Here is a 112,430-nt window from a genome sequence, read left to right on the forward strand (position 1 = left end):
GACGTCCCTATGTATTTCCTAAATAACATGGACGTCGAGTGGTGTCAACATTGACGTGTATCTCTTCATTTTAATGTAGCATTTATCATGCCCTGCCAACAGTCTTTTCCCATATACCTAAACGTCGAGTGGTGTCAGTATATGACATGGATCTCTTTGTTTCTAACACAACATTTATCAAGCCCAATCAACTGCGTTTTCCTATATAAAGTTGGACGTTTTATTTGAATTTAAAAAGGATAAATAAAAAAGGGCAGCGACCTTTGGGTTTGGTTAACGAATAATACGTCACATGCCCAAGAAATTAGACGTTTATTGTTGGTTTAAAGGAAAAAGAAATAAAAAGGGAGTAATTTGGCTGACAATAATACGTCAAAGTCTGAGAAATGACGTTAACCTCTTCGTTTCATAACTTTTCATTAATATTACGTCGATTAGCTTTACTAATCGACGTACTATTGGTGTTCTAAAAGAAAAAAAAACAAAAAGAGTGCAATGGTATATTCAATGTAATGATGTAACATTAAAAATTTCATTTACAATCATACAAGTGATTTAATCAATTTAAACAATTCAATCACCATTCACTAATGTTAGTGCCAAAAGAGAATTTTATTAATATTCAAAAGATGATTGATTACAACCAGCAAAACAAAAGATGGCTTAAGAAGTCACTGATTACAAAATTAAAATCAAACAACGAAAATTCATATTCTTTTGTTGTAGAATTATTGTTGATCACTTTCTGGTTGTTCACATCACCTTCGTTTCCATTTTGTCGGTGATTTTTCAATCCTTAGAGTCTTTTGTCAATGACTGTGTCAACTTTCAATTTACTTGAGCCCCAAGAATCTTTTTAGCGATTCTGACATACAAAAGATGATTACAACCAGCAAAACAAAAGATGGCTTAAGAAGCCACTGATTACAAAATTAAAATCAAACAACGAAAATCCATATTCTTCTGTTGTAGTCAGCTTTCAATTTACTTGAGCCCCAAGAATCTTTTTGAGCGATTCTGACATACAATCTATTTTCACCGCATAACCATCTAGCCCACTCATCTTCAGTTTTTGTCGAATCTGTTTTGTTTGCACTCCAAGAATCAGATATGGGATAGACTTGCTGATGATCATCATATTTTCTCTTGGTGAATCCAATAAGTCCTTGATGACCAATCCAAATATGAAAGAGAAAGCCTCCTTTGCTGATCGGTTGATAAACGACAATCCTAATCAAAACCTCTTTGATCAGCTTCATATCAACCTCCTTGACTTTGTTACAAAATGTTTCATCACTCATCTTTAAGTTGGAGTAGAACACGCTCATCAGTTTCAGATATCTGTGAGAAACCACGGTTTTAATCTTTCTTAGACTAAAAAGCTTCCGTCGAATGTCTTCATCACTAATCCAACCTGTAGGATTAGCATTCCTTGCAATCCGGGCAACCTTCCATTTTCTTCTTGATGATGATGAAGAAGCCATTTCTGATCAGATTCTGGAACGTCTTTCACATTTCTAGGGTTTGTAACTCTTCAAATTAGAAAACATTGAGTGCGTTTTCAAATCTAGTATTTATAAAGTTGTGCATCAAATCTTATTAGTTTCAGGCCTAACTAAAATTTTCAATCTTATATATCCCAATAAAATAATTAAAGCAATGACAAATTTATAAAGAGTTCGATGTTTTATTATGCGGTTGAAGTTGAACTCTGACAATATGAGGATTGACTTGATGGGCGACGAATTTCTAAAGGATTCGACGTTTTATTATGCGGAACTCTGACAATATAATTTTGAATCTTATTATATATCCCAATAAAATAATTTCAGCAACGATGAATTTCTAAAGGGTTCGACGTTTTAGTATGCGGAAATCTGACAATATAATTTTCAATCTTATATATCCTAATAAAATAATTTCAGCAACGACGAATTTCTACAGGGTTCGACGTTTTATTCTATGACAATGTAAGGATTGAGTTGATGGGCACCAGAGTAGTTGGGCGCATTAGTGGCTCCCAGCTTTTTCTTTAAATACAGTTTCAGATCCTTTGGAATTACCCTTTGGAAACCTACACTAGAGAGCTTTCGTAACCAAATTAATGTTAACTTTTTTCTTAGGATTGCCATTAGTTCCTCTACTAAACGAAGACATTTCTTTGTTAATGATGAAGGCACGGTAGAAATCCTGAGGAAAATGTTAACACTTATCAATTTCAAAAACATTCTCCACGGTTTTTCTGTTTTTTTTTTATTTAATTCCTGTGTTTTTTTTAATGTAGTTTCTTGTTCATGTAAAATCCTGAGGAAAATGTTAACAGTTATGAATTTCAAAAACATTATCCATTTTTTTTTTGATTTTTTTTATTTAATTCCTGTGTTTTTTAACAGTTATGTAGTTTTTTAACAGTTATGTAGTTTTTTTAACAGGGAAATTAAAAGTTAATAAACTTCAAGGTTTAAAAATGAATACTTCTGTAGGCCAATAAATCGTCATATAGTTTGATTAAATCTATCATGTATCATTGTTAGAAACATAATTCTTAAACCCTTCTTGTAAATGTCTAAATCCTGTTCTCAGATGGCTTCTTCATCTTCACGGCGTGGAAAGAAGGCTGCACACCTTCTAAGAAATGCTAGTCCAAATGGGTGGATCAGTGATGAAGAAGAACGATACAATTTGGATGTTATAGAAAACTCTTCAAGGTGGTCCCTCACAAGTTCTTGGATGTGGAATTATTCAGAAGGGATGGGTTTATCTTTCAAGAATGGCTTGTAGATGTTGGTCTTCTAAAATTTTTAGAAATGACCGGTGATTACTCTCCTGACCTGGTACAAGTCTTCTACCACAATCTGATGGTTGTCGATGGTGTTATATGCTCTCGGGTGAAAGGTGTCGATATTAAAATTGATGACGAGATATGGCTATCTTTTACTGGTCTCAAAGAAGAAGGCTTCATGTCTCATGAAAGAAATGCTAAACTCAACCAATGGACCAACAAGAAGAAACTTTATAAGGAATATCTGAGAAGTCCAACAAGGCTAAAGGTATACAAGTCGTATCTACTTGATGGTTTGAAAATGGAAGAAAAAATGTGTGCTTTTGTACTTACTTGGGTAATACTACCTGGAAGATGTTTACGTGATCGTCTAACTACTGCAGATTTATTTTTGGTTCATGCCATAAAAACCTAGATACCAACCAACTAGGTTGTTGTCATGAATGAGCACATGATTGAAATTGCAAGTAGTCATGGACATATTTTGTCATATGGTGTTTTTATCAACCGTGTATTAAAGCATCATCAAGTTGATCTTACTGGTGAAAAAAAAATTTGGTGCACCGAATCAAATGAAATAGGAAAAGCGACATTGAGACATAATGGTCTAAAGAAAACAAAAGATGGCTGGGTGTTCAAGGATGTTGACGAAACTCCTTCTACCTTAACTCCACAGACTGAGTTTGAAAGATTTGTTGTGGATCAATTTTGAATGCTTTCAACAAGAATTTCAAAAGTTGAAAAATCTCTGATCATGATTCACAAGAAATCAGATGAAGACAATGCTCTCATAACTCCCTCAGCAAGTGAATCTGATGATGAAGACAACACAACAGAAGTTGAGTCTATGGAGACATCTGACTCAGATTAGAAAGAAGAGTCCATTTTAGTTTATTTTTCTGAATTTAATGTAATATTTTAATATATTTTAGTATATTTTTGTATGTTTGAACTCTGTTTGAAATTTTAATATATACTTTTCGTGGTTATATTTTCATATTTTTCCTTTGTTTAATGTTATTATGGTTTTTTTTAAAATAGGAAAAAATGAATGTTACGTCGCATATTAAGCCGACGTCAAAGATCAAGTCCATTTTTATAAATACACTTACGCATCCTTGATCTAGTCCTCAACTTATAAAATTTAGTCATAACTTGTCACACTGATATCATATTTTTTATGTTTCCTCATAGCTCTTCCTAGGTAATCACAAAAGTTAGGATGACGCATGGAAGAGCTATAGAAAACATAAGAAATAAGTTAATTTGGATTTCGTTTCAAGTAGTACAATTTCATTCATATTCATAGTGATTACAATCAGATTAGAAGCAAAACAGACACATAACAGAACCACAAAACTGACTCCATACTAAAATTCTAAGCCTTTATTCTAACTCAGAATATTCCCATTGAATCCTCCTCACTAGACTCTTTAGTTGGAGAATCATTTTTATTCTTTTTCTCATGCAGAGCGTTTATCTTCTATTCGAGTCTCCTGAGTTTTTCAACAACAAATCTTTCAAAATTGGTTTCAGGGACGAAGTTGGTGCGGTCTTCATTTAGTGTAGGTGTGCTTCCAGAACTTTGAACCATATTCTCTTCATCCTTGAAGCACCATCCCTTTGTGGTCTTCACAAGGCCAATGGAAGTCAAGGTGTTTCGATTTATAACATTTGAGCAGTTACAAGAGCATTTATTTAAGGGTCAGGATTTTGCTGATAAATACAACATATGGTAGATGTCGTGCATATTTGGTTCCTGCATCAATCATATGATCTTTTATTACTTCCACCCAATTGGTAGGAACATCATTCTTGATGGCATACAGCAGAAAAACATCTTCAGCTGTCATTCTGTCTTGTACTTGTACAGGTCTAGCAGGTAAAATCACCCAAGCAAGAATGTGTGTTGTTATCTTTTCTTCTTTATTCAGTCCCTCATGCACATATAATCTTTCAATTGTGTATCTCCCAGGAAACGTTAACCAGTTACTGTACATGTCCTTTTTCTTCAACCATCCTTTTGTTTCTGAGTATCGTAAGTGAAAGAATAACCCTTCGGCTTTTAACCCAGCAAGTTGAAACCAAACATCATTGTCAATGTGAACATTTACTCCTTTTACTTGAGAATGAAGGACACCATCTATGTTTCTCATATTGTTGTAGAAGAACCTTACTACGTCAGGGTACCAATCACCCTTTATCTGGACAAGTGTAGAGAGACCTTGAGTTTCAATCCATTCCTGGAAGTGAAATCCCTCCTTTTCAAAGAAGTCGAGGTTCAGATATTTGTGAGGAACAATGGGTTTAAACTCCGTCCTCCTCAAAAACTATAGACGAGTCTCCTCATCACTGATCCACCCAGAGAGATCAACATTTCTTGTAGCCACAATAGCCTTTCCTCTGTCTATTGAAGGATGTGATGAAGAATCCATTTGAATTTGGATACCAGATAATTTTCCTCAGTATTAGGGTTTACCAATATAGAAACAACTCAGTGTACATAAGATTTTCAAATTCAGTGTATATAAGGGTGCGCAACGTCACGCTTTCAACGTCAAATAAAATAACAGGCAATGTAAACAATAACCGGTGGCATTGTCTTAAATAAATTCAGTGAAAAAGTAAAAAATTCTTTGGTGCTTCTGACGAAAAAAACGTCGAAGATCTACAAAGCTTGGACGTTAAAGTGAGAGTTTAAAAGGAAAAAGAAAAAGTAATAAAAAATGGAGCGAATTTTGGCTTTTGGATGAAGATTAAAACGTCAATACCATCCGAATTTGACGTAACATTCTTGTCACACAATTAATCTTCCCAACCACTCCAATGCCCTTCACGTTGATAAATAAGTAGACCCATTGAAAACCTATCCCACATAACTTCGGTAATCAAATTCATGTTAACTTTTCTCTTGTGTTTTCCTTCTTTTCCTTTACTAAATGAAGGCATTTCTTTGTTAAGCATGAAGGCATGGGGGAAAACACAGGAAAAAGTTAACACTTATGAATTTCAAGTACACCCTTTCAAAACCTATCCTACATTACTTCCGCAACCAAATTCATGTTAACTTTTTCCTTTGGTTTCTTTTTCTACTTCCTGGTTTTGGTTATAATGTCTTCCATCATCTTTGGTCTTCATTTTAGATTAAGTGTTTTGTAAGAGGAGATTTCCTTTTGAAATCGTCTAAGTTATAGGACGTCGGTGATCCCAAAAAGAAGACGTCAATCACCAGGCCTTTGTGTCCAATGCACCCAATATTCAACGTCAACTTTATAAATTTAACTTGTCTTGGAGTTGTTTCCACCATAGGAAATCAAATAGCTCTGAAATCTAATGGTAGAAGACAACTCCAAGACAATTTAAAAAATGATTCATACATTGTTTAATGATGAAGTTGAACATCTTCTTTATATAATTATTTTAGATCATAAAATTGTTTCAGCATTAAACATATTGTGAACCATTATTCTTTTTCCTAAGCGTTTCCCTTTCAGTAAGATAAGTTAATCATTTTTGTACTATAAAAAGCATTTTGTTGACTTGAATTTCAAAGGCCACCTTCATATGAACTGAGACCTGAATGCAGCACTTTGAAATTCAAGTGAGCATATTGCAATTTGAGGAACAGAAATGCTTCGAAATCTAAGGAAAAGAAAACACAAAGGATATAAAAACCATGAAATGACGACGTTCAAACATCATTCAGTGGAAAGTAATACATCTCTTTTGATTCAACTAAGAACTAATTGATGTCCAACCCCCAACAAAAGATGTGAAAAACATCGTTGGAAACATTGTCCCACTACTCCATAGAGTCGGACGTGCTATTGAATGATTAAAAATTAAAAAGACAAAAATATTAAAAATTAGATGATTCACTGACGAAAATTAAATCATTATAAAAACAGTACATCATGTAATTATGATTAAAAACTGCCACATTGTATGAGCGTCGAAGCCCCACCAAATTCGACGTTCAAACATCATTAACTGAAAGAGTAAAAAATCTCTTTGGATTCTGATATTGTATGAACGTCGAAGCCCCGCCAAATTCGACGTTCAAACATCATTCACTGAAAAAGTAAAAAATCTCTTTGGATTCGATATTATCTCCTTGCTGACTTAATGAAGACATTTCTATGATAAATAATGATATAGAACGTCATTGATCACAAATATTTGACCCAATCTCCAGACCTTTGCATCGTTTGCAGTAAATACTCGACGTCAATCGTATAAATTTAATTTCTATTACAGTTTTTTCCACCATAAGAATTAATTAACGTCGAGCCCCCAACAAAAGACGTTAAAAATATCGTTGGAAAATGCACACCATTAATGTCCCACTGCTCCATAGAGTCAGACGTGCCATTGAATGATTAAAAATTAAAAAGAAAAAAATACTAATTATTAGATGATCCGCGTAGCAAAATTAAATTATTTTAAAAGCATTACACATGATTAATATCCTGAACGTCGAAGCCCCGCACAATTCAACGTTCAAACATCACTGAAAAGGTAAAAAATCTCTTTGGATTCTTAAGAACTCCTTACTGACTAAACATAGACATTACTATGATGAATAATGATATAGGACGTCCTCAAGCATAAATATTTGACATTAACTTTCTGAACATCGAAGCCCTACACAATTCGACGTTCAAACATTATTCATTGAAAAAGTAAAAAATCTCTTTGGATTCTTAAGAACTCCTTGCTGACTAAACATAGATATTTCTATGATGAATAATGATATAGGATGTCCTCGAGCACAAATATTTGACATTAACTTTCTGAACGTCGAAGCCCCTACGAATTTGACGTTCAATCATCATTCACTGAATAAGTAAAAAATCTCTTTGGATTCTTCTGAACTCCTTGTTGACCTAACGTAGACATGTCATTGAGCAGTCTTTCGCATCCAATGCACTCAACATTCGACGTCAAATTTATAAATTTAATTTGTCTTGAAGTTGTTTCCACCATAAGAAATCAAATAGCTCTGAAATCTAATGGTAGAAGACAACTCCAAGACAATTTAAAAAATGATTCATGCATAGTTCAATGTTGAAGTTGAACATCTTCTTTATATAATTATTTTAGATCATAAAATTGTTTCAGCATTAAACATATTGTGAACCATATTTCTTTTTTCCAAGCACTTTCGTTTCAGTAAGATAACTTAATCATTTCTTTACTGTAAAAGACATTTTGTTCACTTGAATATCAAAGGCCACCTTCATATGAACTGAGACATGAATGAGGCACTTTGACATTCAAGCGAGCAAATTGCAATTTAAAGAACAGACATGTTTCGAAATCTAAGGAAAGGAAAATGCCAAGGAGATAAAAAACATGAATCCTAATATATTCAATACGGAAACAGGAAGCAAGGGATTACGTGATGGATGCAATATTTATAGATGAACCGATGACGTACATCGTGTAATTATGCTTACTGACTATCTTGTCTGAATGTCGAGGCCCCTCCGAATCCGACGTTCAAACATCAGTAGTCTTTCGCATTGAATGCACTCAACAAATGACGTCAACATTATAAATTTAAATTTTTTGGAGTTGTTTCCACCATAAGAAATCAAAAAGCTCTGAAATCTAATGGTAGAAGACAACTCCAAGATAATTTAAAAAACCATTCATACATAGTTGAATGTTGAAGTTAAACATCTTCTTTATATAATTATTTTAGATCATAAAATTGTTTCAGCATTAAACATATTGTGAACCATATTTCTTTTTCCCAAGCACTTTCCTTTCAGTAAGATAACTTAATCATTTCTTTACTGTAAAAAGCATTTTGTTCACTTGAATATCAAAGGCCACCTTCATCTGAACTGAGACATGAATGAGGCACTTTGACATTCAACTGAGCAAATTGCAATTTAAAGAACATACATGTTTAAATATCTAAGGAAAACAAAATGCAAAGGAGATAAAAAACATGAATCCAAATATGTCAAATACGGAAACAGAAGGCAGGGATTATGTGAAATGTAAGCTATATATATATAGATGAACTGATGACGTACATCGTGTAATTATAATTAGTAACTGCCACACTCCACCTTCTTGTATGAACGTCGAAGCCCCGCCGAATTCGACGTTCAAACATCATTCAATAAATTTCGTTTGATTCATTTAAAAACAAAATGATGTCCCGCTCCCCAAAAATTGTCTACTTTTGAATCACCGGCGAAGAAGGTGAGATTTGGAGGGCTTGAAGTTAAAAAGTTTGATGTTCCCCTCTATATTCATATAATTCCACTCTCAATTTTACTAAGTTAATATAATCGATTCTAAGTAATAAGAATCGATTCAAAACGTTATAAATTAAGAAATGCAAATAATGTTATTCATAGTATTTTCCTAATAATGTTATTCATACTATTTTTTTATATCATAATCATTTATACTAATAACTAATTATAATTATTAAATTATTCAAAATAATTTATCTCAATGTAGCAAATAAAAGTTGTTTTGAGAGTTCGTTTGATCTTTGATCGTCGTTAACTTTTTAAATTCGATTTTTTTATAAATGCTTATGTGGTAGTCATGATCACTCAGTTTCAAATATACAAACCAATAAAATAGTGACATAGTATATTGTCAAAAAAGTTGTTAACATATAGTTGGTTCCTAAAAAAAATTTTGTTTTTCCTAGAATTCTGACAAATCTCTTTCATGACCTTGCTCGTCCGTCTCGACTTTCTTAAATTTTACTTATGGTTCATAAGACAAAGATGGAAACGCCACAGTATAGGTATAAATGTTTAAGGCGGCTAATTAAGCAACCCTAAAAGAAATATTTGCCACAAAGATGTTAATCTTTGAAAAGAATCAGAGAACCAAGAACCAAAAGAATCCTCTATCAACATTGCATGCAAATTTATGACTTCCAAAATGTCTACATATGTATTTGGTGTCCCTATATATAGGTATAAATGTTTAAGGACCCTAAAAAACCCTAAAAGAAAGATTCGCCACAAAGATGTTAATCTTTGATAAGAAAAAATACAATTTATTTTTGTTAACTTATCATTGGTCCCTAAGAAAATTATTGTTGTTCATAGAATTATGACAAATCTCTTTGATGACCTTGCCCATCCGTCTCGACTTTTTTAAATTTTACTTATGGTTCATAAGACAAAGATGGAAACGCCATAGTATAGGTATAAATGTTTAAGACACCTGAGAAACCCCAAATTAAATATTTGCCACAAAGATGTTAATCTTTGATAAGAATCAGAGAACCAAGAACCAAAAGAATCCTCTCTCAACATTGCCAAGTCCCTAAGAAACCCTAAATGTTTAAGGCACCTTTGGTCTTATTCTTCGAACATTCATTTTGGGTCAACTAGTCTCCAACGTCAAACTTAATTTGCCTTAATTTTCAACCCAACCCATTCTGCTTAATTTTTGGTCTAGATTTGTCTAACTATTCCCCATACACGCGGTCTCTTCTCGATATTTGACCTGGTATGATGCATCTCTGTTGTTAACTTGTCTAAATATTTTTGGATAATTATACTTTGACAACATTATTTCTAACTGACCTAGCTTCATTTTTGTCCAAAATATTCTATCTTGACACCTTTAGTTTATTAATCAACTTATTTTTTTCTCAAACTTATGGTATTATAATTTAAAAATGAATCAAAGTCTTTTAGCGTAATCATACTTATATTTAACCTAAAACATTCATTTCAAATTACTTTAAATAATATAATAATATTTATTACGATTTTAATTATTGTGATTTATAACTAAATTCAATTCTCATAAAATATTATTATTATTATTTTCCATATGAAATTAAATTAATATTTTAAACAAATAAAATTTTATTCTCTTTAAATTTCACCGGCGAAAGCGCAGAAAAAGAAGAAAACCTTGAATATCGGTAACGTTGCATTTCTAATGGGAGGTTATCTTAAAATTTAAATATTATACTGAAATATAATGGTAATGGGAGGTTATGAGCGGTTTTATAAAGGAAAAAGGAAAAATAGGATGGCGGGAGGATGATGTTGGAAATAACAATCGGTATATTATAGAGTCGCGCAGCGTTATAAATTACGATAGCGGAAATCGTGAAAAGGTCACAACTCAAGTTAAAATAGTCGGTTTCAAAAATTGATTTTCTTAGTGAACTTTTATCAAACAGTTGATGTGCAAAAAATATAAAGAGTGTAGGGATTAAGAAAATCAATACAAAAATTTTATCCTATCAAAAGATTTTACGTCTAGTCGTTAATCACTATAAATAGTGATTAACCTTTTTCACTAAAAATATAAGGTTGTAGATTACAAGATAATGAAATGAGAAAATAAAAGAAAACACCTTCCTTCGACAAACGAACCAGAAGAGTGCAGCAAGTAACTTCCTTCGACAAACGAACCGGAAGAGCTTCCTTCAACGCACAAAACGGAAGCAACAGCTCTGCCAACTTGAAGAGAACCGCTCCGACCTTTGACACACAAAGCACGAGCTTCTCCTATTCACAAGACAAAGCAAGAGCACTCTATCACTTTGAGAACTTCCTCAGACAAACTGTATTCTCAAAATGGCATAGATCCTTTTCACTCACAGAGAGCTTCCTTTAGGCACAAAGCTCTAATACTCTCAATTGAAAAGTTCTCATCTAAGAGTTGTGGAAAAATATATTTATAAGCCCAAGGTCAGAAACTGAAAAGACATTTCACAACTGCCACAAATAATCTATTATCGTAAGTGATAATCGATTATTTGTGTCCGTTATGGGGTTTTCAAAATGTGATAATCGATTATCCTGAGGAATAATCGATTATTCCAGAGACTTGGACAATATTGAATGAAACAGTGATAATCGGTTATTCTGTGTAATAATCGATTATTTGCGCGAGCAACTCTTTTCTAAAACTGGCTCGTGATAATCGATTATTCCTCTTGGTAATCGATTATTTGCACAATGACTCACTAAATACGAAAACTTCTAAGAAGTTTTACATCATTACAATTTATCCTATACATTTGTTTCTACAAAATGCGTTAACAAAGATATACTTAGAGTCTTCAATTCTTTAGCTTTTATCATCATCAAAACTTCATAGTAGCTTCAAGCTACCAATGCTCCTCATTGGTAACAGATGAAAAAGAAAACATCGAATACACTAAACTTCGACGTATTTTTCTAATGTCTTCTGGGCTCTAAATAGTACGTCGTTGACCTCTATAATTTGACGTCACCTTTGTATTTTTTAAGCAGAGAAATTATGAAGTTAAGAAGTCGAGATTGTGAAAGACGTTCCTAGAATTCTATTCAGAAATGGCTTCTCCATCGTCATCATCAAGAGGAAAAGAGAAGGTTGCCCGGATTACAAGAAACGCAAGCCCATCTGGATGGATAAGTGATCGAGACATGCAAAAAATTTTTTTATATTGGTCACATATAAAAAATGTAGTTCCTCACAAGTATCTGGACCTGCAATTGTTCAATAACGAAGGGTTCCTTTTTGAAGAATGGATTGCATATCAAGGGCTTACTAATTTTGTGCAGATGAAAGAACATTGCTATCCAGATTTGGTAAAGGTTTTCTACACAAATCTGAGGGTTGTAAATGGGGTCATTCACTCAAGGGTCAAAGGTGTTAACATTACTATTGACGATAATGTTTGGTCAGATATTGCTGGACTGAAAGCTGAAGGTTTGGATTCTCATATCCGTGATTCTAAGTCAAACAAATTTTTAACAAAGAGAGCTATATATATATATATATATACATATAAACTGCTTAAGATATCTAGGAAGGTACAGGGTTGATAAGCAGTACCTACATGATGGCTTAAACAAGGAGGAGAAAATGGTTGCTTATGTCTTGACTTGGCTATTACTTCCTGGAAGATTGAACGAGGACAGAATGTCAACAGAAGATGTATTTCTGTTGAATGCTATCAAGACTAGAATCCCAACTAATTGTGTTGTGGTACTAAAACACCACATGATCGCTACATGAGATTATTATGCATGCAAATTGCCTTATGGAGTATTTATCATCAAGGTGCTGGAACTCCAAGGAGTAGATGTATCTGAAGAAGAAAGAATTGTGTGCAAAAGGTCAGAAGAAATTGGTATACTAAGTCTGTCATCTGTTGGACTGAAAAAGACTGTGAATGGATGGTTCTTCATTGATGAGCAAACTGTTGGAAGTCCACCTACTCTTATCAAGATCATACTAAAGATTCCGATGATGAAGATTCAATGGAATCTTCTTGATAATTATTTTAGACCATACTTTTCTATGTTTTTTGTTTTCTATTTTGTAATCATGCTAGTAAGCCACCTATGGTTTCTGTATTTCTTTCGGTTTTAGATTGAAATGAAATGAATATTTGAATTTAGTAAACGATCTGTGAATTGTGAATGTTGATTGTGATGTATGTGGACTAACCCTTCACATCATTAATTTGACATTCAGAGCTCCCCATTAATGTTCCTATCATACTTCAATTCCCTTCACATCGTTGCCCCGCTGCCTTCGACGTTCTATGAGAGGGGAAAAACAAAATATATCCAAATGCACGGTACATTTTGATCCAGTGAAATGTACTTCTTCGAAATGTACATTTTGATCCAAATGTATGTCAATTCCAAGCCGCATTTGACATTAAAACATCATTCAGTGAAAAAGTAATAAATATCTTTAGATTCATTTTAGATGTTGTGTTTTAAGGGGTTATAGGACGTTGATTATCACATAAAATGGATGTGAAAAATGAATAAACTTCAGGTCTTTGCATCGAGGGTACTCGACATTCGACGTCAACTGTGTAAATTGATTCTAAATTTAAATTGTCCATAAGTTGCACCCTCTCTTAGAAAAAAGATAGCTCTGAAATCTAATAGAGGAGTGCAACTTATGGACAATTTAAAAAAGAATCATACAATTTTAAATGATGAAGTTGAACAACATTTATATATAATTATTTTAGATCTCAAAATTGTTTCAGCATTAAACATATTGTGAACCATATTTATTTTTCCTAAGCACCTCGCTTTCAAGATATGTTAACCATTTCTGTACTACAAAAACATTTTGTTAACTTGAACGTGAAAGGGCTCCTTCATATGAAATGATGATGAATGAACCACTTTCAAGTTCAAGTTATCAAATTGCAATATGAAGAACAAAAATACTTAGATATCTAAGGAAAAGAAAATGCAAAGGAGATAAAAAACATGAATCCTAATATGTTCAATACGGAAACAGGAGGCAGGGATTATGTGAAATGCAAGCTATATTTATAGATGAACTGATGACGTACATTGACGTTCAAACATCATTCAATAAATTTGGTTTGATTCATTTAAACACAAAATGACGTCCCGCTCCCCAGAAATTGTCTACTTTTCAATCACCCGCGAAGATGGGGAGATTTGGAGGTTTTGAAGTTAAAAAGTTTGGTGTGCCACTCTATATTCATATAATTCAACTCTCAATTTTGTTAAGTTAATATAATCGATTCTAAGTAATAAAGAATCGATTCAAAGTGTTATAAATTAAGAAATGCAAATGAGTTTTTAATGATTATTTATGGTCATATTAATGACAACGTGGCTCGATATTGATCACACGTTTGTTAAAATACTAAAAAGCGAAGAAGTAATGCATGAGAGGGGTCAATTTTTTTTTTCTAATAATGTTAATCATAGTATTTTTTGATATCATAATCATTTATACTAATATAACTACTTATAATTGTTAAATTATTCAAAATAATTTATTTCAATGTGGCCAATAAAAGTTTTTCTAAGAGTTCGTTTGATCTTTTATCGTCGTCGACTTTTTAAATTCGAGTTTTTTATAAATGCTTATGTGGTAGTCGTGATCGGTCCGTTTTAAATATACAGATCCATCTCTTTCATGTCCTGGCTCGTCCATCTCGAGTTTTTTAAATTTTTTCTGGAGGTTCATTAGACAAAGATGGAAACACCACAATATAGGTATAAATGTTTAAGGCAACCTAAGAAACCCAAAAAGAAATATTTGCCACAAAGATGTTAATCTTTGATAAGAATTAGAGTTGTAAACCAAGAACCAAAAGAATCCTCTCTCAACGTTGCAAATGCATATTTATGACTTCCAAAATTTCTACATATGTATTTGGTGTCCCTATATATAAGTATAGGTATAAATGTTTAAGGCACCTAAGAAACCCTAAAAGAAAGATTGCCACAAAGATGTTAATCTTTGATAAGAAAAATACAATTTATTTTATTTCCTATACTAATTATTAATCAGGAGATAGTCATCTATCCTACCTTTTGCTCGGGTCAGCCCATCCCGACCTTCAACTTATGTTACTTTTTCTGGACCTTTGGTCTTAATCTCCGAACATTCATTTTGGGTCAATCAGTCTCCACCGTCAAACTTAATCTGCCTTAATCTTCGACCCAACCCATTCTGCTTAATTTTTGTTCTACATCCATCTGACTATTCCCCATACACATTGTCTCTTCTCGATATTTGACCTGGTGTGGTGAATCTCTGTTGTTAACTTGTCTAAATATTTTTGGATAATTATACTTTGACAACATTTTTTTCTAATTGACCTATCTTCATTTTTGTCCACAATATTGTATCTTAACACCTTTAGTTTATTAGTTAATTTTTTCTCAAACTTAAGGTATTATAATTTAAAAATCAATCAAAGTTTTAGTATAATAATACCTATCTTTAGCCTAAAACATTCATTTCAAATTACTTTAAATAATATAATAATATTTATTACGATTTTAATTATTGTGATCTATAACTAAATTGAATTCTCATAAAATATTATTATTATTATTTTCTATATGAAATTAATTTAATATTTTAAACAAATACAATTTTATTCTCTTTAAATTTCACCGACAAAAGGACAAAAAAAGGGCGGGAGGCTTATGAAGAAGAAAACGTCGAATATCGGTAATGTTGCATTTCTAATGGGGGAAGTTATCTTAAAATGTAAATATTATATTGAAATATAATGGTAATAGGAGCTTATGATCGGTTTTATAAAGGAAAATGAAAAATAGGAAGGCGGGAGGATGACAAAGAAAACGTCGAATATCCCTAAAATGTGACGTCTTTTTCTAACTCTTTGTCTTCTAGCTGACAATTAATACGTCGATGCCCTCTATGATTCGACGTCTCCTTTGTATTTTTTAAACAGAGAAGTTATGAAGTTAAGAAGTCTATATTGGGAAAGACGTTCCTAGAATTCTATTCAGAAATGACTTCTCTATCGTCATCATCAAGAGGAAAAGAGAAGGTTGCCCGGGTTACAAGAAACACAAGCCCATCTGGATGGATAAGTGATCGAGACATGTGAGCAAAGTTTTTATACTAGACAGATATAAAAAAAGTAGTTCCTCACAAGTATCTGGACCTACAATTGTTCAAGAACGAAGGGTTCCTTTTTCAAGAATGGATTGCATATCAAGGGCTTACTGATTTTGTGCAGATGAAAGGACATTGCTATCTAGATTTGGTTGAGGTTTTCTACAAAAACCTGAGGATTGTAAATGGGGTCATTCACTCAAGGATCAAAGGTGTTAACATTACTATTAATGATAATGTTTGGTTAGATATTGCTGGAATGAAAGCTGAAGGTTTCGATTCTCATATCCGTGATTCTGACTCAAACATATGGCTAACAAAGAGAGCTATATATATAAACTGCTTAAGCTATCCAGGAAGGTACAGGGTGGATAAGCAGTACCGACATGATGGCTTAAACAAGGAGGAGAAAATGATTGTTCATGTACTAACTTGGCTACTATTGCCTGAAAGATTGAACGAGGACATAATGTCAACAGAAGATGTATTTCTGTTGAATGCTATCAAGATTAGAATCCCAACCAACTGGGTTGTGGTACTAAAAGACCGTATGATCGCTGTAGGTCATAAATATGCACACAAATTGCCATATGGAGTATTTATCAGCCAGGTGCTGATACTCCAAGGAGTATATGTATCTCAAGAAGTCAGACTTGTGTGCAACAAGTCACAAAAAATTGGTATACTAAGTCTGTTTTCTATTGGGCTGGAAAGGACTGTGAATGGATGGTTCTTCAGAGATGAGATAATTGTTGGAAGTACACCTACTCCTACTGCAGATCATACTACCTTCATTCCACAAACTGATTTTGAGAAATATGTTGTTGATCAATTTAGGAAGAAGTCTGAAAGGGATGAGAGAGTTGAAGATACTCTTTTCAGATGGGAGAAGAAGGGAAACAAGAATGGCATTGGCTTTGAAACTGAAGATTCTAATGATGAGTCACCTGATGAAGATTGAATGGAATCTTCTTCGTAAGACTAGGGACTACTTTTCTATGTGCTTTTTTTATACTTTGTAATCATGGCATTAAGTCACCTCTGGTTTTATGTACTGCTTCAGTTTTATTTTGAAATGAAATCAAGATTTATTTTAGTAAACGATATGTGAATTGTGAAAGTTAATTGCATTGTTATGTGGAGTAACCCTCAATCTAGTTGAAAAGAGAAGATTATGTTGTTTTGATATTGATCAAAAACTTATCACTAGTTTAAAAGTGCAAATTTCAGTATACTGCTAACTTGAATCGATTAAGGAAGAAGTAAAAAGAAAAAATTTCGTGTATGATTTTAAAGAAAAAAGAATCATAAAAGCGCCACATTTTGCTATTGTCGGAAGAATAAAACATCGAAGCCCCACCGAATACGACGTTCTATTAAGCACACAATTTATGCTCCCAAGTACTTCAATTCCCTTCACGTCCCAGCCTTGCAGCCTACGACGTTCTAAGGGAGGGTAGAAAAGAAAAAATATCTGAAAGTATGGTACTTCTAGGCGGAAGAACAAAACGTCAAATTCCAACAGAAATCAACGTTCTATTAATGCTCTCGTGTTTAAAAGAAAAAACTAAAAAGAAATAAAAAGTTACAAACTTGTGGCTTCCAATACTACGTCCAAGCCCCTTCAAATTTGACGTAACCTTTGCAATTTATAAGAAAAAATTAATAAAAAAGGCGCGCTGTTTTAAGAGAAAACGTCGAATGGTTTGGGACTTTGACGTTGTTTTTAAACATAACGTCAAAGTTTTGTTGTATACGACATGAAAGTTTTTTATTGAATGTAAAAACAAAGCACAGTCTCACTGTTTGTTCGAGGTTCCATTTTTGCTTGAACTTTCTTCTTGGTGGACGACTACGATAAAGAAAGAAGGTTATTTTTAAGTCGTTTCTGTCTTTATAATGTCATTTATCTTTAGGCTGTTTTTCATACGGGGTCAGCGAACTTCGTCATCTTCTCCAGTGACACCATTTGAAGTATGTTTTTTTTCTTAAAATACTCTTACTTATGATGTATGTGCTCGTGTTTGTGTTGTGTTTGTCGATTCTGGACGTATGATATCTATATGTATAACGATACTATGATAGTTTTTTTTTCCTTCAACATATGATATTTGTCTTCGTTCGTTGTCAGCGAACTTCGTCATCTTCTCTTGTGACACCATTTCAAGTTTGGTTTTTTTCCTTCAATATCTCTTACGTATGATATATGTGTTCGTGTTTGTCGATTCTGGACGTATGATATATGTATAACGATAGATATTTGTGTTTGTGTACGTATTTATTTTTGTTTCTCTATGTAAGTTAGTTTTTTTTTTGTGGATTCTTTTCATTCAGTGTAGTAGTATGGATCGAAGCTGGATTCACCAGCGTCGTATTAGTGAAGAGTATGAGCTAGGTGTTTCTGAGTTCATACAATATGTTAAAGAACACGCAAAACCAGTGAACGGGGCATATTTTTTCCCTTGTGTTCGTTGTCTCAATCAAGTATATGAAGACTTGGACAACATCTGTGATCATATGTTCATCTATGGAATAATGAGAAGTTATATAGTTTGGACTTGGCATGGGGAAGTATTATATAAGCCAACAACTTTAAGAGGTTCGGATTACATCGACGAATGGATGAGTGATCATTTAGACGAAATGGTACGTGACGTTGGCGAAGAAAATTTTGGAAGAGCTCATTTATACGATAGTCTTAAGAACAATTCGGAGCAAGAGTTGTATCCAGGATGCATCAATTTTACAAGGTTATCGGTTACTTTGAAATTGTTTTGTTTGAAAGCAAGAAATATATGGACTGATAAAAGTTTCACGAAATTGTTGGAGTTGCTGAAGGGAGATGCTACCAGAAAATAACACGTTACCTATCCATAATTACGACGCGAAGAAAATTCTATGTCCAATGGGTTTGGAATACAAAAATATACATGCATGTCCTAATGACTGTGTATTGTATAGAGGTCAGTATGCTTCAATGAAGGTGTGTCCAACGTGTGCTTCGTCACGATTTAAGAAGAAACTTGATGGAAATAATGATGAACACAATGAAGGTCCACTGGCTAAGGTCATGTGGTATTTACCTATAGTACCTAGGTTGAAACGATTGTTTTCTGTTAAAGAAGATGCGAAGAATCTTATGTGGCACCTTGATGGAAGAAAATGTGATAATCTTCTTCGACACCCAGCTGATTCCCCATAATAGAAGAACATTGATGGCACATTTCCCGAATTTAGTGCAGAGCTGAGAAACTTAAGACTTGCACTTGCTACCGATGGTATGAATCCTTATGGCAACTTAAGTAGCAAACATAGTTCATGGCCAGTTATTTTGATGATTTACAATATATCTCCTATGTTGTGCATGCAGAGAAAATACATGATGTTGTCTATGATGATATCGGGTCCTAGACAACCTGGAAATGACATTGATGTTTATCTAAAACCGTTAATTGACGATTTAAAGATGTTGTGGGAAGAGGGCGTCGAGGTCTTCGATTCATATTCAGAAAAAAACTTTTGTTTGCGTTCAATGTTGTTTTGCACTATAAATGATTTCCCAACATATGGGAACTTGAGTGGTTACAGTGTTAAAGGTCATTTTGCATGTCTGATTTGTGAAGAAAATACTAGTTATCTTCAACTGAAGCATGGGCAGAAAACTGTGTACACAAGACACCGAAGATTCCTTCCTCGAAATCACCCTTACCTTAGATTGAAAAAAGCATTTAATGGAAGTCCTGAGGATGATGTAGTGTGCAGACCACGTAATGGGGAAGAAGTATACGACCACGTGAGGAACATTGATGTTGTCTTTGGAAAACATAAAAAGAAGACCGTTGAGAAAAACATTTGGAAAAAGCGATCAATATTCTTTAATCTTCCATATTGATGTAAACTTGATGTGCGACATTACATAGACGTGATGCATGTTGAAAAAAATGTATGTGATGGTGTTGTTGGGACTTTACTAAATGTTAAAGGAAAGACAAAAGATGGAGTGAAAGCACGACAAGACTTGGTTGACATGGGAATCCGTTCTGAGTTACATCCGCAATCCATAGGAAGACGCACCTATCTTCCTCCAGCTTGTCACACTCTTTCAAAAAAAGAAAACCAATTTTTTTGTCAATGTTTACATAGTGTGAAGGTTCCACAAGGTTATTCGTCGAATATTAGTAGCCTTGTTTCTATGAAAGATTTGAAGTTGGCTGGTTTAAAGTCTCACGATTGTCATGTCTTAATGCAACAACTTTTACTAGTAGCTATTCGAACCATATTACCTGCCTCTGTTAGAGGGATTCTCACACGTTTGAGTATGTTTTTCAATGTCATTTGCAAGAAAGTTGTTGATCCTCGACAGTTAGATGATTTGCAAAATGAGGCCATCAGATTATTGTACCAATTGGAAATGTATTTCCCACCCTCATTTTTTGATATCATGGTTCATTTGATTGTCCATCTAGTGAGAGAGATTCGAATATGTGGGCCGGTTTTCTTGAGGTGGATGTACCCGGTTGAAAGATACATGAAGATCTTAAAGGGATATGTTAAGAATCAATTGAGACCGGAAGCTTCGATTATAGAGCGCTACATTGCAGAGGAAGCCATTGAATTCTGCTCAAGTTATATGCCAAGTTGTGACCCAATAGGACTTCCAAAGAAAACACATGAAAACATACGTGAAGGAAAAGGAGTTTGAGGAGTAAGGATTGAAAGTGTTAGTGGAAAAGAAGTTAATCAAGCACATTTGTACATTTTAAACAACACAAAGGATGTTATTCCTTACACATTGATGAAACTAAGTCAGCACATCCACGTATAAGTGAAAAGTGGACACTTAATGAACATAACAAATCCTTTTTAGCTTGGTTTAAGAAAAAGATTTATGCGACTTCGAATGCTTTTCAAAATCTATTGAGACTAGCTCGTGGACCTAACACTGATGTGATCACTTTCGGCGGGTATTACATAAACAATTACTTGTTCTATTCAAAGGAGGAAGACGATAAAAGTAGAGTTCAAAATAGTGGAGTTACCCTAAAACCTGAGGTTGTACACTTTTCCAATTCCAAGGATAAGACTCCAATTACAACATCAATTAGTTATTTTGGAATAATACAAGAAATTTGGGAAATTGATTATGTCACTTTTAGAGTTCCAGTTTTCAAGTGTAAATGGGTTGACAGTAATTCTGGTGTGGTGACAAAAGACCTCAGATTCACTTTGGTGGATCTTAACAAAATGAATTACACGGATGAACCATTTATTATGGCTAGTCAAACAAGACAAATATTCTATGTCACTGACCTAGTGAATCATAAATGGTCAGTGGTATTGGAAGGCAGAGCCATGCACACCACTGATGATGAAGATTCTCTAGATATACTTGAGACAAGCTCCTTCTCATCAAGAACCATTGAAAATAAGGTCGATGATGTACCCGATGAAATACATGCAACTCGATGTAATCACAACGAAGGCATATGGGATAAATAGGTGTCTTAGCATTGTTTTAATTACTTGTACAATTTATTTATTTTGTCTGTTTTAACTATAATGTACTAACGCTTTGTAAACAGGTATGACGAGTTCTGGATCAGGTCCAACAGGAGGAGGGGGTAGATCTCTGACTCGGATGCTTGATGTCACATCCCGTCGGGTTAATGAGAAACCAGTGACGGTGGAGTTTGATCCCCGAACATTTGTGCCTATTGGGGCACATGCAACATCGTTCAAAAGTTACTTGGGCGTGATGGCAAAAGCATATGTCCCTATTGTCGCTACCTGTTGAGATGATGTCCCACAAGTTGACAAAAATCTACTATGGCAGGATATTTTGGTATGTTTAAGATGTTTTACTTCCATCATTGACTTATTTTTGTTGATCATGCTTTAACATTAATTTTATTTTTAATAGGAAAATTGGAATATCCCTAATGATGAGAGGATAAGGAAGAAGATTTTATCCCACATTGTAGTCCGGTGGAGGGACTTCAAGACGAGAATGACACATCAATACGTCTTTGGCTCTAAACAGAACGACACTCCTTGTACAAAATATAAAATAACTGAGGAGGAGTGGGTGCAGTTTAAAGAATCTAGACTTACTCTTGAGTGGCAGGTATGGTTTTTAATATTTTGATCTAGTCACACAAGATGTTAATTTGTGATTTATGCTTAATGATTTTCATTTTTTCATAGGTGAAAAGGATAGTCGCCCAGCAGAGGCAGAAGCTTAATGATACACCACACGTACTGTCACGTGGTGGTTATGCGTTATTAGAGAAAAAGATGAGAAAACGTCGCGCTGAGGAGTTAGGTCTTGAGTCACCTGATCTAGCACCTCCACCAGCCAGACATGAATTGTGGAAGGCTGCACGGACAAAGTCCAATGGCCAGTTTACATCCCAGTCTGCTCAGGAGATATCCTAGAGAATTGTAAGTGGAAACTTTTAACTGATTACCATAGTTCATAAAAAATTATGCAACAAACTTTTTAATGTGTCTAGCTTCATTATGATATGCAGCCACAGGTAGGCTAGAACGTCCAGGTTGTGTGCGTGGTGTTGGAGGAGCTATTGGATTGACGGACTACTTTGGCCCTAAACCAAGAAGCACAAAAGCCATGACTCAAGAAAAGGTTAGTAGCATCAGGCAACAGGTGCAAGTCGAATTAGAGGAAAGCATAGGTGAACGCTTCAGAATGCTCGAAGAAAAACTTGCGATGATCACCCAACAACAGCAACAACAACAACAACAAAAACAGTAATAACAACAGCAATAGCAACAACAACAATAAGAGCAACAACAACAGTCACAGCAGGAGGACGCCCCTACAGATAATCCTACTACACCTCATGTGAGCACTAAAGGCTCATGCTCTACTGCAGATCGTATTGATTACAATATTCAATATGAGTTCTTGGTTGATGAGGATCCTCCGCGTGTAGTGGTTGTGGGACAACAGATTGCAGGAGGCCAGACCATTCATGGTGCTCCTTTATTGCCCACTCACGCGTGGGTAATGATTGATGATCCAAGAGACCCCCAGGCTTGAGTTCCATTGCCTACATCTGAAATCCAATTCGTAGGGGAGGCCTTAGGCACATTTATAGCTTGGCCTAAGGCTATGATCATGCCATATTTTGGCCCACCAGCGGTATTATATTCTTCTTTTTATTATCTTAAATCTTCAAGTTATAATTAAACGATTCCTAACTTTTGTAAATGTGAGTTGCAGGTCTACCGTCCTGAGAAACAACCAATTGCTCAACCTGTGAACGAGGCTCGTGAGGAAGCAGAAGACCATGATGCTATATTCATTTTGACCTCCAGATTAAATAAGTTGAGAAAAGGACCGTAGAGATGTTGTGGGAGTTAAGAACATTTGGCCTCGAGTGCCATGTTCCATTGTATATTAATTTTGATGATGCTTATGAGATCATTGGTGGAGAAAAAATGCTCAACATTTCATGCATACAACTATGGTGCTTGTAAGTTTTTTATTTGTTATTTTCCAATTTGTATATTAGTATTATTACTTTTTAATAAATAAACTTAACTTTATTCTTATAGGTACATGAACACCATCGTAGGTGAATCAGGTCGAGCGTCAGTTTATGGCTTTCTTTAACCTCAGACCATTCAACCATCTGGAAACTCATTAGATTTCAAAAACTCATATGTTCAAACATGGATGACTAAGTCTAACAGAGAGATATATATCGCGCCATACATTGATGCGTATGTGTTTCCCAATATTCTCAACTTTTATCAAATTTTAATCAATAAACTAACTCACTAGTTGTTGGTACATGACAAGGGCCATTGGCAACTCATGGTGATCATTCCAAAAAACGCACAAGTTGTATGGTTTCTCTTCATAGGAAGATTAAAGCGGAGTTGAAGTCCGTGATACAAATGTAAGTATTACATTCATTCTTATCAATTCATTATGATATTAATATATTAACTTATGTTTCTAATGTTTCAAATTTGTTTAGAGTTGTGACTAGGACCAGAGGACAACAACTTGAAATTATATATCCTAAGGTTGGAATTCGTTGATCTTTAACCTTTAATTTTCGTAGTCAAATTGAAACCATTACATTTGACTAAGTTCTTTCACGTGTTTAGTGTAATAAGTAGAATGATTCTTGGGCATGTGGCTACTACATCATGTCATGGATGAAGGCAATCATCCGAGCAGAAATTAGAGGGGAATGGACTGAGGTAAAAGTTTACATTTGAAAATCTTACAAATATCAATAAATTTTGACATTAAAATGAATATAATAGTAAAGTTTCCTTGATTATGCAGCGGTTCAACACTACCTCTCCATTTCCACTTCAGTAATAACGACGATAAGAGAGGATTGGGCACGATATTTGAATAAACATTTTAAATAGCTATAACTTTAGGTTTTTCCTTTCATGATAGTAGCATTTGCTTACTTGTGCAGCTTTTAAACTGTTAATAGATTATTGTGAATAGATGAATACTGTGAATAGATGAATGGAAAACTAGGTTCTTTAAAGTTTTGATGATAACATTTTCGTCTTTTAGTTTTACTATTTAATTGGAACTGATGAATTGATGATAGCATGGTTTAAATTAATTAATTTTGTGAATATATATGAATTGGAAAACTGGTTTCTGTATTTCAAGTTTGGTTGAATGAGCTAAACCGAATCAAATCCAAAAAAAAAAACACTGAAGGTAACGTCAAAGTATACACCATTTGACATTCAAACATCGACAGTAAGGTCCCATATAGACGAATTCGACGTTAACCTTACGTCCATCCCCTTATACTTGACGTTAAATATTCCTTTATATAAATATTTATTCAAATATTACTCAAAAATTGACGTCCTCTTTGAACTTCAACGTGAACATTACGTCCATTATCTTTCGTATCGACGTTAAGTTTACGTCACTTACCTCGTACATAAGACGACAAATCTTACTATAAATATAAATATTTATTCAAATATTGAACGTCAATCTCTTTACTAACTAATGTAACCTCACGTCGTTGCACTATGTCGACGTTAGATTTACGTCAGATCTCGATATAATTGACATGAAATTGACCTATTAACGTCGCCTCCTGATACTCGACGTAAAAGTTACGTCACCCGCTATGACGTTGGTCGCTAATTCGTCGTTAAAAGCCAAAAATAACCGACGTAATACGCTGTTTTTGCACTATAGTGCCTTGAGAGCAATCCCAACTCTCAATGAAGAACAACACGGTTCTCTTCTCATGGCTAACATGCACAGGAACACAATCCTCTGATTGCAAATGATGAATCTGATCTTCATAGTAGTACACCAGCAATGCAAAATTTATCAGAATGCTTTCAGCTCAGTTTTCTTGCAAGAATCTTGATGATTAACCCAAATGTGATCTTTGATTCTTCAAGACTTGTTTTAGACGCTCCTATAATTAATACTCAATCAAAAAGTTACTTATGAAATTGATAGTTCAAAGATTGTATTGAAACAACACGCAAGACAATTATTTATAGGATTTTTGAATCCTAACGCACTTTAATCGATTATGCAATTAATATAATTTGTTAAGTTTTTCCTTTTGCTTTAATAGTTCTACATATGTTTAAGATTTAACATATTATACAGCGCATGTAATCGATTATGCAATTTATACAAGCCCACAACCAAAAACATATGACTGTTTTATAGACAATTAAGGCTTTAAATGAAATTGATTTTCACAAGATAAACATTTTAACCGATTAGGAAACTTATGTAATCATTTAAGTGCAACACTTAAGCAAATTTTCAAGTCAATTTCTATTCCAAACATATTAATGCACTCATCAAACACATGTTGGCATAGCAACATGTTTTAATGGATTCTACAACTAATGTAATCGATTACCACACAACTATTTTGCCCTTGTTAAGCATATATGAAATCTGAAGAAATATAACAAATTATATACAATGTCTAATCGATTATTTCTACCAGAAATGTATTGTGCAATATGTTTAAACTTATGATTCATTTACAACTAATTAATACATGTATCAAGCATTTCAAGCACCAACATAGTAATGATAAAACAATTGTTATGTCATTTGTTGTGCAAGACACCATAAAACATTCTTTTGATCATCATCAAAAACATAGATATATAGGTGGCTAAAGCTCCCCCTATCAACACTTATCATTTAAGCTTTTCTTTACGATATCAGGCGTTGAATAAGACCTTCATCGTTGGACGAATTAAAGGTTTTAGATCATGATATCGTCTAGTTTGTTGTAAACATTTTTTGGGTTATTGTTTTTTTATTAGAGCAAGAGCATTTAGCAAGTTTTGTTTTCTACATGCGTTTAAATTTTTGTTTGAGACTTTTAAAGGTTTTAGTCAAAGACATTGTCTCGACACCTTTTCACTTCTTGAGAGTTCAACTGATTACATTTGGGTTTAGTATAGCTTACGCGTTTAGCATAACTTTCATAGACGTTTTGACTTGATAATCATTTAACATTGCGTTTGGAAGTTTTAACTTAGTTGTTTTGTGTTTCATATAACCCTAAGTGTTCTCCTAAGGATTTTCTATGCTGCTAGATGATTGGGGATTTTGAGCCTAACACTTATGTTTCTGCCTATCCTATTCTACTATTTAAGCATTTTCATATTCTTATCTCGTTTAATGTTATTTAATTAAACTTCAAAACATGAGAGTGTTTAGACATATAAGTCTTATAGATGATTTTTTCTTAACAATTCACATATCATAAAGCGAAATACAAAAACATTAAACTCACCCAAAAACAACAACAACACCTTGCATTCACAATTAACAGCTAGTCTCATTACATCAAGTAACATATACAAACTGTATGTCCTTTCTGAGCAACTTATCACTTACTTTTCCTGCTCAACAAAGCCTTATGATCAAGACTAGTTTCCTCTACTTTCCAAAAGCCTTACGAGTAAAAACTTTGTCTTCTTAACAAAGTCTTACGAATAGAGCATTATATTCAACTCATGTCAAAGCCTTACAATCGAAACTCAACTCTCCATTTTCCCGACCCGCCAAAGCCTTATGGCGAAAAGAAACTAACCCAGATTTATAGTTACAAGACAAAGACATAACATCCAAACATGTTAAGAACAACCACTAAAACAAAACCAATCATACAGCTCGACCATTAAGAGCAACAGCTCGACCAACACATCTAGAACTCAGAAAGCACCAACCACAACTCAGCGTCACAAAACACAGCTCGACCAACCTCCACATGAGCTCGACCAACAACTCAATTAGCTCGGTAACCACAACTAATAACTTGCCCAGGGTCCAAAACCCTCCAAGCGGTCCTATAAAATAGCCAAAATCGAGCTCCTAAACTCCAAAACTAAGGTCCAAAACAACTTGGTCCGACAGAAGGTCGACCAGCATAGGCCAACAGAGCCAACACCCTAGCCTAGTACCCTAGCCTGACACCCTAGCCCGACACTCCAACTCGATAACCCAACTCGCCCGAATCAACTATGAACACACACAGCCTAGATAGCCCAAGTTCCATAGCGAGCAGCTCGGCCATCACAAATCATAACACGACATACAACATTTAACAATTAAACACCACAGTTTTTGCACATAAACTGACATACATGGTCATCAAACTCAAGAAATGAAATTATGCATGAATAAATCTCTCAATATCATTACTCCAACTTAACATATCAACTACTACTCCAAAAACTAATAAAACAGTCATGACTAAACCCATAGATTACCTATTATCAAAATATACTCATCGCAACCAGGACTCCATACACTGTCACATACATCCATGACCACTACTAAACCAGAAACACCACTATACCATACCGATCACCATGTATCAACCCCATGTCCAATAATTTAACATAAATGATAATGTAATCATAAGATATCCATAAACAACCAAAACATGATTTCCACCAACTCAACACTCTCCATAAACAGCACGCATAACATTTATCTATTCCAATTGCAACAACATATGACCCTCAAATCGTAGCACTCAACCAAAAGTATTCATTGCATCGGAAACATCTAAAACACACAAGTTAACGAACCAATTATGTACTTGAAAATTCTTCTCCTACCCTAGTTATAAACCATACTATATCGAACATATATTCTATGCCAATACAACAACACATGCTCACCAACATCAACCAAAAAAATGCACATCCAATATCACATGAACATTGCACCAACATTTCACAGAACAAAATCATAGAGTTATCACCCCTTACCTTAGATTTCTCTTACGCCTCTTTTCTTTACACTAATAAAGTCTCTCTATAGCACTTGCCTTCGCACGATCACCCTCTAGAACTCACAACACACTCACAAACTCTTTCTGTTTTTATCGTGCCCTCTCTCTCACTTAGGCAAAAATATAAAATCCTACCTTACATGTCCTCAGCTCTTCCCGTCATATTTTCAGAATAAAAAATCCATTAATGAGAGATTATGTTTGATTGAGGGTTTCCTTTTCTAACTCAAATTACATTAAAACAAAATTTGATATGATGCCCCGGATTACATGTTAGAAACGATAATCTTCCATTACCTTTATTATATCCAACAAGATGATATGTCTAGGTTCAAGGAACCTGACCGACCACATTTTTTGGAAAAGAATAATCATGTGAAAACAAAAGAAAGTAACAACACAACAAATGTCTAACAGAGGTTCAAACACTAAACCTCCCGCCCAAGCAATCACATCAACCATTCTACTATCTCACATGACTTTGTTAGAAACGTGCAACACAAAACACATATCCACTTTCACATTATCCACATCTATAATTGGCATAATAAAATAAAACAAAATCATTTTATTCACACACAAGAATCAAACATGTGACCCCTACACCACAACAAGGTACTCTCACCAACTAAGTTACATGTCACTTGTGTTATTGATACCATTTCTTATTACTTTATATTTAATTTTCTTGGGTCTTACACACATCTTCTATAATTATTAGAACATCTTTAGAGGATTAGGAGATAGGTTCTCTTCATTGTTTGTACTTCTTACTATCATTTATGAGAAGCTAAATCTCCAAGTGTTGAAACAAGATGTAAATAAATTTGAATTCTCTTGTATTCGGTAATACCTTCAATTTATGTATCATTTCTTTTGATCTAAAGTTTGTTAATTAATTTATATTTATTGTTGGATGAACTGATCACTTTTCTGATATAATTGGCTTAAGATTAAGTGGAAACTGGTCTTAAGTTGTGGTCCAATCAACTATCTTGTAGGCTATATATAGGATAAGAATAAATCTACGGTGTGCAGCTGAAGATAGAGTCCTAACCTTAATGCAAGTGAGTTGGTTACGTAGTTACTGATGATTCAAATTGAGCAGGCTGGCAATAGCTTAGGCTATAGGTTCTAGGAATGGACTTCGAGTTACATTCAAAGAGAACTCCTAGGACTTGATCATTTGAAGTTGCATGTTTGAAGGTAAATCTGATGCAAGAAAGGGAAAATATGTGAAGTCGATCTTCAACACGGTTTAATAAATCAAAAGTCACTCATTTAGTAACTTAAACTGATTTCCAATTGATTTTACAGCATTATCACCAATACAAATTTGTTTCTGCGCATCAACCGTTTTATAAAAGATCAAATTAGTGGAAACATTGTATGTTATGACAAATCCCTATGGATATGACACTTGTTTACTACAATAACCTAGTATACTTATTGGTATATTTCGGGTTGCAATCAAACACCGAACAAGTTTTTGGCATCATTGTTGGAGTTTTGAATCAAGAACATCTTTGTTTAAACCAGTTTGATCATTGTACAAATTTGTATTTGAGTGTAGATAACCTATCCCTTTTAATTTTCATTTTCGTTTTACTATTTTCAAGGTTACTGTTGAATTGATTTTTGTTAAGACTTCGGCATGTGTACCAAGTTATATCAAGTAATAATAAATGGTAAGACCAAATATCGTTTCCCAAGAGACTCACGGCACTAAACAGTCATATGATTTCTCAACTAATTAAGACTTTTTGAAAAACAATTGAGGATTTTGAATGCAAAAACAAGAAAATAAATATGACTGCACTTTTTGATCAATTGAAAAAAACACAAAGGTGAATGAATGATATTGAATTTATGAGATGAGTATGTTGTTGGGGTTTAGATTTCACCTAGTTTACTTTCTTGTATATAAGAATTCATCTTCTTCACGCAATTGTTAACATCACTTTCTAAATTACTTAAAACCCGGTCCCTCGGCAAAGAAAGCATACCCTTAATTACTAAACCACAATCCCTTGCATCCCTAATAATTAATTTTGCATTACGATTAGAAGCTTAAGATGACCAAAACTCATACCCTCATCCCTGAGCAAGACTGCTTTTGGGAGAAATTCTCCAGATCATGGTTTCTAGGTATTTCCAAATAACAAAGAGAACCATAAAATCATGCCATGAGTGATTAAAACATAACAAGCATAGAGAAAAGGAGAAAATCCCTAACAATTGATGAAAGAAACATATATAATTAAAACCAATTCAAATACATAAGAGTTCACAAGGTTACATCATCCCCCAACAACAAATTGAATTTAGTTCCCCCTTGTTATGGAGAAACTAGATGAACAATGGAATGAGAATAAGATAAACCCTAAAAACTGAAGAGGAGAGCTTCCGCATCCACTTCTGCCTCTAGAGAGTTGGAGAAAATCTGAATATGTGTCAATTTTGTCAAAAGATACTCTCTCTAGGTCGAGCAAATCCTTAAATAGGGTTGAATTGGATCATGGGCCAACGTTGACACCGCTCAGCGCCCCAAAGAGGGCGCTCAGACATGACTGCGAGGCTCCTACGCTGAGGGCCCCATAACAGAGCGCCCAAGCGTCCTACGACCTTTAGCAACCTTCTCTTCTGGTGCTCTTTCTTTCCTTTCTAAGTTCCAACTTCTTGACATTTAACTCCTCTTCCAATTCATCCCAGTTTCCTACAAAATCAAGGGAATTTAATGATAAAATCTTCAACTATAACCTCAACTGTCTTATGTTACCAATGAGGAGCACTGTTAGCTTGAAGATGATGATTTTGATGATGTTACAAAGTAAAGAATAAGAAGACTTCTCTTGTATGAGAGTTTAAAAGCATTTCTACATAAGAGAAGACATCAAAACTGAACGGTAGACCTCATGACCGAACGGTAAAGTTATGACCAAGATCAAGCAGTGGAAGGCATGACCGCGACCGAACAGTCACTCAGCAGTTGAAAACCGAACGGTAAAAAATAGATTAAAGACGAAAACTGGCTGACCACTGGCCGAACACAACTGAAGACCAAGCGGTACCTATATGTCAACATCCAAACAGTCACTATCAGTCAAAGACCGAACGGTATGTACTAGTTAAAGGCTTGGTAGTGAATAGTAGTTCAAGACCGAAAGGAGTTCAACATTGACCAAACTCAGTTGAATACCGAACGGTCACTAACAGATATAGGTCGAACAGTTGATGACCGAACGACTTCCAACAATAGACTGAACATGTGATGACAGTGATCAAACAAGGCATGACCGAACGGTTTAAGGCTTGACCAAGACCAAGTAGTTCGAACCGAGCGATAGCAAGGAATGACTGAGACCGAGCAGCTAGCACCGAACGTTGGAAAGATATAAGTAACCAAGCCGAACGACAAAAGGTGATAAGGGCTCAGGGCAAACATAGTTGAAAACCAAACGGTAGGAGGTTGTGACAAATTAAACCGAGCGGCAGAAGATGAAGAACTCGAGCCGATCGGTTGAAGTGTTAAAAATTCAAATTGTTCCAAGTCTCGCAGATAATTGCTTATCACTTATAATAATCGATTATCACTGGCAGTTGTAATATGTCGTTTCAGTTTCAGACCAATAGCCTATATAAACCTTGCCAAACACTTTAGAAGATAACTAAGCATAACTGAGAATACAGTGCTATCTGAGGAAGTTCTGAAGTGTCAGTTCATTGCTACTGTCAAGTCTTGTGAACAGGAGAAGCCCGCGCTTTATGTGTCAAAAGACGGAGCGGTTCTCTTCAAGTTGGCAGAGTTGTTTCCTTCCGGTTCGTTCATCAAAAGAAGGTGTTTTTGTTACTGTTATTTTTTTAATCACTCTATTGTAATTGTAAAACAGTTTTTTAGTGAAAAGGTTAATCACTCTTCATAGTGATTAACGATTGGACGTAGAATCTTTTGATTTGAACCAGGATAAAAATCATCTGTGTGATTTTTCTACTCCCTGCACTCTTTATATTTTCTGCTCATCAACAGTTTGATAAAACGTTTAAGAGAAAATTAAAGGAACCATTTTTTTTAAAGTGACTAAACAAGCTCTTTGCTTTTAACAATCTGTATCGAACTCTGTTTTAATATTTCCGCTGCACAAAATAGGTACCGATTGTTTCAACATCTTATTCATCAAAATAAACTAAAAACAAGAGAACAAGCAAGTTTCTAAGTAAAAAAAGGTTCATTTGTTATCAAAATTTACTTTCAAATAACGGTGAAATCAATCATTATCAATTTTACACTCAATTATTCCTAAATCATTTGTTGTAATACTGCTTACCACTGTTTAAGTTGTTGAATATGTAAAGGAGAAGAAAAAAACAGGTTTTATTGTTTGATCCAGAGATAGAACACACACTTAAAAAGTGCAACAAAAAGAATAAAAAATAGAGAAAAACTTTAATGCCACCCTTGCAGCCGCAGACCGAAGCCGTGAACACAAATTTTGATTTGGAAGCAAATTCTGATATGAAAGTCTGTTTGAGTGCATTGAACAATCAGAGAAGATTATTTGGAGAACACTCAACAAGGGTCACACCACTTCCCAAGCATAGTTAGACCTACAAAAGGGTAGAGATGAAACTTGTCTTACTAATCACAACAAATCAATTTGCTACTTGATTAAGAGAATCCATTCAATCACTTGGTCACATTTTATGAACTGTGTGGAACTCTTGAAACAAACTCTAACGATGAAGAGGTTGTTTATCTAAGGTTGTTTCCATTTTCTCTTACAAGAGGGTCAAAATTTGGATACAATCTCACCCAAATCAAAACTTACTTAATGAGGTGAGAAAATATGGAAAGAAAATTTTAGGCTATATTCTTCTCACCATCCAAATACATAAGTGTTAAGACTACCATAATAACCATTTCCCAAGAGCCAGATAAAGACTTTTATGAAGCATGGGAAAGGTCTTCATAATTTTTTTTTCTTTTTATTACTCTGAAATATTATATACCGCTTTTTTAGTTCTTATTAAATGTATAGTTACGGTAAAATGTGTTATTATCCATAACTGTCAATTTCAAATCTCTTCAAAATTCATAATATTAATTTAAAATAAATAAACAAGAAATTTTTTTTACAATGGATAAATAATTAGTTTACTTCAACATATATTAAATATTTTATTTTAATATACTAAAAAATAACAGTTTTAGTGAAAATTCTTATAATCTCGTTAATTCTGTTTGAACTTCGTATGTATTCTTTAGCAATCATCATGAGGTTTAAAGCGAAAGATAACATCAATATGTAATTAACAAATAAACTATTACAGATTTTAAATTTACAAAAGCACATTGAAGATTAATTTTTTAACTATTTTTCAATAAACTACTTGACCATTATAAAATATCAATCACGTACTAAATTATTTCAACTATTAACAAAATTAATAAAATAATAATAAAATTAAAGCTTTTATACTAAAATTTGTAACATTTTTTTATTGTACTAAAAATAATAATACTCAAGTTCCATTATTCCCTTCAATTATCACTTGAGATTATTATTTGACCTTTCACTAAAAACATATTTACCTTATAAAACTAGAAAAATAATAATAATATTAGAAGAATAAAAAATAGATATTTTTAAAAAGACTACAATCAAAACTGTCCTATCATACATGTGTATTAAAATTTAATTGGAATAACTTTGCCACACACATTGATTATTATCTTATTAAAAGTTGTGGTCTTATAATTTATAATTGGATGTCAATAAACTATGTACAAGCAAGGATTAACAAATCAGTGACCACCAACTAAAGTTCCATTAACAGTAAACTCAGTCTAGTGAAACAGCTCAATAAGAACCTAAATAGCCAAAATGCACACCTACAGAGTCCACACATGTTCTGGTGCATCGTTCCTTTTCCCAGCCAATGTTCTGTACAAGTACATCTTCTGTACTTTCTGACCATCTTCCACATTGGAATCTACCTTCTCATTTTCATTAAATATCTCCACATTTAGCCTTTGCATCTTCTCAGCTAGTGCCTTGCAAGCTCCAATGGTGACATCACAGGACGACATCCACAGCGACCGCATAGTTTCATACTTCCCTATGTCCGACAGAAGAGCCGAGTCACCAAAAGGGCTATCTCGTATCTCAAGCTTGCGTAGTTTCTTGCATCCATTCAACACATACATCATTCCCTTGTCACTTTCTCCAGCAAAGGCAATTGACAGCATCTCAAGCTGCTCAGCATACACCCCAATGTAAAGGAAAACCTGATCGGTCAACCAGCCGGATAGTGACAACCGCCGGAGTTGCTTGCAAGACTGCACAATTGCACCAAAACCTTCATCGAGCGGCTGCATTGTATCAGGGTCAGGTTTTGTTGGATCAAGGATGCACAATCTAAAGCGGACGAAATTTGGGCAGTTTTTAGCCACAGTTATGAGGGCAGCGTTTGTCATCTGCTGACAGAAGTACAGCAATGAGTGAAGCTTAGAGCAACCCCTGGAGATGGCAACAAGTCCTTTCTCTGAGACTCCTGCTGGGCCATTTAAACCAATGAGAACGGATGGAAAAACCCTTAGTTCTTGCAAATCTTTGCATGCGGAAGCCACAACACCTAGCCCATAGTCTCCAATGTAATCCATTATCTGCACCAGCATACAGTGTATTGATATTCACCAACATAAGAACGTGTATGAAAAGAATAGACTTAGGTATATATATATTATTTACCCATAAACGCTGAAGTTTCCCACAGAAGCAAATTAGTTTTATTAGGTCTCTGCAATGAATCCCTGCTGCATAGCTCAGGTTCAAGGCTGTTAGGTTCATGCAAACAGGATATATAGTTCTAAGGCAGCCAGGAAGAACTTCAAAAAATCCTGACAAACTGGTCATTGACTTGCACTTTTTAATGGTGTTCTTCAGCCTAGTGCAGACATCAGAATGTGGATCATGGACAAATGACCCAATACCCAAGTCCACTAGTTGAGGTGCTTGCATCAATATCCTTTGGAGTGCAGTGAGGGGCACGGTATGGTTTAACCTTAAGCTTTTAAGGTTAGGAGATCTGGCCACAAGTCTCTCAAGAGCCCCCAGATTAATCTCTCCTTTAAGGCAGGCAAAATTAAGAGATACAAGTGTTGTACAGCAATCAGGAAAGCAGTTTAGCCACTGCCCTCTGTGTTCAACTTCATTTTCCTGCAAATCCAGCTCCCTGAGGAACCTACATTTATAATAGAATTGAGGAGTGAAGACCACATGCCAGACTACACACAGGCCAATCAGAAGAATACATTTTCGAACAATGTTCAATGTTCATCTCTATCTCAGCTTTGCCAAGTAAAATATAACTATTCAAGGGAATGCAAGTATTTATTTCACCTAGAGGAAGAACTGTTAGAAAGCTAAAGGTATATGAGAGGAGGAATAAAAGAGGATGGCCGAACGGTAATGTTATTGACAAAGGAGGACCGAACGGTAATGTTAGAGGAGGGCCGAACGAGAATGATAGAGGAGGACCGAACGGTCATGTGGAAGTAATATCCGAACGATAATGCGGTTAACACCGAACGGACGATGCAGGAGAGGAGGGAGTGAAGGACCGAACGGTATTAAGTTGCTAATACCGAACGGTGGAGAATTTATGTTAGGAGGAAAGTCGGTGGCGGGAAAGTTGGTTAGTTGTTAGCAGAGAGAGAGAGTATAAATAATTACAGAATAAGGGGAGAGGGTTTATCAGAGAATTTGTTTAGGGTTTAGACTGGACCTCTTGGCCAGTGGAGGAAGGGAGGCTTCCTTGGGGAACATTTACTTGTATTTTCTTCTTTCTTTACACTACAGATTGAATAAAATACTTATACATACTTTATATCTTCCATTGTGGAGTGTGTGAGTGAGCAGAGAAGCTATTGTTTAGGTTCCCTAAATAAAGGAACCTAACAGATTGGTCCGACCTGCTGGATCTGTTTCGGAGGGAAGAGGAGCGAGCCAGGAGGAATGGTAGCAAAGAAGAATGGAGGGGAAACTAAACGCACTAGAAGGAAGGATAGAGGGACGGTTTGTGGCGATAGAGTCGACTTTGGAGGAATTGAAGGCGGGAATGCGAGCGATGACTCTCTCGTTTCAGCGAACCTCAGAACGACGTTCCAGGAACCATGATCGTTGTTCCGAAGGAAGTCACGATTCCATCAATGATGAACGTGAACAACGACCACTAAAAAGTTCGGAGGACGAAGTGGAAGATGACGGAGGAGACGTGCAACGAAGCTGGATGAAGCGCATTGAACTACCAACGTTCGAAGGAACGGATCCCATGGGCTGGATAGCGAAGGCCGAGAAATTTTTTGATCTCCAGAACATAACGGAGAGGGAGAAGATGAAGTTGGTATACATCTGTATGGAGCGAGGCGCTAGTTATTGGTTCCGCTTCTAGCGGAAGAAGACTAGACACCCAACTTGGAGCATGTTCACTGCCGCCTTAACGCGGAGGTTTGGGGGATTAAATAGGGGTTCCGTTTATGAGAAAATGGTCGTCGTGCGACAAAGGGGAAATGTTGACGAATATATACAGGAGTTCGAATTCCTGGTGGCACAAGCAGTTGGAGTAAAGGAGGAACAATTATTGGGATATTTTTTTGTTGGGTTGCAGGAAGGACTGAGAAATCTAGTGAGGCCGCACGATCCACGCGATCTGTTGACAGCGATGGAGCGAGCTCGCGATGTCAAGCAAGCGGGATCTGTATCGCGAGGTAATAACGGAACGGGAGGAAAAGGAGGGACTACTTGGGGAAGATATGGCCCGAGTTCAGGTACTGTCGCGAGGACGGAAACCTATGGCGGGTCGACGAAGGGGTCGGTGAACGCCGGTGGTGGGTCATGAATGAAGAAAGAAGGCGTTTCCAGCAATTTAGTCTCCCGAGCAGGCAATAGCGGAGGAGGGAATGCTCAAGGAAGAGGAGTAACGACCTTGCCTTACCCCCGAATACATTAAGAGGCGCAAAGAAGGGCGTTGCTTCCATTGCAGAGGCCCTTACATCCCGGGCCATAGGTGTGCTGAAAGGAGTATGAGGGTGATGATTCTGGCGGAAGAAGATGAAGGAGAAGAGGTGGAAGAGGAGATCAAATTGGAGCAAACAAATATGGAGTTGTCGGTTTTCTCTGTCAAAGGATTGACACAATCGAATACTATGAAGTTACAAGGTTGGGTACAAGGAAGGAAGGTTTTGTTATTAATTGATAGCAGAGCGAGTCACAGCTTTATAGCCACCAGATTGTGGAGGAATTGGGGTTGGAAAGCATCGATACACCTCCTTATAAAGTGTGCTTGGGAGATGGGCAGAAGAAGGTGGCCCGAGGGTGTTGTTTGGGAGTTCCAGTGACGCTTGAAGGTCTGGAAGTCAGAGATAAGCTGTATCTCTTTGAGTTGGGTGGAGTGGATGTAATATTAGGAGTAACTTGGTTGGCTTCGTTGGGAGAGATTAAAGTGGACTGGGGACAGCTCATTATGAAAGGGGAGCATGAAGGGAAGGAGGTGGAAATAAAGGGGGATCCTACCCTAACGCGACGAGTGATAACTCCAGAAATTCTATTAAAAGAAAAGGGGATCGAAATAATGACTTTAGTTTGGAGTTTGAGTCAAACTGAGTTGATGAAAGATGAGGCAGAGGAGAGTTACATAACTCATAATGAAGAGGTCGGGCTGAGAAGAATATTAAGTGATTTTGAGGGAATATTCCGAGATCCTCAAGGTCTGCCACCAAAAAGGCGAGTTGATCATAGAATCCCTTTGAAAGAGGGTATTGAACCTGTAAATGTAAGGCCATATCGCTATCCTCATGGGATGAAGGCAGAAATTGAGAGGCAAGTTGAAGAGATGCTTCATATGGGTATTATTCGGCCCAGTAATAGTCCTTACTCTAGTCCTGTAATTTTGGTGAAGAAGAAGGATGGAAGTTGGAGGTTTTGTGTAGACTACAGGACACTAAATAGAGTAACTGTGGCTGATAAATATCCTATACCAGTTATTGAGGAGCTGCTGGATGAACTTCAAGGAGCATCTTACTTTTCAAAAGTGGATCTAAAGGTTGGATATCATCAGATTAGGATGAGGAGTGAAGATGTTCATAAAACTACCTTTAGGACTTACCAAGGGCATTACGAATTTCTAGTTATGCCTTTTGGGCTAACAAATGCTCCAGCCACTTTCCAAGACATGATAAACTTTGTTTTAAGACCTTTGCTGAGGCGATTTGTATTAGTGTTCTTTGACCGAACGGTAATGTGGAAGTAATAGCCGAACGGTAATGTGGTTAACACCGAACGGACAATGTAGGAGAGAAGGGAGTGAAGGACCGAACGGTATTAAGTTGCTAATACCGAAAGGTGGAGAATTTATGTTAGGAGGAAAGTTGGTGGCGGGAAAGTTGGTTAGTTGTTAGTAGAGAGAGAGAGTATAAATAATTACAGAATAAGGGGAGAGGGTTTATCAAAGAATTTTTTTAGGGTTTAGACTGGACCTCTTGGCCAGTGGAAGAAGGGAGGCTTCCTTGGGGAACATTTACTTGTATTTTCTTCTTTCTTTACACTACAGATTGAATAAAATACTTATACATACTTTATATCTTCCATTGTGGAGTGTGTGAGTGAGCAGAGAAGCTATTGTTTAGGTTCCCTGAATAAAGGAACCTAACAAGAACATAATCACAAACAATTCTGTTAGAGATTCCACATTATTATACATATGACAAAATTATAATATATAAATAAATGTAAACCTCACCTCAAAAATCAATTTTATAAAATTTGAGTTACACTTTAATTTAATTTTTTAATGACATCAGAACTATAGAATATCTGTCATTGTCAGATTTGTTGAAATTATTGTCACCTACTATTATAGCTTTCTCCTAGTTTCATGCTTGAGATGTTAAGTCCTTGGTGTGAAGAATTGTATTAAAAATCTCATATAGACTATAAATATGACTAAATTATAATACATATCGACTATAAATGTGACTAAATTATAATGGTCAATCTCATCTTAGAAGCCAATTTTGTGAAATTAAATTAAATTTAAAATTTTCCTTCTTAAGAAATTCAAAATTGATAATTTAATGAACTTAAAGCACAATAAAACACGAGACTCTTAACACCATCATGTGACATGTCACATGACTTATATGCAGAAAGACAGATCAATAATCTCGTATCGGATAGAAAACAATAGCCCAAACTGGTAACACGTAATGCTCAAAGCAACTGAACTCCTCTCTACAATCATTAGTCACATACAATGCAAGTCAACAATTAGCTAATAAATCAAAACATGGGTGACACAAAATAAAAATTAGTAACTAGTTGTTCTCAATTAGTTCTCTTCCAACACTTAAACAAACCCACACGGAAACTAAAGCACGTGAACACATTGACAAGCAACACTCCAATATACACACAAATTCATGATGGTTTCATGAAAGCAGCAGCAAAATATGCAACACAGGTTACTCATCTTACCTACAATTTGCAGCTATAGTTGCGAGGCCAGTGGTGGTGAACCCTTCACAACTAATAAGAACCAGAGACTTGAAATTCATGAAAGAACGGGAAAGTAGATCCAAGCCCTCATCTGTAACCACCATCCTCTTCAGCCTAAGCTCCTCCAAATCAACCCTGCTCTTGACCAGTGCTTCAATCCAAGGATACACAAAACCACCCCAACCGTGAGGAACCAAATTAAAATCTGCAAAATGAGGTTTTCCCTTTAAATTTAAGGACTTTAGCTCAGGAAACCTTTCTATCACTCTCTCAGGACTAATGGAGTAACAATTCCCTATGAACACACTCTTCCTACTGCATCTCTCTAATTTGTGCCAGTTCTTGCACACCAGAGACAAGGCATTCCTGTCTCTCTGTGAAGTCACATAGCCAAATATTTGCTCAATCACCTCATCTGGAAAACAATTCATGTCTCCCTCTCTCTCTCTCTCTTTCTAAGGCTACGTAATCAATTTCCTCCAAGTCTACCAGAGAATCTTCACCCTCTTACAAAACGGTCAAAGAGAAAAACGCTTGCAGAAACCTAATTACTCGAAAATTTGAAGTTTCTATTTTCAATACATAACCATGATCTCACCATGGAACTCTTTTCAGTTTCCAAAAAAATACAAACCCCCACCCCAAAAAAAGTGGTTTGGACCTAAATAAGACTGATTATTAAAACAAAATAAATACTTCAAATCCAAATAGTATTGACTCAAAAAAGAAAAAGGGAATGCACAGAAACGAAAACTTTTTACATTTCCCGGCAAGGATCAGAGGAAGGAGTACGAAAAGGCAGAAGCTTTCTTAGGAAAATAAGGAGAAAAAATGAAAAATAAAATGACGGGGAAAAATAAAAACGGGAAATTATGGTCTACTAATAAAACGACGACGATTACCTGAGATAAAAAAAATGTTAAAAGGGAAATGTAAAAGAAAAGTGAATAGATTTGATAATCTAGAACAGTAATTGCAATTTTACTAGGTAGACCTAACAGTAACCGAAGCTTAGAAGAGGAAAAAAGAAGCAATCCATTTGATTTTTACTTGGTCACATTGTTCAAGTTGAAACTGAGTTAGCATCCTAAAACCCTATTGGTTGGGGCTGAAGACAACACAACCATGGTTACTGGAGCCAAACCACCTTAAATCGAGTCAGAAGGTCGAAGAGAGCGTAGAATCTAACGGCTGGCATCAGTTTTCACGATGGAATAGAATCTGATTTTAGCCGGCCGGAAAAATATTCCTTTGAAGAGAATTAGTCAAATATTTCTTTAAAAATATCTCTTTTTTTTAATTATAAAATGTTTTTAAGAATTCCCAGTGATAATTAAATTTTCAATCATTCGGTTGTCTTGACGTAAAAAGATGAGTACTATATTGACACCAAGCAACGACAGTCATTTGACACAGTTGACGTGTCAATTATAATAATTTTTTAATAAAGTTTGGTTTGCATCAGGTTAAAAAGATATAGGTAATTGCGTGATGGTTGTGACTAATAATGTAACCACAATGACATGAATGTGTACCTATTACTTTTTCTACAAAATTTGTATTAGCTTTTTTCTATTCAATTGATTTTGTAACTGAGGTTTTGTCTATGTTGTTTGTTCTTGTGTTTTCTTTTAATGTTTTGGATTTGTATGGCTTATAACCTTACTTTGGCATTTGGGATATGCCATGTTTTTGTAATTTATATTTGAAGTTTTTGGAAATGGTTTTAAGTTATGAATTTGGTGTATAAAATTTTGCAAGAGTCACCGAAATAGCTAGAACAGAAGTAATCGTCGAGTAAGTGTAGATGCTATTGTTTTAGTTGTTAAATTTAAGTTTATATGTAAAAATTGAAATTGTCTTGTGGTTTGTATTTGCATATTAGAGTACGATGTAAAGTGAATACTCATTACATAGTTAATTGTAAGAATTTGGTTGTGAGCATCACTTATGTTTTCTTTAGCCCTACTAACTGGAATGTAATGGATAATGTTTTTTGTATTGGACTTGAGTTTACTTCCTCAAACTAATGTTGAATGGTTTAGTACAAGTCAATGTTTGACAGGAATATTTTCAAATTGAAATATCAAATGCTAATAACGTTATTTAAAAGGTCTATGATGAAATTATTAGGTAAAAATTTAAAGTTGATGGAGTAACTACTTTTTTGGTGTACGATTCAGTGACAGTCAAATATATAAATGATTAAACAATGGAAATCTGAAGGAAGAAGTTTATTCTCTGATTATTCACTGGTGCAAAAACCGCGTATAACGTCACGTGTTCAACGTTCAATCATTAAATAGTCAACGTTAAAAATAACCGGTGTGATATTTGTAAATAAATGCAATTGTAGAACGTCGAAGCCATATTTAATTCGACGTTATATGATGATAATTATTTAAATAATTGTGTCATTCTCTTTCTTCTTTCTTTTAACCCACCAATAGTACGTCGAATCCTGTAGGGTTCGACCTAATATTTGTCAGTCAGAAGCCAAAGAGTCACCTTTTTTAATTATTTTTTCTTTTTTCTTTTAAACAACAAATAATACATCTAACCCACCAATAGTACGTCGAATCCTATAGGGTTCGACCTAATATTTGTCAGTCAGAAGCCAAAGAGTTACCTTTTTTAATTATTTTTTCTTTTTTCTTTTAAACAACAAATAATACATCGAATTCTGTAAGGACTTCATCGTATTATTTGTCAGCTAGAACCCAAAAAGTAACCTTTTTTTTCTTTTTTCTTTTAAACCACATATAATACGTCTAATTTTGTAGGAGCTTCAACGTATTATTTGTCAGCCAAAAGTTTTCCCTTTTTAATTTGAGCGGGAGATTAAAAATTCATTCACTTTATCTTAGCGCGCGAGACCCTCTTCTCTTTTCAAACTTTTCTCGAACGAAGTTTGACGACCATCACATGTAATTTTTCTTTCATTTGATAGAAATGCATGTTAATTAACTACTTTATGTATAATTTTCATTTATTTTGACCGATTATTTTCGTGTTATTGTCTTTCATAGGCGTATTCTGTTTTCTCTCTCACTAGTGGAAACACTATATTTCGACAAACCCACCTTTTGAAGGTTAGTTTTCGTTTTCATTTTGTTTTAAATAAGGTTTAATTGCTTCCTTTGTCCCCAGTTTGGTTGAATTGTGTCAAATTCATCCTCATTTTTAAAAAAGTTTCATTGTCGTCCTCACGTGGTGTAAAAGTGTCAATTGAATCCAAACATAGAAAAAATTTGTGTCAATGTAGTCATCTCCGTTAAATACACACTAACGGTGTTAAGTGGCTGATTATTTGGCACTAGAGAATTAAAACGTGGCAAATGAGTCACAGTTTCCCCTTTCCTCCCCAAATTCATCTCCTCTTCTCCAACACAAAACAGAAACCCCCACTTTCTCTTATTCTTCTTACTCACTCGACAACCACGCACAAAACTCAAATCTCCCTTTCCCAGCCGAGACCGGCCACCGCGTCATCTCCGCGCACACTGCCGCCTCCGCCAGACCGGCCGCTGCGTGTCGCCGTCCAAGTCGTCGCCAACTCATTCCCCCTTCCTCTTCGCGCGCGGGAAGAACTCGCCTTGCACCCTACAACCGCCACTACCTCCACCGAAGTCGGCCGCCGCGAGCCTCCGAGGCCGCCAAGGGCCACCTTTCGGACCACGAACCAGGGTCGTGCCGGCGATGGAACCCGCTGCCCTCGCCGGAGCCTGCTTCCTCACCGGCGCCGTCACTCTCCTTTTCTCATTCCCTTTTTTCATTTATTGATTAGTTTGGTGTTTCGACTTCTGAGATTAAGAACGATAGATGTGTGTTGTGTCCGAAACAGTGGTGGCCCCTTTTTTTTTTGAATTAATCTGATGAATGTTGTATCATAGAAACGTTGAGGGAATGGGCTAATCTGATAGGTTGTGTTACAGGCTGAGGATGACAAAATTTTTGGTGCTTGGTGTTGAAGTCAATGAACATGAGGATGTTGAACTAATGATGCAGTTTGAAATGTCAATTTGTCACCCTTGTTTTAATGTGTTGGATATAGCAGAGGATAAAATGGCTTATTCCAAAGGACAAGCTTTGAGTGTATTGGCATGGAATCTGTGATTTGGTCTGTTTATTCGGTTTGATACAGGTGAATGATGATCTTGCATAGCTGCGGCCGAAATTGTTACTCAGGTTGAGGGAGATCTTGTTAGATAGAAAAAGGTTTTTCACCAAACGCGTTCTGCTTTCAAAAGCCGCAATTGCGATTTTTCACCCTTCCTCAACTCAGAAACACTCTATCTCAAATATCTCAAATGCCGTAATTAGTTTTCGTTCACAAATACCCTAAATGAATTCTGATTTTAATTTCCCCAATTCAATAACCTATTTCATTGACACGTCATTACCACTACTGTGACTTATTTGCCACGTTTTAATTCTCTAGTGCCAAATAATCAGCCACTTAACACCGTTAGTGTGTATTTAACGGAGATGACTACATTGACACAAATTTTTTCTATGTTTGGATTCAATTGACACTTTTACACCACGTGAGGACGACAATGAAACTTTTTTAAAAATGAGGATGAATTTGACACAATTCAACCAAACTGGGGACAAAGGAAGCAATTAAACCTTTAAATAACTTATTTGTTGAACTTGTTTGTTGTTGTTTTTTGTTGAACTTTTTGTTATTGTTATTTGGTTGAACTTGTTTGTTGTTGTTTGATTGAACTTGTTTGTTGTTTGTTGTTGTTGTTTGTTATTGATACTATATTACACGTTCATAGTTCATGCTTTATAAAATACCAAAAACTGAAATTTGTTGTTTTTCTACTTTTCAGGTCTCGTAGAGTTGTAAAAAAGTATTACAATTAATTAAAAAAAACAAAAAAATTGCTTAACATCAAATATTAACAAAATTCGATGTCAATTTGATTAACCTCGAATTTTTTAAATTTGACATCAATTTAACGTCTCCCGATATGACGTCGACCTTAAATTCGACGTGAAAAGCCAAAAAACAACGACGTTTTACGATATTTTTGTACTAGTGATTGAAATGAAGAAACTACATGAAAATTTCCAACACTGAAGTAGTAGGTAACTATTTCAAACGGCATGGGTAACCATGTCTTTCTTGTAGGAATTTCGCTCATAGGAAGTGAAGTTGGATTGAACAAATGGAACAGGGGAATATGGAAGTGATTAAAAAAGCAATGGAAATTTTTATGATGAAGATTGAAGTAGTAGTTAATCCTTTAAGAGGAAAGGTGTAACGAGTTATTCCTTGAAATCATTTTTCCTCATACCCACTTGATATCCTCCAAGGAAGGGAAAATGGATTATTGAAGTGAAAAAAAGTATGCAACTCAAAATGTCCATCAACTGAAAATGTGTGAGATGATCTCAGTATGTGGAGAAACAGGTGTAGGAAGATTGGGATTAAGACGTGGAATGACAGAGACAGGTGTAGGAGGATTAGGATCAAGACTTGGAATGATAGAGACGAGGAAGTTATTTGACTCAACTAATAGAATAGGAAGGACCTGCTAGAGGATAGAAACATCCTGAATAGATGGAGAGAAGTAAGGAGTCTGTTCAAAGAATGTGACATTGGCAGAGATGTAATACTTCTTAGTTTCAAGAGAGTAACACCGATATCCTTTTTGCAGTCGAGAATAGCCTAAGAAGACACATTTGAGAGTGTGAGCGGAGAGTTTGTCTAGACTTGGGGAGATGTATGAAAGAGATGATCATTAGGAAACAAAATGGAGAAATGAACTTTATTATCAAGAGAGGATGAATGCATCCTATTAATAAGATAACATGCAGTTAAGATGGCATCCCTCTAGTGATAGACAAGAATATGGGCACCAAGCAAAAGGGTACGGGCAGTTTCAACCAAATGTCTATTTTTTTGTTCTACTATACCATTTTGTTGCGATGTATGAGAACAAGTATACTGATGTAAGATCCATGAGAACTCATTATGGCTAACAATGCAGGATGAGAAATACTCTTTAGCATTATCACTTCTTAAATTTTTGATGACTTGACCAAATTGATTCTTGATTTCATTCAAAAAGGATGTAAAGATGACTAACAATTCAGAACGATTTTTCATAAGATAAACCCAAGTACATCTTGAATATTCATGAATGAAGTTAACAAAATATCTAAAACTAGGGGAGGAGATACAACTAGGTCCCCATATATCAAAATGGATGATGGAAAAACTAGACTTACATATTGACTCAAACCTTTTAGGAAAGGAAGATCTAATATGTTTTCCTAATTGACATGACTCACATTCTAAGGTTTAGAAACCACTACGTTCAAGACACATCTTCTTTAATTTGGATAAATAAGGATGACCAAGTCGATCATGTAGCACTTTAGGATTAGGAGCAGCAACACAGGACACCCTTAGACGAGATCCAAAATGGTATAATCCGTCAACTTCATATCCTTCTCCAATCTGTCTCCTCAAACCACGCTCTTGTATAACAAAAGATTTGTGATCAAAGGTTATTCAAAAATTTAACATTTTGGTCAACTGTCTTAGGGAAATTTAATTAAAAGGACAAAAAGGACAAAGTTGAGATTGAGAGAGGGAGACAAGGAAACATGACCGACTCCTTTAGAGGAAGTTTTAGATCCATTTACAAGGGTTATGAAATGAGGTTTTTGCTCTAATGATGTTTTTGCCTCAAGGCAGCTCCACCAGCGTTCACACATCATTCTTTCGAAATCGATCCAGCTTATTTTGCATGTCTTTTACCAAAAGTCATCTTCCAGAGCTTCGTTCACATTAGACAATTCCACTAGGGAGATAATAGCATTTTGGCTTTGTTTGTTGAAGGACCTGATCTTGACATTCTCCTTGATGTCACCAATCACTTTATCCTTTGGATGGTTCTTCTCCATCAAACGATGTGCTCCACTAGGGTCTCTTTTCTCTTCAATTTCCTCATCTTCAAGTTCTGACGCTTTGGCCTCACTTGGATTCCTAGATGCTTCAGGTACAAACGATGCATTGACATTTTTGGACGTTGTTTCATCTATCTATAATTTTAGAAATTCATTGTTTAGCTATGACGTTTTAAAGTCAGACTTAAAGTCATTGAATTTTACATGAATGACTTCTTCAAGCTTAGACGATCTAGAGTTGTAAACTCTAAATGCTTTAGAAGTTTTAGAATATCCAAGCATAATCCCTTCATCACTTTTAGAATCAAAGTTCCCTAAATTATCTTTGGTATTTAGTATGGAACATTGACAACAAAAAGGATGGAAATATGATATATTAGGTTTTCTATTCTTCCATAATTCATATGGCCTTTTACATAAGATCAAATCTTATATAAACTCTATTTTGAATGTAGCAAGTTGTATTGATTGCTTCAGTCCATAAGTGTTTAGAAGAGTTAAAATCATTTAACATAGATATGACCATTTCTTGTAAAGATTTGTTCTTTCTTTTGATGACTTCGTTTTGTTTCAGTGTCCTTGGAGTTGAAAAATTATGTTTGATGCTAGAGTTTTCATAAAATTTTTAAGATAGTTAATTTTCAAACGTTCTATTTTACACCTTGTGAAGGGTGTCATTTTCATGTTTAAGGATTTCGATACATTTAATGTCTCCATTAATGGTTGTATTTTCCACTAGCTTTTCATTTTTCGAAATGAGTTTTTCATTTTCTCTTTTCAAAATATCTAGCTTCCCTCCTAAGTTACTAATTTCCTATTGTAAACCCTTAACACTATTATCAGACAATGCCAGTTTATTTTTCAAAATATCATTTTCTTTTGAATTTTTTTATTTTGTTTTCTTGCAAGTTAAAAAGATTTTGACAATTTGAAAGAATTTGACAACTCATGATAAGCTTCAATAACAAAGTGTAGGTTAATAAAATCTACCTCATCATCAAAGTTGTCTAATGAACATTTGACATGATCTCTCATGAGATTGAATTGTATAACAAGTATTTAAATAAGTATAGAAAATAATGCATGCCATTATACACATATATAAATAATTATTTTTAAGATGGCACTCATATCATGCAAATGTATGTAGTTGTAAAATATAATATAAAACTGAAAATTTAATAAACTTATTATATTCTTAATATATAAATATGTATTTTAATTTAATAGGACTAGATATGACATCACATCTTCATTTTGAACTTGTATTTATTTTTCATTGTGGTTGATGATTGATCTCATAAATAAATTACATTTATGAAAGAATAAAATTTACAATTTAAAAAATATAGTTTTTAAGCATTGGGAGAATTTTATATTACAAAATATTATGTTAATTTATGTAGTAATTCATAGGGATGAAATAAAAATTCCATACCTGTGGATATCCGCGGGTAAAATCCGCACCCGCGAATATCTACGGGTAAAATCTGCTACGGGTATTTAGTATCTGCGAGTAAGAGATACCCGCTTGTTAACGGGTCGGGTTCGGGTATCATAATATCCGTACCCGCGGGTATCCATTACCCGTTTGAATAATGAAATTACAATTTTATCCTATTAATTTTTTTTAACTATTTAATTTTCTGTAAAAATGGGCCAAAGCCCAAATCCCTTTTTAGGGTTTTCTCCTCATATTAGAATAAGAAAAAAGAGTTGTCCCCTTCCATCCCATCCCTCTACCGTCTAACCCTAAGGAGCTGCCCCCATTCTTTCTCCTTCGTCTTCCTCACTAATTAGATTTTCGCCTATGTTTTCCCAAAAACGCAAGAAATCTCTCTCGATCTAGAAGATGTTGCCTTTCTTCTTCCCAAAACCATAAAAGCCCCAAAGTTTCGCTTCAAAATCCTCTGGGATTCATCCTCTCTCACTGTCACAAACAAGTCCACATCTCCTCCCACTAGTGCAGAAAGGCCTTTTAACGTTTGTTATTTTGACCTTTTAACGTCAGACCCAGATTCGACGTCTTTGTGGGTGACGTTAATCAGACGCCAGACTGTATATAACAGACGTCTATATAGACATCGGACTGTATACACCAGACGTCTATATAGACGTCGGTCTGTATACACCAGACGTCTATATAGACGTCGGATATGGGCACCGGACATCTATATAGACGTCGTATGTATTTGCGTCCGACGTCTATAGACCTGGAACGTTTTGTCCATTGTAACTCTTTAGACGTCTGTTTGTGCATTGACAGACGTCTATAGACGTCAGGCGTGACATTAACAGACGTCTACTGGGTGTTTTTTTTTTTGAAATTAATTTACTTTTACAGTAAAACCACACTTGAAAAACATAAAATTGTCCCAGAACAGTATACTATAATATATATATATATGTGTTTCAACTAAAGAAAGTTGTAATTAATCTAAAAACAATCCAATACCAAAACTATCAAAATATAAACTTAAACTAAACCTAAGTAATGTTCAACAACAAATATAAGTGTTCCTAGCTCCATTTTTGTAGAAGATAAGTTGTCCACTCCTGTCTTATCTGCCTAATTGTGTCCTCTGGTATAGGAGATGTAGTCTTGAAGCGCCGCAAAATGAAGAAAGATTCAATATGGTTTCATATATGTTCAAAGATGAATTTGATTTGTAATGTATTGAAGGTATGCATCATTACCTCATTCCAGTCATCTATAATGGCAGCTCGAATGATGGTCTTAATCCAAGACATGACATAGAAGTCACATTCCCATGAATCTACTTGCTTGTTACACTAAAATGACAAACTAAATAGTCAAGAATTTAGATCATTCAATAACATAGAAAATGAATTAGAACTATAAATGACTTACAACCTTTGGATACAAAACTTGAACTAGTTGACCTCGGGATTTACCCACAACTCTATTTAGATTGAAAACACAAAGTAAAATTAATATAACTATATTTATCATAAAAATTTAAGGTCAACATGAAATTCAAAGTCATTTTTGGAGAAACACTTACCCTTGAAGCATGCTTCTCAAGTAATTTTTCAACGAACAAAACCATATAATTTTACCTTGTTTGGGAATGATGACCATCAGCTGCCAGTGAGACCTATCATGAATCATAAATATTTAGTAAACTAATTAAGTAAACTTTAATGAACTTTTACATAAAACAAAACATACCCATCAATGTATGGCACAAGGTATACGTCTCTATTTGACTCAGTCATCCATGATTGCAAATAATATTGTTTACTTTCAAGTGTGTTACTAGAAGCTTGAATGGTGTGAGGTTCAACAAATCCGTACATGGAAGACCGACCTTGGTCTACAACGATTGTGTCCATGTACCTAAAACAACAAAGTTAAGTTGTTAGAAACTAGGAATCTAAATAAAACTAATATGGAAGACAAAATAAACTATCTTACATCCACCATAGTTGAAGGATGGAAATATTCAACATCCTGTCTCCCCCAATGATCTCCAATGCATCATTGAATGTGATATATAATGGCACATGGGGGGAGACCAAATACTCTCAAATCCCAGTATATTTGAAATGCTCCTCTCTTCAACTTGGGTAATCTTATCATTAGCTTTGATAGAGGATCATCATCCGCTTCAGCCATCTCATCATCTTCATCTATGACTGGCTCATGCATCGGCTGCTTCTGAGGACGTGTGAACTGAAGATAAGAATTTCAAAGTTATCAATAAATATTTTTAAATTTAACATACAAATACTAATAATAAAAATATTATACCTGTGGAGTAGCAATGTGTGACATGATCAATGCTCTGGGCCAAACTATAAATGATCCTATGGCCTCCCCCACAAAATAAACTTCTGTAATGGGTACAGACACCTGAGCCTGGGGATCCCGAACCTCGTCAATCGTCACATGCACGTGCTGGGGTAATATTAGAACACCATGAATAGTCAGCCCTCCTCAAGTAATCGTCTGACAACCACAATGCATTGGGGATCCCCATCAACCAACAACTCATACTGACCACTATACTCAGTAAGTTCTACAATAGAGCATGATCCTCTAGTGCTGACACGAGGGGTTGTGGGAGCTTCAGTGGGCAACCCCATGGTGTCCTACGTCATGGAATGCAACTTCTGTTCAACCGCTCTTTGTATTTCCTTTTGTTCTTGTAGGTGCTCCATGAATCGTTGCTCCATTGATCTCACGCTTTGGTTGAGTCTTTTCTCCCACTAAAGATCCATCTGCCTTAGTATGTCCCGACTCGTTGTTTGAGTATTTTTTTTTGTAGGGCCAAAGTAGTCACGAAGACCAATCGCCTCAGGAACTCCACCTACATGTCCTAGGTGCTCAGGCTTTCCAATGGTCGTTGTTAGAATGTCGTCCCTACCTTGGCCAGCAAATGTTCCCTGAGTATGCTGCTCAGCCAACTCATCCTACACATAAAAAAACATCGTTACTTAAAAGACATGCTATGATAAATACACAATTAAACAATGTTTAGAATTTGAACTTACAATTCTTTGTTAGATCAAGGCAGCTGAGGAAGATGTCATGTTCCCATTAGATTTAGTCCGTGCAGCCATCCACAACTCGTACCTAGAAGGTGCAGGTGCTAGGTTGGGGGACTCAAGCCCCAAGGCCTCTGCTCGACTCTTTCTAATTTTCTTCTCAAGTTTTGCATAACCACCTCCTCATAACAAGTGTGGTGCATCATTTAGCCTTTGCCTTTCTTGAGCGGCTAACCTTTTACCCTATGAAACCATGTATATTCGTTAAGATGCCATTTTTCACTCATTCTTGGGTGTGATGCCTTTATTTCATTAATGTGTTAAAAAATGTAAGGAATCACATCAACAGTGTTGTTTAAGATGTACAAATGAGCTTGATCAACTTCTTTTCTACTAACACTTAGAATTCTGACTCCTCGAACACCCTTACTTTCACATTTTCCTTCATGTATGCTCTTGGGAAGACCCACTGGTTCACAACTTTGCATATAACTTGAACAAAATTCAATGGCTTCTTCTGTAACGTATCGCTCTATGATTGAAGCTTCTGGTCGATACTGATTCTTGACATATCCCTTTAAGATCTTCATGTATCTTTCAACAGGGTACATGCACCTTAAGAAAATCGGCCCACATGTTCAAATTTCTCTGACTAGATGAACAATCAAATGAACCATGATATCAAAAAAAGAAGGTGGAAAATACATCTCCAATTCACATAGTAGTCTTATTCCTTCATTTTCCAATTGATCTAAACCTCGAGGGCCAACAACTTTCTTGCAAATGGCATTAAAGAACAAACTCAGACGTGTCAGAATACCCCTAATAGAAGGAGGTAATATGCCTCGAATAACAACTGGTAACAATTGTTGCATCAATGCATGACAATCGTGAGACTTTAAACCAACTAACTTTAACTCTTGCATAGAAAAAAGGTTACTAATATTTGAAGAATAACCTTGTGGAACCTTCACACTTCTTAAAGAGTTACAAAAACTTTGTTTTTCCTTTTTAGAAAGAGTGTGACAGGCTGGGGGTAGATAGGTGCGTCTTCCTATTGTCTGTGGATGTAACTCAAATCGGATTTCCATGTCAGCCAAATCCTGTCGTGCTTTTATTCCATCTTTGCTCTTCCCTTTCACATTTAATAAAGTTTCGATGACACTGTCACAAACATTTTTTTCAACGTACATCACATCAATGCAATGTCTAACATCAAGTTTACACCAATATGGAAGATTAAAAAGTATTGAACGTTTCTTCCAAATGTTTCTTGCAATGGTACTTTTATGATGTTTTCGGAACACAATGTCAATGTTTTTGACTTCGTTGTACACCTCTTCACCATTCCGGGGTCTGGACAAAACCTCACCTCAACACTTCCATTAAATGTTTTTTTCAATCTACGATAAAGGTGATTACGAGGAAGGAATTTCCGATGTCTTGTATATATCGTCTTCTGACCATGCTTCAATTGAAGGTAACTAGTGTTTTCTTCAAAATGGGACATGCAAAATGACCTTTAACACTATAACCGCTCAAGTTTTCATAGGCTGGGAAATCATTTATAGTGCAAAACAACATTGCACGCAAACGAAAATTTTCTTTAACATGTGAATCGAACACTTCGACCCCTTCTTCCCACAACAATTTCAAATCATCAATTAAAGGTTTCAAGTAAACATCAATGTCATTTCCAGGTTGTCTAGGACCCGATATCATCATGGACAACATCACATATTTTCTCTTCATGCACAACAAAGGAGAAAGATTGTATATCATCAACATAACTGGCCATGAACTGTGTTTGCTACTTAAGTTCCCATAAGGATTCATACCATGAGTTGCAAGTGCAAGTCTTAAGTTTCTTGGATCTACTCCAAATTCTAGAAATGTTTCATCGATCTTCTTCCATTGTGGTGAATCAGCTGGGTGTCGAAGAAGATTATCGCACTTTCTTCCGGCAGCGTTCCATTTAAGATTCTTTGCATCTTCTTTAACAGAGAACATACGTTTGAACCTAGGTATTATAGGCCAATACCACATCACCTTAGCAGGTGCACCATCATTACCTTCATCACCAGTGTTTTTGTTAGATTTCTTTTTAAAACGGGATAAACCACATGTTGGACAATACTTTAGCGAAGCAAACTCCTTTATGTACAAAACACAATCATTAAGACAAGCATGTATCTTTTGATATTCAAGACCCATTGGACATAAAATCTTTTTTGCCTCATAATTACGAATAGGTAGAGTATTATTTTCTGGAAGCATCTCCTTCAACAACTCTAACAACTCTGTGAAACTTTTATTGGTCCATCCATTCCTTGCATTTAAACTAAACAACTTCAAAGTTGCAGACAGATGTGTAAAGTTCGAGCATCCTAGGAACAGCGGTTGCTCTGAATCATTTATAAGAGAATCATACAAATTAGCTCTTCCAAAATTATCTTCACCAACATCACGTATCATGTCCTCTAAATGATCACTCATCCATTCTTCCACATAATTCGTTCCTCGTGACATGGTAGGCTGGTCCAGTACTTCTCCATGCCAAGTCCAAACGGTATAAGTTCTCATTATGCCGAACATGAATAGATGGTCACGTACATTGCCTAAGTCTTGCCGTATTTGATTAAGACAACGAACACAAGGACAAAAATATGTCCTGTTCACAGCCTTTGCATTTTGTTGAACATAATGCAAGAACACCGAAACACCCTTCTCATATTCTTCACTGATGCGACGTTCATTCATCCAGCTTCGATCCATACTATGTTCGTAACATACTTCATCAGTTTCAATTCAGAAAAATTATTTTTCATAATTTGCTAAGTCACGTGCAAAGAAGTCTAACATGATAAATTTGATAAAATTTCGACAGCATTTCGCATTAGTCTCCGAAATACACGAAATGAGAGTGGTCACGGATAACCACAATCAAATATGCATCCAGAGAACAACACAAATAATTTGAACCGAAATCTTATCAATCTTATCCATAAACTCCAACGTACATGTTATAGCAAATTATGAAAAATAATTTTCCCAAACTGTACAATCGGACAATTCAAAATTTAATACAAACGATTAAAAGATTAATCGTTTGTGTTAAATATCAAACGGGAACTAAGTTTCACTCAATGATTTGATACTTATAATCTAACATAACAATCTAACACAACAAAACTTAATCACATGCATATTCAAAAGCCAATAACACATGCATATTCAAAAGCCAATAACATGCATACCTAAAAACCAATAATATGCACACACAAAAGCCAATAATATGCATACAAAAACCAATAACATGCATACACAAAAGTCAATAACACCATACATAAAAAGTTTTCAACAAGTAAGCTAACCTTCTTAGCAGATTAAAAACTCAATGGAGGGAAATAGAAGAGTGCATGCCCAAAAACGCAGCCCAAAAAGGGTCAAAAACGTCGTCCAAGAACACGCCAAAAACTGCATCAAAACGCAACGAAAACACATTTTAATCAGTTCAAATGGAAGATATTTCATCAAAGAGATATTTAATCGGAGTAAAAGTAAATTTAAACGGTCCAAAAGAGAGAAAACACACATGGAAATGCAATGTCGCAGAGAGAAAACACGAGGAAGGTGATGAACAGTGAGCGTAACTCCTCGCGGGTTCGCGTTTTGCAGTATATCAGGCTCTAGACGTCGGGTGCTTAAGGAGTCTGACGTCTATAATAGTATGGACGTCGGGGCCCTCACTAATATGACGTCTTTCCGATTTAAAAATTAATATTCGCGGGAGCATATAGATGTCGGCTTTGAGGGTGCCCAACATCCAGGTTAACTTTTCACCTACCCTATCAGCCATATAGACGTCTGTTAAATGGGGGCCGACGTCTATAATATTATAGACGTCGGGGATGGCGGGATCAGACGTCTATAATATTATAGACGTCAGGGATGGCGAGATCAGATGTCTATATGGCAGAAAAAAAAGACTTTTCACCTACATGTCAGGAATATAGACGTCAGGTAAATGGGGGACCGACGTCTAGAATATTATAGACGTCGGTCCCGCTACTAACAGACGTCTACATGGACACTTATTTACGTACATGCCACCGGTCAATTTTATACGTTGGATATTTTTTGGTCCAACGTCTAAGGGGTGACGTTAAAGCCAAATTATGCACTAGTGTCCTTCCGTTCTCTTACTCACGCCACACATCCCTCCCAACATCTCAGGGTTTGTGATTTTCGAAGAGAAGAAGGAAACGACTACTCTCTTTGAATTGAAAACCTTAGGGTTTGTGAGTTCTGAATAAGAAAGGAGAATAGAGTTTGGACCAGAATTTGAGCTTGGTAATTGGAAAACAGGTATCCAATGGGTATCCGCGGGTTGAAAAAAATTTGCGAATTTTTTTAATGCGGGTAGCAGAGCGGGTAACAGGTACAGTTTTTTACATGCAGATCGAGTTGCGGATAGACAATATATGTGTCCGACCCGACCCATTACCATCCCTAGTAACTCATGAATTTTGTTTGAATTTAAATAATTTTAAATAACATATTTTATATTAGGCTTAAATGCTTACTTAGTCCCCATGTTAGGAGGTAATTTTCTGTTTAGTATCCGGTTTTAAAAATGTAGACATTTGGTACCTATGTTTTGAAATTTGTATCAATTCAATCCTATCCAGTTAACGGCATTAAAATTGATAACGTTTTCGTGACTGTGGATGTGATTTGTGCAATAAATTGCATCGTGACAATGAGTTGGCTTAAGTTACTTGACGTGGCAGCTAGAATTGGGGATTTGAAATGAGGTTACGTTTTTTAAATTGGGGAAATAAAGTAATTAGGGTTTTTATTGTACAATAAAAAACATTAGGAATAGTAGGTTATAAATTGGGGATTTTTCGTTCCTTCTCGTGGTTGATAGTGTGGAAGGATTTATGAGCAAAGGTTGATACTGAGTGAAGGATTGTCGTTGTGGAAGGAGATTTGTTGAGCGAAAAGGCGTTGTGAAGTATCTTGAGGTGTGTAAGCTATTGCGGTGGGTGAGGGATAGCGATAGCGGTGGTATTTGTTAGAAGCGGAAAGGTGAAAGGTGCGCTTTTTATGAGTTCTTTTATGTAGTTTCAGTCCCCCATGAAAGTATGTTGTCTTCTTGTCCCCTTAGTGTGTCCTATTGTGGTCCTGTCGTGATCTCCTTTCTTGTGTTTGTAGTGGTCCCTTTCTTTACTGCCTGTCGTTTTCTTATGCCTACTATTTGTATGTTTTTGGTCCCTCATGAGTGCGTACTATTTTGTGTACCTTTAGTGCGTACTATTTTCGCTTTCGTATTGTTGAATGTGTGGTTGTTGTTTATTGTGTGGTTCTTGCATATTTATTTAAGCATTAAGACAAAATGGAATGTTGTAAGTGAAACAATGATTGTGTGTGATTAAGTTTGTATGCCTACACATTTAATGGTTGTTAAAAACGTGGCATCTTTACAATGTAGATGCATGTGAAGGTCATTAAATAATGATAGTAGATGCATGTGAAGGTCATTAACATGTTCCATATTTCACTTACTTTTATATAGGCATATAATAGTTGACAATTAAAGAAAATGTCAGACCCTGATGTTGAGGTGGTGTTTCACCATGGGGGTAAGTTTGTGAATGATGGGTCATTTAGATACCATGGAGGTTCTACCAGTACCTTGATGGTTGACACAGACAGATGGAGTTATTTTGAAATCTTGTCCATACTAAAGGAGATGGGATATAGAAATGTTAAGGAGGTGTGGTATTCCCTGGGTGGTTTTGTATTAGAAGCTAGGTTGGAATTGTTAAGTGATGACATATGTGCAATGCATGTGGTCAACATTGCGATATTGAATGGTCAAGCTCATTTGTTTGTGGTTCACATGGTGTCCGAACTAGATTATATTCAAATGTTGGAATATCGTCGTGAAGGTGAAGATCACGATGATGAGGTTGGTCAGGAGGGTGAAGGTAAAGTTTGTGAAGATGGTAAAGATAAAGTTGGTGAAGAGGGTGAAGAAGAAGTTGGTGAAGATGGAGGAGGTCAAGTTGGTAATGTTGGTGAACATAAAAGTGATGAGGTTGGTGAGAATGGTGGTGAAGAAGGAATTGGTGAGGATGGTGAACAAGAAGTTGGTGAGGATGGAGATAAAGTTGTTGAAGTTGGTGAACATGATGAACATCAAGTCCATGACATTGGTGAGGATGTTGAAGGTAAATTGGCTAAACATGGTGAAGATAAAGTTGATGAAGATGGGAGTAAAGAAGAAGTTGCTGAGGATGGAGATAAAGTTCCTGAAGTCGATGACGTTGGTAAGGATGGTGAAGATGATGATGGTGTTTGTTATGAAAGGGATGGTGAGGATGATATCATTGGTGGTGGTGTAGAGGGTGGTTTAGGGGATGGTGAGGATCATATCATTGGTGGTGGTGTAGATGGTGGTGTAGGGGATGCCGAGGATGATGTTGGTGGTGGTGTAGGGGATGGGCAGGATGATGCTGGTGGTGGTGTAGGGGATGTACATGATGAGTTTGATGTTAGTAGTTGGGTAGGTTCTGATGAAGACGCTTTTGTCAATGAAGATGATTTGGTGGATGTTATAGTGCAAGGAGATGAAGAACCCCAAGAAGAGCAATATGAAGGTAGTTTGTTTGTTGAAGTGGGTACAGGAAGTGGATGTCCTACTCCAAATAAGCATGTACAGGGCAGGGGATTATCTGATAGTGAGTGGGAATTTGATAGTTGTGGCAGTATTTATTTAAGTGATGACTCAGATAATGAAACAACCCGATATGGAGATTTTGGGATCTTCTCAGAGCTAGTTAGTATGAAAGAATATAAATCGCAACTAGGAACATACTTCCCTGAAAAAAAAGATTTCACTCATGGTTGTTTCTTAAAAGGGAAATATGGAGGTGAACTTTTAACTGTTGTTGGAAGAGATGGCAATGACTAGATGTGTCCGTTAGCATATGCTGTTGTTGAAGTAGAGAATAAGGAAACATGGACTTGGTTTTTAGAACGGTTAATTGATGATCTTGGAGGTGGGGGCTTTTGTTCAAGGTTTACATTTGTATCAGATCAACAGAAAGTAAGTAAATGTGTAACTTTTATTTATTACTTTGATGACGATGGGAATTTAAGACTCATACTTTCTTTCTTTACTGTGATAGGGACTTCTGCCAGCTTTACAAAATCTTTTGCTTGGGGTGGACCAACGTTTTTGTGTCAGGCACATATATGCAAATTTTAGGAAGAAATTTAGTCGCATAACTCTGAGACAATTACTATGGAAGGCAGCATCATCAACACATTCCTCAAGCATGGGAGTTAGTGATGCGACAAATTAAGGACGTTAATGAAGATGCATTCAAACGCTTGATAGCTATTCCACCCAGGCTAGTATTCAAAACTGTAATTGTTGTTTCATGTTTTGTAAATGTTTGTTTCTTTTCCAAATGTTTAACTTCATATTTTTTTGCAAATTTTGGTCTAGATCTAGATTTACAGGAAGACCTACTTGTGACACACTTGTGAATAACATTTCAGAAGCATTTAACAGTGTCATCTTAGATGCAAGGGGGAAACCAATCATAACAATGTTGGAAGAGATTCGTATATACTTGATGAAGAGGTGGGCATCCAATAGAGAGAAGATAAGTAGATTTCAAGGTCTCATTTGCCCCAAAATTCAAAAGAGGCTACAAAAAGAGTTACAGAAGACAAAATATTGGATACCAAAGTATGACAACTACTGATTTCCTTTACTATTGTTGTTTATACTGTTTCCATTTAACATTCATTGTTTATGATTTTGCAGTTGGTCAAGGATGCAAATATTTGAGATCTGCCATACATCCAACATAGGTGAAAAGTATGTCATTGATGTAGACAAAAGAGACTGTAGCTGCAGAAAGTGGAGTGTATCAGGAATTCCTTGTTGTCATGCAGTCACAGCAATGAGGTTTTTGAACATGAACCCAGAAGAGTTCATCCGCACTGGTTCAGAACCTCCACGTATGAAGAAACATACATTCCAATCATTTTCCCTCTCAATGGACCTCATCTATGGCAAAGGACTTCAAATCCTAATATTTTGCCTCCACCAAAACGGGTCTTGCCAGGTAGACCAAGAAAGAAAAGAAGGCTCGAGAGTTGGGAGCAAAAAAAGGATTATACACAACTTGGACAAAAAGGAATCCCTAAGAGATGTTCCATATGTAGACAACTTGGGCATTGCCCACAAGGAAGTCAACAACAACACCACCCACACCTTTCTCAAGCAAGTCAACAACAAAACGAAGAACCTACACCACACCCAACTCAAGCAAGTCAGATTACTCAAGAACCCCAGACTGATGAAATCACAGCACCACTTTAGATTATTCTACTTTCAAACATTAAGTACATCTTTATTCTATTTTGGATATGTACTTTGACTTTAAATAGTGTTGCTTTCTGTCATGTATTTTGCACTTAACAACGTTTACATTTTGGATGATATCTGAACTATTTTGGATTATATGTGATGTTCTGTGAAGTATTTTCAACCTTGGATTAACATTTTGGGTTCTGTCATATTCTATTGTCATAACAATATTAATTTGGCTTCTTTGATTTGAAACTTGTTTATATTTTTTGTAATTGCGGTAGCCATATTCATTTTGCATCATTGATTTCAAACTTTATTATATTTAATGTATTCTGATAGACATATTAATTTGGCTTCTCTGATTTCAAACTTCATTTCATTGGCTTCTCTGAAAATTACACTTGAACTAACAAACATTCTAATATAACCAACTTCTTCATTAAATACAATGGCATTACAAGCATAATCTCATTACAACCAAATTCTCATTCATATTTAGTGTCAAAGAAACATTACAATTTAACTAACTTCTTCATCACAAAATGTGATTGATACAACACTTCAACAAAATTAAAACATAACACATACAAAGACGATATTAATCAACCCCATCAAACATAACATCCAGATTAAGACCTTTTTCCTTCTCTGACAAACCAAAAGTGATTTTTCCAAATTAATAATCTTTCTCCTTTGCCACCCAATTGTAGTATCCTTTCATCAACATTATCTTCACTGACCCATTTGAAGAAATTACATCCTCGCACTTCTTCATTTCGACTCCGTTGTACAAAACATCCAACCAAAATCATCTCAGCAAAAACCAAATAAATGTATCCCAAAATAAAAACACAACGAAGGGAAGAAACCTTGTAATTAGGGCAGCCCCAAAAAGGCTTGCCTTCGTTCTTAGCAGTTTTTGCGACTCTCAATACGCCAAGCTCTCCACAATAGCATATTTGGCTACCAAGCATTCCTCTTGATGAAGCACCACGAGAGCTCCCCCGTGAGCAAGACGAATAGTGATTCATTGACATTGCGTCGTCGTGACTCAATAATGTTTCGTCCACACCAACAAAACAACCCCAAACCCCAAAAATGAACCACAATCAGAGAAGACAACAGCGATAGGGCACCCACCTCACACGAAGGAAACAACGAAGGAAACCCCACCTCAGTGACCTCCTTCACCTCAGAAGACAACAATAATAGTTCCTCAACATAGGGCACCCACCTCACACCAACCAAACAACGAAGGCCGCCCCACCTCAGTTCACCTCTTTCACCTCAACTCCTTCACCTAAGCTCCTTCGACATCAATGTCTTAGGGCAAGCACGTTAGCCTTTAATTTATTGTAATGAAATACTAATTTCATACCTGCCTTTGGTTTAAAATTATCTTTTGCCACGTCAGGTAAGTTATTTGCCACATCATTTAACATTTAACATCGTTCCTTACAACATAACAGATAGGACTGAATTGATACAAATTTCAAAACATAGGTACCAAATGTCTACATTTTTAAAATCGAGTACTAAACAAAAAATTACCTCCTAACATGGGGACTAAGTAAGCATTTAAGCCTTTATATTATGTATCATATATGATTTTACATATATAAAATTTTGAACCGACATTGGTCTAACCCTAATAAAAAGTAGCTATTATTTAGTTTTTTACAACCAGCTATTATATAGTTTTTTACAACTCTTATTTTAAGATTAATGGTATAATAATTATGTTAGAGATATAATAAAAAGATAACATAATAGACTTTATATTTTAAGTTGTTAGAGACTTGGCATAAAAAAATACCTATTTTAATAAGGTATAATTAGGTATAATTGAGTATAAAAAGGAATTTTAATACATTATTTTTATATATTTATTAACCATTTAATGGTTAAGGATACTAATCCAACTGCGTATAATCCACATTCTTGATATAGAAGTGGTTACGATATTGAGCCTTAATACTTATGTATGTTATAAGTCCTATAGTTAACCTTAGCTTAGGCCGAACGGTTAACTCGGACTTGGAGAGCATATGTATGGTATGTAGGATAGGTCGAATGGTTAACAATCACAACCGTTCGATCTACTCCTTTTGACAAAAGTCAAGCTTCTTAATATTGGTCTAGTGTAGTCAAACAAATTAAATATTGGGCCAACACTTAAGTTGTTGATGTTGGGCCATAATGGGGCCAACATTTAAGATATTATTGTTGGACCAATGCTTTGGGTAAATAAAACAGTTAATAAATTAATAACACAATGATTAAAGATATTGATAACTGATTACAGGATACCGTTTATGAGTAACAGATCAGATTTAAAAGTAAGTTCGTTTTATTGGACCTGTGCCGTACCAGTTTAGGGTCCATGAAATAACTTATAAATACAAGGGAGTGATGCTCCCTCCACCACCCCATCTTCTCCCTCCACCTCCTCAATATTTTTTAAATTCGAAATTTATCCTTTTTAATTTTACCAATTTTTCTTTTTATTTTTTAAAACCTAAATCTCAATCCCTTCTCACTTTCCCTTTCACTATCAGCAGCAAGCCCCCACCTCTCACTGTCACTTTCTCTCTTTCTCTTAATTTTCACTCTTGTTAACACAAAATTTGACAGAAAAAGTAAATTCTACATGGTATAAATTTAAAACATTTATAACTTTTGATGAGTTTTGAAGTATCATGATTCCATAATATAATCTGCTAAAAGTTTCTTCTCCACTTCCTTGTCTTTAAAAAACCAAACTTGAAAATCTATGCTTAAAATTACATCCGTGCTTACAATGGTGCAATGAAAGAGAAGTATATTTGTTGAGTACAAAATAAAAAGTGAATAAAAGAAAAAATAGTTAGTTCAATTTATCTTCTTTTTTTGTCAAATTTTGTGTCAACGGAAATGAAAATTAAGAAAAAGAGAAAAAGTGACAATGGGGGATGGGGGCTTGCTCCTGATAGTGAAAGGAAAATTGAAAGTGAAAGAGGATTGAGATTAAGATTTTAAAAAATAAAAGGTAAAATTGATAAAAGTAAAAAGTAAAAAGGATAAATTTAGAATTTAATAAAAAATTGACGAGGTGCAGGAAGAAGATTGGGTGGTGGAGGAAGCATCACTCAATACAAGGCTAAGCTGCAAAGGTAAGTATGTTTTGCTAAAGTCCTAATACTCAATTGTGAGAGAAAGTTTCTTAAACAACACCTAACTCGAGCGTCATAATGTCTTTTGTAGGTATTCTCCTCATTCCGGACTTGAAGTGCTTGGAGCACGAGATTCAGAGGTCAAATGATAGGAAGACTACTACAGAAAAAGTGTGTCTCACGGTCCCATTAATTATATAAAGAAACAATATATTATTTTTATAGATTTATTAATATTTTATTTTCATTATCAAATAACATAATAAGGACGAGGCAAAATTGCTAAGTTAAAAAAAAATTAAAAACAAACTGTTACTAAAATTTTAAGAAATCATTCATTCACATCAAAAGAAATTTATGCCTAAATCTCACTAATTTAAGAAAAGAAATATTATGTTTTGAGAGCGAAATATATTTATGTTGGTTCCTATTATTTAGGTTTAATCATTCACTAAGTCCCTATTTTCGCATGGAATCTCAATTTCGTCCCTTTCTTTCTGAAAATATCAATTGGGTCCCAATTTTATGAAAATTGCAACAAATGGATCCTTTCCGTTAAATAGTGTCAAACGGCGTTACGGTGTGTTTGACGTGGCACGCTGTTGTGGACGTGTTATCTGACGTGGTTGATTCAAGCAGGAGCAGTGGGGCACGTGGAAATTGAATATTTTATAAGTAAAAAGAAAAGAATTGTTTTAAACGAAATTGGGGATTGAGGTTTCGTGCAGATCGGATTAGGGATTCTTCTCAGTACTTCTAGGGTTCGGTTCGTCCAAAGTTGATTTCATTTCAGAAAATTGGGGTATCAATTTGGGTATTTAGGGTTGAATCTAGGTTGACCTTCAGAGAGTGTGCAGTTGTCGTCCTCATCGGAGTTGTGGGACCTTCTTCAGTTGCAATCTGGAGTGGCCAGGTCAGTAAAAGTTTGGTTTTGTTAGAAACCTTTATTTTGCGATGTTTGGTGGTGGTCCCCGTCTATGTATTGTGTTTTATTTTTGATTGCAATGTTGTGGTCCCCTTGGTCGGATTGTGTTCCATTTTTTATTGCAATGTTGTGGTCCCCCCATGCCCCCCATGTTTAAAGTGATAATTTTCTGTGTGTGTGAGTGTGTTTTGGTTACGGTTTTAATACATGTTTTGTCGTGAATTGATTATATTATAGGTGTACAAATACTTATATATAGTGTTCTGCATCATGGACGAGGATATTGAGGTTGTCTTTCACCATGGAGGGAAATTAGTTAACGATGGGAAGCTTAAGTATGAAGGGGGGGAGACATCTAGGTTTATGTTTGACCTAGATGTTTGGAGTTATTTCGTGATTGTTAGTGTAGTGAAGTCTTTGGGATACGATGGGCTTAAAGATATGTGGTAATCTGTAGGAGGGGCTTCAATTTTGGATGATAAGTTAGAGCGTCTGTGTGATGACACTGGTGCCATGCATATGGTTAATTTAGCTAGGCTGAATGGTGAGGTCCATGTGTTTTTGATACACCCTGTTTCTGAACCCGAAGTCATACATATGGTGGAATATGTTGGTAATGATGAAGGAGAAGTTGAAGAGAGGGGTGAAGAAGTGGAAGTTGAGGCTGTAATGGAGGAAGAGGTTGATGGACTTCAACAAGTTGAGGAAGTTGGTGGTGATGGTGAAGAAGTGGAAGTTGAGGCTGTTATGGAGGAAGAGGATGTTAGAGTTGAACAAGTTGGTTGTGTGTTGGAAGAGATGGGTGAACAAGTGGAAGTTGAGGCTGTTATGGAGGAAGAGGTTGTTGGAGTTGAACAAGTTGGTTGTGTGTTGGAAGAGATGGGTGAACAAGTTGAAGTTGAGGCTGTTATGGAGGAAGAGGTTGTTGGAGTTGAACAAGTTCAGGAAGTTGGTGGGGATGGTGAAGAAGTGGAAGTTGAGGCTGTTATGGAGGAAGAGGTTGATGGTGATGGTGAACATGAAGGTGTAGAACAAAATGAAGTTGAAGCAGATGTGGAAATTCGAAGTTGGAATTCCTCTTTTGAGAATGGTAGTGGTGATGGAAATAATGAGTGGTTGGAGGGGCTTGTTGATATCAATGTTGGTTGTGATATAGATGATGATATGCATGCAAACTTCGAGGGAAATGTGGAAGTGGAAGTCCAAAGTATGTCAAATGCCTCTAGTGGACCATTAATTAGTGGAGCAGAAAGTGGAGCAGAAAGTATGTCAAATGTTGGTTGTGATAGAGGTTTATCAGATGATGAGTGGGAATCTGAACAATTAATTAGTGGAGCAGAAAGTGACTCTAGTGGACCATGTTCTAGTGTAGAGGGTTATGGGAGTTTTCCAACATTTGTGTTGCCAAAAAGTATGGTTGACTTTAAGTGGGAAGTTGGGATATATTTTGCTGAAAAGCAAGACATTTTGGAGGCTATAAAAGATTATGCGTTGGATAATGGAAGAAATATACACTTTGTTAAGAATGATAAACAAAGAATCAGGTTGAAGTGTGTGGGTGTAAAAGGTAAATGCCCTTGGAAGTTATATTTTGGTTATATGAAGGCAGTGAAAACATGGCAGTGTAGAACAATGGTGGACAACCATACCTGTAGCAGGGAGTTCAACCTTAAATTAATTGATGCCAAGTGGTTGAGCAAAAAGATACACAAAACTATTACAGATAATCCTACAGTTAAGGGTATGGATATAAGGGAAAAAATTCAAAGGAAATGGAACATTGGTATTTCTAGGTGTATGGCCTATAGGGCCAAAAACATAGCAACAGAGCAAATTGATGGCTCTTTCAAAGAACAGTATAAAAGGTTATATGATTATGCCCATGAGTTGGTGGCCAAAAATCCTGGGTCAACAGTGAAACTAAAGGTTGAGGATGTGGGGGGTAAAGTCATTTTCAAGAGATTTTATGTATGTTTAAAGGCTTGCAAAGACAGTTTTATGTCATGCAGGCCAATTATTGGTTTAGATGGAGAATTTTTGAAAGGTAAGTACGGTGATGAGTTGTTAACAGCTGTGGGCCGAGATGGGAATGAGCAGATGTTGCCAATTGCATACTGTGTTGTTGAAGTTGAGAACAAGGAGTCATGGAAGTGGTTCCTGGAACTGTTGGTAGATGACCTTGGAGGGGCTGAAATTTGTTCCACATTTACCTTTATATCAGACCAGTAGAAGGTAATATTAATTTGTACATTTTAATTTGAGGTTGTTAAGTATTTGTTGCCTGTATTCATTACTTGTATATTGTTTGCAGGGTCTACTTCATGCAATAGATGAATTGCTTCCTAGAGTTGATCAAAGGTTTTGTGTGAGGCATATGTATGCCAACTTCAGGAAGAAATACCCTGGTAAAAACCTGAAGTGTTTAATGTGGAAGGCAGCTACAGCCACACATCCACAAACATGGGAGATGGAAATGAGAAACATAAGAGCAGTAAACGAAGATGCTTATAAGCATTTGATTGCCATCCCTCCAAGGTTAGTCTTCAAAAGTATAACATAATTCCTTATTCATATAATGTTAATAATAATTCTATTATTTGTTGTAGGTATTGGTCAAGATCAAGGTTCACTGAAAGAGCTAAATCTGACACCTTAGTAAACAATATGAGTGAGGGCTTCAACAGTGTCCTCGTTTCTGCCAGGAGTAAACCCATCATTACGATGTTGGAGACGATACGACTTTACCTCATGCAAAGATGGGCAAAGAACAGGTCAAGCCTATCATCATTTACTGGATCCATCTGTCCCAAGATTCTATCCAGATTTAGAAAGGAATGTCATTTAACTCAAAATTGGATTCCTAGGTAAATTTCAGTAATCACTTCTATGTTATATATTAATTTACTACTGTGCCTAATAATTATTGTTGTCTTCTTGTACACAGTTGGTCAGGCAACAAGCTATTCGAAGTTCGTCACATGTCTAACAATGGAGATAAGTTTGTAGTCAACCTAGATGAGTCCTCATGCACATGCAGAACTTGGATGATGACTGGAATCCCCTGTTGTCATTCATTGGCTGCAATGAAGTTCCTCAACATTGATGGAGAACAATTTATTGAGTCTTGCTACATGAAGTCCAAATATGAGGAGACATATTCAACAATCATATATCCCTTAAATGGAGCCAACATGTGGAACATTACTCCATATCCTGATGTGACTCCACCACACAAAAGAGTAATGCCTGGACGACCAAAGAGAAAACGAAGGCTAGAGCAATGGGAAATGAGGAAGGATGAATCAAGAATGACCAAATCTGGCTTGCAAAAGAGATGTGGCATATGTAGAGAACATGGCCATAACAGAACTCGTTGCCCATCAGCAACCCAACCAGGAACTGTGCCCAGTACATCAGCAACCCAAGCAACTCCATCCACTCAACAATCTGAAATATTCTGTACATCAGCACATCAGCCCAGTACATCAGCACATCACTCTGGGAATCAACCGTAGTAGACAGTAGGAATTAAATTTTGTAATATTTTTTGTCTACAAAACAATATGTAGAAAAGCAGTAGATGCTGCAAATTTGTAATATTTCTGGTACTGCAGTTGATAACTGATGGAACTTCATGTTGATAACTGTTGTAATATTCTGGTCTGTATGACAGCACTTTTATGTACTACTTCAGCTTAATTAAATTTCAGCAGATATGCTTCATTAGGTTCCATTTATCTGTTGTGTGCATTGATGTTATGTTGATATTAAAGAACTGTTTTGCTGTGCATTGATGCACTACTTCAGATTAATGAAGGTGATGATATTGGCCCTGTGTGAATATGGAGTATCCAGCAATAAGGATGATGGTTAGTTACTCGAGTCTGCCGAACGTTACAATCACTAGTATAACAAAACGCCAAAACCGAACGCTCACAAACACTACCACACAGACCGAACGCTTTAAGATTCAACCCAAATTAAAACCGAACGGACGCTCGCTAACTGACAAAACATGCAAAATCAACATCACATATAAGGAACGAACGCCTAAAAGTTACTCGAGTCTGCCGAACGTTACAATCACTAGTATAACAAAACGCCAAAACCGAACGCTCACAAACACTACCACACAGACCGAACGCTTTAAGATTCAACCCAAATTAAAACCGAACGGACGCTCGCTAACTGACAAAACATGCAAAATCAACATCACATATAAGGAACGAACGCCTAAAAGTTACTCGAGTCTGCCGAACGTTACAATCACTAGTATAACAAAACGCCAAAACCGAACGCTCACAAACTCTACCACACAGACCGAACGCTTTAAGATTCAACCCAAATTAAAACCGAACGCTAGATACAGACGCTCACTAACTGACAAAACATGCAAAATCAACATGAAGTACATTCCATCATAAGAACGAGCGTCACATATATGACCAAAAATTACAAACAATACAAACTTTTATAGTCAAAATAACTTTGGTTCATTGCATTCTAAGTACATTCCATCATAAGTACAATGAAATCATGGTGATGGTGAACGAAAAAACACTATTGTAAGTACAATAATGTTCACCACAACAAGAACACAGACAATCCCTAACAATACATTAAGCCTATTTCCCAATTTCTTCACAGAGCAGTCCAAATCACTTATAATCTTCCATCCACCTTCCATTGCTTCTCTGTTCAGCAAACACTCAGACTTGCCTTCACACTTTGCACTGGTTTCCGTTTCAATAACCCCATGATCTGCACACCATGTGAAATAATTGCAACCACCATCTTCACCACCATTCTGTACAACAAAACACCAATCAGGGCACCCTCGAACTGAAAATAAGACCAACGAAAAACCCAACAAAAAACCTTACCTTGAACTTAGGGCAACCCCAAAATTGCTTACCTCTGTTCTTGACTGTTCTTGCAGTTCTGATAACATAGTTCATCCCACAATAGCACAACGGACTACCATTGCTGTTCTTAACTCCTCGAGCACCACCACAGACCACATTACTATCTTGCTTCCGTCACCCGCTGCATGACGAAGACGAGCAGGGATGCATCTTCAACCGCAACTTCGATTAAACCGTAGAAGTACTCAGAAGAATTCGATCTGCACGAAACCTCAATCCCTAATTCGATCTGCACGAACCGAACCCTAGAAGTACTGAGAAGAATCCCTAATTCGATCTGCACGAAACCTCAATCCCCAATTTCGTTTAAAACAATTCTTTTCTTTTTACTTATAAAATATTCAATTTCCACGTGCCCCACTGCTCCTGCTTGAATCAACCACGTCAGATAACACGTCCACAACAGCGTGCCACGTCAAACACACCGTAACGCCGTTTGACACTATTTAACGGAAAGGATCCATTTGTTGCAATTTTCATAAAATTGGGACCCAATTGATATTTTCAGAAAGAAAGGGACGAAATTGAGATTTCATGCAAAAATAGAGACTTAGTGAATGATTAAACCTATTATTTATCGACGTCTCGTAAAGCCTTGAAGTCGTAATTATTTTCCTTTTCAAAACATCGAACGAAACCTTGTTTCCTTTCCACCAAAGATCCAATAAAAAAAATAAAAAAAAAGATAAAAATCCAGTCATAACCGCGGGAGGGAACGCTGGTCTAGCCGCCAGGTGGACCTTTCTCTGTTTCCTTCCTTCGTCGTATGGTCCCTTTTCTTCTACTCCCCGATACAACACAGCACCACACATTCGCTTTCCCCAACCCAACACTTTCCATCTTCCAACACCACCGTTTCTCTCTCCCTCGTTCTCTCCCTCACGGGTCCGCGAGACTCGGGTTCGGATCTCCGATCGCCGCCGCACCGCGAAACGAGTTTCCAAACTCAGAATCCAGATCCCTCCAAGTTCCCTCACCATGATAGCGATTCCGTATCTCACCGCGTTGACCACCTACTTCAGCTACGGCTTGCTCTTTGCCTTCGGCCAGTTCAGGGATTTCTTCCGCAAAATCTTCGACTGGTGCAGCTCTAACAATCTCCAGGTCCTTCATTTCGTTCATTTATTTTCTTTTTTTCTTCGTTTCATAAATTTTTGATCATTATTATACTGTAATAGTTTATAATATATCAACGCATTGACTCAGGGTTACCCACCGATCTGCTTGGGGCTCGAAGACTTTTATATTCGCCGTTTGTATCTTCGCATTCAGGTTTTTATTGTTTCACTTTTCGCTTCATTAATATCAAGGGAAATGCGTGTGTGTATTCCAAACATTGAATGTTTATTTGTTCTGTCAATTTTTTTTTTGCCGTTTGGGTGCGTTTGTGACTAGCCGAATCCCAATGTAAAGTACATTGCAATTCAGATATATGATAATGACTTGCTAAGTGTTTTGCATTTCTTCTTTCTGTATTTGTTTTGGTTTATGTTTTTTCGCAGGACTGTTTTGGTAGACCAATTGCAAGTGCTCCTGATGCGTGGTTTGATGTAGTGGAACGCTTCTCCAATGATAGCAACAAGACACTGAAGTAAAACACTCTGTTTAATTTCCAGGCCCTTCAAGCCTATAAATATGTTTTTATATTTAAGGGGTAGGGGTATACTTTCTTAGATATGATTTCTTTAAACAATGGCGGCAACAAAGTTTAATCTATGATTCGTTGCAAACTATCAAGATTTGTCCAATAGATCGACAATAGCGGGTTGAATATATAATTTTTAACTTCTAATTTAGAGCTTTATCACTAGAAATTTATATGCCTATTGTTTTGTAACTATTTTTCCTAATGCAGACGGACTGATAAACTAAGTAGATGCCTTAACTTGGGATCATACAACTATCTTGGTTTTGCGGCAGCAGACGAATACTGCACACCTCGAGTAGTTGAAACGTTGAAGAAGTACTCTCCAAGCACTTGCAGTACTCGTGTGGATGGAGGTAGGTATTATCTTTGTATTTTAGCCGTCAAAGTGTGATTTTGGTTGCTTGTCTTTACATGTGTCTTATTATGCTCCACTGAATGTGGCTTCTCCAATAGGGACGACTGACCTTCACAATGAACTGGAGCAGTGTGTTGCAAACTTTGTTAGAAAGCCAGCTGCTATAGTTTTTGGTATGGGCTACGTGACAAACTCTGCTATTCTTCCAGTCTTGATGGGGAAGGTTTGTGAAATTTTGTGATTTTACCATCTTGAGATACTTAATGGTTATTCATTGTAATAACTTTCTTTCACAGGGAAGTCTGATTATTAGTGATTCGTTGAACCACAACTCCATTGTTAATGGTGCACGAGGATCAGGAGCAACTATTCGTGTTTTTCAACACAATAGTGAGTATAATTCTGCTGTGTACTAAAATAAGTTGAGTTAGTCCTGGAGTCCCTAGTTTTTCAATTTCACACAGTTACAAAAGGAAAGAAGTTTATTTTAAGTTGTGGTTTGGGATTCATCCTAAATTTGGATAGGATAGTTAAATTTCAGTGACCTCATTTATGCTAACAGAATTGAACAGAAAGGGTAACTGAACTAGCTTATGATTAATTATGTTTATATGTAGTTCGAGCACTTGGTTAACTGCTGAGTTATTTTTTAGTTTCTCTCTGTTTGTGTTAATATGGTGTACTCACTCAGATCACAGCATTATTTATTCACTTTTACCTACAGTGCCCTCTCATCTAGAAGAAGTGTTAAGAGAACAAATTGCTGAGGGACAGCCAAGGACACATAGGCCTTGGAAGAAAATAATGGTTATCGTAGAAGGGATATACAGCATGGAAGGAGAGCTTTGCAAACTTCCAGAGATCATAGCTATATGTAAAAAATATAAGGTTGGTTATTATTGTAGCTCTAATATAATATATAAGTTGTATTTCTTTTATTTTTACCTGCTTTTGATGTGCACTTTTCATTTTCTATTTGTCAAAATATATTTAGGAAACTTTAAATATTATTTCCATGTATTTAATTTGTTATATTCCCTATATCTTGCTATTATTATTAGAATAACAATCCCACAATTTTAGGGATTTGTTCCGAAGAATAGGCTGCTCATTCAATGAGCTCTTGTATATATATCCAATACATGTAAGGAGACATATAATAGAAAATAATATATTCTCTCTCCTAAATTCAAGACTATTTTATATGGGGCTGTTATTTAATATTGAATTTAAGATCCACTTTTGTGGAAGTCTACACAGACAAGGCTACCAGCAAAGTTTCTGAATGGAATGTTCTAAATGGTTTATGCCTAGGAACACAGTGCTCCATTTAAATTAATTTAAGCTATTGACTCAAATGGGCATGCTATGTAAAAGAAACAAGATTCTGCTTTCCTATGATTTTTTTTTTTGCCGGATTAGTTTTGGATAGTCTCATTATTACCCTTCATGCTGCTACTTTTTTCCTTATAAGTCTAGTTCAGAGAAGGGAAAAAGAGGCTGCGGTATTGTATGTTTTCCTTCATTTAACACTCCTTTTGTCTTAGAAGACATTTAGAGGGATTTTGGAAAAACTTTCATTGGTGACTTTTTATTTTCGATGTTACATTGGTTCATTTGTCACTTTCTGCGTTTTCCATTGCTTTATAGGTATATACATATTTGGACGAAGCACACAGCATTGGAGCTGTGGGCAAGACAGGAAGAGGTGTTTGTGAGCTACTGGGTGTGGATACTGCTGATGTTGACATTATGATGGGAACATTCACTAAATCTTTTGGATCATGTGGAGGATATATTGCAGGATCTAAGGTACTTTGTTAAATTTTAAACTCCAAGCTTACTGCTTTTTAATTGAGGCCGTAAGTTGATAAATTAGACGGAGTAGATTTCTGATTTTCTTTCCTGTCAAACATCTGAAAAATAACTATATTAGATTCTTCTATCTTTATTACGTTTTCTGAAAATGTTGGTTTACACCACTCATACATTGTTTTATTTTTAATCAATAATGCTACTATGAAGTAAACAAATAACGGACTAAATCCCTAACTTTCAGCTATAAAATATGACATTCCCCCATTTACATAAAGATAGAATCAGATCTTTAATACTCACCTTCAATTTGAGCATATATGATAGGATATAATGTGATAGGATATAATGGGTGCAGGACAGAAGGAACCGGATTAGGAATTAGTTGTTAGTTGGTTGGGGGGCCTTTATAAGAAGGAGGGATGTCTTGTGTGAGGGTTGCTTTTGGTTAATTCATTCGTATAGACAGGACCTTTGTATCCTGTGGAGGGAGAGTGCTCCCTTGTGAGTGTTGGAGGTGTACATTGTATTCTTTGGTTACAAGAATAATAAACAGGGTGTTTCCAGTAATCTGGGTGTGTGTGAGTGTTTCTTTTCTAGAGAGATTGATTTCTTTACTAAAGAAACCTATCAATAGATGTTGTATGGATCAAGCTTGTTGCAAAATTTGTGATACGAATTTGACTAACATCAAATTGCAAGCATGAGAGCTTCAGATTTTGTGATAGTCAATCTTGGAGTTTAGTTTGCTCATGGAAGGTTGGATTTAATGCAATATGGAGAGGCATGATTGTGGCATATCTAATATCTTGAGTGTCTCCAAGTTGTAAGTCATGTAATCTCGCATGCATCTATAAACTATCTTCTGCTTCTTACTCCTCCTTGAGATTCCTTAAATAAAAGCATAATACCTACAAGTGGATTTCCGATTTAATGTTGATGGGCCATCAACGTCGTAGTAAAAGAGATTTTGGCATTGCTTGTCTTCATATAGTAATTTGCAACTTGGTGGGTTCTTAATGTATTAAAGGATGTGTTTTACAACATCCCAATGATTATCATGGGGGCATTCAAGAATTCATTCACCGTCAATCACCAATGTGATTTTTTTATCTTGTCAGTGTTGGGATCTTAAGTCTACCCATAAGACAATGGTAACTTCTTTCAATGCCTCTCCCCAACCTGGTAGAAGCTTCACTTTGGGATCCATAAGGGTATCACTAGGACTACAATCGAGCCCACTGTATGGAAATGGTAATGCTAGATGAGGATTAGGCAACTTCAATTCCCAAAAAATATTTTAGTGGACTTGGCTCTTATGTTTGAACATGACTTAGGAGATGAGATTGAGTTTAGTATCCAGATATTGTTAAAGTAATCTCCTGTAATGACAGTGTCATTAGCCTAGATGACTAGGTAAATGCATAATCCAAAAGCAGGTGGCAGGGATAGTTTGCAGGATGAGACCATGGGTGGATGGTATAGGTTGAGCTTCTCTCATCTTATTTTTATGCAAAAGTTCTCTAATATATTTCCTTTGAGTCATCACAACAGTTTTTTTCTGAACAATAGTTGATTTCTATTCCCAAAATATAATCAAGTTTACAAAGCTGCTTGAGAGAAAAATTGGAGTTCAGTTTGAGTGAGCTGCGAATAAGGACTAATGTTCCAGTGATGATGATATCATCAACATAGAGCAGTATGTGGACAGTTTGAGAATTTTGCTGATAGGTAAATAGAGAAGGATCACACTTCCGGACCAAAAACCAAGCTGCAAGAGTTGTTTTAAGTTTGTTAAACCACTGTCCAGGTCTTAGTTTTGAGGTCATAGATGGCTTTATTAAGTCTGCAGACCAGAGATTTATTTCAGACCTCATTCAGGAGGTTGAATCATATACACAGTTATGTCAATAGTGCCATTGAGAAAGGCATTATTAACATCCAATGAAACAAATCCCATCCCTTGGTTAAAGCAACTGTTAAAATAATTCTTATGATAATAGGTTTGATAACAGGAGAAAAAGTTTCATGAAAATCAAACCCATGAACTTGATTGAACCCCTTGGCAACCAATCTGGCTTTATATTTATTAACTGTTCCATCAACATTTTCTTTCACTTGAAAAACCCATTTACAACCAACTACTTTCCTGTCAGGATGTAAAGAAACCAGATCCCAAATGTTGTTGCAAATAAGAGCAACATTCCTGTTTCATAGCAGAAACCCAATTTGGATTTTTCATAGCGTGTAACATTGGAAGGTTCAATATTGGACATAAACAATGAAGGATGAAGTCTAGGATTATGATTACCTGAAATAGGTCTTGTCGCATAAGATGAGTATTAGGAAGCCTAGAAAAAGACTCAAACTCAGTAGGTATAATAGCAATAGGTAGGGAATAGTAGAGACAGTTGAATACTGAGTGAGATATATTTTCAGTATGGTTAGACTTTGAGTGAACAAACAAAAGTTTAGTCAGAGGGGAGATATTAGGAGTAAGACTGAAATACTGAGTAGTGTTAGGAACATAAGCAATAATGTCTCGAAACAAATTAGAATAGGTGAACCAATCTCATTAAAAAGAACATCTTTAGATGTGTAAGTGTGATGAAATTTGAACAAACACAATTATATGATCAACATATACTATTTAAGTAAACACATTTCTTAAGAGGGCTAGGACAATAAAAGATTGAATGATCCGCTTCACTGCGTTTTAGTCCAAATTTTTGAACAATGGAGCTGAATTTTCCAAACCAAGCTTGTGGTATTTACTTGAGGCCATATAGATAGCGACGTAATTTGCATACCATACTAGACTTCCCTTGACCAACAAACCCATGAGGTTGCTCCATGTAAACTTCTTCCTCAAGATCACTATGGAGGAAGGCATTTTTGATATCCAATTGATGAAGTGGCTAGTGATGAATTACTGGCATTGCAAAGAAGAGACAAATAGTAGTCATTTTGGCCACGGGAGAGAAAGTGTCTCAATAATAAAGGTCATAAATCTGAGTGTACCCTTTCTCAACTAATTGGGTTTTGAGCTGATCAACTTCACCATCAGGGGTGACTTTAATTGCATACACCCATCGACAACCAACTGACTTTTTCCCTGGTGGAAGGGGAATGGGTATCTAGGTATTATTTTGGTAAAGAGTCTGCATTTCTACAATCATGGCTTGTCGCCATCCAAGATGATCAAGAGGTTCATTCACATTTTTGGGAATAACAACAAAAGACATTGAGGATAAAAGGGAATAATAGGAAGGCAACAATCTGTGATAACTAAAAATTATAAATGGGATGTGGGTTTCGAGTGGAACGAGTACCTTTTTTTAGAGTAATAGGCCATCCTGAATTATCTTCAATAGGAGTCGTGGTATTAAGTGACAAGGGAGAAGAATCTGAAGTAGGAGATTCACCTTGTTCTTGGAAAACTGGACTATCCATTAGGGTCTTGTGTTGGAGGATATCAATTTGTGGTGATGATGGTTTAGTAGGACTTTGATCAAGACTTGAATTGATAGACATTGGAAATACTGGACTCAAGATTGTTGTATGACATGAACATCTTGGACAAATGGGAGAAGTAAGGAGTTTGTTCAAAGAATGTAGCATTGACAAATATCTAGTACTTCTTGGTTTCAGGAGAGTAACACCATTACCCTTTTTGAAGTCATGAATAGCCCAAGAAGACACATTTGATAGCATGAGTAGAAAGCTTGTCTAATCCTGGAGATATGTCATGAACTAAACATACACAACAAAAAACACGAGGAAAATGTGAAAGAGAGGATCATTTGGAAACTGAATGGAGAAAGGAACCTTATGATTGAGTGAGGAGGATGACATTTTGTTAATAAGAAAACATGCAGTTAAGATGATATCCCCGGTGATGGATGAGATCATGGGCACTGAGCAAAAGGGTACAGGGGGCAATTTCATCCAAGTGTCTATTTTTTCTTTTTGCTATACCATTTCTTTGTGGTATATGAAGACAAGTGGACTGATGTAATATAACCATATGAACTCAAAACTACAAAACAAGTGGATGAGAAGTACTTGTTGGCATTGACACTTCGGATTTTTATTACTTGACTGAATTGATTCTTGATTTCATTTAAAAAAGATGTGAATGGGTAACAATTCATAACGATCTTTCATAAGATAGACCCAAGTACATCTTGAATATTCATAAATGAACGTAACAAAATACCTAAAACCAAAAGATGAGACACAACTAGATCCCTATATATCAAAATGGATAATAGAGAAACTAAAATTACACTTTGGTTCAGAACATTTAGGAAAGGTAGATGTAACATGTTTTCCTAGTTGACTTGACTCACATTCTAAGGTCTGGATACCACTAAACTAAGTAAACATTTTTTTAAATTTTGACAATTGAGGATGGCCAAACTGATCATGGAATATTTTAGGATTAGGAGCTGTAACACAGGACACATGTAGACAAGATCCAAAATGGTATAATTCTCTAGCTTTATATCATTCTCCAATCCATCTTCCCACCTATATACCAAAAGCTTTGTTATCGAAGGTTATTGAACAATTTAATGTTTTGGTTAAATGGCTTGATGAGAATGATTTCGAGATCTTGTAGTAGAATGACTGCCCTATCTATTTGATCGAGTTGGTGGGTGACTAGTTAGCAGAATACTGCGGCAGCTGATGTGTTGCTAGATCATATAGAACAAGAGACTCATTTGATTGATAGGATGAATCAGCATGGTAGAAAAAGATATTTGTAGTGTGATCATATTTAAGACAAATTTGATACTGAAAGTTGGCAAATCTGTCACCATGGAGAATTAAAAATTTGTTGAAGAGTGGTATTGTGATCTTGAAATATTGAAGAAGAATGATTGAGAGTAGTTTATCAAAGGAAGAAAAGATTTCTTTTGAAACCTTTTACTACGAGATTCATGAGCAAGAAGGGCCTCAACTTTTGTGATTGGAGGTGTTTCAAACTTGCTTTCAATGACAGAAAGAACTGGAGCATATTCTTAGGGAAGACCCTCGAGAATGACATCATCGTATTCATCATGCTTGACAATACATCCAATTTTAGCAAGTTCATCAGTAATGGACTTAATTTGTCCCAAGAATTCACACAGTTTTATTTTCAAGGGAGTTGGCTTGAAGATATCCGTGGACCTGCCTAGCACTTGTCTTGGTTTGAGCAAAGAAATGTTCATGAATTTGTTCTCATACCTGATATGAATTTGATCTTGGAATTCTCATTTATCATAAGCTAGATTAAAAACTCTAGAGGCATAATCATCATGAGAAAGGAAGCACTGAGCGATCATAGGATTAACCCACGAATTGGTGAAGTTTGTGTGATTTGATGATGGGTTTAACTTGTTTCCAATGAAGATAATTGGAATCATCAAATTATTTTGATATAGAATTTTGAAAAAAGTGGGAAGTGGATGGGTGGGAACTTGAATTGAACATTGTGGATGAAATTCTGGCTCTTGATACCATATAAAAAAAGGATGTGAACAGAAAGCAGAAAGAAGGTTTAAAGAAAGCTGACTTGTATATTATTTCACTCTATTTGAAAAAGAATACAAGAAGAGCATATATAGGCTCTAAAGCCTTCTAAACAAATTACACAAACAAAACATAAAACAGAAAACTAACATACAGTTCAATAACTAAATGTTTTACACGAATATCTCTAGGACTGATACTAGAAGACTAGTATATGTGATTGTTTGGCCATGTTTTTGACCTATATGGGGGGTCAGTAGTGCAGGGGACCTGAGGTAACTATTAAAGCTAAAACAACAGACAAAACAAGTGAAACACCGTGATAGGGTCTTAAGAGTAGACTTAAACTAGGAAGACATGTATTTGTATGCATTATCCATGTTCAAAATTTTAATTGAAAGGCTAAACTGATTGTGCATTTCATTTGAGAAACTAGGAAGACACAAGCTCCTATTATGAAGGTATATAAAAGAAGAAACAAGGGAAACAGAAAATGCAGCTATTTGTCGTAATTCAAACAGCTGTGAAATCTGTTAGTAGTTAAGCTTGCTGTTTTGTTGGGAAGTGCCAGGGGTGTGTCTATAAAAGAATTTCTGAAACTTCTATACGCAATTCTCAGTTTCTTTGTTTGGGTTTTCTTTCCCTTTTTTTGAGTTTCGGATCCAGTTTCTATAAAAAACATACCCAAGTATATTGGGAAACAGCATTAATAAAAGTGACTAAATAGAAATAACATAAAATTGAAAATACTTGACTAGAACTTCTAATATTGAATATGTCGAGCAAAAGGTGACGCAACACATTTATTGACACATTTATGGGGAGGCTTGGGTGATACATGTAACTGACAATCATGGTTGGTATAATCTTCCAAACTTAGGACAGATGAGACAAACTTTAGGGGAAGGTTGAGAAGGGGAATTTTTTTATGCCATGAATTGGGCTTTTAGAACCAGGTCCTTGCCCCTCTCTTGGATTGGATGATGTCCTGCTTGTTATTTAGACTTTCATCCTTATTTAACTACTGACTCATTTCTTTGGTGAAGTTCCCCTTCGAGGCTGTCTTTCTTAAATCTGCAGAATGGGCTTTCCTTTCTTTACATAACCTTAATTGAGTTGGTTTCATACAAGTACCAGTGAATTTATTTAATATTTCTGTATTAATGTGCTGTTGGGGGTACTTGTGGAATGTTTTTTCTTTACATGTGAAAATTGATTTCTGATTTTGTATTTCATGGGCCTCTAAAAGTTCGGATCATGAATTTTCTGTATTTTCTATTATTAGGATGTTTCAATCACTTTCTCATGCTGAACTTCTGTATGTACTACCAGGACCTTGTCCAATACTTGAAGCACGCTTGCCCTGCTCATCTTTATGCAACTTCAATTTCACCACCAGCCGCACAACAAATAATATCTTCCATTAAAGTTATTCTTGGAGAGGATGGTTCCAATAGAGGTTTTTTGGCTTGCATCAATCCAAATAATGTTCATCTACTCTGTTTACCATGAACTAAAGTAAGATGTTTCCATACAGGTGCCCAGAAACTAGCACAAATTCGAGAGAATAGCAACTTTTTCAGGTCAGAACTACAGAAGATGGGATTTGAGGTTCTTGGGGATAATGATTCTCCAGTAATGCCAATTATGCTTTATAACCCAGCCAAAATCCCTGCATTCTCAAGGGAGTGCCTCAAGCAGAATGTAAGAAGATAAATATCCAACTATTTATACCCCCTGTTCATACCCTATATCATGGATAAGAATGAATCTGTTAATTGATGTTTGAAATTTTTGAATCCAGGTTGCTGTTGTGACAGTGGCATTTCCTGCAACTCCACTGCTACTGGCTAGAGCACGTATATGCATATCTGCTTCCCATTCAAAGGAAGACCTTATCAAAGCCTTGCAGGTGTGTATTTGGATTTTGATTCAATTGTTTTCATCTTGAAAAATACACGAGTGATTAGAATGAGGCTTAGTGCAACCGTGAGGTTGCTGCCTTGTGAACTGGAGCTTAGGGGTTTAATTCCTTAAAATAGCCTCTGCTTATGGTTTAATATTGCATGCGTCACAACCAATATTCTTTACCATTGTCAGAAAATGAATATTTTCTATTCTACCAGCAATTCAAAATAAATTTCCCTTTTCATCTCCCCTGTTTGTGTAAGATGTCAAGGGTTTATATCCATGTTTTATTTTGTTCGTATAGATATGCTTAGGATTTTGTTTAAAATTGCTACTTCCTTGATGTGTTGTGTGGTAAATTTGCTGTGATTGTTCTTTCATAGGTCATTAGCAGAGTGGGTGATCTAGTTGGCATAAAATACTTCCCAGCTGAACCAACAAAGCAACATGATACGAGTAAAGCTGTGAAGTTTGATTGAGAAAGAACTTTCGAAAAGCAGGAAGGGGAACAAAGACTACTGAAGATAGAGCTGTAGCGATAAGAAGAGATATTGGTCAAACGAGGGATTGATTTCAATGCGCTGTATGAATTCGTTGCTTTTTGTTGCCATCTTCGAAAGTGTGGACTTTGCCAGGAAGAGCAGATCCATATAATTGCTCTCATATTCAAGTGAACGTATCCTGAAGGGAAATCTGTTCTTATTTTAACCCACCCATTTGATATTAATATGTATAGCTGCAGTTTGTTTATTCATTCCAAACTTATTTTTGATTTAAATTAATCAAGTAAAACTGAAGATGATCTATCCAGTTGTAATTTCGAATGTTACTAGTCCTTGGAAATTGTAGGCAGTTTTAGCAATGTTTTACTTCTCAATTGCTACAAATCTAAAGCTATTGACCCAAATTTCAGTTGTATGGATTAATTTATTGAATGCTCACAAAAGTCTCACAAATTCGGAAGTTATTAACTTGAAAAACGTTTCTTATATGGATTCCATAGCCTATCCACGCTCCCCTCCATTTCCATTTGTTATATTTCTTAATTTAAAGACAACAAATGAAATCCGGCATTTTAATTAAATAAGTGTACTTTTGGAAAACTAAAATGTATAAAATAAATAGCGTTTAAATTTCAGTTTATTAAATATGTTACTAAATACACGATAGTATACAATTATAGTTATAATATGATAAAATTATGGATATTTTCTCACATCTAAATCTTAAATAAAAGAGGAATTGGTAGACATTCGTATTTAAGGTACACGTACAGAAGAAAAGATAGGAGTGCATTTATAATATGTAATACAGTGTGATAAGAAGAAATATCAAGAAAAATGATTGTGATAACAAACTGTTTGAATCTCTTTATTATTTTTCTCAGATATGTTTTATGGAGTTTATTTTAAAGAAAATTAAAATACAAGTTCAAATAATTCTTTCAAGATCAGACTTATTATCCTTTCATAGATGTACTTCTTTACTTCTACTTAATATTTGTCTTGATGTGTCTTATTACCAATATATGTTGTTACGTTGATTTTAATTTGTGTATGATAGTAATGCCAAAGTGTCCATGTGAAGGAATTCACATTATGCCTATTTCAATACCAAGGTATCGAAAATTATGTTTTAAAAATAATGTCTACCCTTAGTGACTATTTTATTCTAATCTATTAATTCAGAAAGGTTTCCTGTATGAATTTCAAAGCTTATCTACATTTTATTTTATAATATTTACATTCATTTTAGTTTACTGTCTTTATATTTGTTCTTTTAAAGGGCCGAGATGTTCTTTACTAGTAATAGGTGTCGACGACTTGGCTCAGAAATGGTGAAGTTTGGTTCTATTCCAAATGTCGATAACTGGGAAGCCAAGATCCAAGAATTGAAGAAGGCACTGAAGGAGGTGTCTGAGGAGAAAAAGCCTATCTCGAACCAACTAGACATTTTCAAGCGTGAAAGACCAGACTTTGTATTTGATAGCAATTCTTAGAAAACACGACGTCTTGATGATGAGAAGAAGGAGAATGAGGTTCAATCGGCTCGAGTAAGAACTTTTTGACGAGAGAGCCGACCGACACAAGGCTGCCAAATGTAACACTTCAATTTTCGCGTTCCTAATGTATATAACAACTAAATATAAGACTCTTCAAACATCTCTTCATATTTTTCTTTTAATAATTGTGTATATTTCTGAACTTTTGTACTATTATTTGTTATTGGGATAAATTATAACCATTACGGTCAAACATAAACACAACAAACAAAAATTAATCTAGCAAAAATCTTAGTATTAAAAATAAACTCATTCAATGATATGTGAAATATATATATATATATGTTTAATGTTTCGGTAGGTTTTTATTTTCGTTCAGAATTTCAAATAGGTCTCATTCTTTTTCGGTGTTTCAATTGGGTCTTGATTTTTGTAAAATTGAATCAAATAGAGACTTGTCAAATTGGACAAACGAACGTTTAAAATTGGGTTATGTGGCATGGTTAGTGTATTGTTTAATCAGACGTGGCATTAAAAACGAGTTTGAATTGTATTTTGTATTAAAAAATGAATTGCAAAGAGAGGAAATCAGATTTACTTAAGGGCAAACTAGGCAAAAGAAAATAAATTAAGTGCAGCCCTACAATTGAGAAATCCAAATCAGAATGGGGAAAGAAGATTGAAGCTTCGTATTAGGGTTCATGGAAAAAAATCGCTTTTTGTTTGATTGGAAGAGATTGATAATGAAATGCAGAAGGTGAGTTTTAGGGTTCCGATCTTCTTTTTCTTTTAGGTCTTTCAGGCATAATTTGATTTCGCAATTGCAGGATAAAGGTAATTCCCTTTCCCACCCAACCTCTCTCACAATCAATGTTTTGGAATATTAAAACCATGTATTGTGCCAATTGGATTATAATCACATACTTAATAACGACGAATGAAACAATAAATTAACACCCAAATTCTATCCAGTCAATCATAATTAAAATCCATGTAAGATGGCATTCAACTTCACATATTGCGCTTACCCTAAAAAGCCTTAAACTACAGGGTCATCAAGACCAGGGATAAATCAGGTAACAAATCAAAGACCCAGAATTCAATTTCATTTTCTCAAAACAAAAGACAGTGATTAAATTAATTGATTAAAAGAAGTAGAAAAAGGAAGATACAAAAAAATGTGCGAGATTAACGATGGTCCATGCGATGCTAGGGGAGCAACTGAAGATGGAGAGAACGAGGATCCAATAAAAAAAGGATGAGGATGTAGGTGGTCTAGACGCCAGGGTACGTGAACCACTCCGTGTTCCGATTCAGATCCGCCGGTGGCACCGCCTCCCATGAACCCTAAAACTCACCTTCCTCAATTTGATTTCGATTTCGCAATTGCAGAGAAAGGGGCTGTTGCACTTAATTTAATTTGTTTTGCCTACTTTGTCCTTATTTTAATTTTATTTCCCCTCTTTGCACTCCATTTTTTAATTCACAAATTAAAAAAATACACTTCACACACGTTTTTAATGCCACGTCATTTAAAAAGACACTATTAGTATGTCACGTAACACTCTCCTTAACAATGTCTTTTCAATTTGACGGCAAGCCTCTATTTATTCAATTTTAAAAAAAAAGAACCCAATTGAGACGCCGAAAAAGAAGGGGACCTATTTGAGATTCTGAACGAAAATAGGAACCTACCGAAATATTAAACCATATATATATATATATATATATATATGTATATAAATTTCAATTTTTTTTTTGCCAAAAGCAAAATACATGGAAGTTCACCAAATACTAACAATAGTTACACATGAGATACCCAAAACTTTAGATAGTGAAAATCAACTACTAATTTGTTTTAAATCATATCAATTATATAACATTCATGCATCATTTTTTCTTACAACAACCCATTCAAAACACATGGTGACATACACACGAAACAAAACATCAGATCATAGAACTATGTACCCAAAATAATTGAATCGTTTTTCAAGCTATAATCACTCAAGGAGCCCCCTCTAAAGAGATCCATAACTACTATCATAAAGAGCCAAAAAATCTATATGACCAAAGAAATTTCATAATTTCAAAGATACTGGATATCAACATTTTAATCAATTATAAAATGAAATCAACTTATTAAAATGCTAGAAAATTAGCACACATATATCATAATCCAAATTACTGACACTCAAAGTAGTATCTCTCAATGCATATCAAACAAAAGTACAAACAATAAACTAATTGTTTGATTGGTGTTTAAACCACTGCTATAATCTTCTTTGAATGTTGTAAATGATGGATATTGATTTAAAACAAATAAGAAACAAGAACTTGAACAAATAAGCAAACAAAACATCAAGATATATGAATTTTATACTAGTTCACTCTTATGAGCTACATCTAAATGCATATGCAACTTCAGCATAGCTTTTCACTAACAAAAATCACAATATCACAATTACAAACAATCTTGTAATATCAAACACACTTCTTGAAACCCACAACAAGCAACCTACCTATTCAATACCTTATTGCAACATGTACGTTCTTTAGAACCACGAAAACAAACATAATGCAAGACAAGAAATGATCAAACTTGAAAAGTTCTCCCTAGCTTTTTCAAGTTACATGATCTCGTCCAAGGAAAACAAAAAAGTTAAAGCAATCACAACTTCACAAAGTTACTAAGTCCTCTAAATCAGAGAACAAAGGTTTCTCACATGAAAAATGCTTTTCAGAATTGTTCAAAATGTTTTTCAAAGTTTGCACTTTTCATTGAGCCAAAGTCCTGATTTAGGGATATGATGGTTGACACATCTAATTAATTAGTTTTAACTACCAATCGATTGGTGTTTAAACCACTGCTATAATCTTCTTTAACCCTATCTAGTTTGTTGACTACTAACTTGGCAATACTGAAGTTGCCTTGTAAAGTAGTATTAATTTGATAGCTTCAACGACAACGTATCACCTACTACCAAGACTGTTATTAGTAAAGGACTCAAACATACCTGATAAAGAAGATCAAACACTTCGCTTAAGGAAAGGCCAATTTCTTTGGTAGACACAAGACAATAAGTAAACCAGAAAAATAGAGTGGTGAATTATGGTTCGTCCCTCCCTATTTATAGCAAAAAGGTGACTATTCAACTTTTTGGACTACATCTATTCTAGGAAGCCCATGGACCTTACACCCCTTCATGAACAGTAATAAACTCATGAGAAGCTGACATTTTGATTTCTATGCCAAACTGTATTGTTGTCAATGAGGAACATTAATGCTTTGATAAAGATTTTGATGATGATAGACTTGAAGACTTCAAAGAACTTTTACATACATTATTAAAGCATCTTTTGTAGAATCATTTGTACTAAGTTTATCTTTCAATTGTAAGCACTTAGAATTCTTATAAGTTATTCTTTTTTATTGATCTCTCGTAGCAATAATCGATTATCATAAGGGATAATTGATTATCACAAGTAAAAGTAGAAAAGGCTTCGTCTCGGCAATAATCGATTATCACTAAGGATAATCGATTATCACGTTTTCCGAAACCCATAACGGCTTGAAATAATCGATTATCACTTGACATAATCGACTATCTTTGGCAGTTAGGAGTTGTCTTTTCATTTATTAACCCCTAGCCTATAAATAAAAGCCTCTTAAACCTTTTACGGGGTTACCCCAACTACTAAGAGCACAAAATTGGTTCTAAGGAAGTTCTTGAGTTTAAGTCTTAACTTGATCAAGTCTTGAGGAATGAAAAGCTTAGTTTTAGTGTGTTTAAAGGTGCAAGCGGTTTTCTGCAAGTTGTTCTCTGCAAGTTGATTAAGCTGTTGTTCATTCCCTCATGTGTCGAAGGAAGGTGTTTTCTGTTCTTATAATTTCATTGTTCATATTGTAACTTCAAAGGAATTTTTACTGAAAAGTTAATCACTCTTTTATAGTGATTAACAATTGGACGTAGAATATTTTGATTCAAACCAGTATAAAATTCTGTGTGCTTTTCTTTAACTCTACACCTCCTAACTTTAAATTGTTCGAAGAAAGTTCTAAAAGAAAGCTAAAATTTTTAAAAGAAACAATTCACCCCTCCCCTCTTGGTTTGTGTCCATTTTCATGGTCTTTAAAATGTTGCACTATGCGATACCAATTTCTACAACATGAAGATGATCCTAGAGGCTATCAACAACCACGAAGCCTTTCTATGGACAACATTATTGGAGATATCTCAAAAGGGGTAACTACTAGATGAAACTTAAATAACTTCTTCATAATTGTTGCTTTTGTTTCTCAAATAGAACCCAAAAACATTGGTGAGGCTCTTCAAAATGATAAATGGTGTGTAGCTATGTAAGAAGAGCTAAATCAATTTAAAAGGAATGAAGTTTGGGAACTTATTCCTAGAGAAGAACATTATCAAGTGATTGGAACAAAATGGGTCTTCCAAAATAAGTTGGACGAGGATGGTCACATCACTAAGAACAAAGCAAGATTAGTAGCTAAAGGATATTTTCCAAGAAGGTATTGACTATGATGAAACTTATGCACTGATGGCAAGGTTAAAAGGTATTAGATTATTGCTTGCTTATGCTTCTTTGATGAAATTTAAATTGTATCAAATGGATATGAAAAGTGTCTTTTTAAATGGTTTTATCAAAGAAGAAGCATATGTTGAAAAACTCTTGGTTTTGAAAATTTTAAATTTCCTAATCATGTTTTTAAATTGAAGAAAGTTTTGTATGGCCTTAAACAAGCACCTAGGTCTTGGTATGAAAGACTTAGTAACTTTTTGATTGAGAATGACTTCTCTAGAGGAAAGGTTGATTCAACCTTGTTCATAAAGAAAGTAGGAAGTCATATTTTGCTTGTTCAGGTTTATATTGATGACATAATATTTGGGTCAACTGATAATTCCTTAAGTGAAGGATTTGCTAGTATAATGCAAGAAGAGTTTGAAATGTCTATGATGGGTGAGTTAACATTTTTCTTAGGACTGCAAATTAAGCAAATGAATGGGGGAACTTTTATTTCCCAAACAAAATAGTGCAAAAAAATTCTTAAGAAATTTGGAATGGATACTGCTAAAAAAGAAAACACTCCCATGAGAACCTCATGTTATTTGGATAAGGATGAATCTGGGTTAGAAGTTAATCAAACCATGTTTAGAGGAATGATAGGATCCATACTCTACCATACAACTAGTAGACCAAACATAATGCAAAGTATTTGTGTGTGTGCTAGATATCAAGCCAATCCCAAAGAATCTCATCTTGTAACTGTTAATAGAATATTGAAATACCTCAAAGGAACTACCTATTTTGGATTATGGTACCCTTTAGATGCAACCCCAAGTCTTATAGGATAGTCTGATGTTGATTATGGTGGATGTAAAATTGATAGAAAGAGCACTAGTGAAACTTGTCACTTTCTAGGTTGCTCTTTAGTTTCATGGCATTCAAAGAAATAGGCGTGTGTAGCATTGTCTACCACTGAAGCAGAATATATAGTTGTTCGGACTTGTTGTGTCCAAATTCTTTGGATGAAACAACAAGTTGAAGATTTTGACATCTTCCTTAATCACATTCCGTTAAAATGTGACAATAAAAGTGTCATCAATCTAACTAAGAAGTCTATAATGCATTCTAGGACTAAGCACATTGAAATTATACATCACTTTTTAAGAGATCATATTCAGAAAGTTGATTGCATCATTGAATATATTGATACAATGCATCAATTAGTACACATATCCACCAAACCATTGCCTAAGGATATATTTATGAACTTAAGAGAGAGTTAGAAGTGTTAGATATGTCTTAGAACTCAAATTTGGTCAAAATATGCGATTTTCGTAAATCATCGCATAATAATCAATTATCTCTAGGTCACAATCGATCATCTTTGAACTAAGACATGTTTTTCATTCGGTAATAATCGATTATCTCATGTCATAATCGATTATCTCGAGATTTTTTAGCAACTAGGTTTTTCATTCGGTAACAATCGATTATTTGAAGCAATAATCGATTATTTGCGATTTCTGGAAATAATTTTTGAAACGATAATCGATTATCATTAGTGACAATCAATTACCACACATCTTTATTTCAAAATGTAGTTGTTGCAACGGTCCAAAATGGCTAGAAACAACCATAAACGTCTAGTTTGTTCTTTTTCTTTATAAATAGCACCCAATAATCCATTAAAACCCACTTTTGCCCCAAACTCTACCCAATTAAGCTCTCAAAAGCTCTTTCTCTCATTGTCTTGCAAAAGTCTTGCACTCTCTTCTTCATACTTCTTTATCCTTTCAAAATTAATGGCAGATTCTCGTAAAAAAATGCCCACAAGAAGAAGAATTGGAGCTTCTTCCTCTACTCATCCTCATGCACCTCGCCTCGCCAACATTAATGGGTGGCTCTCTAACACTAAAAAGCACGGGGAGTTTACTCATTTATGGAAGGAGAAGAAAATCATTTCCTCCAAATATGTTAATTTAGGTTGGTCAGATTCTATGGATTTCAATTCCCCAACCTTATGGAAGATCAAGGCTTACAATATCTTGTGGAGCAAAAAGGTTGCATCTATCCCGATCTTCTCCACATTTTCTATTTCAACCTTCACGTTCGTGATGGAGTGGCCACAACAAAGGTCAAAGGTGTCAATATCATCCTTGATGATGATATCTGGGCAAATGTAGCCATGATCCCAATCCGGGATGATGTTGTAAAAGTTCACCTCGGAGTAGATGGCTTCAATCGTGTCCTTGCCTACTAATCCTTCTTAAGGAAACCACAACTCCAAACTAGGCGTAAACAACTTCTAGTGGGTGGATTCAAAGTTGAAGAGCGTCTTATTCATTATTTGATTGTTTAGGTCCTTTTCTCGCGCGCCACCAACCATCCCCAATGCTCTGAACAAGATCTTCTTATTATCTATGGGCTTCTCAATCATATTCATATTGATTGGCCCTCCCTCATTGCTGAAATCATGATGAAGGTATAGAGATATCCTGTCTATTATCTACCTTATGCCCTTCTTGTATCCAGAATCCTTGAATACAAAGGAGTAAATGTTGTTAGAGAAAACAAAGTTGTCATCCAAGTTGTCGATTCTGAATTGGCGAAACCACCTTGCGCCAAATGGGTTTTGTTGCTCGTGGCAACATTTTTGTGCACAAAGATGATGCTCAACAAGATGATGATGATGATGATGATGAAGATACTCACATGGCTGAGCCTATTAATGTAACTAACCCATCTAAAACTGGTCCTTCTCATATTCCTTCATCATCCTCCTTCTCCATTGAGGAACATCTTGCCAATCTAACTCGTCAAATGGAGTAGATGACCACTCTCCAACAGTGCAGACATGATGAACTCATGGAGTTGCATCAATCTCACCATGATTATATGTGCGAGCGTTTAAAGGATTTTGATACTTGGCTTGGAAATATTGAGAGTCACTTTAACCTTCAACCTCCTGATTATCCTCCTAGTCCCCTCTCTTTTAAATATAATTGTAATTCTTTTCAGCCTTGCATCTATGTTTCCTTGTATTTTTTAAAATTATGATGTACTAGTCTCATTTATGTTAAATCAAAATTATATTGTCTTTGATTGATAAATTATTTTGTTGAGGGGAGCCTTTATTAAGGGGAAGTCTCTCCTACTTATGGTACTTTTTGTTTATGATAAAAAAGGGGAGAAACAAAAAATATATTTTTATTGTTTAAAACTATTAACCTTTGTGTCTTGTTTAAATTAAAAAAGAATGTAGGCTACACAAAAGTGCTTTTAACAAAGATGATTTTTTATCATCATAAAAAGGGAGAGATTGTTACCAATGAAGAACATCAATGCTTTGATGAAGATTTTGACGATGATACACTTGAAGATTTTAAGGAACTTTTACATACATTGTTAAAACATCTATTGTAGAATCATTTGTATTAGGTTTATCTTTCAATTGTAAGCACTTAGAATTCTTATAAGTTATTCTTTTTTATTGATCTTTCGCGGCAATAATCGATTATCATAGGGAATAATCGATTATCACAAGTAAAAGTAGAAAATGCTTTGTCTTGACAATAATTGATTATCACTAAGGATAATCGATTATCGCCAAAAGTTTTAAATTGTCCGGGTTCGACAATAATCGATTATCACCAAGGATAATCGATTATCACGTTTTCCAAAACCTATAACGGCTTGAAATAATCGATTATCTCTTGACATAATCGACTATCTCTAGCAGTTAGGAGTTGTCTTTTCATTTTCTGACCCTTGGCCTATAAATAGAAGTCTCTTAAACCTTTTATAGGTTACCTAAACTACTAAGAGCACATAATTGGTTCTAAGGAAGTTCTTGAGTTTAAGTCTTAGCTTGATCAAGTCTTGAGAAAAAAGAAGTTTGGTTTTAGTGTGTCTAAAGGTGCAAACGGTTCTTTACTAGTTGATTAAGCCGGTATTCATTCCCTCGTGTGTCGAAGGAAGGGGTTTTCTGTTCTTATAATTTCATTGTTCATATTGTAACTTCAAAGTAACTTTTAGTGAAAAGTTAATCACTCTTTTATAGTGATTAACAACTGGACGTAGAATCTTTTGATTCGAATCAGTATAAAAATTCTTTGTTTGCTTTTCTTTAACTCTACATCTCCTAACTTTAAAATGTTCGAAAAAAGTTCTAAAAGAAAGCTAAATATTTTGAAAGAACCAATTCACCCCTCCTTTCTTGGTTTGTGTTTGTTTTCATGCTCTTTAAAGCGTTCCGCTACGCGATACCAATTTCTACATCTATCACCAAAGGTCACATCATTACACCATTAAAATACTCCTTCAACATTTCAACCTCTTCGTCACTATGTTCCTTGAGGCTGTGGGTTACTATACTCGTAGGGATAAGGCCAAAGATAACAGTTTTTCTTTGCAAAAGCTTCTATTGAAAATATCATAACCGAATACTAGGACTGACATATTGCTTCGGTCACACTGGATGCTATGTACTCTTTACACGCCTTGTAGTCATGTAAAGATTGGGGGTCTGATGTATTAGGTAGGGCTAAAGACCCTTCGACCCTTCCATATAAGGTCAATAGCCTTAAACATGACGGCATACCGAGTACTAGCGACCAAGTACCTCAATTTGGATACCTGGTACTAGTGTCTTCTAACTAAGAGCATGGATGAATTGTTTAAATGGCTAAAGGTTAAGCCTAAAGCAAGTAATTGGACCACTGAGTTTTGCGGTTGATTGACCCACAAGTAGGGATGGCAAAAAAATCCGCGCCCAATGATATTCGCGGATAAAATCCGCGACGGATAGTTGGTATCCGCGAATATTTACTGCCCATGGGTTGTGGGTAGCGGGTTTTTTAATACCCGCTTATAAATGGGTCGGGTGCGGGTATTATACTATCCGTACGCGCGAATATCTACTACCCGTAAAAAGTAAAAATAAAAATTTAATTTATATTTTATTAAGTTAAATTTAATTAAAATTAACATTAATTTATATTTTATAAGGTTAAATATAATTAAAATCAAATTTTAATTTATATTTAATTTAATATATATTATATTTTATATATTTTTTGTAATTTTATTTAAATTTTATTATAATATTTTATAAAAATATATTTTTTTAAATATTTGTGAGTATCCACGGATATCCGCGAGTTTTAAAATATCCGTGGATATTTTTTAAACGGATATTCATGCATGTAGCAGGTGGATTTTTCTTTTGTCGGATCAGGTTGTGGGTAGACACTATCCGTGCCCGACCCGGCCGGTTGTCATTTTACCCATAGGTGTGTGACTTATCTAGTTGAACCCCTAGTCAATAAGGTAAAATACTATAAATAAAACATTAATAATAATTTACTTTTATTTTTTTCATTAATTTAGATTTAACTTGGTAACTCTAATCAATTACTGATTTGAATGTCGGATAAAAAAAACCGGAAAAAGAAATCTTTACAATGTCATGAAATAACATTTACTATTGTAACAAATAATTCATTAATTAATCTAGAATTTTAACCAATTTAATTGTTAATTCTAGTTTCAAACCCAATGAAATTAACTATTTTGTTTTCTATAACGTTGGAATATTTTCTTTTTATTTTCAGAAATACTATGACAAGAAAAATTATATTTCTTTTTATGCAGCTTCTCGTATATGACAAAGTGAAAAACATAATTGTCCCCTTCACATAATTTTCATTTTTATTAAATCAAATAATTAAAAATTTATTTCATACTTCCATGTGTTAAAATTTTCCCGTTTCCAGTTGTTTCCGTTTTCATCCCTTTCTTCTCCAAAACAACCATTCATGCAATGACGCACAACTAGAAAACAAAATCTAATTGCATGTTAAAACTGTGTGTGTGGAAGAAGCACGATCTATTTCCAATTTCCATCAACCCTCAGACAAACAAACGAACACGGTCTTTCTCTCTGTATATTTCATTTCTCCGCGTGATCAGAGAAAGAAAGGTCGAATGGCGACGAGGTACTGGGTAGTGTCTCTCCCTGTTCCGAATTCCGCATCCACTCTGTGGAACAAATTGCAGGAAGAAATCTCCAAACACTCCTTCGACACCCCTCTTTACAGAGTACATTCTATTTTTTTTCTCTCTCAACGCTTCACATTATATAACTAACTACCGTCTCTTATTTTCTTCTCATTTTCTCTTGTAATTCGCAGTTCAACATTCCTAATCTCCGCGTCGGAACCCTAGACTCTCTCCTCTCTCTCAGCGACGATCTCGTCAAGGTGCGTAAAATTCTCCATCACACCAACAAAATTTTCACTGGTTTCACCTGTTCATGGGTTCCGTTCCAGTCCTGGATATTGAGAAAAAATTACGGAGGAATGTTGTTACGTTGTGGCACGGCTGCGGATTTCTTAGAGATCATTAATTGCTTATTTGTTCACTGTGCTAGATCTGTTTTGTGTGTGTGTGTGCAGTCGAACAACTTCGTGGAGGGAGTGTCGCACAAGATCAGGCGGCAGATTGATGATCTGGAGAGAGTGTCGGGCGCGGTGACCAGTAGTTTGACGGTGGATGGAGTACCTGTTGATTCGTACTTGACGAGGTTTGTTCGACTGGAAACTGTGAAGACTGTGATTTGTTTCTGATGAATTATTGTTTTGTGATGAAGATTTGGTGGTGCTGTGGTGGATGTAGGTTTGCTTGGGATGAAACCAGGTACCCGACTATGTCGCCGTTGAAGGAGACTGTGGATGGGATTCATGGTCAGGTGGCAAAGATTGAGGATGATCTCAAGGTTATTCATATTTCTAACGCAGATTTGGACATAATTTGATTTTGTTGTGTGATTTGCGCAGACTATATTTTTACAGTGATGTATATATATCCTGTTGTAATTTAGTGGTCGTGCTAACTATTGAGGAAGGTCAAGTATCTGGTTTTCCTTCTTGATTACTACTTCAAGGTAAAAGATTAGTAACACATTAATTAGGTTGAAAATGAATAAGAGGCTAATGCTTTAATGGTTATTGCTTTCACATTCTTCATGCTTTTTTTTTTCAGTTTTTCTTCTAGTTATTGGAAGAGTTAAGATAAATAAAAAAAGCCTATATTTAACACTAATTGAGAAAGCTTGAAAACTCCCCTCATATTGTAACAGTTAAAATAAATAAAAGAGACTATATTCATTTTTTGTTCTCATATTTGTATTGATAGGATTTTGATACAATGTGTATAGGGGAGATCAAAGATCAATCATAGATACTTAGGTACCAAGATAGGTACAACTAATAGGTAATAACATTTTACCAATTCAACTACTTCCTAACTATATTTAATACTTATTTTAACACTCCTCCTTAAGCTGGAGCATATAAATTGTATGTACCAAGCTTGGAACAAATAAAATCAATTTGAGGTCCCCTTAATGATTTTGTTAACACATCTACAAGTTGATCATTGGATCCAACAAACTCACTACACATTTCCTTGGACAACAACTTTTCCCGAAGAAAGTGATAGTCAATCTCAATGTATATAGATCCTGCCCAGTCAACATCGCCATACCCTGAGACTTGGGTATTACCTTTATCTTCATATAACAAACTTTGTCTTGGAGCCTTTATCTTTATATAACAAACCTCTAGATTCATATCATTCTCCAATCAGTTGACACGTACCACATTCCTGTATAACAAAGGAATTGATATCATAAGTTATTGAACAATTTAAAGACTTGGTTAATTGACTCAAAGAAATAAGATTGAAAGGACAAGAAGGAACAAAAAGAACTGATTTTAGATTTAGGGAAGGAGAAATGAAACCTGACAAATTCTTTGGGAGGAGATTTTACAGCCCTTGGCTAAGGTTATGAAATGAGGATTTTTGGGAAAGCAAAGGGATTAGAACAAGGAGGCTTACCCGAAATGTGGTCAAAAGTAGCTGAATTAATTATCCATGGACTTTGACCTTCCATGGATTATGAGATGCAAGTTGTTGAGAAGTTGTGATTTACAAATGATTGTGCTAAGCTATTAGATTTCAACCTCAAATATTCTTGGTTTTCATCATTAGAGAATTTTGGTTTAACAATTTCAGCATTAGAGACATTGCTTGTTTTGTTAGGAAAATCGTGCAAAGAGAAACAGGCAGCAGATCCAAACCTTTTCAGTGGTAGAGAAGAACAAAACAACTAAGGTAGATTAGAACCTTAAGGTGACCTTCAACTAGGGTAACCTTTCATGACATCAAAATGAAGTTCCAATGGTCATAATAGAGACAGGGAGTTCTGGTGACCTATGATGGTGGCGCTACAAAGTTCTAGCGAGAGAATAGAGAATGAGTACGTTGCAGTGCGTGGAGGAAATTAGTTTATGGGACTAGTGGGGTTAGATGTCACTTGGAAGGACACTCTAGATCTGGTGGTCACTGGAGAAAACTGAGACATAGCAAACAGTGGTGAAAACTGTGCCAGAGAGGATAGAGACTAGCAGAGTGGGATGGAGCCGTTTTGGTTCCAAGTTAAGATAAATAAAAGAGACTGTATTTAAGAGTAATTGAGAGAGCTTGAAAACTCCCTTCATATGTTCTCATATTTATATTGATAAGATTCTGACTCAATGTGTATAGGGAAGATCAAAGATCAATCATATATACTTAGGTACAAAGATAGGTAGGACTAATAGGTACTAGCATTTTCCTAATACAACTACTTCCTAAATATATTTATTGCTTATTCTAACAGGAACAACTATGTTATTTAAGTCATGACAGATGTTCCTATGGCTAGTGACAATTTGATGATGGTTTATAGTGATTTTAGAGAGGTTGGGTGAGTATAACAAAGGGATTTTCAGGCAGGGAGATGATTTCAGTCAGAATGGCTAAAGCTGATCTTTTGTATTTCTAATCGTGTTCCATCATTTAATGTCATGTTTGGCATTATTGTGTTTTGGAGTAATTTTCTGTAGTGTTTTATTTATTGATTAGTGTTTGTTGTTTGGTTTTGTGCCTTGTTTGATTTTTGGGTGTGTTAGGCAAGAAAATACAAAATGTTGACAATATGGCAGGATTAAGGGCTTATTATAGGAGGAAGTTTAAAAACAAAGACTAAGAATACAGTTGGAAGGTAGTTTTTGCAGCTAAGTGTTTGCTAGCAAATAGGACCCTTTTACAGGAAGCTTAAAGGGAAAAGGAGATGGTTTTGGAGTTTTAAGAGTTTTTTAACTGGAATAATTCAGTGGAAAAGAGAGTTTGAAATTGTTCAGTAACCTTTGATGCCAATTTTAAGATCATGTTACTAGTTGAATATAGAGATATAACATCACTCACTTGTTATCATTTGTGGTTAAAACATTTTCTTCAAAATCTGAAAGTTTTTGAATTTGGGAAATTAGAATTTATTGTGATTATGAAGCACTTTTCTCATTTCTTCTAACTATGTGTTTTATAATAAGCACATTGAAATTAATTGTCATTTTGTTTGAGAAAAGTTGTTATCTTTGTTGGCTCAAATTTTCAATTGGTAGATATTTTGATAAAATCCTTGATAGGACCTCATTCAAGTTATATGTTTCCAGCTTGGTACATAGAATCTATATGCTCCAGCTCTAGGTGGGAGTGCTAAGATAGTTTATTTTATTTTCTGAGCAAATTGTTTTGTTTTGTACATATTATTAGCCTAGAGTCCTAGGGGTGAACATTATTTTCTATCTTGTTCTCTTGCCTATTACTTTTGTTGCAAGAACTTAAGATTGAACTGTAAAATAATTCTAGAGGGCTTGATTGATCCCTCTCACAATCTTCTATTTATAAGAATAAATTGATACACAAGTACATGATAAATAGGGTAACCCTTGACACACTATAATGATGATAAAATAGGATAAATATCCTAACACTCCCCCTCAAGCTGGAGCATACAAATTGTATGTACCAAGCTTGGAACAAATAAACTCAATCCGAGGACCCCTTAATGACTTGGTCAATACATCTGCGAGTTGATCGTTTGACCTAATAAACTCAGTACATATTTCTTTGGTTAACAACTTTTCACGAACAAAATGACAATCAATTTCTATATGTTTAGTCCTCTCGTGAAACACTGGATTTGATGCAATGTGGAGAGCAGCTTGATTGTCGCAATACATCTTCATAGTATGGATGTCACAAAATTTAACCTCTTGAAGGAATTGTTTCACCCATATAAGTTCACATGTTAGTGATGCCATTGCCCTATACTCGGCTTCCGCGGTTGATCGAGCTACTACATTCTGTTTCTTACTTTTCCATGAAATAATGTTTCCTCCCATTAAAACACAATATCCTGTAGTAGACCGTCTATCAATAGGTGAACCTGCCCAATCTGCATCACAATACCCAGAGACCTGAATGCTTCCTTTATCTTCATATAACAATCCTTGCCCGGGAGCCTTCTTTACATACCTTAGAATGCGAATGAGAGCATTCCAATGGTCAACACATGGAGCCTGCATGAACTGACTAACCACTCCAACTGCAAAGGATAGATGTTAGGGCCTGGCGAGTGTATGAGAGAAGAAGATATAGGAGGAACAGGGGGGAGGACGAACGTCTTGAGCAAGAGGGGAACCGTGCGGTAGCGAACGAGCGTTACGAGCAGGAGATGACAAGGAGCGAGGACGAACGCCCTCAGCGAGAGGAGGACGAACGAGCGAGGCGACAAGCAGTGAGGACGAGCGCCCAGGGCGAGCAGGGCGCGGACGAACGTCCTCAATAAGGACGAGCGTCCATAAATAAGGACGAGCGTCCTGAACAAAAGGGGGGGACGACAACGTACGATTAAATGACAAGCGGAGGGACAGGCGGATTTTCATGGGAAGTTAGCAGAGTAATTACAGTATTAAATACAATTAATAAGGATAGAATGATTCTGTCCAGATTATGTTAATAAAGGGACAATTACTACTATCATTCCCTACCTTTTCTGGAAGGCATGATTAGTATTAATAAGGGAGGCACGTAGAATTAGGGTATGCTTTTGATTATTTGAATATTGTAAGAGAGGTTATGCTCTCGTGTGACTGAAGGAGACCCTGCTCCCAGTCATTGGTTGAGTTTCTGTGATTTCCAGAGTTTTAATAACAAAGAGTTTTATCCCTTTAGTAACGTTCATTCACGGTGTGAGGCAAGTTACGTGGTTAGGTACGTAACAATAGATTTGGCCTTGTAATAGTGAGATAAATCAGTTTTCCAACCAGCCTCCTATACCTCTCTGGAACGGAGAATAATTCACCTTCTTCTGTCCTTAATTTCTGGTTTGGGTCCATGGGACTGTCTACCGGTCTACAATCAATCATGCCTGTTTCTTGTAATATATCAAGAGCATACTTCCTTTGGGAGATTACAACTCCATCTTTTGATTGCGCTACTTCATTGCCTAAGAAGTATTTGAGACTTCCAAGATCCTTGGTTTGAAAATGTCTACACAAGTACTCTTTTAGTTGAGATATTCCAACAGCATCATTTCCTGTAATGACAATATCATCAACATATACTATTAAGTAAACACATTTCCCGAGAGAAGAATGACAATAAAAAACTGAATGGTCTGCTTCACTGCGTTTTAGCCCAAATTTTTGAACAATGGAGCTAAACTTTCCAAACCAAGCATGTGGGGATTGCTTGAGGCCATATAGAGATCGATGCAATTTGCATACCATACCAGACTCCCCCTGAGCAACAAACCCAGGAGGTTGCTCCATATAAACTTCTTCCTCAAGATCACCATGTAGGAAGGCATTCTTGATATCCAATTGATGAAGTGGCCAGTGACGAATGGCTGCCTTGGCAAAGAAGAGACGAATAGTAGTCATCTTGGCTACAGGAGAGAAAGTGTCACAATAATCAAGACCATAAACCTGAGTGTAACCTTTTGCAACAAGCCGAGCTTTGAGCCGATCAATTTCACCATCAGGGCCAACTTTAACTGCATACACCCATCGACAACCAACCGCCTTTTTTCCTGGGGGAAGGGGCACCAGCTCCCAAGTATTACTGTGGTCAAGAGCCTGCATTTCTGCAATCATAGCTTGTCGCCATCCAGGATGATCAAGTGCTTCTTTCACATTCTTGGGTATAACAACAGAGGACACTGAGGATAAAAGAGAAAAATAGGAGGGCGACAATCGATGATAGCTTAGAAAATTATAAATGGGATGAGGGTTTCGAGTGGAACGAGTATCTTTTCTGAGGGCAATAGGCCATGCTTAATCATTTGCACCAGGAGGCGTGGGAGGAGGTGACGAGGGAGAAGAATCTGAAGTAGGAGATTCACCATTGTCTTGGGGAGGTGGACTATCCATTAGGGCCCTGTGTGGGATGATCTCAGTATGTGGAGAAACAGGTGTAGAAGGATTGTGATCAAGACTTGGAATGACAGAGACAGTGGAGCTATTTGACTCAGCCATTGGAATAGGAAGGACCTGCTGGAGGATAGAAACATCCTGAACAGATGGAGAGAAGTAAGGAGTCTGTTCAAAGAATGTGACGTTGGCAGACATGTAATACTTCTTAGTTTCAGGAGAGTAACACCGATATCCTTTTTGAAGTCGAGAATAGCCTAAGAAGACACATTTGAGAGCGCGAGCGGAGAGTTTGTCTAGACCTGGAGACATGTCATGAACAAAACATACACAGCCAAACACTCGGGGAGATGTATGAAAGAGAGGATCATTAGGAAACGAAAGAGAGGATCATTAGGAAACAAAATGGAGAAAGGGACTTTATTATTAAGAGAGGAGGAAGGCATCCTATTAATAAGATAACATGCAGTTAAGATGGCATCCCCCAGTGATGGACAGGAATATGGGCACCAAGCAAAAGGGTACGAGCAGTTTCAACCAAGTGTCTATTTTTTCGTTCTGCTATACCATTTTGCTGTGGTGTATGAGGTCAAGTAGACTGATGTAAGATACCATGGGAACTCAAGATGGCAGAAAAGGAGGATGAGAAATACTCTTTTGCATTATCACTTCTTAATATTTTGATTACTTGACCAAATTGATTCTTGATTTCATTCAAAAAGGATGTAAAGATAGCTAACAATTCAGAACGATTTTTCATAAGATAAACCCAAGTACATCGTGAATATTTCATCAATAAAGGTAACAAAATATCTAAAACCAAAGGAGGAGATACGACTAGGTCCCCATATATCAGGATGATGGAAAAACTAGAATTACATATTGATTGAGACCTTTTAGGAAAGGAAGATCTAACATGTTTTCCTAATTGACATGACTCACATTCTAAGGTTTGGAGACCACTCAGTTCAGGACACATTTTTTTAATTTGGACAAATGAGGATGGCCAAGTCGATCATGTAGCACTTTAGGATTAGGAGCAGCAACACAGGACACCCTTGGACGAGATCCAAAATGGTATAATCCGTCAGCTTCATATCCTTCTCCAATCTGTCTCCCCGAACCACGCTCCTGTATAACAAAAGATTTATGATCAAAGGTTATTGAACAATTTAACATTTTAGTCAACTGGCTTAAGGAAATTAAATTAAAAGGACAATTAGGGACAAAAAGGACTGAGTTGAGATTGAGGGAGGGAGATAAAGAAACATGACCGACTCCTTTGGAAGAAGTTTTAGATCCATTTGCAAGGGTTATGAAATGAGGTTTTTCTCGAAAGGAAATAGATGAGAACAAAGAGGTATTACCAGAAATGTGATCAGAAGCACCTGAGTTAATTACCCATGAATTGTGACCTTCCATAGATTGAGAAATGCAGGCTGTTGATGTATTGGGAGATTGAGATGGTTGTGCCAAGCTGTTAGACTTTAACCTTAAATACTCTTGATATTCATCTTCAGAAAACATAGAAGTGGAAGTTTCAGTCTTCGAAGTGGCAGTTTCAGTCTTCGAAATATTGGCGGTTTTGGAAGGGAAACCATGTAAGGAGTAACAATTCTCTTGAGAAGAAGGTGAATAGTACTAGCAAGGAACAAGAAAACCCTAAGGGTTTAGATGAAGGAAACTGTGACAGTGATGGACGACAGTGGCCGGCAACGGGCAGCGGTGGACGGTGGCGGGCGACGAAGAACTGTGGTGCCGGACAGATATATATTACGAGACAGAAACCAGAGCGGGATCGACCCGCTCTGATACCAACTTAAGATTGAACTGTAAAATAATTCTAGAGGGTTTGATTGATCCCTCTCACAATCTTCTATTTATAAGAATAAATTGATACACAAGTACATGATAAATAGGGTAACCCTTGACGCACTATAATGATGATAAAATAGGATAAATATCCTAACACAAGATACATATCTCTATATACTAGAATATGTATCTAAATATAATTCAAGTTAAGATCTCTCAAGTTTCTTTTCTCATTTTTCTCAAAGTTATGGAGTTTTCCCAATTGCATAGTGAATGTCAAGCAATACCTTGGATTGATACTTTTCAATTCCCAAATGATGTTTCAGTCTCCCTAGAGTTTCCTTGACTTTGTATCCTGAGGTTTTCATGACTTTATTGAGTCTCTCAAACCACACTGCGGGAGCTTTTTTCCAAAGCCATATAAAGCTTTTCTTAACTTGCAAACATAATTGGCAGCAACTTTATATACTGGAGGAACATCCATGTAGATTTCCTCCTCAAGATCCCCATGCTTGAAAGCATTCTTCTCATCACACTGCTGTAATTCCATGCAATTATCTGTAGCAAGAGATAATATTAACCTAGCTGTATTCATCTTTGCAACTAGTGAAAAACTCTCCAAGTAACCACACATTTGAGTGAAACCCTTAGAAATGTAGTCAATCTTTCATATCTTAGATGCCCATTTTGAACAATGTAGGCTGAATTGAATTTAGAAGTTCTTCCTTTCAAGCCCATAAAATAAAATAAAACTCAAGGCTTTCTATCTACCATATGAAATTGTTTTGACCATATAATTTCAGTGGCTTTTGCTAAAGTTGTTCCATTCTTGAAAAGATAAAGAAAAAGGAAGAATGACATTGTTCATTGCTGATGAACAATGTAAAATAAAGAATCCCCATTTTACACTGTGTTGATTAAATTTTCTATTTTGCGCTTAGCTCTGTTTTTCTTTTCAGGTTCGTGTTTCTGAGTATAACAATATCCGCAGTCAGCTTAATACCATCAATAGAAAGCAAACTGGAAGGTGCGAATGTTGTTTATTGGCCGATCATGACATTTTAATTTAATACTGTTATATTTCTTATCTGACTTGAATGCCCTTTTTGCTTTTTTTAGCTTAGCTGTGCGTGATATTTCCAACTTGGTAAAACCTGAGGATATTATAACATCAGAAAATTTAACTACCCTGCTTGCTATTGTTCCAAAGTATTCACAGAAGGATTGGCTCTCAAGCTATGAAACATTGACCAACTATGTGGTAAGAGTTGCCACATATTTGCTCATATACTCAGCTGCTACTTACCCAAGATTATTATGAATGATGATTCACTATATTTTTACTCAATTAATATAAACAATCTCTGAATTTAAATAAATAGTTCAACCATGTTTAATTCTGGAATATTCCTGAATACAATCTTTTTGCCTTGGTTTATTTCTAATTCTGATTAAAATAAGTATTTTAGGTTCCCAGGTCTTCCAAGAAGTTGTATGAAGATAACGAATATGCTCTTTATACTGTAACACTATTCAGTCGTGTTGCAGACAATTTTAGAACTAGTGCACGAGAAAAAGGGTTCCAAGTAAGTATATTTTCTGAAGTTGCGAATACTGTCTTCAGTTTTAGAGGATTTGTAAAACTCAGATCCTTTTTTTAGATTTACATCCATTAACTTGTTTATGGAAATATATGGGAAAGCATGAGGCATGTTATGCAATATCAATTCGGGGGTTGAAGAAAAGTATTTTAATGGAAATATATCATACTTCAGATTCGTGATTTCGAATACAGTCCTGAATCACACGAGAGTCGCAAGCAAGAGTTAGAGAAATTGATAGATGACCAGGAAAGTTTGAGGTCCTCTCTGTTGCAGTGGTGTTATACTAGTTATGGAGAGGTATTATTCATTATTTATCACATCAATTAATTTGTACAATAGCTGTCCAAACAAAATATTACAATGCACAATATTCAGGTCGGATAGGAGGAAACTGAGCACAGATAATGAAATCAATTATTATGAATTCCTTGAGTATCTGCAATTTACATTTGTATTTACTTTTTTTTGTGATAATAAAAAATAATAAAATTATTATTATTATAATTATAAACATAAATATAAATAAATTTTATAATTTTATTGCAAGTGGTTTTTATTTATTTTGTAGAAATTCTTTTATAATAGGTAGTTATTTGAATTTAAAAAATAGTTAAATTTTAAAAAAAACGGCCAAAATGTAAAAAGAAAGTTAAATTTTAAAAAAGTGTCACTTAAATAATAAAATAGTAAAACAATTAATATAATTTTTTTTAAAAAAAGCCTATTGCATAAAGGATAAAATAGAAAACAAAATATGAACACAAGAAAAAAAGAATCCTTTATATAATGGTCTAGATGATGCCTTTTCCCTCTTCACCACTGTTGGCACTTTTAGCGGCCCCTTAATTTTTCGGTTTAAATTTCTACATTTTGTTTACATTTGAAAATTCTGTTCTCACTTCTCAGTATCATAAAATATTGTTAAGTTCTGTGATCTCTCTCTTGTTCTTGCCCTGTTATCATAAATGATGTGATTTCTGATTTAATGTTTTTACTTTTTTTATTTACTGAAGGTTTTCAGCTCCTGGATGCACTTTTGTGCAGTACGTGTGTTTACTGAGAGCATTCTGAGATATGGTCTTCCACCATCTTTCTTGGTTAGATATAACAACTTTCAGTTTCGCTTTTTTCGCTCCAAATATTTTATAACTGACCATTGGTTCTTGTGGGGTCATCTAGGCATGTGTTTTAGCTCCATCAGTCAAATCTGAGAAGAAAGTACGCTCTATCCTTGAAGGGTTGAGCGACAGCACAAACAGGTAAGAGACTTATTTCTGTGTATGTAGCTTAAAATAGATACTTAATTTTTTACGCTACCAAGATTGATTTATGGGAAGTCAATGACATGTTTGGGGTCAAGATACTTTTCTCTTTCGCCCCCTACCTCGTATTGATTCAAGAGAAAATAAGATGCTTAAGAAAATTGCTTTTTTATTTGGCGAGTGTCACTAAATGTGTCTTGGGCAGTGTTTTAGTTTTACAGTTTCGTGCATCTTTCACATAAAATATGGTAAATGCATTAGAAACTCAACAGGCTTCAATGATTTGGTGATTCCTTAATCCATTATTATTGACTACTTTGAAAATTATTTGAGATGTTGACACTTGGCACTCTTCAGAACCAGATTAGAAAGAGATAGTAAGCAAACGAAATTTGTTACTGCTTCACATAATCTGTCCTTCAGTGTAGCATTTTGCATGCTTGTCAACGTCCTGTGATTTTCTCTCCAAAATATCCAATGCTCCTTTTTCAAGGAAGCATCAATTATACTGTCCACGTCATTACACCATACTACCACATACTTTATCTTTAATTGCCTTCAATTATTGTAGGCAACGCCAACCCATTATTATCGAAACCGAACTCAATATTATCGTTGTCTTGCTTTTACTACTACTATTATTATAATTATTATTGTTATTGCTATCTTTTAATTCTACTTTAATCCTAGCCGTGCAATATGAGGGCGGTATACTAGCATTATGATACAACATGCTCATACATTCAATCATTAATTCCTATGACATACTTCAGCAGAACTTGCATCCACCATAATTTGATCCACAAGGCCATATCTATAGTTATATTATTTATCTATAATATAGCTTCTTCTTTTTTTGTTTTTAATGTTACATGCTCATGTTGTTATTGTTCCTTTTATGTTTTACGTGCAGTGGTTACTGGAAGACCGAGGATGATGGGGTTGGGATGGCTGGTCTTGTAGCAGGTGATGCTGATGCCCACCCTTACGTCTCGTTCACTATCAATCTTGTTTGAGTGCAGCCAGAAACGAGCCCTTTCTTCTTTCAGGGTCAGGAAGGATTCCTTTGTACATTAGGGTCATGTTCCATTCATTTCTTCTTTTTTCCATATATATAATATATAATTTGAGCGCATTCAAGTTTCCAGAAGGATCTGGTGAATTTAAGTGGTCTTATGGTACCAAGTTTTGATCATTAACTTGTATTGAGTTATTTCTTCATGTTTTCTCGTCTATGATCATGTAACTAGAGAAGTTACAGTCTTTGTATTTCTTGGTAGCATATCTACAAAATACTACATAATACTTTGTTTGTATCTTGAGACTAATATATATCCATTTGTTTATACTTTTGGATTTGGGCTGATCTAGAGAGGACGTCAACTCCTTTTGGATCAAGTTTATATTTTTTTAAAGTGAGATACACTTAGAGGAGTATATTGATAGAATTATGTATTACAAACTAAAATGTGAGATTATAATTAAATATATTTTTATAAACATATTTTAGACATTCTCACAGTTCACTTAGGTTGATATTTGAGAGTAGGATAATGATTTTTCACTTCGTTTTTTTTATAACATTTTAACTCCACTACATGTAAAGAAACTATTGGTCTACATAACCCGAATTTAAAACAAAAAAAAACTTGGAAAATTCAATTTTAAGGATTTGGGTTTTGCCGTTTTCCTCATTTTGGTTTAAAATTGATTTTCATTCTCGAAATTGGTTTTTGTTGTGGGACTTTTTTGTGGGAGGACGTCACAGCAACCAATCGGTGCATCGGTGTTCATGTCGAAGTGTTGTCGCGCGTTGACCGTGGGTTTCACGCTTTGTGTTTTGGTAATAGGTTCTGGATTTTTTTTAGAGCTTTCGTGGAACATTCATCGGTTTTAGTGTGGTGGTTACGTCATTCATTGGTCGTCGGTTTAGGTGTTGGTGGTGTTTGTGTTTTGGTATAGGTAATTGGGTCTTTTTTGTGAATGTCTCATTTTGATATTTTTGCTCTCTTTTTAATTTTTGGACTCTTTTTTCGCCAACATTAGGTATTTCTGAAATGGACAACCTTAGTAAAGTTGGTCAACATAGTCATGGCAGGAATAAGGTATGTATGGTTGTACGATAGTTCAAAACAATTTCAGTTATTTATGTATACGAGTAAAAATGAGTGACGATTTTGTTACTTAATGATCATTGTTTCTTTGTCATAACATGTGTTGTTGAGTATAATTTGTATGTGTACATGTATTGTTAAGCTGTTTTTTTCAAAGAAAATGAGTGATGACTTTGTTGCTTAATGATTATTGTTTGTTTGTCATAACATGTGTTGTTGAGTACACTTTGTATGTGTTGCATTTCATTCAGTAGTGTGATTAGTTTGGATGATTGTCTTTTCTGTGTGGAAGTTGGTGGCCTTTCTGTTGGTGTTCGTAATCAATTAGTTTTTTCTAGAATAAGATTTTAAGCTATTATTATAGTTTTGAATCTGAATTTGACAATCTCACTGTACCAATTTTTAAGCTCTTTACCCTGCAAGTTTGATGGACGTAATTATGCTGACACATTTGTCCTCTACTACTTGTTTGGTCTATAAATGTCTTTATAGTTATTCGGTTGAGTTGATTTTTTTGCATTGCATTGCTGATTCAATTATCTGTAATTTGAATGCAATAACTTAAATTTTGGACTTATGTTATGGTTGCAATTTGATTTTGAAAATCCCATAGAATTTTTAGAGTTCATTTCTGGTTTAAATGCTAACAAATTTGACCTCTACTACTTGTTTGGTCTAAAACTTTCTCTATAATTATTTGATCGAGTTGATTTCTTTTTGCATTGCATTCCTTATTCAATTATCTTTAATTTGAATTCAAGAACATAAATTTTGGACTTTTTTTGTCATTGCAGTTTGATTTTGAAAGTGACATACAATTTGTAGAGTTCAATTCTGGTTTAAATGTTGACAGATTTGACCTTTGTTGCTTGTTTGGTCTATAACATTCTCTATAGTTATTCGATTGAGTTGATTTTTTTTTTGCATTGCATTCTAATTCAATTATCTTTATTTTGAATATAAGAACTTAAATTTTGGACTTCTTTTGTGGTTGTAGTTTGATTTTGAAAATCCCATACAATTTGTAGAGTTCAATTCTTGTTTAAATGCTGACAGATTTGACATCTACTACTTGTTTGTTCTATAACTTTCTTTATACTTATTCGATTGAGTTGATTTTTTTTTGCATTGTATTCCTGATTCGATTATCTTTAATTTTAATGTAAGAACTTTAACTTTAGACTTCTTTAGTGGTAGTTTGATTTCGAATGTCACATAGTTTGTAAAGTTCAATCATAAGAAAGTCATTTGGTATGTTGTCAATCCTTTGTTGTTGGCTAAGATAATTGAAGCTCACAATCTCATTATCTTGAATTTCTTTTTTGTGCTGGAGGAGGACTTACAAAGTAGATTCACAACCTTCATGAGGAACAAATGATTGGCAGAGGTTTTGATGCTTGACCATAAGGGTGGGGTTATGTGCAAAGTGTTGATTTCCAAGTCACGTAATTCCACAAAGTTTGAAAAATATGGAAGAAATTTCGCACACAATATGGGTTGAAGGAAGGAGATGATATGGTATTTGAGGTCCACAACAACAAAACTAATATTATTGTTGAAGTTTATATTAATGGATGTTGTTGTCATGTTGAGGAAATTTTGGTGTGAACCAAAGACTTGGTCATCAATTTATGTAAATGTACTTAAGTAGTTTATTATAAATAGAAGTCAATTTAGGTTGAAGTGACATTTTTTCATTGTTGTAATTGACAGATATTGATTTTAGGAGGAGATTGAGAAGGATACCTAGAGAGGTTAATACTCAGTGTTGTCTAAAGATGTTTATACTTATGTACCTAGAGAGGTTGAAACTCTTGTAACATAGAGAGGATGATACTTGTTACTGATCAAAGTTGCTGATTAGTGAAACTTCTTAAGTAGGTTGCTTAAGAGAATGGACGAAGCTTTGGGTGTAGGTGAACTAGTATAAATCTATTGTGTGAATTTTATCTTTTCCTACTCTTTTACTTTGAATTTATAATTAGTTTGTTATTATATATTTGTGCGTGTAGTTTTTGAATTTTATTTTTCAGACTCTATTCATCCCCTTCGCCCCTTCTAGAGCCACATCACACTAATAAAGCTAACCCAAGTTTTCTCCCGGTGAACTTAATAGGAATTTCAACTTAAAACATGCATAAAACAAATATGTGAAAATAGGTTGATTCTCTATCTCTTCCTTAGTTAAATTTTTCATCATCTACATGTAAAGTCCTACTCTTTTCTTTCACCTTTGTACTTAAGCAAATAAATATATAAGTTAGAATTAATCAACCTAACATTAATTAAGAGAGTAATCAAAACTCATAGGGTATACTTCATAGGTGAACGATTTTGAAATGATTAATCACACAATCCAATATTTCTCTTAACTAATAGAATTTAACTCTATAATCTTAGTTTGTATCTGAATCTTCTACTTATCCATTTTCTATTTTTGTTCAAGCATTTATTCTTTTTTTCTTCATCTAGGTCTTGGAATTTATAATCACATTGTAGAATATGACCATTGATGTATTTCTTTCTCTAAATATTTTTTCTTTTCAATATTTTCATCTACAAGATTCTTGATTATCATTATAGTATTTTCATCTTCAATTTATCTATTCCTTGCTTTCTTGTATTTCTTTAATTTAAATTTCTTCATTCTTCAATTCATACAGTATGGTTGTGACTTTGAATGTAATCTTAGGATATCTTGTTGGGAATTCAAGTGTGATTCTAAGTCCCACATTGGATAGAAATGAGAAAGTAGAGCAGTATATAAAGGTTAAAGACCTATTAACCTATTGCCTTAAGGTTTTGGGTAGAGAGTGTGTCAATCCCTTATGTGGTTGAGCTCCAATGTTATTGGTGTTTGTATTTCCCCGATGAACCTCCTCCTTGATAGACACAACAGTGGTATTATAATCGACGGTTTGTCTTGGTGACCAACTCAAAGGAGTATAATGGTCCCTATACCAAAAGTCTTCCTAACAAAGGGTATTCAGGTAAGCAAGTCCCGTTAAGATGAACGATCCTTGGAAAGGGCTACTCGTGGTTGTGGTTGGTTGGGAATGCTTCCGCTGGAGGGAAAGTGTACCTATGTGGAAGGAACTCACCCTTGAGGGGGAGATTGTTGGGAATCCAAGTGTGAGTCTAAGTCCCACATTGGATAGAAATGAGAAAGTAGAGTAGTATATAAAGGTGAAAGACCCATTAACCCATTACCTTAAGGTTTTGGGTAGAGAGTGGTGTAAATCCCTTATGTGGTTGGACTCCAATATTATTAGTGTTTGTATCTCTCCGGTGAACCTCCTTCTTAATAGACTCAACATATCCTTCAAACAATTTGAAATCTTCAAAAGACTTCTTTGCAATTATTAGACGTCATTTAGAATTGCAATTCGACGTCAATTTATTATATTGTGTAAATTTTGCGAAAATGCTTGGTGCAAATGTGAAAATGTATTTTCGTATGACATCAAATTCCCTAAAATTAGACGTCAAAAGTATATAAAACGTTGAATGCCCCAACGTTAAAAGGTTAGTGAATTCAATAAAAATTTGAGCGGGAGATTGAAAATTCATTCACTTTATCTTAGCGCGCGATACCCTCTTCTCTGCTAAACTTTTCTGGAACGAAGTTTGACGATCATCACATCTAATCTTTCTTTTCTTTGTTACAAATGCATGTTAATTAACTACTTTATGTGTGATTTTTGTTTGTTTTGACCGATTATTTTCGTGTTTTTGTCGTTCATAGACACATTCTGCTTTCTCTCTCATTGGTGAAAACACTTTATTCCGACGAACCCACCTTTTGAAGGTTAGTTTTCGTTTTCGTTTTGAAGAACTTATTTGTTGAACATGTTTGTTGTTGTTTTTTTGTTGAACTTGTTTGTTGTTGTTGTTCGATTAAACCTGTTTGTTGTTGTTGTTCGATTGAACCTGTTTGTTGTTGTTGTTTGATTGGACTTGTTTGTTGTTTGTTATTGTTGCTTGTTGTTGATACTACACTTGACGTTCATAGTTCGTTCATGCTGTATAAAATACCAAAAGCTGAAATTTGTTGTTTTTTCTGCTTTTCAAGTATTGTAAAGTTGTAAAAAAGGATCACAATTAATTAAAAAACAAAAAAAATAATTGATTAACGTCGAATATTGGCAAAATTCGATGTTAATTTGTTTGACTTCGAATTGTTCTAGGTTTGACGTCAATTTAACGTCTCCCGATATGACGTCGACCTCGAATTCGACGTGAAAGACCAAAAAATAATGACGTTATATGGTGTTTTTGTACTAGTACATCTAGTTAACTTCTTTCGTCTTGTCAACATGCCTTAGTAGTTTTAACTCGTCTAGTGACCTTCTTTGGTTTTTCTTGTCTATTCTTTTTTCCCGACTTGTTTCGTTTGAATTTTATATTTCATTTGTTCTACGAATTTTTCTTGTGATAAAGCTTCCTTTGAAACTCATGAACAAACAATAGATCATTAAATATATAGTCAAATAAAATCATAACTTACGTTAGTTAGGCCATTAGACAACATCTAAAATGAGTTCTGTAATTGATACTTACATAGTTTAGTGATGACGAGGTCTAGTTAGTCCTTTTATGCGTGTATTCTACTTATTTATTTGGTTAAACTTACACTTTAACGAGAATGATTTTTGCTTATATCATTATGGATTTTGTTATCATCAAATTGCTTTATCATATTAGTGTCTAATAGGGTTTATAGCATTTGGTTCTAACAAAATATACTTTGTGCGAATAAAAAAAACAACACATTTATTACACACAAACTCAATTAACTATGAAACCAAGAAGGTTTGTAGAAGGTCACTCGAGAGTGATGAGGTGAGATGGATGGTGATGGATGAAGTAATTGATCCATGATGGAAGTTGCAGTGGTGCTTGCCTATAATAGCAGTTCTAAATGATTAATTTTGTTGCTTAGAAACCCAAAGCTTAAGCTTTGCTTAGTTGATCCACATTAACCACTTCAGTAGCAAACTGCATAACAAAGTTAGCTTCATGTTGACATATTTCAATAATATTTGGTGTAAATATTTAAGGGATTAAAGATTTGTTTTAAGTTCATAGAATAAAGCATTATCTCATTTCAAAAAGTCCTTTGAATCTGCACTGAATAATAACCAAATCAACAACTTTCATGTGCAAAAAATCTAACTTATCAAATGATCCAATGTGTTACAAACACGTTAAAAGATGTGTAAACAAGGTTCTCAAAATGATACATATAAACTGAAACCATCAGACAAGTCTTAATAGACAAGTTCATCAGACGATTCCATCATATGACATTATTAAACAAGTCACTTAGACGAGTTCATCAATTGGTTAGACGATTCTAGGAAGTAGATAAGTCTAGCTAAGCACACCAGAAGAATCCAACAAGGTACTTACCATATGACTTCAACAATACATTGATTAGATGATATGTTGAATAGACAACTTCAATAACACACTGCCTAAACGACTTTCTTCTCTGGCTTCAAGAATACTATATTTTCTTTATCAAGCTTATAACCTTAACCATTGGAAAATATCAATTGCATTGTCTATAAGACATTAGACAATTCAATGTTATATCATCTATAAGCACTTTATGAGCTTGATTTCACTTCTCCTCAATAAATCACATGTTAGAACGCTCAAGAAACATTTATGCACTAAATAATATTATCAAAACTCAGCTTTTAAATGTTTTTATCAAATCATCTATGGAATTTCAAAAGACTAAGTTATCTAATTAAACTCTTCTAGCTAAAGCGTATAGTGATTTTTGTCTACCTAGAATACATATCTAATAATGTCTAAAAAGTTAAATTTAGTATATGATTTAACTTAAAGCTCATTTTATCTCAATTGGTCAAATACCAGATAAAACAATAAATTTAAACTCAATTATATCTAAAGATAAGTAATCGTAAGTATTCTAAAATATACAAAACATGCACTCATTAACAAGACTATTTCAAGCTGCACCATCTGTAAAACAAATTTTGTTCTGTTAAATATGTCAATCAACAAATATTATCTTTAAAAGTTTATTTCATTTTCTTAAATCATTATGTCAATAGCAACTGAGTATAGTAGAATCTGGTAAGGTCAATTTAGACGGGAGATTTTGAAAATAAGAAGGTTAAATTTGAATGTAATTATATGTATAAATTTAATTTTTTTCTATAGGAATTTATAATTTTCTTGGATGCGAAAGAAACCAATTTGGAAACAGATAGAACCTAATTACAATATTAATAATAGAGCGTCTATAAATTACTTTCTATACAAATTAGTTCTAATTTATAGAAAAGTAAATTTCATATTTGTATTTTAGTTTGTCGTAGAAGTCTTTTCAGAAAAAAAACATTTCGAAATATACTGTTAACCCATTTCATTTGTTTAGAAAAACATTTAGTTTTTTTCTTACAAAATGTATAGTCACGAATTATACATAAGAAAGCAACCCAGAAGACTCTTCATTCCGGTAATATTTCCCATATGCTAAAGGTTGCTGAGGAAAAATAATTCTCTCAAAGCTGTATAAGATAAAGCTTACATCCTATGGAGAGTTCCACCACCGAAGCATTGTAGGTCGAATAGCATCATTTTTATGGGAATGAATACATTTTGGGGAAGGGATACATTAAAATTACGT

The 112,430-nt window shown here is 35.3% G+C and overlaps 3 protein-coding genes and 1 long non-coding RNA gene across 10 annotated transcripts; 3 read left to right on the forward strand and 1 right to left on the reverse strand.

The window, feature by feature from the left end:
* Positions 1-21,767: 21,767 nt before the first annotated feature.
* LOC128193599 (uncharacterized) lies at positions 21,768-24,633 on the forward strand. Its single transcript, XR_008244945.1, has 9 exons — positions 21,768-22,007; positions 22,086-22,289; positions 22,370-22,606; positions 22,696-23,327; positions 23,409-23,661; positions 23,744-24,090; positions 24,172-24,220; positions 24,305-24,400; positions 24,489-24,633. It is a non-coding gene; the product is annotated as an uncharacterized LOC128193599 (long non-coding RNA).
* A 9,653-nt stretch (positions 24,634-34,286) lies between these two features.
* Positions 34,287-41,061, reverse strand: LOC108345808 (protein AUXIN SIGNALING F-BOX 2). Of its 2 annotated transcripts, XM_017584575.2 has the most exons (4): positions 40,793-41,059; positions 40,011-40,236; positions 35,229-35,721; positions 34,287-35,143 (listed from the first exon to the last, which is right to left on the reverse strand). In XM_017584575.2, exons 2-4 carry the CDS (start codon positions 40,133-40,135, stop codon positions 34,370-34,372), a joined length of 1,392 nt encoding a protein of 463 aa, XP_017440064.1. In that variant the 5' UTR covers positions 40,136-40,236; positions 40,793-41,059; the 3' UTR covers positions 34,287-34,369. The 2 variants fall into 2 exon arrangements, with proteins under 2 accessions (XP_017440064.1, XP_017440063.2); XM_017584574.2 differs by having other exon boundaries at positions 40,011-41,061.
* A 28,469-nt stretch (positions 41,062-69,530) lies between these two features.
* LOC108345836 (long chain base biosynthesis protein 2a) lies at positions 69,531-81,010 on the forward strand. Its single transcript, XM_017584637.2, has 12 exons — positions 69,531-69,977; positions 70,080-70,145; positions 70,376-70,464; positions 70,729-70,874; positions 70,975-71,099; positions 71,173-71,266; positions 71,601-71,764; positions 72,527-72,688; positions 79,544-79,670; positions 79,749-79,915; positions 80,016-80,123; positions 80,503-81,010. Exons 1-12 carry the CDS (start codon positions 69,852-69,854, stop codon positions 80,596-80,598), a joined length of 1,470 nt encoding a protein of 489 aa, XP_017440126.1. The 5' UTR covers positions 69,531-69,851; the 3' UTR covers positions 80,599-81,010.
* An 11,417-nt stretch (positions 81,011-92,427) lies between these two features.
* LOC108343808 (V-type proton ATPase subunit C) lies at positions 92,428-107,714 on the forward strand. Of its 6 annotated transcripts, none has more exons than XR_008244854.1 (13): positions 92,428-92,747; positions 92,840-92,908; positions 93,104-93,231; positions 93,324-93,423; positions 101,743-101,810; positions 101,903-102,044; positions 102,253-102,369; positions 102,559-102,684; positions 103,401-103,484; positions 103,567-103,646; positions 104,563-104,699; positions 105,696-105,754; positions 107,097-107,714. XR_008244854.1 is itself a non-coding variant. In XM_052867244.1 (12 exons), the coding sequence occupies exons 1-11, from the start codon at positions 92,634-92,636 to the stop codon at positions 104,663-104,665; spliced, it is 1,131 nt and encodes a 376-aa protein (XP_052723204.1). In that variant the 5' UTR covers positions 92,428-92,633; the 3' UTR covers positions 104,666-104,699; positions 107,097-107,714. The 6 variants fall into 6 exon arrangements, 2 of the variants coding, with proteins under 2 accessions (XP_052723204.1, XP_017437688.1); XR_008244855.1 differs by having other exon boundaries at positions 107,100-107,714; XR_008244856.1 differs by having other exon boundaries at positions 107,114-107,714.
* Positions 107,715-112,430: the final 4,716 nt, after the last annotated feature.

Source organism: Vigna angularis, chromosome 8 (genome assembly GCF_016808095.1).
Source record: "Vigna angularis cultivar LongXiaoDou No.4 chromosome 8, ASM1680809v1, whole genome shotgun sequence".
In the NCBI taxonomy this organism is placed as follows: Eukaryota; Viridiplantae; Streptophyta; class Magnoliopsida; order Fabales; family Fabaceae; genus Vigna; species Vigna angularis.

What these genes read in the sequence shown, in the direction of transcription:
- LOC108345808 (XM_017584574.2), bottom strand. Translation starts at nt 40,462, where the DNA reads ATGAATTGTTTTCCAGATGAGGTGATTGAGCAAATATTTGGCTATGTG. An exon ending in ACTATAGCTGCAAATTGTAG is followed by an intron (nt 35,722 to 40,010) that starts GTAAGATGAGTA and finishes TTATAAATGTAG; the next exon opens with GTTCCTCAGGGAGCTGGATT. An exon ending in GGAAACTTCAGCGTTTATGG is followed by an intron (nt 35,144 to 35,228) that starts GTAAATAATATA and finishes ATGCTGGTGCAG; the next exon opens with ATAATGGATTACATTGGAGA.
- LOC108345836 (XM_017584637.2), top strand. Translation starts at nt 69,852, where the DNA reads ATGATAGCGATTCCGTATCTCACCGCGTTGACCACCTACTTCAGCTAC. An exon ending in AGAGGATGGTTCCAATAGAG is followed by an intron (nt 79,671 to 79,748) that starts GTTTTTTGGCTT and finishes GTTTCCATACAG; the next exon opens with GTGCCCAGAAACTAGCACAA. An exon ending in ACCTTATCAAAGCCTTGCAG is followed by an intron (nt 80,124 to 80,502) that starts GTGTGTATTTGG and finishes GTTCTTTCATAG; the next exon opens with GTCATTAGCAGAGTGGGTGA.
- LOC108343808 (XM_052867244.1), top strand. Translation starts at nt 92,634, where the DNA reads ATGGCGACGAGGTACTGGGTAGTGTCTCTCCCTGTTCCGAATTCCGCA. An exon ending in GTTGATTCGTACTTGACGAG is followed by an intron (nt 93,232 to 93,323) that starts GTTTGTTCGACT and finishes TGGTGGATGTAG; the next exon opens with GTTTGCTTGGGATGAAACCA. An exon ending in GTTATACTAGTTATGGAGAG is followed by an intron (nt 102,685 to 103,400) that starts GTATTATTCATT and finishes TATTTACTGAAG; the next exon opens with GTTTTCAGCTCCTGGATGCA.